Source organism: Megalops cyprinoides, chromosome 24 (assembly GCF_013368585.1).
Source record: "Megalops cyprinoides isolate fMegCyp1 chromosome 24, fMegCyp1.pri, whole genome shotgun sequence".
Taxonomy (NCBI): domain Eukaryota; kingdom Metazoa; phylum Chordata; class Actinopteri; order Elopiformes; family Megalopidae; genus Megalops; species Megalops cyprinoides.
The window spans coordinates 23,260,632-23,404,810 of record NC_050606.1 but is presented as its reverse complement, the minus strand read 5'-3'; the positions used below and the strand labels follow the sequence as shown (position 1 = coordinate 23,404,810).

Genomic DNA, 144,179 nt, shown 5'->3' with positions numbered 1-144,179 from the left:
TCGAGCGTATAAGACATTCTCGAGAGCGCAGAAACCATTCTCGCGCAAAAAGCAGCCACCACGCGCGAGAGAATTTCTGCTTGGCGAGCGCTGGAGAGCATACGCGCTCGGGCGGGTTAACTCTGCTTGCGCGAATGCACCTGAGTTTTGACTATTTGGGGGCGGAAGCCAAGGGAGTCACTGGCCCTCTTATGATTGGTCACTTTCAACGCAGTCACACCCACACGACCTCCTTGAACCTTAATTGACAGCTTCCGTGAACTGAACGACAGGCAGACACTGTTTGGCCAGAGGCTTGTTATTTCAAACAACTGAGTCCTGACAACAAGTTCGGAGTTGAGGACACAGTGGACAATGGCGGTGACCCCTGAAGATTTACATGTAAGTGATACTGCTAGCTTCGTCTAACAACCCAGCAATTTACTTACGTTAACGTTATTTCTAACGTCTATTGCATGCAATCGGCTGAATGATAGGGGAAGCATAGCTAGCGTTAATTAGCTAACGTTAGCTATTTACATGTTCCAGCCAAATTTCAGAGTAAGTAAATTGCTGGATTGTTAGAGACGAAGCCATCTATCAGTATCACTTACATATAAATCTTAAGGTATCGTCGCCATTGTTCCGTCCACGGTGTCTTCAGCTCCGAACTTGTCAGGACTCAGTTTGAAATTTCTCAGTTGTTTGCAATTTCAGACGTGGCCTGAAGACACCTCTTCAGACTCTACCTGGACTGACACCCTTGCCATTTGACCTTGTAAATCTAAGATTCTTGGCTCGTACTTGTAGCAAGTTACGTTGTATTTGTAGCACGTTTTGCCTAGGTAGTATAGCAGCACTTTATTGTCCCAGTGACTGTATTTGATATGTAACCTCAGATCATATTAGTTCTGTCTCGCTACACTGACCTTGCGCTCAGCTTCAGCACTATCTGCATTGTATGACGTGTACACATCTTGCTCTTGTGCCTGTTGTTTGCCCACTATTTGCACTTTTGTACGTCGCTTTGGATAAAAGTGTCTGCTAAATGAATAAATGTAAATGTAAAATAACAAGCTAACAAGCAAGCTCAGTTAACGGAAGCTGTCAATCAAGGTTCAAGGAGGTCGTGTGGATGTGATTGCGTTGAAAGTGACCAATCATAAGAGGGCCAGTGCCTCCCTTGGTTTTCCGCCCCCAAACTGTCAAAACTCAGGTGGATTCGCGTGAGCAGAGTAAACCGGCGTGAGCGCGTATGCCTTCCAGCGCTCGCCAAGCAGACATTCTCTCGTGCGTGGTGGCGCGAGAATGGTTTCTGCGCTCGCGACTTTTGACATAAATCTGACGTTATAGGTTAGCTTTACATGCTAGGGGCTTTCACGGAGGACTTATGTTGCCGCTCGCATATAAATTGCGCTGAGCTTACGAAAACTGCTGTCTCTGCATTGAGATTCCGACCTCCACCTGCACGGAGATTTGATTCCTGGTGTCGCTGCATGGAATCACAGACTTTGTCCGCACTGGACTAAGGTACTTGATCTACTGAATCCCAAGATTCAGTAGATCATGAAGAACTTATTCTTTGGAAAGTGTTAGACCGGGTGTATTGCACAGCTCCGTCTTGTCAATTTCCTAAATTATCAATAGGGTTTGGTCGGTAATAAAGGATGAAAGCAAAATCAAAATGTCAATAAGTATCATTAATGTAATACAATCCATAACTGAACCTGTGCAGTATCTTTTTGATCATCCGTGTAGTAACGCATTCAGTTTCAAGAGCAGTATTTTTAATGGTCTTATGGTCGAGGCACAGAGTCACCATCTAAAGGGTTAAATTCCAGGGTAGGATGTATGTAATGTGTAAATTAAGTCTAAGTGGACATAAGTTTCAGCTAAGTACATAAATAATGCAACAATGATAACCAGAAATCTTGAAGTTCCAATTTTCTCTGTGCATTCTTGCTGTTTTGTCATAACATCCTTTGGCTCCACATCAGGGATAAAAAATCCCATTACTTGTAATAAGAATAGTAGATCTACTTTACAATGAAAGTTCAGTCCCTGCATTTAAATAACTTCATGCCCCATTACTGGACTGACTTGAACAATATAAGCAGTTGTAGCAGAGCTGAAGTGATTAGCTCGTGTGAGTCCTGCGTAAAGCCTTAGGTAGCGGGTAGCAGGTAGCCGAGTGGTTGCAGCGGCTACGTCACTCCCTCTGAGACCTGGTTAAGTAGCGTTGTCGCCGACAGGCTAACGGCAATTTGCCTTTAGCTCAACTGGCAACGACGCTGGCTTTAAGGGGTTGGCAGCCAGCAGTAAGAACCTCAGTTCGAAACTCGCTCGCTCGCCGACCCACGTAACATCACATTAAACACAACGCAAGATACCACCCGTTACACAGTCACCACATCTCCTTGGCTGCACCAGGTAGGAACACAGTGTGTGGTATTCATAGCAATAAACAGTTTCTGGGACTGAGCTCCTCTGTGCCCATCAAGCACACTCTGTGACCAGAATGCACAGGATCCACCCCCTTTGTGATTGGCCCCTCTGTGATCGGCATGCACGCAGTCCATTCCCTCTGTGTAAAGTATTCTGCTTTTCTCCTCGTGATCAGCAGGTGTACTCTCAGGCAAAATTTGGCCAGTTTCAGACATTTTATATAATTTCCTGGGTTGCTATGTCACACTGACACTGTTAGTGACATGTCATGTAGGCAGTGTCACTATCACTGAATGGTATCTCCGAGATTTCTGCTTCTATGACAAAGCTTCTCTGGACTGACAATATGTGGTATTTCACAAAATAAATCTGGTGTCGTCTTGCCTCAGTTTTGAACAGTTACTAATAAGTATGGCCTTTCACCCTGTACATTCTTTTAATGTGTAAATATTTATTGTATAAGTATTTATATGCTTTTATTGTAGAGGTTTATTGTATAAATTGCTAATCCAGCATTTTTGTGTACTTGAAATTTGTGTATACAATTCTTGGTAAGCTCTTATAATGTTCTGTGCAACAAAAATAGTGACATATTTTTACACAAAATTGATGTGAAAGGGCTAGATTCCAAGAGCATCTCAATGTCATGGTGCCTCTTAGAGATAGTCAATACAGTACATTCAGTCTGTGAAACCTTTAACTCATGAAGAAAATACTTTCAATGGCTATACTGTTTCTCTATCTATATGAGAATTAGCAATGTCCCATATTTGAATGCACAGTGCCTGCATTTGGGTCCAGTGCATGAATTACAGTACTAGGACAAGCTGAGCACCTGAAGTGCATCTGATGAACAATTGTCAGAAGTGTAGGCATGATGACGCAGGGCTTCTGAGTGGCTCAGTCATCGGTAGAGATTGCTCCAAGCCTGACCCCAACAGCTCAGAGAAATGCAAAAATGCTTAATATACATACACTATATGGCCAAAGTATATGGACACCCCTCCTAATTATTGAGTTCAGGTGTTCCAGCCACATCGATTGTTAACAGGTGGATAAAATCAAGCACATAGCCATGCAATCTCCATAGACAAACCTTGGAAGTAGAATGGGTCGTACCGGAGAGCTCAGTGACTTTAAACGTGGCACTGTCATAGGATGCCATCTTTGCCACAAGTCAGTTTGCAAACTTTCTGCCCTGCTAGATCTGCCCCGGTCAACTGTAAGTGCTATTATTGTCAAGTGGAAGCGTCTAAGAGCAACAACAGTTCAGCCACAAAGTGGTAGAGCACGCAAACTTACAGGACAAGGCCGTCAAGTGCTGAAGTGCGTAGCGTGTAAAAACCGCCTATCCTCTGTTGAATCACTCACTACAGAGTTCCAAACTGTCTCTGGCTGCAAAATCAGCACAAGAACTGCGCCTCGGGAGCTTCATGAAATGGGTTTCCATGGCCGAGCATCTGCACACAAGCCCAACATCACTATGCGCAATGCCAAGCAATGGCTGGAGTGGTGCAAAGCACACCGCCACTGGACTCTGGAGCAGTGGAGACGCGTTCTCTGAATCACGCTTCACTATCTGGCAGTCTGATGGACAAATCTAGGTTTGGCAGATGCCAAGAGAGTGCTACCTACCGGAATGCACAGTGCCTACTGTAAAGTTTGGTGAAGGAGTGATAATGGTCTGGGGCTGTTTTTGAGGGTATGGGCTAGGCCCCTTAGTTCCAGTGAAGGGTAACATTAATGCTACAGCATACAAAGACATTTTAGACAATTGTATGCTTCCAACTTTGTGGCAACAGTTTGGGGAAGGCCCTTTCCTGTTCCAGCATAACTGTGCCCCAGTGCACAAAGCAACAACTATAAAGACATGGTTTGATGAGTTCGGTGTGGAAGAACTTGACTGGCCCACACAGAGCCCTGACCTCAACCCCATTGTACACCTTTGGGATGAATTAGAAAGCCGATTGAGAGTTAGGCCTTCTCATCTAACATCAGTGTCTGACCTCACAAATGCTCTTTTGGAATGGGCCCAAATTCCGACACACACACTCCAAAATCATGTGGAAAGCCTTCTCAGAAGAGTGGAGTCTGTTATAGCTGCAACGGGGTCAAGTACAAAAAAAATGACCACTGGATCCCATTAATTGTGCATTGCCATGACATGGGTGAGGTATTTTTGCAGTTGCTTCTCCACAGTCACATGCTGTAGGAACACATTCAGGATTCCTCCAAGGCCACACAGCTGATTAATGATGTGTGACCTACAGTTAAAGAGCTAGGTAATGTTGGTCTGGGGAACCCCATAGCATCTGATAATGGATGCTTGCATATGTCTGATCTATTCCATTGAGCAAGGACTTGGGTGTGGGGCTGGGAGGGGTATGTTGGAGGATGTCTGTTTAGCTCTGGAGTCCAGCAGTCTGCTTGGGGAAGACCCAGTGAACTGATACTTCATTGGTGGGATGCTGGATTCAGCACATGTCAAGGAGAGACTATCATGTTCCACCATTGGGGAGATGTATTATGGGGAATCTAAATACATTCTCACTGCTCCCCTGAAAATCCCTCTCATCAGACTGGCACCAGCTTATTTCTGATTTATGCCATTTGCTATTTACTGTTGAAATGAAAGGCATGAATTGAAGCACAAAATAGAAACAGATACATATGCTGATGAAGTAAAAGAAGTTTGATTGAGAAGAAATTTTTCTTCTTTTATACCATGACAACATCTCAGATCTGCCGCCAGCAGGGTGCAGAATGCTGATTCTGGGAGAGTTTAGCATGGGGAACCCTGGTTAAGTTAGCTTAATGGGAAGGGCCAGACACATGTGATTTCATATGACAATACAACCCAAGGAAAGCATTTGGTTAGACATGCCAGCTGCTTGAAAACCATGTAAAGTCCACAGACCAGGGGTAAATTTCTAGGATTGAGCTCTCATTTTGATCCAAAATTCTTCTAAATTCCAGTATGTTGTTATCAAGGTGAGATGGCCTTTGGAACAATAACCCATAACACTCTATGGTAGGGATCTCCAACCTTTTTTCATCTAAGAGCTACTTTGAAAAAATGAAAGTGGCTGAGAGCTACTCATGTATTATATTACTCACACTTATTCACATAATGTGTCAAAACACTCACATTAACCAGCTGAATTAAGCTACTTTTTGTATATACATGTATCAAATGTCAATATCCAAAGCTCATATTTTGGATCAAAAACATCTTAAATTCACATCAATAACATGTCAAATGTATGTTCTGTATTCATATGTTTCAAATTTCAATGTGCCATGCTCACATAATATGTCAAAACATCTAAAAATCACATCAAAATCATAGAAAACAGAAAACGTTACTACGTGTTTATGGCATGAGATGTCAGACAAATGTGGTTATCATTGGACGCTATTTTGGAACATTAAGCCACGTTAAGCCTTTTCCTTATAATGGGCGTCAATAGAGAAGAAAATGCTTAATGTAAGATAACGTACATACTCTATATACTTCCTAGTGTAACAGAGGTAAATAAGCTAATGAATATTCACCAGAATCATGGTTAATATACTTGTTTTGAAACGTCACACTGGGTTCGGAAATCCACTACCTTTTTGAAGTTTCACATGCATAGGTGCACAGGCACTTTTATTTTGATAGCAATTACTTGGCTCTTCAAGTCAGCGCACTTCGGCTCATTCTCTTCCCTTCTGACAAAGGGAGAGGTGAGCAGTGTTTCAGTATGCTTCAGAACGAATTAGTTTAAATATTGTTAAAACGTGAACTGTTTCAACATACAACAGTAGAATTTAGATTGTAATGTGCAAGTGTTGTTTTGTAATGTAATATTGCGGCTGTAACTGGTATTGATATATTAAAGAGTGCATCTTACCGAAGGAAAAATTTGTTGATCGACTAGCCAGTTTAGCTTGCTGGCTAGTTTTAGTATACGGCCATGTGTTTCAATCAAGCACTTAAAGCAGCACTTACAGTATATATTTTGCCTGCTAGGGCATACGGCGCTGAAACTTATGACGCTGACTGTGCGTATTTTTGTTTTATCTTTGAACAAGTATGTGGATTTCTTATGTGAATTGTTCTGTGGTATGTTAGTGAATTTGTCTTGCATGTGGCTTGTGTGGGTCTCGTTGTAAAATGGTGAGCGCTGGTTATGCAGTGCATTTTTGTTAATTGGGCGGAGCATGTTCTAGGTCATTACAGTGTGCATATAGTGGTGATATGCAATATATGTTTGGGCTCTGCAGGGGTGTTTTCTGAATCTAATGTAGTGTAATAGTATATTTTTGTATTTTGTTTTGTACATGATGTGTAGCTGTTGAGACGCAGATTTGTGATCTCATGCTCTCTTCCCTTCTGACGAACAGAGAGGGCATATAGAGCTGAAACTTATGACGCTGACTGCATGTATTTTTGTTTTATCCTTGAACAGAGAGAGAGAGAAGTTGCAACCTGTATTGCTGGACTGCACTAATAAATACGTACTCACTGCAAAACATGGCTCTTTTGTCCTTATCAACACAATGCAGAGGGTAACAGCGAAGGGACAGACGCACTTCCACACATTACACTAGGTAAATTAGACTCACAGGCTCCAGCTGCACTCATCCTCACTAACATCTTTAGCTAGCTGTCTCAGGTCACAGTAGTAGGATATTACACTTACTTATGTAAATTACATTAAGATAGGCTTTGATGAATGAATTGTGCTGTGGCGTATTAGGAATCATTTAGGTTCTGTGCCTACCAGATACAAACCATCTGTAGACAACAAATGAGTGATTCTATCACGTGGCTGGATAACGGTTGTGGTAAATGGAGGAATCACTCTGAAGGAGAAAGCAAGTTAATTTCAAGCTGCTTATCAGGTGCAGAAACACTGCGGTGATTCCGTTCGCCCAGGTGAGTGCGTCTCTCAGGGAGGAATGTGCTGAGGAGATAATGGCTTGACGTGCCGAGGGACGGTGGGGCGGCATCCAGCTCCTGCCCAGTGGATCATTGTTCCTGTTGACACGACAACAAAAATACCCCACGGCAGGATCTGGAGGCCGTTTCCATGCCAACCCGCAGGGATGGATATTATCCCAATCTGAATGGCATGAGGCAGCCTGACGCACAAGCAGGACCCTTGGGTGTGACGGCAACCTGTCTCCCCCGAGGATCTGATGGGAGGGGGCACAGCCAGCAGGCTTGGGTGTGACTCAGCCCAGAGCCTTGTGCCGAGAAGGAGACAACTGGCTGCGTGACATAACGTGGTAATTATGTGAGGCTTTGGTACTTTTTTTCTGTGGCGAGACACCATTTGAGTAGATAATGTACATTGTTAGTGATCTAGCTGGCTATACATTGTAACAGAGCTAACATTAGCCAATGTTAGCTAACGTTGCAGAGCTAATGTTTGTTTTGCTAAGATGCTATCGATTAACTTCTCCACCGCTACCTTCTCCATTTTTGGTGGTTGTTATGGGAAATGACAGGTCTTACTACTCCACTTGTGATTGGTCGGCTGTCAAAAAAGTGCTTGACGTAGGGTGTTTTTTTCTGAGAAGTTGAACTTTTTTTGACTGAAAAAAACACCCTGAGCTGCAGAAATACGCTGGCAGTGGTGTTTCACTGACTGAAATTGGTTGAATTTGAATCGAGCTTAATGGATTTGGATGGAATTGCAGGGATGAAAAATGTTCTGGAAATGAAAGGACAGAATTGATCTATACTGAATTGACACTAGTTGTATTGAATTTACTTTGACTTGAGCAGAAGGAAATCAGAGCTGCCTGGGGTCTTAAAATGGTACTTGATTGCCCCCTAGGGACACGAAGTAAGCACTACAACCACATGCAAAAGAGTTATGTACAGTAATTTATGTAGATGGGGCAAAAACACTCTTCAAGAAGTCAGACTCTGCTTCTTAAAATTTGTATTGTTCATCTACAGAATATACACAGTATTTAGTTCAGAGATAATTTGTCTGTATGTATGTATGGACCTGAAAGAGGTGTTTTCTGCTCACCCAGAAACGGCTCGTTTTCACTCATTAGCTACAGGAGGCTGCCTATAAAGCCATTACTACATTATCATTTTAGCCAATGTTAAATCAAATCACTCTGGGAATTCAGGAAATTTACATTATACATATCACTTCACCCATCTTTTATTTGCCTTGCAAGTCATTGGATTTATCATTGCACATCAGTATTGACAGACATTGATAGCACAAACATTTTAAATGATCAAAGTCTTCATGCATTAGATAAATATATATACAAATTTATGTATGTAAATATGAGTAAAGAATATGCAAAGGTAAAATATGAAGCCAGTAAGAGATGAAAGTACGTAAGAGAGGAGCCACTGATTTTCATTGCAAAATGTGGCCCTTTTTACTTCATTAGATTTGCTGAATACCTTTTTTCCCCTCTACACTGCTCCCCAGGTTGCCAAATACTTTCACAACACATCAAATAAACAGCCAGCTTGTCTTGTTTACTTCTCTTCCAGAGGAGAACTTTCTGGTCAACAGAAGACCTTTGTGTCCTCTGCAGGTCTGACACCCAACGGCTACGTCCCAATACTTTAGAGATGTGTCCTCACATCTCTATCTGCAGCTCTTTCTCGGTTTCTCAGTGATGCTCATTGTGGAGACAGAAGAAATGTGGAGTAAAAGAAGGTACCAAACACTGTGAGGGAAATGGAATGACAACTTAACTTTGGCAATTATGCATGATGCTTAGCAGGAATCCCTCTTCAGGGTAGATGCATTTTAAAATGGAATGAATGGTTAATGTGACTATATTTTGTTAGCAAAATGTTTCATCCATAAAATGGCATTTTATATAGAAAGCCAATTTATAGAGTTTAAGTTTAGATTTAAAAATATTAAATCACCAATTTACAAACTCTTCAGAATGAGAAATGTGCAATGTGCTATTGCTGTGAAAATATAATGTATTGTTATTTGTCATTGTACTGGCTGTTTATATTGTGCAAATATGAAATAAATATTAAAATATAAATATTGGCATTTGGCAGACACTCTTATCCATAGGTTACAATTGTATAAATGTATCCATATTTTTTGTATTTCTGCAGTGACTGTTGTAACAACAATATACAACAACATAAAAATGTAGATACAGTAATGCAACCAGATCCATGGAAATCTCTTCTGCAGGAGGATACATCAGTGCATCCTCCACCAGAGGAGACAAACGAGGACATGTATTGCTTCCTTGATGTATCACCTCCTGAAGTGGATATGTCCTTAGGGAGGTGACCAGTTATCAATTCCCAGAAGAATTCAGCAGAAGGCATTCTGAAGGCTCTTTGGCTGAGAAACAAGATGGTGTCAGCAACCAGCCCATATTTCATTAATTCCAACACTGGATCTGACGAACATTCAGTCCGCTAACTGTGTGGCCTCGCAGAGCTCAGTGTGTGGCCCCTGAAAATATACATTATACATAGTATTAATGTTGTGAATATAAATGTTACCGGTTATGGGGTGGCAGTGTAGCATAGTGGTTAAGGAGCAGGACTCATACCTGAAAGATTAACGAAGATTGGGCAAGGTACTTAACCTACAATTTTCTCAGTAAATATCCAGCTGTTATAAATGGATAACATAAAAAACCTGTAACCAATGTAAGTTGCTCTGGATAAGTGTGTCTACTAAACGCCAATAATGTAATGTAATGGTTGGGCTTGTGAAAGATGTAAAATGTTAGTGTAAACAAAAAAGTTCAGAAGCATAAAACTGGTAGAACTGTAATGTTTGTCAGCTCTTCTCTTTTCTCATGTCAAGTGTAAAATAAGAGATTTCATATGAATACATGGATGGACTGCAAAAATATTTGATAGTTATCCGTACCAATAAATGACCATAGCTCCCACTCTGAGTAAGGACAACATTAGAGACAACACACAGCACTCCTGGCTCATTAACCATTTGTGAGGGTATATTCACCACTAACAATGGACAAGTTCATATTCCTTTGCAGGATGGTGAGTGACTAGAGGAATTAAGTTTAATAATACATAAACTAAGTGTTGCATTCTAAAAAGTGTACTTGAGTTAGTTCCACTTAGCACAAGGTAAAGATATAGCCACTGGAGGGCGTGGTTTGCGGAATTTTAAATGCGGCCAGAGAGTACTGCTTTAAGTGTGGTTTTTCCAAAAATAAATAAATAAAGAAATAAATAAAAAGACTGACAGAAACAGTCACTTCCTCTTGTTTGCTTTTCTGATACACCCAACTGAACTCAAAACTAGGCTTTTACACATCTATATGCCTGTACCCAAGGTATAGGCATACCCATGATATCACTGTGCCAGCAGTGTGGCATAGTGGTAAGGAGTAAGACTGGTCACCAAAAGTTCGCTGGCTTGACACCCCATTGGGGCACTGCGGTTGTACCCTTGGGCAAGGTATTTAACTCACAGTTGCCTCAGTTAATATCCAGCTGTATAAATGGATTAAATTTTAACCTATACGTATGTAAGTCAGTCTAAATAAGGGTGTCTGCTAAATAACAATAATGGCTTCAGATTCAGATTCAGATTCATTAAAGATTCAGACTTGAGATAAACGTGCACAAACTCTGCTTAAGTGCTTCTGTGGGGAGTCGTACACCTATGTTACGTCTTCTGTTAATGACCTCTGTGGGTTAAGGTGACCCGATACTTGAGCCTGTTATGTCTCTGCAACCCTTGGACACACAAAATGGTCAAATAAGCAGTGTGCCTGAGTTGCAATCCTGTCTAAAACCAAATTAGAATACCTGCAGTGGAAATAAACATATCCAAGTTTTCACAAAGTTTGATAACTGCACAAAACTGCCAATGAAATGCTGACAGTTTACCTTTAAACAGGACAATATTTTCTCTTAGGCAGGTCCGAGAATGACTGTAACGGATTGGCAGCTTTAATATGCTCATTGTTCACACATACATGCACTTAAATACCTGAAAACAACGTCCCTTGTCATGTAATGTTCTAGAAGACCAAATTGTCATGTGTTCTGTACTACACATTCTGTCTTTCCTCAGCTACTTTAAAATCGTGGTGAGATCTCAGGTTTTCTATGAAAACAGTAACTAGCTAGCTAACAAATACAAAAGGAAATCCTTTTATTGTAATACTGTACTGTAATGTTGTCATTTGTCCATTTCTCAGTCATCTATTTGACAGCAATATTCCGTGGTTTAAATGGTAGCTCGCTCCACACAGGGTACAAAACTGTGGAAAAACTGGCACAGTTTAAACAGTTGAACTACTTTGCCAGATTGCTACTATAAAATGTAGTGATGGAACGTGATGTGGGATAATGCAGTAACTAAATTATGAAAATGAATCAAAGAGACGGACAGTTTGAGTGACTGCCTCAGGGCACGCTTTTCACTGACCTCCTTATTCCTCTTTTACAGGTCATTATTGGTACAGTTAGGAGGAGCACCGACTACATGTAAAGAGTATTATCCACAACTTAATGGAACCTGGCAACCGACATCACTGTGCAGTGCATTCTATGGCATCTGTCGTCATCGCCATATTGTGAGGCCACGGACCAAAACAAAAAATAAACCGATACTTTTACATGTAGCGTGCTTAAAACCAGCTTAAAAGAACCTGCACCATACCAAGACAGACTGCTACCGGATGCAAAGAGATGATACCTGGAAAAAATAGCATGTATTGGAAATGTCGGTCCATATGAAATAACACAGTGGATTAGAGACCCCGACACTTTACCTCCCCTGACATTCCCAGACATTTTTATGTATCTTGTCTGTGGTGTCAGTGCGTATACCATTAATCAGTTTTGTAATTATAAATCTTTGGAGGCCCACATACAATTTACAAATGACAGGGTACATGATTTGGAAATTTTCAAGCCGCTTCACTGTGAAAACACCGTCATTCGAACGAAGGTAAGTAATGTTCTCAACTTCTTAGATTTATGTTTATGTTTATGGTATTTGGCAGACGCTTTTAATCTAATAACATCAAAAAGCATTACGTGTATGTAGCCCTCCCACCTGTGTTGTCCATCATATGTCTAGGGGTATGTTACAAAATAGTGAGATGCACATTAAAATAACATTAGCCATGATAGCCTACTTTAAACCAGAAATGTATGGTTATTTTTGTCTCTTTTTAAGCTCACACTTGATGAAGTGATCAAGTTGATTATTTCAAAGGGGGACCTACATGTACTTTAAAATTAACAGTTTATAGTGAAGTCAAATGACATACAAAAAACCCATTTCTTTTAAAGTAATTAGTTTTGTAAAGATATTTAAGGAGAATACATTCTTTTCATTCATGTGTTAGTCTTTTTAATTCACCAGGCCTATTATGTATGTTCACAGGTTATGCACTCTCAGAGACTAAATGAACCACCGTTAAAGCCATGGGTAATCCTGAGCAGCACTGGCAAGGTGGAATGTGCCCACTCCATCTGTATGGCAGGGGTTGCAGAAACCTGCACCCATGTAGCTGCTCTATTGTTCAAGTTGGAAGCGACAGTTCGTATCCGGGGCACTAAGACTGTTACGGGTGAGCCAGCATACTGGGTTTTGCCCAGTAATTTGACCAAGATACAACCAGAAGTTGGCTATAACATTGATTACACTTCTTCAGCTGCTCAAAGGAAGGCTCTCGACCAACAACTACATGCACATTACACCACGCCAGCCAGAACAGTGACCGATGAGCAGGCAGCAGCTATTGAGAAGCACACAAGGCTCCAGCATAAGTCTGCTGCTTGGTATGAATGGCGGGCTGGAAGAATTACAGCTTCCGGTATGCATACTGTATCTGCCACCTGTTTGGAAAGGCCAGCCCTGACAGTTGTCAAACAGGTGTGCGACCCAGGCAATACAGTATCTACCCTACAAACCAGATGGGATGTCGAGCATGAGGGGGATGCTCGAAACGCCTACCTTAAAAGCGCAGCCGCTCATCACAAAAACCTAAAGGTTGAACAGTGTGGTTTCATTATTAACACCAGCTTTCCAGAATTCAGAGCATCTCCTGATGGACTCACAATGTGTGATTGCTGTGGGAAGGGCTGCCTGGAGATTGTGTCCTTTCAAATATAGAACATGCTGCATCCAGCAGGCCTTCGATGCCAAGGACAAAGACTTTTGCCTCCAGTTGTCCGGCAGTGAACTTCATCTGAAGAAAAACATTCTTACTATACACAGGTACAAACACAAATTTTTGTGACTAAGTCAAACCACTGCGACCTTGTTGTTTGGACCCTGAAAGACATGGCTGTGGTACGCGTCTTTTCAGACCAGGAATTCTGGGAACCACGTCTACAGACAGCACAAGAGTTTTTTTAAAAAGTTTGCCTTCCAGAGCTTGTAGCTAAATATTACTCAGAACACACTGTTACTCCACCAGGGAGACATAAATATTGGCAGCTATTTTGACAATGAGTTAATGATGAAATTTGAAAGACATGCACTTACTCAGGATAAACATTGTTGCACTAAAATAAGCATTTCTATCAAATGTGTTCTTTTTACTTGAAATGTTTTTTGTACTTGAAAATTCCATGTTCAGTTTTTTTCAAATGTACTCTTCTTTTTTACTTGAAATGTTTTTCATTCTTGAAAAATTCAGTGTACTACATTAACTACAATAAGCACTCTGAAATTGCACATTGTACTTTACCGTGACTTTTATTAAATCAAACATTTTACACAATTTTATTGTCAGCCATTTTCATTTGAAGCATTCAATTGTACAAATGTTTCATCACCAAAACACATGTGTACCTACAGATACAACCCAGCATTTCATCTTTTCATGTCAACAGAACCTTTTGTAGTATTTAACATGTACATTTTTCATTTTCATCAGGTTTTACAACCACACTGGGACACATGCTAAAATGCAGCAAACATTCACAGTGTTGTCAAGAAGTGTCATCTCTTCACTCTCACATGGAAGCAACAACCTAATTGGTATTCTCTTATGTAACATGTGTACTTGTTGCACATGCTACCAATCACCCTTTCTACATGAATTCTAAGGTGTGCTATAGCTCGTGTCTTCGACATCCTTAGCATCAAGTTGGCATCTACCTTTAGTGAATGAAGGAATTTTAACCTTGGCGCACATCATTCCCACACTGCCTTTGATATCTGTCAGCTAATACTACATCCCCAGGTAACAATTTGTTAAGAAGGCCACAGTTCTCTGTTATGTGCTTATCAGACGCACGCCCACCCCATCCCTTGGAAATAAATGATATCGATCCTTGTGGTGTAATACCAATGAGGTATTTAATGGTGTGTGTACCTTTGTAGTGGGAAAAGGATTGTGCACGTGCTTTTAAATTTGAAGGCCTTTCTGTACGTATTTCAAAACAGTCAACAATAATAGCAACACTTTTTCAAATTCTTCCAAAAACTGATTCTGGCATTGTGGCTTGCAAACAGTGTCTTTCAGACCAGTACACCAAGGGTTTAAGGCGTGCATGTAACACATCTATGGTGTCAGCAAAGGCAGTGTAAAGAGTTTTACGTGACACATTAAAAAGGTGGGAAAGATGCTGGACTGGAAGATCAAGCCTCAGATGCATGAGTGTCAATAAAACCATTTGAAACGGTGACAACTTCTTTGCAACCGGCAGGAAAGGCTTAACATTGTTAAATAATGACATAAAAATAGCAAAACATGGAAGTCCCATGTAATATCGGACCTTGTCAGTGTTATCCTTCAAAAAGTCTTCATCCATCTTTCTCTTGTTCAGCTCTGACCTAAGCTCCCTGTTCTCCTGCAACAGACAGTTTATATCTGCTCTGCTGTGCTCACAGAACTGACATTCTGTTCTTGGTCTCTTAGCTGCTGGTTCATGTGCCACGTCTGCCTCTGCCTGATCTCCATCTTCCTCATCTGCAGCTTCCACCACTGCCTGATCAACTTGCTTGTTTTCTGCAATTTCCATCTCTGCCTGTTCTTTAGCTTCCTCATCTTCTGCAGCTTTGCCCTCTGTCCGGGCTTGTCGCTCTGTCTTCTGTTAGTGCTTCAGATTCACTGTGGTCATCTCCTCCCACTCGTGCTCTGCTCAGTCGTCTTCATAATCTGCGAGCATGCTGGTCTGACTAACTGCGAGCATGCTGGTCTGACTAACACGGACTTCAGAGTGACCCAGGTGCAGTGTTGGAGCCCAGTCAGGATTTGTCTCATCCATTTCATATGCTGGTTTACCTTCAAGGAGACAGAAATATATCAACACTGTAAAAGTAAATTCAGGAAACAGGAAAATGAAAACATTACGCTTCCTTTCTATCTATCTAAAGCAGAGATTCTCAACCTTTTTGGGGCTAAGGCACATGAAAGGTCAAACCAAAACACCAAGGCACACCGACTTATACGTCAGACACATTATTATAGTTTATAATAGGGGTGTTCATTCTTATGCCCGTATTTTCATTGGGTTCCTCAAAATTTCACGGCACACCTCACTTTGTCTGAAGGCACACCAGTGTGCCTCTGCACACTGGTTGGGAACCACTGATCTAGAGATAGCTAAGCAGATAAATAATGCAGGATAACTAACATGGATAGCTGTCGGGAGGATTCTGCCTTCTAGCGTTAGTTTTCAGTTGCAGTTTGGTTAGGTTTCGGTAACTAAACTATTTTAGGTTTAGGAAAAAATCGTGTTTTGGGCTACAGGTGCTTTCACAACATCCACCGCATGCAAAGGCAGAAACCCGGAGGGCAAAATTCTCTCGGGAGCAAAACATAATCCAACTGCAAAGCTAATTCAGACACTCACCAGAATGGAAATGTCTGGAACACACTTTCAAGGATCTTGGGATGCTGGAAAAGTATGTATGGAAAATGTCGGTACGTCTCACGGCTGATATCCAGGCCATCCATCTCCTCTTTGTTAAGTCGGATACATGACTTCCTTCATGCTGCTTCCACGTAGGAAAACAATACCGTTCGGTATTTTCTTGCCTTGTCGGTCGTGTGACCTGACATTGCATCCAATAACACAACAAGTTCTTCCCATGGCTGAAAAAACCTCTTGCGCATTAGTCACCGTAGTACCTGTCAAAACCTGTGCTGTTGAAAGCGGCCTCACAATATGGCGATTCAATCTCATCAGCCACCATGACACACAACCGCGCACAACACAGTGACGAATAGTGGTGATTATTTAGTGATCATTATATCAATAGACTGATTAATTTAGTAGAATTAGTATACACTGGGACAATGATGATTGTATTCTGTGTAGTTTTTAGGTTGATCACAGAGATACAACCTGTGACCTACATTCCAAGTGATGCTGCTATGTCGAACTAATACTGGCATACTGAAAGTGTGTACGTGGCACAAGGCCGTCCCAACGGAAAGGTCTATGATTTCGAGCACTCATATAGCTGTAGTTCAGTATTAGGTCAGTCACTCCATATTTAACCATTTGGGAATGCATATATCACAGCATATATCACAACCAAGATATCTTAGATCTTTACTTCTTATATTAAAAGTTTTGTTCTTGGGTGATATAGGGATTCTCTACCCGGTGGGACTTTCTCCCACTCTGCTTCCCATGTCAGTGTTTGTGACAAAGAGTCGGGTTAGTGTGTGCTCCCCTATCAACCAAGGATAGGGGAGCACACATATTTTTCCAATTAGGCGCCAGACTCCAGACGATGCAAGGTCAGTTATAATCAAATATCTGTACAGCTTAGGCCATCAGTTTCCCACTCTTTTGGATGCTATAAGATGTTCTTTGTGAAGCAGAGTTGCCAGCAGCACCCACACCAGCAGCAGAGATGGACTGAACCGTGAGAGGTTGATGAGTGTGTAAGGTGTAAGACTCTAAGTGTGAAAGTGCGTGTAACATCTGAAACTCTGCGAAGCCTTGCTATACTGAAGATCATCAATAAACATCTTTTGCCTCTTCTGCAACAACGGTCCAGACAAGTTCTTTGTGTAACAGTTTATTAGTTAGCTTGCAAGTGCATCAATTTCACTGAAATCCAACAGTGGTGATATTAAAGATAAGTGGTCTCCACTAACATAGCAGAATTTGTGGGTGCGGGACAAATAATTTTCTAGGCATGATATACATTGGTAACCAGCTCGCCGAAGACAACAAAGCCCATGTCAAACGCACAATGCTGGGAATACTGATGTGCACCTGGCGCGACACAACATACCCAACAGGTGTGTGCTGTTGCAGCAAATACTAACAAATACCCAGGGTCTCCCCTGGTGCTCTTCTTTGATGACCTCCCATGGATAGACATTACATTACATTATTGGCATTTAGCAAACACTAAACTTACACAGGTTACAGGTATTTACAATGTTATCCATTTATACAGCTGGATATTTACTGAGGCAATTGTGGGCTTAACCACTATGCTACACTGCCGCCCGATAGACTTTCTTGTCTGAATTAAAATTCACTTGCAATTACAATTACAAAACACACCATCGCTAAACACTACTACAGGAATCCTTGCAGTAGAGGAGACCGGGGCGAGGGGTAGTTGGAACATGGGGCAGTTGTAACAATGCAAATTCTAACAAGCAGCAACAAGACAGAACGATGACACTCGCTCTGCACATATTCCGTGACATTCCCCCTTTCCTGCCTAAAGAGACTTTGATACCTCATGGTATGCTGTATTTATCTATAAAGATCTGTTTTTGAGGTAAGAAAGTAACTTTTTACTACTGTATTTTTCATATGCTGTCTTTACCTTTAATGTCTATGAATCTGAACTTTTCACTGTTCTGTTGGCAAAAATTGGCCTTTTCGACATGTCTCAGTGTTGTTTCTAGCTAGCAAGCAGTGGTTTGTCATGGCTGTTGGGAAATTGCAAAACTGTGTAACTGTGTTACAATTGACCCAGACCCAATAGCTACATCAAAACATACTGGTTTTCAGGGTTTTGAAGGGAAGGAACATGTAATTGAAAAATAAGTGTTTAACATATTTAACATTATGTTTACCATATGTAAATATGTTTAGGCTAACTAGCAAGGGTACATATCCTGAGCAAAATTAATCTGCTTGAATCTGATGTCTAAAGCAGCACTATTTGCATGAATTCATTTATTGCAAACCACTTTCTATTTAATTTTGTAGCTAGAAAAATCTGTTTCATATCACTGTTACACAGTGTATGAGTAAGTATCTGAGAAAAAAAATGTTTTTTACAGTATTCCTAGGTTCAGGCAAACAAAGGAGAGGGGAGTGTCCTTGTTTGAGACTGCAGCAAATGAAGTGTGTAGGGGAAAATTGGGGAGGCCACTGCAAAGTCATATGACATTAGTCACATGTCTGAGTCAGTCTGTACTGATATGTAAAAAAGAGGCTTACAGAGGTGAGAGAGGGCCAGAGCCCAGTTCAGGCTCCAAGTGTGGGATACAATCTAGCTAGTAAGGTGTTCACAGTGGAACAGGAGAACAGCAACTATCCAGACAGGCTTCAAGTGCACAAGGATTTGGCCCTTTAACAGGCATATTTTCACTGATCTGGACTATGCCCCCTCCCTCGTCACTAACCGGCCACTCCCACCAGAGCTGTCAGTCTCAGACTCGGCATGCATGTGAACCGCGGATTAATTGCAAAGTTTAACCACAACAGTGTGAGATACAGTTTTACTGCTGCTGTTACTTTTTAAAGTAATAATTCCCTAAATCTCGATGCAGAGTTGCAGTGAAAAGATACAAGTGCCATTTTAAAACCCAACAACCTTACTGCGAAGATGAAAGCTGTGTCCGAAATCGCTTACTAGTTCACTCAGTCACTATTCACAGTCGTACAATAAATTAATAATTTTCTGGATATAGTTTTATGTTTGCAAGTTTATTTGAAACTTTGTATGAACATCTTTGTGTCTACCTGTGCCAGCTAGCTAGTTGCAACTGACATTAACCTGCTAGCTAGATAATACCGCTACCTATCTAGCTACCACTAGCTAACTTAATGAAAGAACTAGCACCCAGCTTCATCTGTTCAAATTAGTTGAAACTAACGTTAGCTAGCTAAGTTTAGTCAGTTAAGTCCAACGATCAAGTGTAAAATGTATATATATGCACTATATGTGTCTGAAATAGGGAGCAATTTCAGACACAGCCAAAGAACAGCAGAACAAGCGCTCATATTGCACTTTAATTTAACAATTGAGTAGTTAATATTAAGATTAAGATTTTATTTAAACATTGGACATCTTGAATGTTGTTTTCTTTTAAGGCCATGGGCAAAAGTTCCTTGCTTTAAGTGTTCTTTAAGTTGTTGGCTTTAAGTGTTCTTTAAGTTGTTGGTGGGGGCAAGCCAATGTATCGGTGCTGGACCCTGAGACCAAGGTCCTCTACTCCCAGTGGTCCAGCCTCACCAGCTGGAACAGCCTCCTCCATCACTACCGGCTAGTGTTAATTTTGTCAGCTATTTTTTAATTTACTCTTCGTCTTAGTCCTGCGTGAAATGTCCTTGATAGTTTTTGTAAACCATATACTATTTTTTTAGTCACATTTTAGTTGACTAAAAGTCTGGGCATTTTAGTCTTATTTTAGTAAAACGAAAACCAGAAGTATTTTAGTCTAGTTTTAGTCAATGAAAATCATTTTAGTCACATTTTAGTCTTTTCTATTTTAAACCATTAGATTAATTTTAATTAACATTTCAGTCAATCTAGTCTAACCAAAAGAGATAGTTGTTATTTTAATCTTTCACTCATCTCCCATAAGAATTGTTTTACCATTACCTGATGAAATACACATGTTGAATAACTGAGAATGCAACTTCGTAAAAAGTGACTTGTCTGATGGTTTAAGAAATACATCAATACACTGAAGATGTTCTGATTTTATTTTGAACACAGTTCAAAACCTTGTGCCCAACACCCTCTTTAAGACTCCTATAAACCAATGAGATCTGGACTTACAACTAAATATATTGAAACCAGTTTTTTGGTTGCCTTAAGTACATAACAAACTCATCTGTTCTGATCAGAAATAAAAGTAAATAACAATAAAGGTAGCCTGACAAAACTGAAAAGAATATAGTAGACACAACTTGCAGTCCATGTGCATTAAATAAAAATAAAGGTGTTGACAACAAAAAATGAGGTAGGCTTAACAATTAATGTTTATGTTGTTTTAAAACAAGGTTAAACAACTGCTGTTTCGCAAGCCAGATCATATGGTATTAATATCTAAGAACAAACAAGGCAGTGTTTGCAACAATAAACAACAACAATCATGTATGTGTGTTTTGTGTTGTTTAATATGAAAACAGAAAAGAGAAAACTATAACCTCTCTCCTGGTCATAACTCTAGACTTTGATAAGCTTGAGAAAAGCACTTCTTTCTAATGTAACTCTATATTAACTATATAACTTTGCCGTTATGACTGCAAGTTGTAACATGTCTTTTAACTAGTTAAAATGCTAGTTTTACAATGAAGCTGCCCCTTGCAATCTACTTTATATTTGTCTCACAAATATCAGCACTGTTATCACTGATAAAGGTCTAGCTTTAGAAATGATTTAGGCTAAATCATTTAACGTTATTTTACATGTAAAATAACGTTTGGGGCAGAGAATATTAGCTAGACAAACTAATGTGAGCTACCTACAAAAACATAGCAGTGTGCATAACATAGGTGTAGGTAAAACGTTTGCCAGTTAAGCTGCCTGGGATTCATTTTTTCTTAGTAAAAAAAAAAAAAAAAAAAACGAACATGATACGATACATAGCCTGATAGCAGTGTTACATGCTAACATCTCAGTTCAATCCTACGTTAGCTTTGTCACTCGTTTTCATCTCCTTCACAACTTGCAAGCCAATTAGCTTAATGAGTCAGGTTTGGTTATAAAGCAAGCCTGTATAATGTAGGCTAAACACCACAGCTAACTGGTTGGCTTATAGCTTAAAAACCATCTTCATGTTCATATTATAATATTATCATTCATATTGGCGTGTCAGGTTTATACAGGGTGTAACGCTTGGATTCTGTGTGTGTCCGGGTTATACAGGGTGTAACACTTGCATTCTGTGCGTGTCAGGGTTATACAGGGTTATCCTGTTCAGCCCAACTCAGCATGTTATCCTAGTCGATTGCGTGTACTCCAGCGCTGTTTCCAGCCTGGTCTAACACTCTGAGCGTCTCTGCCTATACTACACTGTAGTACGATTGCTGATTGTAATGGCGGACAGCGCGGGACGAAGTGCTGCTGCTGCTGCTCCGGGCCTTAATCGACCTTGATCGAAACTGCTGATCTACAAGACTGTTGACTGCAAACTTATAGTTGAAGACGAGTTTAAAAATAAAGACTATGTGTCAGGACGAACTTGTTCTACTTGCGTCAAACAACTTCGACTCTTAGTGGATTGAATCCTCAAGGAAAGTTTAGTTTGAACTCTGTCCTAACACAAAGCAACGGTATGTGGCCTTTAAAGGCAACCAGAAAGATGACATCAAAAGTTGCTTTAAAGTATTAAATGAGTGCGGGGAAAACATCCCACGCTTTATTTCCCACTACCTGGATTAGTTGCCGCCTGTGACGTTCAACAGCATGGATGTCTCCAACCTACTCTGCCAGATGGAGCGTCTGCACAGTGAGATTTGCGCGCTGAGGCAGGTAGTTAAACTCCAAGCTGATGTCGAGGAGGATTTACGTACTGTTACCTCCACCATTGATCGCAGAGTTGCAGTAATGGAACGTCATCTAGTGTCCTGTAGTGGTGAAAGGCACAGCATGGACATGTCTAAGGCAGCTGGGATCTCTAGTGGCAGTGCACCGATTGGCGCCTCAGCTGTGGACACCTCCAGTGAGTTGACTGCACCTGCAGGCTCCCTTGTTTCTACAGAGCTCGGTAATTCCCCCACCGATGACCCAGCTTCAGCATTGTCTACGAAGGCGGCCCATGAGGACTGTGCTGGGATCAATGTGAAGGCTGTCACGGTGAATGAGAATCCTATAGGTACTGCTGCTCTTTTAAATTCACCGAAATGGAGCTTGGTAGTGAAATAAGGCCGACGTTTGAGGGCTGAGAGCCATTCTGCCCTGGTAAAGCAGCGCACAGTCAAACTTGAGCAGAGGAGGGCAAAGCCTATTATTGGCACTGGTGTGTAAAGTAATATAAAAGTGGTTTGAACAAAGCTTGTAAACGTCTTTGCCACCAAATTCCTTCCAGATCTTGATGCAGAGACATTAAGTAACTATCTTAAAGAAAAACTCGGCCGTGATGTTCAATGCCAACGTATTGCCACTGGGAACACCAGATATAGCACTTTTAAAGTGAGTGTGGAAAATGATGATGTTGCTGAGGTGTATAACCCGGAGCTGTGGCCTGAAGGCTCAGTTGTGCAGCAATCCTATGACCCACGGAAGGTGGGGAGTAAAGGGTCTGGCACGACCACTTTGACACTTGATGCAACGGGGTCCGTTGGAGCGGTAGCCGCGCTGTCGCAATGCGGGTTATATCCTATAATTGTAGGGGACTGCGTGTTGGAAATAGCGCAGGAGACAGAGCACGACGTATGGTTGTAGATAATTTGCTGCTAAAATGCGACATTTTATGTCTTCAAGAAACCTTCTTATCCAAACAGGATTTGGGAAACTCTCTTAATGACAGTTTCCATGGAGCTAGGGAATCCACAGCGGATCTTACTATGGTTATAGTGAGAGGACGGATAGCAGGAGGTGTGGCTATCTTATGGCGCAAAAAATTGGACTCAGTGATAAATGTCATCAGGACCGGAGTCGATTGGTGCATTGCTGTACAATTGAAGTTTGAAAACAAAGACCTTGTCGTTCTTAACGTTTACACGCCGTATGAGCGACCACAGAATGAAGATATATATTTGAATAGACTTGCTTTTATAAATTCTTTTATCCAGGAAAATCAATTCACATGTGTTTGTGTAGTTGGTGATATGAATGCAGACGTTTCAGATGGCCATTCTGTATTTGCCAGGCATATGCTGCAGTTTTGTGCAGATAACAATCTTATAATATACAGTCAGCTGCTGCTACCAGCAGATAGTTATACCTATATAAGTGAAGCATGGCACATGACATCATGGCACAACCACTGCATTAGCACTGCTGATGCCCATGCTGTTTTGAAATCCATAGAAATCCTGTATGAGTCTTCCATGTCGGATCATGTACCATTTGCAATGTCGCTTGATATTGAAAGTCTCACTGAGTTGACACAGGGTGTGAATAGTGGCTGCAAGGTTAAATTGGATTGGGCAAAACTTTGAAAAGATGATCTTGACATACTGCATGAAAACTGATGCTCTTTTAAGTAATATATATCTTCCCTGCCATGCTATTATGTGCTCAGATGTTAACTGTAATGATATCTCCCACTGTAAGGACCTTTGTGCTTTGTATGACAGTATTGTGGGTGCTATGTATGAGGGAAGTAGATCATACCTTACATATGTGAAGGCTAATAACATCAAGCCAGGCTGGAACAAGCATGTGGCAGCACATCATGCAGAAGCTAAGCAGGCATATAAGGCATGGGTGCAAGCAGGTAGACCCAGAGATGGGCCTGTTCTGGAGCATAAAAAGCTCACCAGTGCAAGGTATAAATATGCCATTCGCTACATTGCTAAATGTGAACAGAATATGAGAGCAGATTCGATGGCTGAAAAGCTGCTATGCAATAATGTCATTGGCTTCTGGAATGAGGTGATAGCTCTGAACAGGGCCAATACATTACTTCCCAGTGTCATAGAGGGAGTCTCTGTGGCTGATAATATAACTGAGCTGTGGAGGCAACACTATTCTGCCTTATTTAACTGTGTTAAAAGTGAGCCCTACAAAGTGGGAAGTATTGCCAATAGGGATGCAGTGATAATCACCCCTAGTGAAGTACAGCAAGCAGTAGTACAGCTGTCTGATAATAAAGCAACTGGCCCAGATGATATCACAGCAGAACACCTTAAGTATGCAAGCCCGAAGGCTGCTGTCCCGCTTGCCATGAGTTTCTCTGGGTTTATGACCCATGGGCTGCTACTTGACTCCTGAAATATGATGTGCAATATAATGCTAGAAAGAGTGTTGTCTTAATATGTAGGACAAAAGGGGACAAAGAACTTTTTTTCCAGACTTTTATCTGTCAGGACAAATGTTAACTGTCTGTAATAAAACAAAATATTTGGGTCACTACATCACAGATCAGTTCTGCGATGATGATGATATATATCGGCAGTGTTGCATATTATATGCCCAAGCTAACATTCTGGCAAGGAAATTCCACATGTGCTCAGTTGATGTAAAGATTAATCTCTTTAAAGCTTACTGTACTCCTCTGTATACTGCTCTCCTATGGTGTAAATTTAAAAGAGCTAGTATGCAGAAGCTTCAGGTTGCTTATGATGATTTTCTGAGGATATTGCTCAAGAAACCCAGGTCCTGTAGTGCAAGTGACATGTTTTGTAATGCACATGTCAGTACCTTTCAGGCATCGATGAGAAATTTGATGTACACATTTATTTGTCGCTTGAACAACTCCCAGAACCTTGTTTTGATGCTGTCAAATCCTAGATTTAGTGCGCTATGCTACCAGTCATCTGTGTGGAAATACTGGTACAAGTGTCTTTTATAAGAAGTGCAATACTCCTTTTTTATGTATGTTGTATGTTATGTCTGTCTTGTGTTTGTGTGGACCTTGAGTCTGACAAATAAAGGTGATGATGATGATGATTATGATCAAGATGTTAACTTAACATTACCTGAACTTCTTGGTGGTTAGCCTTAATATGCTGCTTAAGGTTTGTTGTGTTCTTTCCAGATATTTTAAAACCACATGGCTTCCCGTAAGATATAATTAGGCATTCGGATTTTCTATCAGTCTCATTATATTTGAAATGGGACCAAATATCCAGTCATCTCTTTCTCCCTAGCAAGATATGAATGGATTACTACTTGTAAAAAGATATGAATTGATTAGCCTACTACTTGGGGAAAAAAACACATTGGGCCGAGGTAGCGAGAGCTGTCAATCATTATTGTGGGGAAACCCATGACGGAGCCTATCGTATTGGACACGTGACGGATACATTGTTTACATTGTTACATGAGGTAGTGGGGAAACCTCAGCCTGTATCAGGGCAACAAACATTAGTCTTCTGGTTACATTTTAAAAGTTTTTAAAAGTGGACATTGACTTTTTAACATTAATTTATTCCTTAATACATAGCAGTTTTATGACATCTTGATGCAGACACACCCATGCACATGCATGAGTTATTTATTGTAATGAAATAATGAAAACCTATATTTGTAGACATACCATTTCATTGTCTTTTCAGATTTCTTAGCACTGGTGATTCCTTCACCACAATGGCTGCCAATTTTTGTCTCGGCATCTCAACTGTGGCACAGATAGTGAGACAAGCCTGCAATGTGATCTGGGAGACCATGAAGGGTGTCTACATGCCATGTCCAAATGAAGAAGTGTGGAAGAATACTGCAAGGAGGTTTGAGGAGCGGTGGAACTTCCCCCACTGTACAGGTGCACTGGATGGGAAGCATATTGTTGTTCAAGCCCCTCCTAATACTGGTTCACAGTATTTCAATTACAAGGGCACTTCTTCTATTGTTTTACTGGCACTGGTGGATGCGGACTACAAGTTCCTGGCTGTGGATATTGGAGGTTTTGGCAGCAACAGTGATAGTGGCATATTTGCTAACTCGCGCCTTGGCAAAGCCCTTCAGTCAGGTGACCTTCATGTCCCATCTGCCTCTCCTCTTCCTTCTGCACCTGACCTGGGCCCAGTGAATTATGTGGTTGTAGCAGATGAGGCCTTTCCTATGAAGCCTTACCTGAATCGACCCTACCCTGGCCGCCACCTTGAGCAGGATCTGCGTGTGTTTAACTACCGTCTCTCCAGAGCGCACCGGGTGGTGGAGAATGCCTTTGGCATTCTCACCCAGCGCTGGAGGGTGTACCACAGAAGATTGCAGGTCTGCCCTGAAGCTGCTGACAGTGGTGTGAAAGGAATGTGCATACTGTCCAACTTCCTCCACACAGCTGAGGAGAGCCAGCAGTCTGACAATGATGAACCAGAGCCAGATTTAGAGAGCATTCTAGCCGCCATCAGAAATCTGAGAGGCAACAGAGCATCAGCAGAGGCACTGAGAGTGAGGGACACCCTGCGACAATATTTCGGCTCACCAGCTGGACAAGTGGCCTGGCAGTACACCCATGTGAACCGTGTCAGAGTAATGTTTGGTTTATTGCACCAACACTGAATTCTAAATTAAATTGAAATAAATCAAATGAATTAGTTACATTAATACATTAGTTTTGCATTTGTAAAGTAGCCTACAATCTGTAAAGTGCTTTGTTATGATTACATTCACTATCATTAAACTCACAAACGCACAGTGAAATTTTCGTTCCTTGAATGCTTTATTTAATAAAATTAATTATCAATTCATTTGATATAAGTTCCAGCAACATACAGTTCAGGCAAGGCATTACAATGGATACAGCATTGATTGGTTTTGGGTATGCTCATTGTACATCATACCAAACTCTGCATCATGAAGGAGTTCCTGCATTTTAATTTTAACCCAAGACTGCCTCTCTGCAGGCAGTCTCCTCATGGCAGGGGCTAAACTTAACAGGAAGAGGTAGACATCATCCCTCTACCTCTCTCTCTCAGCCTCTCTCGACTCTTTCCTCCGTAAGTAGTCCTCAAGGAGCCCTTCACTATTCCTCCTCTTGAGTGGCGTGCGGTTAACTGCAGCCACCTCTCCCTCACTCTCTGCGTGGTCAGACTTGTTCCCTGCATCTACCTCTGCCTCCTGGTCTCTCTCATTATCTAGGCTGCTGTGGGTGCTATAAAAATGAAACAGATTCTTAGGTAATGTTACTTAAAGGTGCAGTAAGCAATGTTAATCCAATACACTTTTTGTCAAATTCAGTGAATATCTCCTCACGGTCCGTTAGCTGTCCGTTAAATGGGAAATAAACAGTGGCTCGGACCGAGCCATGAACAATCCCAGCCAATCAACACGGTGCAGAACGGAAGGGAATGGCTGTTGAGCTGAAATATCAACAACCTTTTGTGAAACCGAATCGCGGACTGCATCTTTTAACATCGCTTACTGCACCTTTAACAACGACACAAATCTATAGTCATAGTAAAACCTATAGAAGAGTTCAGTCCACTGCTTTTAGGGGGTACATAACTGATCTAAAAAAGACATCGCGTCCATGTACTTCCACCTCTTTCTTCTTTCTCCCTGCCTGACCACTTCTTACGTCACCCTCCTCTCTCTTCTTCCTCACGTAGGTGTCCCTCAGATTCTTCCACAGTTTTTTGAGCTCCTCAACTACAACACACACACACAGGGTTGCCACTCGTTTACCTTTTTAAAACTGAAGCACTTTTCAAGGACTTTCCCCACAACGGAGAAGTCAACAGGACTGAATGAACAATGTAGCGAGCTAGCTTGCTGAGACCTGACCAAATAAAATCTTTTTACAGTTCAGTTAAACTTATAATCAGTCAAATTTGTGAAGTGGGGTGGGTCCCTGAGGTAAACTGAGGCTTTTTTTTTGTTAACTGGTGGTTAAATTTAATATCAGCTTTCTCTCGGTTCAAAATCATAAGCGTCACTCTCTCCTCAGGGAAAAGCAGTTGCTGAGACTGGCTAACAAACTTCACATCACAAAGTAGGCTACGGACCATGGACTGTACACCCACCGTTTTCATGGCCAAGCTCCTGTCCAATTCTTTTCCAGACATTGTCTTTAAATTTGTTTTCTTTATCATTTTTGTTTCCTTTATCAAACAGCGCTGCGTTTTGAGACACTAAATGAATGAGCGATTCTGCCATGCCTGTAACAGTGTGACGTTTTCACAACCTACGCCCTGATTGGTTGAATGCGTTCCTGTCGCGGACGAAACGCTAGAAAATCGAGCCTGTTGCGAAAAAACTAAACGTCGCTTTTTCGCACGCGAACATTTCGTCTTTGATGTGAAAGTGTTCATTTACAGGATAGACGTTCGAAAAAATATATTGTCGCGCAAAAATCGTAACGACAAATCGTGCTGTATGTGTAAAGACCTTTTGAAAGTGTCTGGTTATAGTTCCATGGTGTGAATACTGTCAACGAACTTTATCTGACATAGTTCGCTAGAGATTATCGGCCAATGTTAGCTTTCTAGTCTGCTTGCACGGTTGCCAGCTAAGGAGCTAACTGATGCACTTTAGTTAAAGTAGTCACAATGTTTCTTATTCTGACGGAACTGGGCTTTATGGTATACTTACAGTACATTTATGGACTGTGAATTGAAGCATTGGAGCAAACCCTGACTCATTGGAAATGTCTGTTTTTCCATAGATGGATTTCTTTTCTTTTTTTAAAAAAAAAAAAAAAAAGAAAACAGCCAGGTTCAGGTGAGAGAGTAAGGTCAAAATGACGTTACCTCACTGCATTGCCCGCAGCAACCCAATATTCAATTTGAATAATGTTATAAATTGATATGGACCAATTTATACCTTTATTAGATTATAAATTCTCTGTTTGGTTGTTACGTTTGCCTTTTGGTTGACAGCACAAAGAGGGAGAGAGGAGGATAGAGAGGGAGAGAAGGAGGGAGAGCAGGATGGAATCAGCAGAAAGAGAGAGAGAGAGCAAGAAAAATATTTTGTGGTGTAAATCTCATGTTACTTAATTCATTAAGTAACATGAGTTCATTCACTAAGTATTATTGAATATATTATAATGAAAATATTACTGAATTATAAAATTGCCCCTGCTCCATACAATGCCATGGACTGGTGCATTTCTCTAGTAGTTTTGGAGTAGCATATATGAAGCAGACTGCACCTACAGTTGAAATCACATTTATATCTGCATACCTATTGGATTAAAATGCTCTAAGCATAATAATAAGAAATTAATTCAGTATCATAAAAATATCACATATGAATTTTGTTTTATTATTGCAAGGAATAGTCATGAATAACTAACATCAGAGTATTGCTATGAAAATGTATTTTAACAAGGCAACATTTCATCAAGTGTTGTAATATGAATGCTATAAAGTAAAGATTGGAAATGGAAACCCTATTGTAAGTTGCTTGTAAGAGCTAATAGGTCATTAGAGGGCTAGCTACCTGTGTATGTATGCGTTTGTGTGCAAGTGTATGTACTTGTACGTCTCTGCACACATGTAAGTTTGTCTGTGTGCACACATGTGTGTTTGTGTGTGTGTGTGTGTGTGTGTATGTGTCTGTATGAGGTCAGAGGAGAATGGCCAGACTAGTCCAAGCTGACAGAAAAGTGACAGTCACCCAAATAACCACACGTTACAACAGTGTTATGCAGAAAAGCATGTCTGAACATACAACACATCGAACATTGAGGTGGATGGGCTACAGCAGCAAAAGACCCCTCCAGCTACCACTCCTGTCAGCTAAGAACAGGAAACTGAGGCTACAGTGGGCACAGGCTCACCAAAACTGGACGGTAGACGATTGGAAAAACATTGGCTGGTCTGACGAATCTTGATTTCTGCTGTGACATGCAGTTGGTAGGGTCAGAATTTGGCATAAACAACAGGAATCCATGGATCCATCTTGCCTTGTGTCAACGGTTCAGGCTGGAGGTGGTGGTGTAATGGTGTGGGGAATATTTTCTTGGCACACATTAGGCATGTTAATTCCAATTGAGCATTGTTTAAATGCCACAGCCTACCTGAGTATTGTTGCTGACCATGTGCATCCCTTTATGACCACGGTCTACCCATCTTCTAATGGCTACTTCCATCAGGATAACGCACCATGCCACAAAAGCACACATCATCTCAAACTGGTTCCAGGAACATGAGGAACATGAGTTCCATGAGGAACATGAGTTCCATGAGGAACATGAGTTCCATGAGGAACATGAGTTAAGTGTACTCCAGTGGCCTCCACAGTCACCAGATCTCAATCCAATAGAACACCTTTGGGATGTAGTGGAACGGGACATTCACAGCATGAATCTGTTTCCAGCACCTTGTTGAATCCATGGCACGAAGAATTCAATTGAATGATTGTTGTACACGGGTTTATTAGTTAGGAAAGGGTGAAACTGACAATAATACAGAAAGTATAATCACTTCAATCGTCTTGAAAAGAGCCTCTGCTTCGGCTACAGCTGCAGCTGTTTCCTTTTACAGGGTCAACATATCCATGGACGCCTCTAAGTGCGCCTTTTATATTTTCATCGTCATCTCTTTCTCTGTGAAGGCTAAGCGCACCTTGGCAGCCTCTGCTTTAGCCCTGGCAATAGCCGCAGCAGTGCCTGTGGAGGAGCTTCTTGAATGCCTTGTAGAGGATGAGGCGTAGGCCCTGGTTTTTAATGTCAGTGACTTCTTTTCTTCCATCGCGCATGGGAGTGGAGGTTACCTTTCTGGACACTGCTGGGGTCGTAAGTTGCTCCCTGTGCTGTGATGCAGTGTGTTTCCAGCATGAACTGTATTATCTTTCTGCGTTGGAGCCGTCCTTTCACTGTGCTGTCCTCTATACGAGCGATGTACTTTGACAGCCAGATAAATGCCTTTCTCTCACCAAGACTCCATAGACAGAATGATTGTTGTCCACGGGTTTATTAGTTAGGAAAGGGTGAAACTGAAAATGATACAGAAAGTATAATCACTTCAATTGTTTTACATTTGACAACAGGCTAACACATGTCTGGCTTAATAACCATCTTTTAACACACAACTAACACATCTTTTTAATGCTCAATGTACATATTCGTGAATTACAGTGACAATGGAGCACTTTAATCTTACGTAACATAGCATGTAGCTAGCATTGCAAATAAAGCAGCACAACGTTTAGCTAACATACTTTATAAACTCACAACACAATGAAATATCACAAAATAATAGCAATGGAAAATATCAAAATTGACCCCTAGTTTGTGCTGAAACTACGATAAGTATTTATCATTAATTAAACATACAACTGTAACATAGCTATATCCCAGTGCTGAGAAAGAAGAAGAGAAAGAAGTCATGGGAATCTCAAGTGTATTGTGTGCTGTTATCTGCAATGGCAGGCTGCCATTTGAGTCCTGTGAGTTACATAACCTGTGGTGTCTCTGTTATTAGCATCCTTCAAAAAATCTGGGAAAAAAGTGACCAAATCATTTGGACATTACCATGCAGATCCGTTTATTAACCAAAAAATTCCATTTGTACCAATGATAACCTCAGTACACAACTGAAATGTTCTCATTTCTAACTTATTTTTTCTCATACCAATATTTGAAGATGAGGGAAGTCATGTGATGAGAAGCTGAGTCAGTCCTGTTTCATGTGTCGGTTAGTGTCCAGGGAGCTTTGAAGTACACTGATGTGAGTTGACCCACTTCACTGTTTTCAGTGTGAAAGCGCCCTGAAGTACACCTGGAGGCATTCCTCTTTTGCCTGATTGGGTGCCACAGAACGCAGCACAGGTAGGCTGTCCCAGAGATTTAATTTTCGCAGATTTCTTTCCACATTATTCACTTCATGCCCTGGGTAAAAGGAGAGGAACTGAATGTTTTGTAGTCTTCAGGGTCCTCCTTCAGATCTTCAGACTCCTCCCACTGGCCCCTCTTCATCTGACAGCCAATTTGCCAGCAAAAGGCGCTATGCATGTATCTGGACTTCATGTAATTTCAGAGGGTTCCTTCTCAGTTATTTCTGAACCAATCACTGCTCTTCATCTTTGGGTTAATGAAACAGATTTTTTTGTTTGTGCATGTTTTTTCCAGGTGTGACCAAACAGCAGGGATGCAGCAGGAACAGGAGAGGGATGGGGCAGAAGAGTCCTCCATAACAGTGAAGAAGGTGAGACAACTGGGCCTGTTCGCTCCGCACACAGGGCTTCCATCCATAAGAGGGAGCTGTGCCTGGAGGTACAGGCAGCTGGGTGATATCTGCTTCCATCCAGGAGAGGGCGCTGTGCATGCAGACATAGGCAGCTAGATGATTTCTGCTTCCATCCAGGAAGTAATCGCAACTGACTCCCATAAACCAGTCAGGGTTTTAACTCCTCACCATTCTGGGTATTTCAGGTCACAATGTAGAAAGATTTCAGATGCTTTCCAGATGTTTTCAATGTACCGCAGTTTTGTTGATGTCAATTATCCTTAGATAAAGCATACACTTTTAGTAACTCATTTTCCTGTAAAACTGATGCAACATTAGACATTAGATGATTAATAAAAATCATGCAAACCTACATGTATAGTTTGATCTGTATCTGAATTTATTGACTGTCCTGTCATCTCGCATGAGAAAATGCTCTTGGAACATGATAGCCATCTTACAGTGTCATCATGTTTTTTTGTAGAAAACACACTGGTTGTAATGGATTGTGCTTTTCCGCATGTGTTCCTGTACTTCCTATCAGGAAATTAATCTCTGTCTCTGGGTCTTGTATAAAACATGTAGGCAGTAGTGCTGACTGATAAATGGCGATATGAACATGCGCGATAAACACATTGCAAAAGACTGCCTGAAACGTGATGAATAAGAAAAATCATTTTATTTACACTTGCCATGCATTCAGACTCAGCACGCGAACATTTGACCTATCACAGGGCCGCCTAATTTCGCTCCCTTTGTTTTGCCCCGCCATGAGCAATGCGCTCCCGCCACCACGTTCTTCCGGGTAAGATGATGCGTCCCTTAAAACTGATGCTCCGCCAAAGAGTGGAAAGGGGCAGGGGTGTAGCGAGCGCAGGTTGTGATAAACTACAATGGACCTTTTTCACGTAAAGATGGCGACCTTCCAGTCTGAGCCAACAGGGGATATCTTTACTTCTGGTTAGCCATCTTCCCTATTACTAGCAAATCGACAATGGCACAGTCGAGAAGCAGTAGAGATGTGGTGTTGTGTACTTTTGTGTACAAACAGCAAACAAAAACAGCCCTATTTAAGCTTTCACGCATTTCCTGGTGATGATGACCACAAGAGACAGGGGTATACTGAGAAATAAATTCAGCCCTGGACTTATCCGCTAGGTCCACCCCGGGGGGGGGGGGGGGGGGGTGTTTATTATAGCGTTTAATGCAGCTAGCTAGGTAGCTAGGTACATCAGCGGTCCTCAAGTTCTCTTTAACCCGCTAGGTAGCTAGCTAGGTTGCTTGCCTTGATAACGGCAAACAGCTAACATTGAAAACTTGTCTCGTTTTAGAGTTAATTTAAAAACTACGGTGACAATGCAAAGGGCCAGTAAAAAGATAGACAGGGCTGGTAAAAACTTTATGGATTTTTTTGACGGTCCACCGGCTCACCAGGATTTGTTCCGGTATGCCCGATGGCCAGTACACCACTGGCAAGAGAGTATGGATTCAAGCCATCAAGAGAGGGGAAGGCCCGCTGTTTAATGTCTGTGATGACACAGTTGTTAGTAGCATTCACTTTTGCAGTGACGACCTGTTTACAACTAGTTGTTAAACAGAATTTATAAAGATGCGGTGCCTTGTATTTTTCCATGGGGCTTTGACACAACCCCAGCCAGGAAGTCCATTTATGACAGGTTGATTGAAAGACTGGGGTTTGATGTTCGTTGAGTCAAACCTTGCTGTGGTCTAGAAAACGTTGATGCTACTAGCATTGCTAGCCAAAGCATCTCCTTTTGCCCCCAAACAGATTCAGTGTTATCTTCACTACACCTCCAGTTTGTATGGCTCCTCATTCGTTATAAGTGGTCTGCAGCACCGTGCTTGTTTTGCGACACTATCCGTCTACCACGTTGGACACTATACCAAAAAGAACGTGCACGTAACAAACATGAATGAATATTAAACTATCATGGCATATGTTATGACAATGAACAATTGGATAATTTTATTACACAGCTTTATTGAAGTGAATTTACAAGCTGCTAGGCAGTTTGATCTAACGTTAGCCATCTCTCTGTAGCTAGCTGACATTACCTTCGTAATTAAAGATAAACTGTTCATGGAACAGTTTATATCCACACACCAGTTTGGATCATTTTGTTTTTCAATAAATAACGACCGTTTCAGCAACCTGTGAGAGCCGGAATTTTGGCAGATTTGGATCTGGAGAACATCAGAGAGACACACATTTCTTTGCCGAAGGTAGCCGTTGTTGATCGGAAGTAAGTTTACCCCCTGTTTGGCTGCATGAAAAAGGCGTATTGGCCTTTTCTCGACAGGGTTGCCAGTCTGATTTCAAGTGACGTCACATAAAAAGCTGAAATCATGTTACACGCCATCAAAAATGATTCCCAACAAGGTTTGCTTTGGAAAAAGCACTAAAACACCACACTCTGCCAAATGTTTACTTACAATAAACTGCTACCCATGGAAACAAACCATGGCTATTTCTGGGCAGGAACGAGTGTTGAAATTGATGGCTAAAATGCATGCTTTATTTTGTTAAGTTAACGTGATCTCAGTAAGGAAACCAAACTATTGCCATTTCAGTCACACAAATCAGTGCGAAGTCACTACCAATTAGGCAAAACAATTATGCCAAACCTGGCAGCCCGGGTTAGCAGATTCTGTTGTATTTCCAACCAATAATCTGTTGTTGGTGTTATTAGTTAGCCAACGTTACTGTATAAAACTAAATTACCAAATCGTTCCAAGTGACCCTGTGAATGAGAAGCTAATTTTCGTTGATACTTTTTGATATTGTGGCTCATTAGCTATCATATGGGGGCATTTTGTGATGATGTGTAACTTAAATGTTGCTCAATCTAAATTTAATATCCAATATTGTTGGATTATTTGTTATTCAGTGTTGTCACTATGATGTTTAACTGTATATTTTTGTCAATTTTTCAAGTCAATGTCAAATTTCCACTCTTGATTAAAAAAGTGGACAATACAGTTGTTTTCAACCTAATTTTCTAAAGCACCTTGAGTTGCATGCACTTTCTGTCAGAAAGGTGTCTTTCTTTTTATGGATGTTTTAGGTTTTTGACAATCATCTCTGCAAATTAATAAAATTACTGTTAAACAGATTAAAGAGTAACGTTTTTATTATTTTGAAATTTTATTTTAGATTTAGAATATTAATTTTCTAAAAAATATAATACATTTTAATGCAATGTAATTTCACATAACATCAACATTTATTTTCGGCCCGTGACCCTCCATCCAGATTAATTTTTGGCCCTTCATAGAAAAGAATTTGGACACCTCTGGTTTAGAAGAAAATATTTTAACGGGAGCAGGGGAAACTAAACTTTAATTTCTTATAGTTATAATGTCTTATTTAAATTAATGTTCTGTTTAATTGGTTGGGTATTCATATGCAATTTGTTCAATGTTCGAAATAATTTATTTCATTTCCTTATGCAGTGGGCATAGGCTAGTCAATGTTTGAGGTCTATGTTAGCAGTGTACCTATTAAAGGAGAAAGACATAGGAACTGTATAGCTAATATGCATACTTCAATATTTGTTTATTTAAAGTCATCATAATCATTGTTTATTGATTTAGTCATATCATCTTCGGAATATTGAACAATGTTATTGCACATCACATATTTTCCTCATATTGTGCAGGCCTAGTAGGTAGTATAACATGCTACTCCCGTCCACACTGTGAAGAATTCAAACAGCAAAATAAAAATACCAGTGGTGATTCTCAGAACCTTTACATGGGCTCTAAATTCACCCTAAGCCAGAAGTCACAATGTCTGGCCTGGAAATCAACAGAGTGGTATTTGTAAAGCTTTTTGTAAGGCTTGCAGATAACCACAGTGACACTATGATGCCTGCTTGGACTGCATATTCTTTTTTAGGCATTTAAAGCCCTCAGTGACTTACATAGGTATTACCAGTTTATTAAACTGTTATAAAGGTATTTTGTGCTTCATGATAGTTGAGAGAGATATATTTTACATGTATGTTTCCATTTGTGCAACATGCTTTATGTAACTCTTTGTCCATACTCCCTTTGCTCCCTTATTCATGAGATAGAGGGGTGAGACACACACTTTGCTCATGCTTACTCTGTTCGTTTCCTCAATGCAGTGCTTTCAGACAGGCCGCTGCATAGAAAATCCCCTGCTGTGCCCACATGGACCATTGCTACTCTTCAAACTCAAATGGACTGTTGCTAGCAGCTAAACCACCTGAAGCAGCCACCTTTGCCCCAGTCTATTGGACCTGTTGTAATCTTTTGATGTTGCCCAGACATTAGCATACCAACCTTTTCACTTTTTGTCAATATAATGATGATTACTTGTTGTGGCAGATGTCAGGGTTTGATATTAAATTTTCAACCTTCAGGGCTAATATTTTTGGATCAGCAATATAGTTAATTATGCAGTATCATATATAGTTATATAGTAATATTATTGTATGAACAGTCTAGCAAAGTATTTTATAATAATCCGATATGATTGATCTGAAATTGTGATGTATTAAGTTTGTTCAATAATAAGGGGCCACTTTTGATCTGCTGATCCACATGCCAGTCACAGACAAAAATCCTAGTTTTATTATATTCACAGGTAAAGGTGATTAGCTGTACATTCAGTTTCACTGAGAGTCACCACAGACTACAGAAAGTATAAACAATGTATTAAGAATTCTTTTCTAATTACTTTGACTAAAAATTGATTATAACAAACTGAACGTGGTATTGGTCATTTCAATATTTCACAAGCATTCATTAAAAAAAGTTTAGTCTGAAATTTGATTAATCAAAACAGATATGCTTGTGATGACAGATATGATTCTAATAATATGATTGTAGTACAGTGTGATTGTCATTTTTTCTGAATGATAAATTTTGTCTACAGGAATATAAAGTGATTTTTGAAGTGAGTTTGATTGCAAGGACCAATATTCAATTTCCAGAGTAAATTAACTCCATAAGGAGTATTTTGCATGGTCCCTTGTAATAATGCATTTTCAATGCATGTTGTGATCCAAGCTCATTGACATATACACTATATGGACAAAAGTATTTGGCCCACCTGTTTTTCAGGGTTTGAGCTAGGCCCCTTATCTACAGTGAAGGGCAATCTTAATGCTTCAGCATACCAAGACATTTTGGCCAATGCTATGCTTCCAGCTTTGTGGCAACAGTTTGGGGAAGGCCCTTTTCTATTCCAGCATGACTGTGCCCCAGTGCACAAAGCAAGGACTATAAAGACATGGTTTGATGAGTTTGGTGTGGAAGAACTTGACTGGTCCGCAGAGAGCCCTTACCTCAACCCCATCAAGCACCTTTGGGATGAACTGGAACGGAGATTGCGAGCCAGGCCTTCTCATCCAACATCAGTGCCTGACCTCATAAATGCTCTACAGAATGAATGGGCACAAATTCCCACAGAAACACTCCAAAATCTTGTGGAAAGCCTTCCAAGAAGAGTGGAAGCTGTTATAGCTGCAAAAGGGGGACCAACTCCATATTAAAGTATATGTATTTGAATACAATGTCATTACAGTCCCTGTTGGTGTAATGGTCAGGCATCCGAATACTTTTTTCCATATAGTGTATATGGCTTCTGTGATCATTTGAAGACCGTTTGAAGTTGTTGAAGTTTGCCGTTTGAAAGTGTATCGTATTAGTTGCCCTATAGACTGTAATTGTACAAATCTAATAGTACTGTGTCCTCAAACAGACCTTGCTCTCAGCTGAGAACTGTCTCATTGTGGAACTGTACACACCCTGTCCCCGTACTGTCGCTATACTTGCTGTATGCACTTTTGTAAGTCGCTTTGGATAAAAGCATCTGCTAAATAAATAAATGTAAATGTAAATGTAAAATCATTGAGTTGTTTTTGTGTGGGATTGTCTGAATTTGGGAAAAGGTCATTTAGAAGTGCTGCTGTATTTTTCTCTGTTGGGCAGATAGTAGGATGTCACAGTGTGATGCTGTTGCTGTTGGGCAAATGTCTGGACATGATGTCATAGCACAATTTCATTGCTGCTTCAAGTTTGTATGTTCCACACGCAATATATCTTTCCTGTTTTGGTTAATCTTTTAAGGGCGGTGATTTCAGTTACAACGCCAACACATCAGATACACTCAATTATGACTAATCACATCATTGTTGAGATAGCAAGTGGAAATTAGCAAAAAATACCTTCTGCTTTCATTTGAATGACATTTCACATGACTCAGTTGATTCAATTTAGCCCCAGAGGTACCAGGTGGGCAGTTGTTTATTTGGAATTTTGATTTCTCCTCACAGTTTGGGAGTACAAACTTGTTAAGGTTTCAGGAATTCAGGGTGTTTATTCTTTGGTATGTTAACAGTGGTATTCTTTGGTTGTAGTGGGGATATCATCTACTCAGGCACAACTAGAAGCCTGTTGTCCATCCTATAATTTCTATAGGTATATGGTCAATCTGCTGTCAATCTTATCACTTCTGTAGTACTGTGGTGTATCTTATGACCTCTGTGTGTGTGTGTGTGTGTACAATACACCTGTGTAAGTATGTGGACTGTGTGCCTACATGTATGTTGTGTGTGTGTGTGTTCCCTTCTATCTCCAGATTCACTTCTTCTCACTTCGATTACATGCTAGGGACTTCCTCAGAAACAGCAGTCATCTTTCCTTTCTGTGATCAGAAAGGAAAGATGACTGCTAGTTTCCCAATAAAACTGGCCTGTGGTAGGCCTATATAAATTAATTCCTCTAAATGAGTAAAACATTTGTAGTCATGTCACAACAACCGTTAAATTTAGAATAAAAGTTTAATTTGGAAACGGAATATCATTCTCCCTGGTCACGTGTTGTGAGCGCACCACTTTTACTGAGTGTATCATTACCAAAAAACATGCAAAAACAATCAACTCGAACCTCAGCCTTAAACATGGACCCTCCCCCCGGGAAAAGAAAAAAACAGACATTAGATCGTTTTTTGGAGTAAAAAACGATCTAATGGATATGTTGAATTCATGTAAAACGACGACCGCAAGCACAGTAAACCCATTTAACAGGTTTTTATTTCCAAAGATAACTCAGAGCTCCCGGTCGTTGACACAGCTAGCTACAACAGTCGTTTAAAAAGTATTGGGCTAAAAAAAAAATGGAGTTCACGAGGTAAACGCCTTTGCAAATCAAGGACGTAGGAAGTATTCTGGGCTACTCGCTACACACTATTTTCGGTATCAAATTAATATAGCCTACTACTGAACAGTAGGCTACTTTGATTTGACTTTCTTTGAGTATGTCGTAAATTTTCATATATAACATTAGCTTGTTACTTATTTTGCTGATCATTAATGAACAACCTAACGTTAGCTAGCCAACTGTTTTGTCGCTGACATATTGCTGAGGTAAAGTAGTATCAGCCAGCTAGCTAGTAATACCGGTGGCAAAATTATGTGCATTTGTAACCTGAACATTCAAAGTATCACAGCTCAGTAAGCTATTCTGACAACCAGGGACCAATTACTGTCAGCTGTTGCGTTAGCTTGCTGGGTACTAACGTTAATGTAAATGGATATCTAAATGTTTACATCAAATAGTTGGCTAGTTGACAAAAACAGCAGGGCTAACCCATAGTCATAGACATAGCTATTTATTTTTACACAACAAAATCTGAAACTGATGAAGCTGTGGCGTTAAGACAGGTCAGACCCGGACAGTAAACAGTTGCGTAGAAATGCCTTCTTCAGTGGTTTAACATTGAGCTGCCACTTCCGTTAACACGTCACAAACTAATCTTAATTAAACGTACTACATATTAACTACAGTAGTAGCCTACTACAGCCATCAGTATGCAGTATGATGAGGTACATACTTTCAGTATGCAGTAGAGAGTTCAGACACGTTTTGTTCTTTATTGCTTAAATCAACCCCCCCGCACCCCTACGTTCTTGTTGCATACACACACACACACACACACACACATATATAATACACATATAACCAACTGAAACTACTGGAAAATATTTCAAGACCAAATTAAATACAAAATACATACAAAGTGAGGTATGTGTGGATCTTCAGGGGGGGATTAGCCTGTAAGTGATCAGGGAGATAGTCAGCAGTGGGCTACAGGGACATATCTCCCCCATCAGTGGGCTCATTTCATGACAACTCCATGGTCTGTGGGTGCTGGACAACTTGGTTCTGTAATGGTTGCCATGCTTGCAGGAAAAGAGGACACCTTGAAGTTATATGTAATCACCCTAGCATATCACCACACCATAATGCAGGACTGAAATATCTGAACAAGAAAAGGACAGCAATCAGTATGGGAGTGCAGTGCAAGCACTGTGTGACTTCCTGGCCTCTTACAGGTGAGAATGTGCACCAGCTATTATGCAGTAAATCATATAATCATTATTAGGATCAGTGTGCATGACAGTATGACCAAATGATGCTGCAATGAAGTATGACTGTTGCCTCCAAGCACCACGGCAGTGCAGTGATGACCTTGGATGAATTGACCTTGGGATTCAGTCAGGCAGTGTTTGTCTCTAACATGCTAAGCCTCCCTCATGACTCCATTCCACCTGGGCTCACCACTGCATAGCGGCTGCAGTCCTAAGGTAAGTGAAACCCCACCCCTATCTGACACTGAACTCAAAGGAATGAGGATTTAGCAGCTATAGCAGGGGTTTGTGAGCTGGCAATAGGCTGAGAACAAGGCTAAAACTTTGATTTAAAACTGCCTATTGCCCTCATACTGGTTAAGATTGTTTTGCATGACAAATATGTTTAAATAAGGATTTCAAATCACCAGCTACTTCCTTTTCACTTGATTGCTTATAATGTGGCATCACAGGTTTAATGTTGATTAGTTTAAAATTTCATTTTAGACTTGAGAATAATCTTTGTGGCAGTGGTTTTTGTTATTGAGACATTTTGTCTAATCTCACCACATATCAAATACAAATATAGATTTTTTTGTTTGGTTTGTTTTGTTTTTCAAAAGACCTAATGGAAAAGTATAATCATTACTTATACAATGTACAAGAGTTATATGTTGGAATACATTTTATTCGATCTTGTAGCCAGGAGCCGCTGCAATTCAAGAAGGCAGCCACGTACTGCAATAATTGCATTAAATTAAATTAATGAGGTAGATCAGATTGATTGGGTAAAGCACTGTGCGTGTGGCGCACGCTTACAGCAGTGTCGGATATGAGACATTGCATTGTCCGAGTATTCGATAGTTTCGTGAGCATTTCATCAGCACATCTGACCATTCAGGCTGTGTGCACTCAGTGACCTTGCACACGCTCGAGCGAGCGCGCGGCGTGACAAAGCGTGTTCTGGAATGCATTCAGGGAGGTACTTGAGGGACAACGTCTCACATCCAGACTCGAGCCCTCCTGCCTTCCCCATCAATTAATTATAAACGGAAAGAAGACAATGAAGAACGCTTTCTTTAGGTTTTCAACACCGTAGACTACAGCGTTCCTGTCCCTTTAAAGCTCCAGACAAAACGCCCATATGATCGCCGTGCTCCAATCACCAATTCCTTTTGCAAAGGCAGCCTCTGCATTTTTGCCTTTTTCCAAATGCCAACATGGCGAAAAAGGATTGATTGGGGAAATTAATTGAAGAGACAGAAGAAATGTGAAAAATAACGTTAAACATTTTCATGGAGAGGAAAAGCCCGATGCAAAGGGAGGGGAAACGGGACTCCTTCGCACCAGAAAACCTTGGATCAAAATGGTAGAGCGTTGCAGTTTTGTTTATTTTCTTTCCCCCTTTGATCTCTTGCAAATTTTGGCTAGTTAGGCCTCTGAAACTTGCCTGAAATATGTCTTATGGCGTCTCAGTGTGTAAATACATTTAACGATAGTGGGTGTTCTTGTTTTCGTGTTGCATTTGTGCGTCAATAATGAAGTTTGCAACTTGCTTTGAGCTAGGAAACAGAAACGAATGTTGGATTAATGACAAGAATGCAATAGCAACAATAGCTACATTGTTGCAAAGAGTTAACCAGCTTCATGAAAGATCAGATGGTGATTCGTGAATTTATGTGGAGATGAAACTAAGGCGAGTCGTAGTCATTCAACTTGTGCTTTGCGATTATTATTTTTCTGCAGACCAGCTTCTGGTCAGAAATTGGCGCGAGGAAGAAAAACTTGCATACTTTATGATAACTATCATAAACAAACAAACAAGCAGCAGTGGCCGTGGGGATAAAACTATATGCTCAACAATAATGTAGTGTAATGTACTCTTTATTTGTAATTTTATGATAGGAGTACCTGTCACCTCCATACATGTCATATCAGTGTCCACAATAACCGTATATCTTGTTGCGTGCGTTGGTGGACAAACATGTCGAGTTACAGTGGAGTGTAAAATAGTGGAATTTTCCCATAGTGTCTAGAATTTTATTGGCTTGATGGCTGAAATGTATTGTTTGTGTAATCAGCTGAGTGCATTGGCTTGAAATGGGATCCAAAGCAAACCTAAGGATTTATTTTAATATATAAATAAGATGGCTTAAGATGACTGCAGCATCTTAAATGGTGTTAATATCAAAGATCTGAAGCTGAAGTTGCTTTATGCAACTGAGCCCAGGACATGACATGGCCATGATAAGTGTGGCTGTACTGTAGTTTACCGGTACATGTCATTAAAGCTCACAACAAAACTGTTTGGTAATGCAATGGAACTGTTTTTCTTTGAGGGAAAGAAGCTTTCACACTTACCTCTCATATTCGTGGCTTTTGTAAAGACATACTTTTTCACACAACTCTGCCAGACTGATGTTCATATATGGTCATCCTCTTCAAAAGGATGTGACTGTGGTTTTGCAGTCTAACCATAGCATAACTTCAGTATGACCATGCTGGTGAGAGCCAGTAAGTAGCCAGAAGACATGACCAAAACTGTGCAGTATGCCCCATTTCCATCATGAGTTCCCAGGTCAAAAATGTGGTCCATCCCTCTTTTCTGGAATGGCATGCAAGGGCAGCATAAGAGGAGTGGCACGCTGTGCTGCTCTCTGCTGAAGGTTGATGGTCTCCTAATGTTGCTCTAGTTCTACATCTGTTCTCACTCCTTTATTGGTGCTCACTGAAGTCTCTCACTCTTTTGCCTTTGGCACAGCCAAGAGTGACTTCTGTTAATACGAATGGCTAACTTTATTAATTTTTTATGATTATTGCATGTGTCCACATGACATTGCCATTGCTGTATCAGCTGTTTGTAGTCTGTGCTTTCCTTTTTGATCTTACACGTGCTTAGTAGTCATAGTTTGAAAATGAAAATGAGCATTGTGGCCATTTGGCAGTTCAACTTGGGTCTCAGTTTTGAGGTGGGGGGGGGGGGTGGTGAGAGTCAAATTTCACTCTACAGTCCTTCGTTGCAGCTATATGTGGTCTCAGAGAGGAGCAGACAGGTGGTTTTGTGGTTAAGTATGTAGAAGTGCTTTGAAATGTTGTCTGGTTAGCATAGCACATTTCATCAGTGCCTCAGAATGACCCAAGATGCAGTGGAGAGTGGAAGTGCACCTGCTAGTTTCTTGTCCATTTGGTGGGATTTCAAATAAACCTTTGAGCCACCCTAAATCATAATGTATAACCCTGCTGTTATTAGTGCTTATGTATTGATTTTGTTTTCCTAGAGAGCTGTTGAATCTCTTCAACTTTGTAATTTTGTACTCAAATGCACTGGCAGTTCAATATTTGGGAAACAGGGATCCAAATTTATGTTGTAGTTTTTTGGCATTTTTAATTGGTGGTTAAAACCTTGTAGCGTTAATTCAAGTCTGTGTCATTACAGATGTTCTCACATAAATATGTTTAAACTACTTCTCTAGTTGTGTTTCAAATGGGCTTATTTTTGCCTTGTTGTCAAACAACAAGTGCAATATTAGATTTGAAACCCATCAATGACAGAAAAAAGCCTGGGAAAATGCATCGAGTCTGGCCTGTTTAGCTCTATTCGAGCCCCTGGGCAAAATGTCTGAAACGGCCTGATTTAGAATTCTAATCAGATGACTCTATGTTTGCCAAAAGCAATTTCTACTGAGAGAATGCCCGCGACATCAAGGGAGGCAGTGTTGCACGCGCGCGCCACGGAAAATTAGTCAGAATAAGACCGCTGTTTTATCTTTTAATTATTGATCCTTGAAATCGTAGTAGAGCCGGGGTAAATGTGCTCTTTTGGAAATAAGATAATTCACTAATATTTTGTAACGAGCGCACTTTAAAAAGCACGATCCTCTGGCTGTGTAGCGAGGGGAAGTGGGGAGAGAGGTCGTTCCAGGACATTTCTTAAAAAAAAAAAAAAAAACGCAGCTGGCTGGCGCAGCGCGCTAATCCTATAGGCTTCCGCATCTGGCGGACGGGGTTAATATCTGGGTCAGGTCGGAAAAAGAGGGAGCGTTATGGTCACGGTTTCCATTCCAGCGAGTACGATTGTTGACTTTTTTTCCCTGTAAAGAGTAAGCTGCCTTTCAGAAGAATTAAATCTTACTTTGACCATTTGAAAAAAAAAAAAGATACAGTAACAAAATTACAGGGACGTGTCTGACTCTCCATGCGTCAGTGAAAGTGACTTTCAATTCTTTCAGGTTGTTCAAGAGGCTTTTAGTGCAAACTTAACTTCCAGTATGTTTGAAAGGAATTGATTAAAGTTGTAACAACAACAACAACAATAATATAGTGTTGTTGTCACTATTACTGTTTTAGTTTATTGGTTTACAAAACATACATTTGAAAAGTTTTCCACTTATACAGTTGAATATTTAATGAAGGAGCTGAGGTGAATTTCTTTGTTCGAGGGTAGCACAGCAGTGCCCTAGCCGGGGTTTGAACCTGCAGCCTTCAGCCTCCCAGTCCAGTTTACTTACCAGTCCAATGCTATATTAAAACTTAGCCAGACACTGTAATATTTAATGTTTTACCTGTAATATACTATTCCCCTTTTCCTCACACCATTTTAAGGAATTTGAAGGAAGTTCCCTTCATTTTACTGTCATGAGTTTTTATGTATCTGTCCAGACTTAGTGTTTTTGTTATATATCACAGGGTGGTAGTGTAGCATAGTGGTTAAGGAGCAGGACTCGTAACCAAAAGGTTGCCGGTTCAGTTCCCAGTTGTGGCACTGCTGCTGTACCCTTGGGCAAGGTACTTAACCCACAATTGCCACAGTAAATATCCACCTGTATAAATGGATATCCCATGCATAGTATATTTCTCATGGTGAAAGGGAGTGATTGTATTCTCCATTGCATGGTAATACAGCTTCTTTCTGGCTTTGATTGTTACACTGGTTTGTAAACTTAGACTGTGGTTGTCAGCATTTTTAAAACAAGGTTTTTTTTTTTTTACTGTTTCACTGATGCAAAATGATCTGTCTTACATCTTTACTGCATCAAAGAATGTGATATTGTTGGACAAAAATGTTACTAAAAAATCTTCTCAGAGAAATAGAGTCAGGTCATTAATTCTGCTGACCTTTGTGGGAGTGGGAGTAGATACAGTGCATTCAGAAAGTATTCAGACCCCTTCACATTTTTCACATCTTATGTTACAGCCTTATGCTAAAATAATTTAATTCATTTTTTTCCCTCAGCAATCTATACTCAATACCCCATAATGACAAAGCAAAAACAGAATTTTAGAATTTTTTGCAAATTTATTAAAAACAAGAATTGAAATATCACATGACATAAGTATTCAGACCCTTAACTCAGTACTTAGTTGAAGCACCTTTGGCATTGATTACAGCCTCAAGTCTTCTTGGATACGATGCAACAAGCTTTACACACCTGGCTTTGGGGATTTTCTGCCATTCTTCTCTGCAGATCCTCTCAACCTCTGTCAGGTTGGATGGGGACCATTGGTGGACAGCCATTTTCAGGTCTCTCCAGAGATGTACAATTGAGTTCAAGTCCGGGCTCTGGCTGGGTCACTCAAGGACATTCACAGAGTTGTCCCTAAGCCACTCGTACATTGTCTTGGCTGTGTGCTTAGGGTCATTGTCCTGTTGGAAGGTCCATCTTCAGCTCAGTCTGAGGTCCTGAGCACTCTGGAGCAGGTTTTCATTAAGGATATCTCTGTAATTTGCTCCGTTCAGCTTTCCCTCAACCCTGACCAGTTTCCCAGTCCCTGCTGCTGAACAACACCGCCATAACTGGATGTTGCCGCCACCATGCTTCACCGTAGGGATGGTGTTGTGCAGGTGATGAGCGGTGCCTGGTTTCCTCCAGACATGACGCTTAGAATTGAGGCCAAGAGACCAGAGAATCTTGTTTCTCACAGTCTGAGAGTCTTTTAGGTGCTTTTTTGCAAACTCCAAGCGGGCTTTCATGCACCTTTACTGAAGAGAGGCTTCCGTCTAGCCACTCTGCCATAAAGCCCAGAACGGTGGAGTGCTGCAGTGATGGTTGTCCTTCTGGAATTTCTCCTATCTCCACCCAGGATCTCTGGAGCTCAGCCAGAGTGACCATCAGGTTCTTGGTCACCTCTCTTACCAAGGCCAATCTCCCCTGATTGCTCAGTTTGGCCGGGCGGCCAGTTTTAGGAAGACTACTAGTTGTTCCAAACTTCTTCTATTTAAGAATTATGGAGGCCACTGTGCTCTTGGGAACCTTCAATGCAGCAGAAATTTTTTTTGTAGCCTTCCTCAAATCCGTGCCTCGACACAATCCTGTCTCTGAGCTCTGCAGGCAATTCCTTCGACCTCATGGCTTGGTTTTTGCCCTGATATGCATTGTCATCTGAGAGACCTTATATAGACAGGTGTGTGCCTTTCCAAATCATGTCCAATGAATGGAATTTACCACATGTAGACTCCAATCAAGGTGTAGAAACATCTCGAAGATGATCAAGAGAAATGGGATGCACCTGAGCTAAATTTCAAGTGTCATAGCACAGGGTCTGAATACTTATGTCAATGTGCTATTTCAGTTTCTTATTTTTAATAAATTTGCAAATATTTCTAAAATCCTGTTTTCACTTTGTCAGTATGGGGTATTTAGTGTAGACTGATGAGGAAAAAAAATAATTTAAACGATTTTAGCATAAGGCTGCAACATACCAAAATGTGAAAAAAGTGAAGGGGTCTGAATACTTTCTGATTGCACTGTATAGTTAGAGGTTTTGATTGCATATAAATGTGCAGAGCAGTTAGCCCAGCCAGGCATTGTGATATTGGCATTCTGCAGTTTGGAGTTGCAGCAAAGGCAGCCATTCTTAATGTACACGGTAAGCCAGCTGCCCCTATGGGCTTTGCTTTCTCCTAGTAGTAGCAAAGATCATATGTGTCCCTGCTCTGCCTCCAGAAGATTTCGAGCACAGACAGCATTAATATTTTTGACTATTACTTATTGACCTGCATCTGACCTCATTATTTAGACTGGTTGGGGAATTAGCATAGAAGGCATGAGGCAGGAGAGAAGTTTTGGATATCCTGTTGTTCTGGGGTGCTGAGGAGTACCTCAAGGACACCGTGTGGTAATTGGCTTTCTTAGGGATCACAGACTATCTGTAGGAATGCTATGAAAATTCAAACTCCCCATAACAGTCTGTTTCAGTGAAATGGTTTGCTTTGCTTTGTATGAAGCTCAGATTTCAGCGCATGAAGAGGTTTGTTGGTGTAATCCACCCCTGAAAATAAAGGTAGTCTGCTGACCTGAGGCAGAAATACAGATATAGAACTTAACAGATGTGCTACATTAAAGATTTGTTACTACAGCATTTTTTACTTATGGTAAAGATATTATTAATGCTTCAATTTGTGAAGTTTTTTCCCCCCTAGCCCCATATGTTCCTGGAAGTGAACAACACTGAGGTTAAACCTAGATTGCTTCTGCTTTGTGAAATATCTGAAGAATTGCGTGAGGTCCCCATTAGAAAACCACTTACAGGGTAATTGTTTCTGTAAGTACGTCTTTATCTATGTGTGTTTTGTCCTTTCTTTGTGCTCAGTTGTCTGGGGCAGTCATCTAAAACCATCAAACTGTTCATAAGAACAATCAGATTAGAGAAATGCTGTTAATTGAAATGAGTGAACAGAGATGTAAAAATTCCATTGTTTATTGAAAATGTTATCAAAGGTGAAGATGCACCCATGCCTTTCTTTGTTGAGATCAGATTGGCCTAATTTGTGTCAACAATGCACACAGTCTTGTCCATTGCTTACAATCCATCTTATGCTTTGTGTAAATGCTTGATTTCATCTATCCATTTTTATAATGGCTCCACTGACCAGAGGTTCAGCTCTAATGTGCAGTTTAATGCTGCTTTGTATCTGACACCCTTTTTAATAAAACTATTCTGGTCTCAAAAATCACAGATGACTGAACGATTGATGTGTATTCTGAATGCACTTTCTGCTCATGCAGAATTTCTCATATGGACATTTTGAGCTGACAATGCAAACCTTAACCAACTATGATAAGATTTTTAAGTACATTTTCTAACTAAGTAAATTTTCATTGATAGTGTGCATGGATACAGCAACCAAAAATACACCCCTGGTTAAGATAAATGGAAGGTTATCCATAGTCTTCTATCTGATTTATCCACATCCATACTGGGTTTTTGAGATTTTTCCTTATTTGTGCTGATAGACACTTGCAAAGATCGTAATATTTCATTGCTGTAGCTACATTTTTGTGTCCACTTATACAAACACTGGAGGTCTGAATTGAAATTGTTGTTTATTATTTTAAATATTGAAAATCCAAGGTAATGTACAGTAGATTGGATGGATTATGTTAAAATGTTTCTTTCATATTTTATCCACAATTTTATATCTGGTGGAATATTGCTGTCCCTCTGGCTCGCTCTTTATCCAGGATGTGTGCAACATCAGCCTAGCTAAGCTAAGCTGTGCACTGGTAAAGATGGCATTGGGCTCAGGCTATATGCTGGATCTGGCCAATAGCTGGGCAGCGCTGGGCCTCTGGACCAATAAAACATATGCCCAGCTTCCTTGGCTGGTTGTGTGTCTCCTTATTTACAGTGCAGTCAGTCACAGCCAGGGGGCAAGCCTTCACAGCAAGTAGAGACACTCAAAACCAACTTATATTACCCACAGTGCTGCAGTGCACTGGGAGATCATAGTTTCTCTCACTTTATCCTTTTGGAGACAGAAATAGCCCACAGCAGTCTCTCTGACTTTTCAGAAGTGAATAAAAATTGATAAAAAGTCATGTAAAACAGTACATCATGTCACATTGCTTGTTGTGGCTGTTTGTGGTGGTTAAGATGGTTTAGAGTTCTTTGAGGTCCTTGAAAGGAGATTTATAATTGCAGTGCATTATTATACTCATTATTGTTACTTTAATTGCTGAGGAAATGAGCCTAAAATGTAATTTGTAATGTATTCTGTTAGATTAATCAAGGTAAGTAAGACAGTCTAAATACTCTAGATTACTTTCTAAACACTGTGTTTTTAATTTTTTAAAGATTTTTTAAAGAATGTTCATCCAACTAAAGTTCTGACTGGTTTTTAGAATGTTCACTTAGCATTGTTTTGGTGAACATTTTGGTACCCTCATGTTAAGTCTATGGGCATTTCATCTCAGTTTCTTCAAAATTGTAAATGTTAATTCAAAAACTGTACATTACATGAAGACATTGGTTAGAAAAGGCACGAGCCACCCTAAATACGTTGTGAGTGAGAAAGGAGTAGCTTAACAATTTAATGTATAATATGCGTAGTGTAAAATTATTGGAGTAATCGCAGTTTTGACTGTGTGAAATTACTAGGGCTGCCCCCTTAATAGTCAAGCATTTGCTATATTTTTTAATGTTAAATCACTGTTTCCTCAAAGCTAAAATTAGCTAGAATTTTTCCAATCTAGTGTTCTAATTGCACTGGTTTTAGCATATTCGCTAAACGGCTGATCTCACCGGTGTGACCGTATGCACAAAAGGGTTATTCCATTATGCTAAATAATTAATGGCCTAATTAACATTTACAAATTGCAAAGTTAAGACTATATGCAGCTAGATAAATATATTGTCATATGCACTATTCGGCTTATCCAAGTGTTCGTGGGGACTGGGGAAGCTAAATTACCTCGCTTACTGCATGTTTAACTTCATGTTCTGTTTTTTATTTATAATTTGTTTTATAAGTTATTGTGTTGGTGTTACAAGTTCATGAGTTGTATTATGTTATACTGTGTTGAAATAAATGAACAAAATGTTCAGTGTCCTTGCTGGTTGTTCCGACACATTCAGAATCATTACCGCTTTGCCGTTAGCATTGTCATTAACAGACGGCTCGCTTCGTGTGTGCGCTTGTAAAATTTATATTTTAAAGGCTCATTATTATGGTTTTATATTTCTCTGTAACGTAGCACAGTGTTAACAATATTACTTATAACATTCTTCCTCAACCCTGGAACTCAAACCATTTTCTGATGCCCCAAAAATATATATATTTAAATAATTAAATTAATGTCATAAACGTGCGACAACTAGTCGACTAATGGCTTGAACTAACGACTATTAGTTGACTTGGAAAGTCTTTGGTCGGGGGTAGCCCTAGAAATTTCACTTGTTTTGTCACTGTATCTTCTCGTTCCCTAGTTAACTTTAATACTATACACTAGCCTACTTAGCTAGCTGAATAGCTAATCCAGTGCAGCCAATCTATGTAAGATAGCTAGCTAGCGATCAATATCAGCTTAAATAATGAAAAAGAGAACTTACTTCAAGATACTTCTTCAGGTTAAAGGTTGACTCTTTTGAAGTGGATAGCAGTTTGGTTACTGGCAAACAAAGCTTGCATAGTACTGTTACGTTGCGACCTTTGCCAAATTTGAAAGTCAAATGTTCCCGGTATTTCCATGACATAAATGCTTTGCGCTGGTTGCTTTCTGTCTCACTCTCCATTCTACTGTCTTGTGAGTCAGGTAGGCTGCGCGGGAGATACACCCCAGAGTTGCCTGTCAACGGATAGATTTCCCAACTGAATAAACATTAAATGAAAAAAATAAATGAAGTTAAACGAAAAAAATCCAATGTAATCCCTTCAGTAGTGTAAATATTTTTTAAAACGTAACTGTAATTTATTTAAATGGTAACTCGGTATACAGTTACTCATATTTTGTGTTTTAAATACATAATGCCATTACATGTATTCCGTTACACCCCAACCCTGCCTATAACCTTCTGGTGGCAAGATCCAGTGACGTAAACAGTATGCCATGCTGCCTTAAAAATTAACAACCATTTCATATCAATTCACTTTGGTGGCAGATGTTTATTAGTGGTTGGCAGCATTGTTTATGAGTATGGATATCAACTGGATATTCTTGACTCATTGCTTTTCTCTTGTGAAAAATTCTAACTAATAAAAATGACCCATTGGATTGTTTGTGATGGTGGTATGTGTAGTATTGAATCTGTGCCTGTTCTCTTAGTTAAATGTCTGTGTGTGGATGGACTGTACGTATGGATTGTTGCTGAGGGACAAACAGAAACCTTTCAAACTTAGTCTGAGTAGTTCAGTTCAGGCCTGAAATGCATGTCATGGAAGTCCATTCTTAAAAAAAAATACATGCTGGCTTTCGTGTGTACAGTTCCCAGCATTACTCTGGTTTGTTGTTAGGGACCCCTGCTGTAATCACGCATCCGGATTCCACAGAGCTCCATCCCCCTACTGGTCAGCCATAAAAACGACTTGACAAGTTTTAATTAAAACTGCTGCATATGGTTTTTAGTTTGTGTAGAGAGCATTTGGCTCATAACAGCAGAGATGTTTAGGATATTAATTGCTAGAATGTTGTACTTTCCTTGAGAGTATTTCCCTGTACCCCAGTTTCATAGTTACAGGTTACAGACACTGGATAGGAGATTGCGTGTGATTGCGTGTGAGTGTGATGCAGAAATATAAGTATTTAATAAGAATAATTTGTTTGTAGCAGTTTTGGCGGCCTTATGAGTACGATGCAGCACACATTTTTGCGAATCAGGCTGAAGGCATAAATATTTCTTTACCTTCCTAATTATAATCAGTATTGCCCTGAATGTTTATGATGATAGTGATGATGATGATGAAGATTATTGTTATTATTATTATTATTATTATTTGTGTTTTATTGTTATTATTATTGTTGTTGTCATTGTTGTTTTGGTATTGTTATTGTTATTATTATTATTTACAATTTCCATTGGCCTCCTGCTCCATACTCATTGAATGATTTTTGTGTTGATCAGTTGCTGTTAGATTGTGTGACTTGCATAGCATATATTTACAATTTATCCCTTTATCAATGGTTACTGCCCTGAAGCAGTTCTGGTTAAGTGCCCAGGGTTTCTGCTGCTAGCATTTTGGATGGAAACTAGTGAAATGAGGCTTGATTCATAGTCCAGGGTAGAGTGGTTGTCCATTAATCTGCTTCAGTGTCACATCAGTTGGGGGGTAAACTCTGGCCCCAGCCAGTTTCACTTCCACTCCAGTGTATTTGAGCTTCCCTGGTTTTCATCAGCAGCCTCCCTGCTCTGACTTGAGAGAGTTGTTTTGCACAGTGACTTGTTGTTATTATGGTACATCCATCTGTGGTGTGTGTACTGGTCTAAAATGGAATATGTCTTGTTTATGAAGACCCATATTGCTGTAGGTAATAGGAGAGTATATTTTAGATATAAAAAACGGATACAAACAGGTACCACTTGTCATCTGTGTCAGGCACCATTGTGGAGTATGTTAGACGTGAAATGGAATAGTTAATGAGGTTTGCAAAGCATTTCAGTCAAGCCATGGGATGACTTTGCATATGTTGAAATATTTAAGTCATTAATTGTGCTGTGTGACACCTTGGCTGGCTGGCGTGGAGTAAATGAGTTCTTATGCTTTGTGGACTACAGAACTGTATAGAATGGAAGTGAAGGCACTGAGGTGTAACAGCAAATTATTCCGAACTCCATAAAATGAGTTAACCCAATCAAAAATAATCACATATGAGCTTTGTGTGATGCTTGCACAATTAATGGCGGTGGCGATTTAATTTGTGATTAGCCTAATGGGAGGAAAGACTGATGTGATCTAACTCTTGGTCTGGACTTCAAAGATCCAGATTTCAAAAAGTGGATCTGAAACTAAAATGGCCTGTTTTGATTACTGAAGGTCCATTCAGATTACAGAATACAAAAAATGAAGGTCAACTGGAGATGATTCAGAAATGAACATTTATTCAGTTTGGTTCTAAGTATAATTGTATTTACAAGTTAACAAGTAACTACATATTCAATGTTTATAATAATTAATTATTTGTAACTGTGGAGTCCTGAGGAGAAGTGGGAAGCTGACACTTTGTTCCATCAGGATGAGGAAATGTGTTTTGAGCTCAGGTAAGCAGGCCATTTCTTATTTTCCCTGGTGACCAATGTGAAACCCCCTACTCAGCACTCACCTTTACCTGATTGAGATTGCTGCACAGTAGACCTCCAAACATGCTGTTGAAGCACAAGTACTCTCAGTGCTTTGCATGTGTTGGTTAGAGCTAGGGGCTATCCAAGGTCTTTGTTTAGTAGAGTCACATTCAGGGTTGGCTGGTTGTTCATTTGCTCCAACAGAATCTGTAGATCTCATTCTCAGCCTTTTCCCTGTGAATTGACACCACATTTCTCCTGTAGGGTCCTCTGAGAATCTTTGGGGTCTATTAAAAATTCAGCTTGACCTTTTCAGAACCAAGAACTACTTGAATTCATTTGCCAGTCTGCAGTGGGAAGGAACAGTGAAGGGAAGCAGGAATCATTCAAGAACAGAGGGTAAGAGGTAGTGATAAAAAGGCCTCAGTAGACTCTGAAGGAATCTCTAATCTAATCTAAAGAGAAGGGGGTAAAGCAAATTCCAAGAAGTGATAGTTATAGTTATAGCTCTGCAGAATAGGTTAAGGGGACCCTTAGCAACAGCTGGACTAAAGCAGATACATTCATCTTGTCAGTCAGCAGGACCAGGGGTACTTTGCTGGAAATTTGGGAAAAGTAGATTTAGAACAGATGCAGTGTGTGTTATTATTACTGCCTATTTCCCTTTTAACAGTGTGGTTAATCTGGCAGGAGATCACACAACAGAACCACTCCCACTGGGATCCAATCTCCTTTACTGTTATGACTTGAAATGTGTGCAGTTTGGAGCTGCTGTTATTGGAGAGTTTGGAACCCAATTGCAGCTGGCTTTGTGGTGTGTGTGCCATGCTGTCATTTTTGTAATCTGCAGCAGGATGGGTGGCAGCCAGAAAATCCGAGTGATAAGCCCAGTACTTCACAGAGTTTCCCAAGGTCTCCTGCCACTCTTGGCACCACCCTGTGCATAAGCCCTGATCCATCTGGGAGCCATTATTGATTGGTGGAACGTAGGAGGCCCTTCACAAAAATGCTACTCTGCGTCAGACCCTGTTTGGCCTCCTCCAGACAGTGCTCGACTCCTTGTTTGACTGTGCAGTGAGGCGTTGTAGCCCATGGGCTGGGTACCTTCCCTGTGTGGCCGTGAATCAGGCCAGGGTTAACGGATAGTGGCAGGTTGATTATAGCGCTCTGTGTCTGTTTTTTTATCCTATACTCATCAGTTGCAAGGCTTTGAGGATGTGGCTGGCAGTGTAGTGAACAGTGTATTTATCATGAATCTCCCACTCATCACTGTATGAATGTGATCTGCCTCTGCATTGTGTTTGTGTGAGATATATAGTTGAGATGCTAGCTCTAAATATGGTCTAGTTATACAATTGGCTGACTTGGGCTGACCTAGGACTGAAGCACCTCCACCCTCTGCGGGGCATTGTCCCCAACTCTGGACTTCCTGTGAAACTGATGTTTGTGAGCAGAAAGTCTGGTTCTTCAGTTTACCTCCCAATTGACCCTTGTAGGCCTCCTTATTTATCAGCTGCCTTATTCTGACAGCTTTAAAAGGATGTCTCTAAGGTGTCTGAAGCAGGCAGTTCACCAGTTTATAAATGCAATCCATCTGTTCAAGGCAGCTTTTGCTGTGCCACATGTGTTAGCACTGCTTGATTACAAGCATTTCAGCTTATATAAGCCTAAAATGGAATCAGCTGTCCTGGATATTACCCGGTCACACTTCCCAGGATGACCAGTGAGAATAGCATGTTTCTAATAGACCTTATTTGGTCTAACTAGCCAGGCCTAACCAGGATTATGGTTCCTCTATGAAGTCTGTTCACAGGAGACAAAAGATGGATAGATGTAACTCTCACAACTAGAGCTGACCTGATCTTTGGTGAACTTGGGCTGTCGGTCAACACTTGAGAACCGTTTCTTCATCACTTAAGTCCCTCTTCCTTAAAAAAGGATTGTGTCCAGCATGAACAAACTAACAGGGTTAAGCCACACACAAATGGAAGATCCCCTGTCTGAAGACAGGAAAGATAGAAATGTCCTTATTTTGATATTTTTGTTTCAAATTTATAAAACGACACGTTTACTGTATATACATTATTCATGAAGCAGACAGTTACTTACTGTTAATAATTGAAAACTCTAAGTGTGCCACACACCTCAGTAACAAACACAGCATCTGAGTGTAAAGGTCCTTTAATGAGGAAATAAATGTTGTGCAAGGGACTACATGCTGATGATTTGACAGATTATCACCAAGTGAGAGGTTTTACATACTCAACATGTCTTTTCTTGGGCATGTTAGGATCTACATTATCCACAGGAACTGTCCCAGGGCAAAGTGGGCATCTCACCATCTCAAACGTAGAATGAGAACAAGCATGGCGGAAGGCAGAGTTCCAACCCTAGATGGGAGGAGTAATTAATCCCAAAAAAAGGAGCTTCCTCCATAATATGGAAGTGGTTTGGATACAAAAGATCAGATGTGAATCAAACATCTGTGATTTGTAAAGTGTGTCAAAAACCCGTATCAACAAAGGGTGGAAACACATCAAATTTGTTGCACCACCTCAAGCAAAAACACCAGTCAGAATATGAGGGAAGCTAGAAGTTGCTTGAGGAGAAAGTGGCAGGAAGTAACGTTAAGCAAACTCCTTTAAGAAGGGTATTGTCAACATGTTTGCCAGTGGCACTCTGACTAAAAAAAAAAAGTAAACGCTGGACCGAACTGACAGAGGCAGTGGCATTTTGCTTAGCCAGACATGTTGCCAATCTGAACTGTTGAGAAGGAGGGATTCAGACTAATGATCCAGAAAATGGACCACAGATACAACATCGTCAAGGAAATATTTTTAAAAAATGGCCCTGCCAGCTATATACAAAGAGTGTCGCGGTGGGTTTATATACCTTTTTGATGTTTTGTAGTTGAAGACTTAAGTTTGCACTATTTAAACATTATTTGTACTTTTACAGAAGAAAAGTATTTTTACAACATTTCCATTTGTTTTTCCTGGAGTTAGATTATGAACCCTGCAAGTATTGGTGCTTGTATTTTCACTGGAAATTTAATTTGTGAATAAAATTCAGTACTTCTGTATAGATCTACAGAAGTAACCAATCAAAGACCATTTTGGAGGTAGCCAGCTTCTTATATTTAAGGAAGTCAGCTAGTTAATCAAATGATGGTTTAAAGGATTTATTATGACTTGGCGTGTAACTAACACATATCCAGCTAACTGTTGCTATAACGTATATACACTATATGGACAAAAGTATTTGGACACCTGACCATTACATTGTAATGACATTGTATTCAAATACATATACTTAATATGGAGTTGGTCCCACTTTTGCAGCTATAACAGCTTCCACTCTTCTTGGGAGGCCTTCCACAAGATTTTGGAGTGTTTCTGTGGGAATTTTTGCCCATTCATTCTGTAGAGCATTTATGAGGTCAGGCACTGATGTTGGACGAGAAGGCCTGGCTCGCAATCTCCGTTCCAGTTCATCCCAAAGGTGCTTGATGGGGTTGAGGTCAGGGCTCTGTGCGGGCCAGTCAAGTTCTTCCACACCGAACTCATCAAACCATGTCTTTATAGTCCTTGCTTTGTGCACTGGGGCACAGTCATGTTGGAATAGAAAAGGGCCTTCCCCAAACTGTTGCCACAAAGTTGGAAGCATAGCATTGTCCAAAATGTCTTGGTATGCTGAAGCATTAAGATGCCCTTCACTGGAGATAAGGGGCCTAGCCCAAACCCTGAAAAACAAGTGTGGCCAAATACTTTTGTCCATATAGTTAAATGGGAGAGTCATATCTTTAACGTCATGTTCAAGTTACGTGCTCGGGCACGGTTAGCGCTCACACTGATGCGTACTATGCCCAAGTCCAACTGAACCATGCCCGAGCCCACCTCCCTCTTCAAGTGTGCCCGGGCATGGTTCAGCATACCGTGGTAACGGTACGGAGCGATCACACTAGTCAAATGAACTGGGGGGGGGGGGGGGGGGGGTCAAACGTGCTTGGGCACGGTACGGATCGCCTAGTGTGAGTACACCTTAAATGTCATGATGTGAAATTCAGACTGCAGAGTTGTATAAATACACATGTGCCATATTGTGAATAAAATCACGTGGAAAATACCACACATGAGACAAAAAAAAAATATTATTTCAAACTTTGCAAAATCAGAAATCATGAAATGTTTTGTGGCCCTGAGAACATATTGCAAGATAAAATTACCATGTGACTTGCAACCATGCCAGAGTGGTACAATTGTTCCTGTTTATACAACCAAGTCTTGACAAATGTGGTTCCTTTAACTTCAACAGGTTGAATTTGCCATGTCCAGGAAAAGGACATGGGGAGAACTTCATATGTCCATTATAGCTACAACAGTTCTCAGGGATCCATTAAGACTGTACATGGAACTGGCAGGCATATTATCTGTGCTGAGCCTTGATAATGTCCCTTAAATAAGCTTAATTCCAACATCCATTAGAGTCTGTACACAAAATTAGCAGTGCAAACAGGGATGGTATATTTTAAATATCCATAATCACATATTTGAAATTTGAATATTTCAAACAATGGATACACATTTTACATATTTTCAACAAACCCCAGAGGCCACAAATTGATGAGTCCCACCAAGAGTTTTAATGACCAAGATCACTACTGAACCTTATGTACATCAAAGTGTTAAATTAGGCATATCTCACAAATTATTTATGATATGGATTAGAAATGCTGCCTCCACATCACTAATGTAATGTGCTGAATTTCAAGAAAATATGAGAGGGTAATGCCAGAGTCAGTCACATTTCACATGGGATGACCTTCAACTTTATTACATAAAGCTATATAAAATCACTGTGTATGCAGGTAATACAGTGAATTCATGGATTTTAAAGCTTTTTATTGGATACAGTTGCCTAATGAAGGGAGAAACTGTCACCTTCTCATCCTTTTCATGAAAACCTCAAGGCTCATGGCATATGGCTTTTATGTTACAGTTTTGTGCATTAAATGATAAACTACTGGTGATTTTTCACAGCTTGTGGCACTCATGACCTGGCATGGTATCTGCTCCATAGACAAGCGTGACACATTGCAATTGCAGAGTTGCTTTCATCAGCAAAATGGAGTTCCTGGAGGACTATGGGAGGAGTGAATGAGAGCGAGTTGCTCGGTGGTGATTGCCGCCATCAGGGTCGCCGTTTCTTTAATTAGTGTTCTGGGAAATGATTGTTTCGGCCTTCACGATGAGAGAGCATCAGGCCTCCAGCATTCTTGGTGGGAGAGACTCTTCCAGAACACTTCTAGTGGGAAACCTGAGCTGCTGGCTTTAAATGTAATACAATCCTTTCTGTGCACGCTGGTACCAGGAAAGGATGGCCACCGTGGCACAACAACAAGGGCCTTGGCAGCACTCACAGGGTGGAAGGTGTCACCTGCACACAAAATGAAGACAAACAGATGTACCTGTCATAATCTCACCTGAAGCAAGGCAGAGATAATTGAATTCTGAGCCTTTTCTTTTACAATACAAGTAACCTGTTTTTCCACTTTTTAGTTTGTGATTCTGAACTGGAAAAGTCACTTAAACCAACTGGGGTTTATGAATTTAGCAGATCTTCACATTGCTTGTAAGTTACTATAGCTTCCCTGAAAAATGTCACTTGCCTGGAAATTTTTTTAGAAAGAATGTAGTTCAGACCATGAACTCAGTCATGGACATTACACTTGAAAATGGAGTTTACTCAGTTATTAATTCAACTGAATGCGTATACTGCAGTAAGTTCATATTTATCCAGAGTAAGAACTAGTAAGTCTTGAGAAAATACTGACCCAGGACTATTGTATTAGCAAGTCATGATATGTGACTTTGACACAACGAATACCCTTTTTATTAGTGTCTTGTTGTTTTTATGTTCAGGTGTTGGCTCAGTTAGGTGCAAACACAGCAACAAAACAATTGTGGTCGATCAAGGTCTGTTAGTGGCTTTCAGGGTCCAATCATTAGAATTTCTCATTTGTAAAATTTCAGATGCTGTTTCAGGTTGGGTACACTCAGTGTGGTTCAGATAAAAAGATTGTAGAGTTGAAATTTCAAAGACATTCTTGCCTTTGTTCTACCCAACCAGATGCCCATTTGCCCTGGCCAATAATCTTGAAGTTTCAGCTCATGAAGGTAAAAAAACTTAATACGTAAATCCTGTTAGCAATTCAGTGATTGCAGTGGAGTGCTTTTCTAGATTTCCAGATTGATAGCTTTATAAATCCCATCCACACTGTTGTTTCATACATACTGACTTTATAAACATATATTCTCGTACATAAAGATGTGTAAAAATAGCTGGCACTGAAAGTACAGTTATTAAATATGGTGTCAACTTGCCCTAATATTAATTTCTAACAATTTAGAATGTAAATTGTTCCCCCGACCCATATATGGCATTATATTATGAAATGCATCATTTGCAGTGAAAGTGTTTGACATTGCTGTGAGTGCAGGTTTGGTTTGATTGGATGTGTATGCTGTGTGAGTGGACAGCTGATCATTGTAGCTGTAGGTATGTTGTGTTGAATCCAAACATGTCCTTGAGGACATGATCTGTGAAATCAATCAGTCCAAATTTTAGTTGATATTTTTTCAATGCATCCAGGGGGTTATTGTGCTATTGAATAATATGTGGACACAGAGGAGCAGGTGACAGCAAGGGGGTGAAGCTAATAGCCCATAAGGCCTTGCATCATAAGAGGAGATGGCTCATATCACTCATCTATGATGAGAGGCTTAAAGATCTGGAGGAACCCCAACCATACAGTGTTTGCATATCTTGCATATTGAAATGTTTGCAATTTAAACAGGACAAGGGGTAGTGTATCATGTTGTATAGAAAAAGTGCCTGTTTGAACCTGTAAACTAGCTTCAGAGAGCATATTCTCTCTTGCAGTTGGCTGTCTAGAAATATAGCTATATAGCTAGCTGTAGCACTAAGAAAGAGAATCTTACAGCTGTGCTATTAGCAGGCAGTGTATAATCACTTAATGCAGGTAGTGCTAAGGTACTCTGCAGACTCTGAACCCATTTGATGTGTCAGAGCAAAACCCTCCCCAGGTACATAGCAGCTTAACTAACATAAGAAGTATCACTATACCAGTGATATTACCCAAAAAGCATTGTTTTTCAAAGTAAGCAGCCAATGTGTAGTAAAATAGATGTTACGATAGGTTCAGCATGACAGTTCAGCCTTTCCAAACAGAAGCAACCAATGCAGGGAAGTACTGTCAGGGATATTGGAGAATTAGGAATGATGTTATGGGGAAGGGAACTAAGATGGGGAAGCTGAGAAGGATAGAAGTCCAGAGTGGCCCAAGTTTGATTCGATTTTTAGATTACATTTGCTTAGCAAACAAACTGATTCAGAGCAACTCCCATAGCTTTTACATGTTATCCCTTTTTACAACTAGATATGTGCAAAGCAATCTGCATTACCATGGCCCTAGTACCTTGGTCACAGGTGTAAAAGTAGTGCCCCACTGTGGGAACTGAACTTGCAGGCTCTGGTTCCTCACCTGTATACCTCACTACTGCCCAGCAAAAAATTTGGTATTTATTATGTTGCCTCATGAAGTTGTATCTGGATTGTGTTTATGTAAGGTTAGATGGGACAGAATGGAATGGTTTTAAGGGCTGAAATGTCAGGGTTTTGTCAGGGTTGGTGCTTTATTTAGGGAACCCCAAAAAGGTCTTTACTCCCGACCCTGTGAAAGTATGGAACAACGTTACCCGCATACCTGCCAACCCAGGTTACCATGTAAACTAATTTTCACCCATGAAGTCTTTCCCTGTACAAGCTTTTCACCAGGTCTTGGAACAAGGCAAGTGTCATCACCGCTCATGTTATTTGGAGACTTAATGGTTTAAAACGAGACTCGGCTACATGATAGTCCACACTTTCTTCCAGCTGGATTAACATATAAATGGGAATGTATAAAGAGCCGTATTGAGCTTTCTTATTGCCCCAAGTCACAGCTTACACTCCCCCTCACGATAAACCAGCCTGCGATAGCACACTGAGTTCAGCGGAAAGGGCTCACGTTTAGCTTTAGTTCAGAAAATGAAAGAAAGTTCTGTAATCTTAAACTTTCTTGTCTCTTCACAGAAAACGGCTGATATGGTTTCTTAGGCTAATGAAGGCTGTGTTTTAAAAAGAGGGAACTAAAGAATATAATGAAAGATGCCTATAAACCCCATAAAAGGAGAAATAAAGTGATTCTCAAACATTCATTTTTTATGAATTTTAGCTCACAGTCTGTGCCATTATGGAGTTTCCAGTCCTGCTTTCTTAGATGGGGGGAGGGTACCCTTCTTGACTAAATAAGGCCTACATTCAGCCTAACTGCCCTTAATCCTCAGCTGAGTAGCAAAGTTAAAGCAGGGCTACTTTTTATATTCCATAGGTGACATTATGACTTTATCCATTGCTGAAGTAGAAGAAATGAATAGCAATACATACAGCAGTTCAGGACAGAGCACATTTTGGTTTTATTGAATCTGAGCCTTTTCAGTCTGGGACTGCATAATGCTTCAGTAAAGCATATACATCAGAAGGGTACTGTGAGACACTCTATGAATGTGCAAAAAGCTATAGCAGCTTTGAGATTAAAGTGAAATGTGGAAACTGATATTTTCCACCACATCAGCAATGTAAATTATTCATTATTTTTTTGAGTGGATATATACAATAACTTCATAACCTTACATGACAATCTAGTGCATAAATCAGGTCATTCTTTTTAGTCTGACACTGAAGTCAAAGTTTTTGGTTTGTCCCCAGTGTGTTCAGACCTTTTGGAAACTTGGAAAACCTGAGAATATGACAAGTCAGTCTGGATTGGCCACAGTGTACACTGAAACCCCTTTTAGACCTGAAGTAGGGGTGGGCGATATTGAATATACTCAATGTATCGCGGCTTCTTCTATGTGGGATGTAGTAAATGACTATATCGCGAACATCAAGTACAAATTGTGTCGTAATTTTTTTTAAACCGCTAGCATGAGATTCACTTTGGCGTTTCACTTCTCTTGCTCTCTCCTATGGCTCTCTCCATCTCACAGCAAAAAGAAAAAACTCACATACATACATAACACACTCGCCCGCCCATCCAGACCACTCTCCTGGGCGAGTGTGTGTGATGTATATAGGTGAAACATGTGTTTTTGTATCTGGAGGGAACAGGGAAAGAGCCTGGAGAGAGCAAAAGAAGTGAAGTGCTAAAGCAAGGTTATACGTGCTGAGTTCGGAAACGGTAATAAAAGATGGAAGCGGATGAATTGGTTCCGAAAAGAAACAGCACTGCATCCATTGTCTGGCAATGGTTTGGGTATCCAGGGCTCCAGACTGCGACCAAAATGGCACCATTTTGCACATGCGACCATTTTTTGAGAGTGTGTGAGTTAAAATTTCACGTGGTTGCATTCGTGCAAGTGTATGATGATTAGGCTGTTTTGGTGCCCGTCCGGCACGGGTACTGCATTAGCCATTGTGGTTGAAAGTAGTACTTTTCTTCTTCACTGGCTCAGTCGGTCTCTCCCTGCCTGCACTCTCCCTGCCTGTACACGCGCACTGATGATGAAACACAGTGTTGCTAGATTGGAAATGTCCAAGTATCGTACCAGAAGCTCAAGATTATCGTATTTGGAAGAAAATTATCGTACACGAGTCAAACGTACAAAATACAGCTATTTATCTAGACAAACAACTTTTTGACACAACCTGCAAATTACCACAATAGATAAATAACTAGGCGTACCTTAGTGGGAAGGTCCACACTCCACCTCTGAGTCACTGTCATCGGAAGCCAAATCCATTGCCTGTGTGTTGCCAGATGTTGAGGTCCGAGGTCCTCAATGCTACAGTGCTGGCCAAAAGTATTGGCACCCCTGCAATTCTGTCAGATAATGCTCAATTTCTCCCAGAAAATGATTGCAATTACAAATGTTTTGGTAGTAATATCTTCATTTATTTTGCTTGCAATGAAAAAAACACAAAAGACAATGAAAAAAAAATTAAATCAATTATCATTTTACACAAAACTCCAAAAATGGACCGGACAAAAGTATTGGCACCCTCAGCCTAATACTTGGTAGCACAACCTTTGGACAAAATAACTGCGAACAACCGCTTCCGGTATCCATCAATGAGTTTCTTACAATGCTCTGCTGGAATTTTAGACCATTCTTCTTTGGCAAACTGCTCCAGCTCCCTGAGATTTGAAGGGTGCCTTCTCCAAACTGCCATTTTCAGATCTCTCCACAAGTGTTCTATGGGATTCAGGTCTGGACTCATTGCTGGCCACTTTAGAAGTCTCCAGTGCTTTCCCTCAAACCATTTTCTAGTGCTTTTTGAAGTGTGCTTTGGGTCATTGTCCTGCTGGAAGACCCATGACCTCTGAGGGAGAACCAGCTTTCTCACACTGGGCCCTACATTACGCTGCAAAATTTGTTGGTAGTCTTCAGACTTCATAATGCCATGCACACGGTCAAGCAGTCCAGTGCCAGAGCCAGCAAAGCAACCCCAAAACATCAGGGAACCTCCGCCATGTTTGACTGTGGGGACCGTGTTCTTTTCTTTGAAGGCCTCGTTTTTTTTCCTGTAGTGTATGAGGAGAAGTCAGAGCACCGGCAGCATGAAAATATTGTAATTATAACCAAGCGTTCTGTTGTATGCCTATACTTTTAATAATATTATAACTTCCATTCATTTGAACTATTAGTACTTAGCTTTGCACATCCTGACAAGACTGCATTTCAGCTATTTACCCTTGTTATAGTTTACAGGCCACCTGGCCCTTACAGTGTTTTCTTATTGGAATTTGCCAATTTTCTATCTGACCTGGTTGTCAATATAGAAAAAGCTGTAATAGTAGGCGACTTTAATGTCCATATGGATAATGAACATGACCCGTTCAGAACAGCATTTTTGTCCATCATCGAATCCATTGGACTCTATCAAGCTGTGGACAAACCCACACATTACCGCAACCATACTCTTGATTTGGTCCTCACATATGGAGCAGACATTAACCAGGTGGAAATCATGCCACACAATCCTGTGTTATCCGACCACTATCTCATCTCTTTCAATTTACCACTAACGTGCTTCACATACTCGGAGCCTAGATTTTCTTCCAGGCACACGTTTTGCTCTCTTACAGCAAATGCCTTTATCGATGAGCTCCCTACATCATACTACCTGCACAACGAAATCTCCTCTAGTTTATGTTCAAACCCCAGCTCAACTGAAATTAATCTACTCGCGGACAGAATCGACCCTACTTTGCGTAAAACTCTAGATGCCGTTGCTGCCCTCAAAAGGAAGAAAATCACAGACAAGAAGCTAGCACCTTGGTATAACGACCATACTCGTGCTCTCAAACAAGCCACACGAAAACTTGAAAGAAAATGGCGCTCCACCAAATTACAGGTTTTTCTCCTGGCGTGGAAGGAAAGTCTCCTAAATTACAAGCATGCCCTCACAGCTACCAGATCCAAATATTTCTCTACTCTTATTGAGAGAAACAAGGACAATCCTAGGTACCTGTTTAGCACTATCGCCAGATTAACCAAGAGTCCTGCATCAGTTAACCCTACCATACCAGCAATTTATAGTAGCAGTGACTTCATGAACTTCTTTGATAGTAAAATCTTAAAGATAAGAGACACAATACAAAAATTCTCATCAACTTCTGGTTCCTGCCTGGCCAGTCCCATTCCAGATTATGTAGGCATGTCTATTAGGCCCGCCTCGCGCTTTGACTCTTTTATACCCATTGAATTCGGCGACTTTTCTTCTCTTCTCAATTCATCTAATAACTCTACCAGCCAACTTGACCCCATACCAACTGGCTTCCTAAAACAGCTATTGCCTGCAATTGGCACACCACTATTAAATCTTATCAATGCCTCTCTTATGTCTGGACACGTACCTCAGCCCTTCAAAGTAGCAGTTATCAAGCCTATTCTGAAAAAGCCTAATCTTGATCCCAATGACCTGTCAAACTATAGGCCCATCTCGAACCTTCCATTCCTCTCCAAAATTCTGGAAAAAGCAGTATCAAAGCAACTCTGTGCCTTCTTACACTCTAACAACATTTTGGAAGTTTTCCAGTTCGGATTTAGACCTCACCACAGTACGGAAACCGCTCTCCTGAAAGTGCTCAACGACCTTCTACTCTCCTGTGACAATGGCTGTATCTCTCTTCTTGTGCTACTAGACCTAAGTGCAGCCTTTGATACCATCGATCATTGTATCCTCCTTGACCGCCTCGAAAACCTGGTTGGCATAAGTGGACAGGCCCTATCTTGGTTTAGGTCTTATCTATCAGAACGATATTAGTTTGTCTCCATCAACAACGAATCCTCCGCTCGTTCCAGAGTAAAATATAGTATACCTCAAGGATCTGTGCTTGGACCTCTGCTCTTCTCGTTATACATGTTGCCTCTTGGCGATATCATCCGTAAACATGACATTAATTTCCACTGTTACGCGGATGACACGCAGTTATACATATCAGTCAAACCCGATGTCCCTCTGAATATTTCAAACATGGAGGCCTGCCTAACAGATGTAAAGAATTGGATGGCCCGAAACGTTCTCCTCCTCAACCCGGACAAAACCGAAATATTGGTCATAGGTCAAAATTCAATCAGGAGCAAACTCACTCATTTTACACTGGACCTTGATGGTGTCTCCCTTGCCCCGAGTGCAGCCATCAAAGACCTTGGTGTTGTTATTGATCCCGAGCTTTCCTTTGAAACTCACATAACTAACACCTCTAGGACTGCCTTCTTCCATCTGAGAAATATTGCTAAAATCAGGAAAATCGTATCAATTAATGACGCTGAAAAACTAATCCATGCCTTTGTAGCATCCAGATTAGACAACTGTAATGCCCTCTTGTCAGGATGTGCAAACGTCTCATTAAAACCCCTTCAGCTGGTGCAAAATGCAGCTGCTCGAATCTTAACTAAAACTAAACGCTTTGAGCACATCACCCCAGTTCTGGCCTCTCTCCATTGGCTACCTATTAAATACCAGATCATTTTTAAAATACTCTTACTCACATTTAAGGCTTTAAATGGGCTTGCCCCCCCCTATCTTAAGGACTTTCTTCATCCATATCTTCCGCAGAGAGCCCTTCGCTCCCAAAATGCCGGGCTTCTCACCATTCCAAGAGTGGGAAAAACTACTGTAGGTGGTAGAGCCTTTTCCTATCAAGCCCCTCTCCTGTGGAACAGTTTACCCTCTGAGATTCGGGGAACAGACTCTCTCTCCACCTTTAAGTCTAGGCTCAAAACATATCTATATAGTAAATCCTTCAGCTGAGGGACATGGCCTGGTGCTGGCGTGGATCATAGAGTCTCTGGTGGACTAAGTGGTCATTGCTTTCATGGACCCTGTGCCGTGATCTGGTGTTGGCTGTCTTAGGGTCGCCCTCATGACTATGCCGGTCCCTTGCCTCCCGTCCCCTAGGTATGCTGCCATAATGTTAGCCTGCTGGGGTCTTTCCTTGTTGCACACCTTTTTCTCTGCCCCTCCTCTCCTGCCTCTCTGTTCTACATCCCTGCCATTCTTATCATCCACTAACCACTGTTTTCTGTTTGCTTCCTATTCCCTGCTCCGGGCTCCTGTCCGGAGCTGTAGCCCAAGCGTCTCATCCTGTTTTCCAGTCCTGCTACCTCGCTGCCCTGCCCATCAAAGCCAACTGCATTCCAAGACCTGGACATCCTAGGAGACAATCTTATAATTACTCTACTGTTAACTACTATTGTTCTATCTGCCCAGTGCCGGCCAGAAGCAGATGGGCCCCCCCATGAGCCCGGTTCTGCTCAAGGTTTCTTCCTGATAGGGAGTTTTTCCTTGCCACTGTTGCCTTAGGCTTGCTCTCAGGGGGTCTCAGGCCTGGGAACAATTTAAAGCTGCTTTGTGACAACTTGTGTTGTAAAAAGCGCTATACAAATAAAAATGAATTGAATTGAATTGAATTGAATTGAATAATAATTAATTAAACAAGGAGACAGGAGCTTCGAACCAATCGACAAGCTTTATTAACTTCTTCATTCATCAGTCAAAACTGCGTAACTCATCACCATCACTTCCAGTGTGACCTTTCAAAATAAAAGCACTGAAAAATCGCTTACATAGTCAAATTATTCACACAAAGACATCAGAGTATCTTTTATTTCAAATTCAAATGAGCACTGTTTGTACTGACAGAAGCTTAAAAGTAGTGATGAGTAACTCTCCCTAATGCCCCCTATTTATGCCTGAGCGCCCCCTTTTCAGCTACCTTGTTCACAACGCCCCCCAGCATTGCCCAAACGCCCCCTGGGGGGCGGTACCGCTCCCTTTGAGAAACTCTACATTACATGGTTCATTATGTTTTCATTAGCGTTATTAAGTTTCTCATAGTTTTCACCGCTGCATTTGCTATATTTTTTAATGTTAAATTGCTGTTTCCTCAAAGCTAGAATTTTTCCAATCTCGTGTTCTAATTGCACCGGTTTTATCATATGCGTTAAACGGCTAATCACACAAGTGTGACCGTATGCGGGAAAGGGTTAAAAACAAAATGAGGAGAGAGAGGAGGAGGCTGGTGGAGAGGGAGAACCAACGACAGGTCCCAACTCAGACACAACTGACGATGAGAGTGCTGGTGCAGGCAGGGAGAGACCGACTGAGCCAGTGAAGAAGAAAACATACTACTTTCAACCACAATGGCTAACGCAGTACCCATGGTTGCAGTACGAGGGAGACTTAATGTTCAGATTAAAATATTTTGCAAATATCAAGTGTCCAGTTACTGTCAACCTTTACATCAATGCAAAACTAGGGTATGCAAATTAAGACAACTATTCATCAGCATGCAAGGTCATTGATTAATACCATGCTGTACCAAAAAAATGGTGCGACCAAATCATGTGCTGGAGCGACCAACTGAGAAAGTTGGTAGCACCAGTGCTACCAGTGGAAAAGTTAGTCTTGAGCCCTGGTATCGCAAGGAAGATGTTGAACAAACAACGGTTATCTGCAAAATGTGCAGCAAAATACTGTTTTGTTAAATTTAATTTGGTTGTGATTTCCCCCTTTTTGCATGCAATTTTAAAATTGTTCCAGTAGAAACCACTAATGAATATAAACAAGAATGTTTTAATGCAGACATATGTTGCAGGGACTACTAGAATCATCATACTGGTGTGATTGTATACATCAAAGGGTTAAATTGAGCTTTTATGAAGTGTTTTAGAGGAGATTTCAAAATATCGAGATACATATTGTGTATCACGATATAGCCTAAAAATATCGCAATATTATTTATAGGCCATATCGCCCAGCCCAGCTTCAGGGAAACTGAATTCATTCTGAATGATTTGACCTGGCCATCCATTTGGGGGTTCTCTGGCTCCCTCTCCCTCTTCTCTGTGGGTCTGGAGGCTGGTTTACATGCATTTTCCTCCATGGCATCCAGCTCTGGCTATGAGCATAGCAGCATAACAATTGAAAACCATGCTTAGCACTGTCCATACAGTGGACATACAGCCACATGTGGTATTATAAGAAATGATCTGACAGCATTCTGAGCGTGCCTCGTACCACGGTGAATAGATAGTTGTAAACGTCCCAGACCAAAAACTGTGGTTCCCCTCAGAAGTTTCCAGTCATAAGTCAGAGTTTTTTCAAGTTTACTAAGTAGACAGAATCCCATTTGTGGCAATGAAATGCCCTATAATCCACAGATAACTCCATTCAAACCTATAGACTATGGACACAAGTGATCTGGAGCCACAATTCATTAACTGCAAGTTGTTTTTGGTGGGCTATTTGTAATAAGCAGCTCAGCTCCTGTGTGGTCAAGGGGATGGGGAAAGCAGCATTTTAATTCATCTTTGTAGCTTTTTAGTTTCTTAGGGGCTTGTTAATGTATGCATAAAATTGCATATTAACAGGAGGAGTCATGGAAACAGCACTTAAATGAAACTGGGGCTCAAGTGAGTAGCAGCAAACATCTGGTCCATAGACATATTGTTCCTATTGTGTAATCTGTGTATATTCATTAAATTAGGGCCTTGCACTCTACAGTGTTTCTTTGACATAAAATTGGAAAACAAAGTACAACAGGCAAAGTGAACATGGATTGATTAATAAAACATATTTGCATCTGCACCACATCACAAGGAACTGTAATGCAGAAAGGAAAACTCCATTAAGTAATATTTGCCTGCACCTGCTCTCTGTTTGTGTTTCAAGTGACAGCATTGGAAATTCATTTAAGTGAAATCATTAAGTGAGAGTGAGTGACCTGATTGAAACAATAATTATAATTATAGTAAAGGAAAAGGATTTTTAAGCAGTCTTTGCTGTTACCCTTGTTTCTGCCCAGTATGTATAGTATATACATATATAGTATATAGTCACATAATGGTCCACCATGCCTTTCACTTCTGTCTCTCAGTATGTTTCTCTTTTATTCTCTCTGTCTGTCTGTGATTATCAGGTTTATTCCTGTTTTTTTTTTTTGTTTCTTTGTTGGGGATTTTAGGATGGATTAGTGGTGGATTTTCTTTGGTTCAGGGATTTAGTGTGATTGATGTTTTTGTCTATGTGTGTGTCATTTTCCCTACCTTGTCAATATGTAAACATGTAAATATGTAAATAGTATTTTTGTCCAGTCTTGTGAATCAATTTGATGAGTAAAGGGGCTTAAAAGTCAAGTCTCTCTCTCTCTCTCTCTCTCTCTCTCTCTCTCTCTCTCTCTCTCTCTCTCTCTCACTCACTCACTCTCACTCTCTCTGTCTCTCTGTGTTTTTCTGGCTCTGGCATATACACACTGACTGTTGCCCCCTCTCCCCTCAGTAAATATGAGATGAGAATATCTCAGCTCTCTCCAGTTAGTCTGTGAACCAACACATTGACCTGTTTGTAAGGCAGTGTCCTACCATTGCCTTTAATTGCCCTCATATGGCAGTGACAGCAGCAGTGCTGCATAATTAAGGATAGCACACGTTTCCCCAGGCATCATATAGAACGTACGGCCAGTCATGTCTGTTGGTTTTTTCTGCAGCTGAAATCAGTAAGTTCTCCTACAGACAAGGCTGTAGGCGTTCCTGGGATTGTTTGCTTGAATGTAATGAACCTACCCCCTGGGGGTATTTATTATGGCCTGGTCTGTCTGTCCATCCACCTGTCTGTCCACTTGCACGAAAGGGCTGCAGTAATAACAGTTTCTTTTTCCTATAGAAGTTACTTTGTAATCAAATGGTTGAGGGATTTCAACGTGTGATTGCACTAGTAACAACAGGTCAACCAAATCCAATACATTATTATTTCTTGCCTCATAGTCTTAGGCTGTGAAAAAAAAATCTTGATTTCTGCAGGCCTCCAGACTAACTTTTCCACTGGTAGCACTGGTGCTACCAACTCTCTCAGTTGGTCGCATCAGCTCATGAGTTGGTCGCACACAGGGTTTGTTTTTAACCCTTTCCTGCATACGGTCACAATTGTGTGATTAGCCGTTTAGCACATATGATAAACCCGGTGCGATTAGAATATGAGATTGGAAAAATTCTAGCTAATTCTAGCTTTGATATAGCAAATGGGGCAGTGAAAACTATGAGAAGCTTGATAACGCTAATGAAAACATAACTAACCATGTAACGTAATGTGCGCTACATAGCATAAAATAAGTTACGTGCAAAAAGGTTAAAATAATCAGCTATAGACTGCTTCATCTTTGGAACACAGTAACAGCTAAATGGATTGTTTCGCGTGTTTAATCACTGATGATGAAAGTGCAGGCAGGGAGAGTGCAGGTAAGGAGAGACTGACTGAGCCAGTGAAGAAGGAAAAGTACTACTTTCATCCACAATGACTAATGCAGTACCCATGCTGGATGGGCACCAAAACAGTCTAATGATCATCATGCACTCGCGCGAATGTGACCACGTGAACTCGCACCTCTTAAAAAATGGTGACATATGTGAGCATATTTGAAAGTCGCACTGGGGCGCCTAGTTATAAAATTTAGTCATACTGTCTCCAAAAATGGTCGCAAAATGCGACTAAATGGTCACAGTCTGGAGCCCTGCACTGTTAGAGGTGCCAGTATGGCATAGCGCTAATATAAAGCTTTGCTAAAGCTGAAGCTTATATTCTGCTGTTATCTTTATTGATCATCACTGCTAAGGTGGTGTAGCTGTCTAAAAATGGTTGGAACGTGTTTAGCTCATGTTTACATACCCCAGGCATCACTGTATTATATTAGCATGTTGTACATGCTGTTTTGTGATGGTGTGGTCTGCAGCTGTCACTCCAGCACTGTGGAGTTTTTATACAGGTGGAGAATGATGAGTGTAATTATCCCAATGGCTGAGTTTGTTTTGAATTTAATGCAGCAGGAATGACGTTGAATGGCACTCTGTAATTATGTGGGCAGATGACGCACTACCATGTGACTGACACATTAGCGTGGTGTAGGCTTACAAAGTATTGCCACAAGAAGGCACAGTCATTAATTCTTTTGCTGTCCAATTGCACAGTGGTACCTATAAGAAGGCAAACAAGCACTTGGCGTGATGAGGATGCACTGTGTAGGAGACCGGCTGCTCCTCAGACTTTACTCAGTGTGAGTAAATTTTATTTTCCTGCATTGAAAGCACTCTGCTTTCCCTTGCTATCATGCAGTTTTAACTTTATATTCCTGTCAGTTGCGGTCAGATTGAGTCAACAGCGCAGCCCCCCTGTCTTTAATGCGCACGGAAGCATCACACACCGTCCTTGGGATTTCTGCCTCTATTGTGTGTAGAAATGCATTTGCATCAGTTCTATACCAGGCTGAGTGCCTGGGATGACTCATAGAACTTTTCCTCTGCGCCATTCTCAAGGTCACTTGGGGTTCTGTACTCTGAAGAAAGTGGGGAGGGACTGATGTAAGGAGAGCAATTTAGCAGGGCTATGTGAGGAGATTAAAGACTCATGTATATGACTCTGCTTCCAGCATTTTTATAGTGCTTTGTGGGGAGATGTAAGGCTCATGTATATGACTCTGTTTCATGTGCACAATGGAACCCTCGGACAACCAGATGCCTTTCCAGAGGTGTGTTGATTTCAGCAGGGGTTTGAAACGGTCCTTTTGGCCCTTGCATCTCCTTGGATGAGCACCACATCATCAGAATTGTCACAGGTGGCGTTGATCTCACAGTGTATCTCTCCAGTAGGGGCATAGCTCTCACAGGTGACCCTTTCACATGGTGTTAGAGCACCTACTTGAATGAGTAGGACAGCTTCCCTGTGCCCACCTACCCCAACTTCTCTGCACGTGCCGAAGCAGCAGAGTCAAGGCACATGAAGATATGGGAAGGGCATGACAAACCCATTCTATTTTAGATGTGTAGTCTCATCAGCCAGGTTACTCTCTCCAGTACTTTGTATAGAACAAGGCTGGCAGTGTTTGGTAAGGCTAGCAGTGAGTGGTAAGATTGACAGTGTGTGAAAAGGCTGGCAGTGTTTTGTACTGGCTTTGCTTCTTAAGGCTGGCACTGTCCCAGAAGAGTTTAAGAATCTCAGATTGTACCGTTGCTATTATACTTTACCTTGACTGTAAGGTGCCTGCTGCAGAAGTTTTGTTTAAGTATTAATCTAAAAAATGAAGAATATAGGAAATATAGGCCACATAATTTATCGTACACAAGGTCAATAGACAAGGTCATTAAAAAATAATGGAAAGTATGGACAAAATCATTACCGAATGTTAGGGAGGAAAACGTAGTGTTTAAGCAGGAAGACGCAGTGGTTAGGCAGAAAGACACAGTGTTTAGGCAGGAAGACGCAGTGGTTTGGCAGAAAGATGCAGTGGTTGGGCAGGAAGATGCAGTGGTAAGGCAGGAAGATGTAGTGGTTTGGCAGGAAGATGCGGTGGTAAGGCAAAAAGATGTAGTCATTAGGCAAAAAGATGGAATAATTACACAGAAGTAGTGGGAAGGACAGTGGTTAAACAGACATACAGTGGTTAAAATGACACGGTGGTTGAGGAAGTGGTTAAAAAGATGTTGTGGTTACACAGAAAGATGCAGTACCTACACAGAAAGACATAGTGGTTAGGCAGAAAGACACAGTGTGTAGGACTCTTGGCTTGTAACCAGAAGGATTCAGATTTAATTCTGCTTCAGGGCTTCAGACTGCTCAATGATTCAATGCTTCAATGACTACTCAGCTCTAAAAGTAGGCAATTTGACTTGAGTTTAGACTAAACAGCACTGGATTTGGGTATCTTCAGGTGAATGAAAGACTCCCCCTTGGGTCAGTCCAGTCACATTTTAGCCTCTAGTTTAAAGTGATGAGAGCATTTCACTGATACTGATACAAATGTTTTGGATTTTGGAAGTCTGTTCTGTTTGTCCTGGAAGAGGTCATGGCCCTTCTAGAATGTAAATGGAAATTTTGTTTGTTCGTATGTAATTGACCAGTAATGCTCAGCTGCCCTTTCTGTGAGTTGTTATGCTTGTGGGTGATTCACTGTCATGTACATGGCCCCTATTTTCAGTCCAGTACAATGGCCAGATCATGCTTCGCTCCCCAGGGAAAGGAGCTTTTCTCCTATGTGATCTGTACCTCTTTCATAGTTGCCACTGGCTGTGTAATGTGCCATGATTATGGAACATAATCATGAAGCTGCACACTCTCTCAAAACATTTTCACTCCCTTGGAGAGGGAGTCTGAATCAGCCCTTTGTGTGAGCTCATATGCTGTGTATTAGGAAAGTTTATGAGAGCCATTTGCACATAGCAACTGTTCTTGCTCATTTTTCAAGGAATTGTTGTATATAATACATGGTTATTTTTGTGCCTGAAATTAGACAGGGATAATGTTACCCGTTACAAAACTGATATCGTGTACACTATAACTGGCCATTCATCTCCATTCATATTTGCATAACAGTGAACAGTGATGATTTTATTATGCTCGGATATCAATGTTGCGCTCCCAGAGACTCAGCAGTAAAAAGAATAGATGAGGCAAGGTCCAGTGACTGAAAACAGGAGCACACCATGCTCAAATCACTATTGAGTAGATATTGGCTGCTCAATAGTTGCTCGAATTCGCCAGATCATTTCATATATTAATTTGGATATTAATGACATCATCACACACTTATTTGCATAAGACAAAGAGTGTTTCAAGCATAGAAGTGTTTCGTGTTGCTCTCAGTGGAGGAGGGGAGGGGAGGGCTGCGAAGCGGCTCAAACTGCCATGGTAAGCACAGCTGTGTGAATTGTCACGAAATTGTCACTGGAAGTCCAAATACTAGCAGTTTTTTCACTAACAGTAATTTTCAGTGTTAGACCGAAAAAGTCCCTGGATTTTTGCTAGTCACTCTTTTCAAGTAAAGTAGGTAAAAGGTCTACAAAGTAATTGTAATGGTGATGTTTCCAAGTTGGCAACAGTAGAGATAGTGCCATAACATTAAACTGCACCTGGAGTGGCATAAGAGCCTACTGTAGCAGAGCCAGAGAGACCCACCCAGGCCACACATTCAGATCAGGTGAAAATACACATTCACTGTGTATTATGCATTATGCAGGCATGACAGCAGTGTGCTGGAGCAGTGTGTGTGGTTTGTAATAAATACAGGCGGTTTGGGACTCAACCCTGGATGGCCACAGCTGTGTGCCCTTGATTATGGAACTTTGAGGAATGTATATATCATACAAGGAACTTTGAGGAATGTATATGTCATACAAGGAACTTTGAGGAATGTATATGTCATACAAGGAACTTTGAGGAATGTATATGTCATACATAGACATATATAAATAAGTAAAATTGATGCATAAGAAAAAAATTAATTATGTATCATGCACTCTGCATGTAATTTAGCAGTAACAAATCCACAAAAGAGAGTGCTTGTGCAAATAGATGCTGTATATATGTTTTATATTTGTACTATCATATAATCATACACATGCAGGTGTAACACAATGTAACACCTTGAGGTACATATACCATTTATATCTTTACGTATACACACACACACACACACACACACACACACACACACACACACACACCTAGCATGTGAAATCATAGTTCTAGGAACCACATGTGGAAAAGCCACTGTGAAACAGAGGAAGAAGACACATGACACATCATGCAAGTTGGCCATCACACTACTAGGTAAAGCAGTGAGAATCACATCTTCTCTAGTAATGTTAAACCAGCTAAAAGACTCACAGTGTAAGAGTTTGATTTACAGTAAGTTGAATTTTTGGATTACAGATATGTATGAAAACCACCATGCCTGCTAAACTGATTACTGTGCTGATTATCCAAATATCTGAATTTGACAACTGAAGTTAATCTGCAGAACAGCATGCAGTGACTGGACAATATGCAAAACGCTGCAATGCAGTTCAATGGGGGTGATGGCCTCATCCATGAAAATATATCCGAACATCAGAACACACCTAAAAATAACCAAAAATATATCTTCACTATGCTCAATGTATTATTCCTCCGTACCCATGGAAACCAAACAAAGTATGCAGAATATGTAGAATCATAATGGCTTTCCATTTCAGTTTCTCCACCTGCATAAAAATGCCGGCATTAGTGCCTGCTAAGAGCAGACTGATGAAAAATCCCTCTTCAGCCCTCTACACAATCAGGAGCCCCCTTGCATGTATTATTTATTCTAGGGAGATGGAAAACAAGCACTTTGGAGAATAACTGACATGGCGCTAATGAAAAATGCCATTTCAAAAAGGCTCAATCAAAAAGCAGTTCTCCCCAGAGAGGGGCTCGGTGCAATCTTCTCATTTCGGCGAAGCAGTCTTGGAGAGCTGGAGGGCTGTTTCAGATCCTCTTTGGCAGGGCTTGGTGAGCCCTCACAACTGAGATGTGAGTACACCGAATTAGTTTTAATTACACAAACATTTAAAAATCTCATTACACTTTATTATTTAAGCCATATTTTTTACTTTCTGATTCCATGCATGTGTACATGAGATTTTAACTTTTCCAAAAGACACATGAGGATAATAAAACTTCTGATTACTGCAGAGAAGTAAACACCTCCAATTTGCAGAGAGTTTGCATGCAAGATTTTAATACAAGCACTTGCTATGATATGGTATGTTTCAATTGAATTCTATTTGAACATTTGTGTAAATGCTTCTGTTTTAACACTGACCAGTTGCAGAGTTAGCACTGAGTCTTTCATGCTATATGCAAACAATGGATGGGACATTTATGAGACATTCCCGTATAGTTTACGTTATCAGCAGTCTTCCAGCACCCTGTCCCGTGTGACTTCTATACATCATCTCACAGTCACTAAGCACAGGTACTCCTCTCCCAGGGTGCACTCAATAAATGCTGGTGCTTCTCTCACAGGCCGCAGTCGCTAGGCACTGGTACTCCTCACAGGCCACAGTCACTAAGCGCAGGTATTCCTCTCACAGGCCACAGTCACTAAGCACAGGTACTCCTCTCACAGGCCACAGTCACTAAGCACAGGTATTCCTCTCACAGGCCACAGTTACTAAGCGCAGGTATTCCTCTCACAGGCCACAGTCACTAAGCACAGGTATTCGTCTCACAGGCCACAGTCACTAAGCGCAGGTATTCCTCTCATAGGTCGCAGTCGCTAAGCGCAGGTACTCCTCTCACAAGCCAGGAGAAGAAACAAGCTATGTGTTTGATTAAATGGAAGCAGCAGCAGTCGGTTCTGCTGGAATACCATGCCAGAGTGTCTTAAATCTCTCTCATCCTCACTCAATTGCACCATAGTGCTGCTGATGAACACAAGGCACAAGGGGATGCTTTTTTCCAGTTTATTTTGGCTCCTGACTGGATCTTCGTGATACAGCCCTCAATGTCCCGTTGTTGTCTGGTCACAGAGGCACTGCCAGTGCAAGTAAAAGTGAAGCCATCCTGTCATTGGGTGCCAGCTGTCTCCACAGAAACCCTTTCTCTGGGCTACATTTTTCCTGAAATGTGGAAAGAATTGTATGGTCCAATGAAGTGATACCTAAATGATAACAGTAAAAAGATTAATGAAAGGTGAACTGCAGATGTGTGTTTCCCAGAATCCTGTGTCCTTCAGATTCTCTTGCCACGGGCATTTCAGATCCCTTTGAACTTCCTTGAGAAGGTAAATGCTCGGTTAACTCGCGGACAGTTACCAGATCTGTTCCAGTCACCAATTTGAGAGATTTTTAAAAAACGAATTCAGCAAAAGCCTGACTTTGAACCGTACTTCTGAGCCCTCCACTGCTTCGACTGGACAGACCGGTCACGCCTTTGAAGTCTTTTCTTCACGGCTCAGTATGAACTGGCTCCACATTTCTGTGGTATTGACGCCATCAATAGGCATTAGGGCTGGTTTTATAGTTAATCACTCTTCTAAGGGCAATCTTACTGCTTCAGCATACCAAGACATTTTGGACAATGCTACGCTTCCAACTTTGTGGCAACAGTTTGGGGAAGGCCCTTTTCTATTCCAACATGACTGTGCCCCAGTGCACAAAGCAAGAACTATAAAGACATGGTTTGATGAGTTCGGTGTGGAAGAACTTGACTGGCCTGCACAGAGCCCTGACCTCAACCCCATCGAGCTGACCTCATAAATGCTCTACAGAATGAATGGGCACAAATTCCCACAGAAACACTCCAAAATCTTGTGGAAAGCCTTCCAAGAAGAGTGGAAGCTGTTATAGCTGCAAAAGGGGGACCAACTCCATATTAAAGTATATGTATTTGAATACAATGTCATTACAGTCCCTGTTGGTGTCATGGTCAGGCGTCCGACTACTTTTGTCCATATAGTGTATATCTTGATATTTTGAAATCTCATCTAAAGCACTTCATAAATGCTCGATTTAACCCTTTGATGCATACAATCACACCAGTATGATGATTCTAACAGTCCCTGCAGCATATGTCTGCATTAAAACATTCTTGTTTATATTCATTAGTGGTTTCTGTTGGAACAATTTTAAAATTGCATGCAAAAAGGGGGAAATCACAACCAACTTAAATTTAACAAAACAGTATTTATTCAAACCAGGCAATGGTTTTGCTGCATATTTTGCAGATAACCATTGTTTGTTCATTTTCCTTGCGATACCAGGGCTCCAGACTAACTTTTCCACTGGTAGCACTGGTGCTACCAACTTTCTCAGTTGGTCGCACCAGCTCATGATTTGGTCGCACCCCTTTTTTTTTTTTTAGTACAGCAAATCAATGACCTTGCATGCTGATGAATAGTTGTCTTAATTTGCATTACCCTATTTTTGCATTGATGTAAAGATTGACAGTGACTCAAGACTTGATATTTGCAAAATATCTAGACATCTAAACATTGTTTCCCTCGTACCGCAACCACAGGTACTGCGTTAGCCATTGTGGTTGAAATACTTTTTCTTCTTCAATGGCTCAGTCGGTCTCTCCCTGCCTGAATCCAGCGGTGTAGTCTACGTGATACGCAGGTCTACGCTGTATACCCACTAAAAAAGCTCCAGGATTTCTGTATACCCACGTAAAAATGTGCAACGATACATATCAACGTAGTTTTGAGACAGAATTTTCACATGAGCTAATTGTTTTCGCAAACACTGGATTGGGGAGACAGCAAACTGTGCAAATGTCGTTGAATATGGGAAAAAAAATACTTTCATATCGCCCAATGTGCCATCACTACGGTTGAGTATGCACTCTGACTGCCACACCAACAAGCCTGGCTCTTTGGCGTTGCAGTCAAAGTGGCATGGTTGATACCCCGTAGACCCGGGTGCAAGGCCAGGTGGGGTAACTGCTCTCGCCCTTCACTACACCCAATCAGACAGCCCTCCCACCATCTCACTCACCCTGAGCACCAACGAGCACATTTCAGAAGCTAGAGTGTGTACATGCCACCGTTGTAGCTGTGTGATTTTAAAATAAAATTTGGATATTGAAATAAAGTGAAATGAAATAAAACAAAACAAAATGAAATGAAAACAAGTAACACGTTGGGAATTTATAAAAACACTTTATAAATTTATATTTATAAAAATCATCAAAAGCCAGAAGCTGAAGTTTCTGATCCTGGCAGACTGGCACCTGAGATTGCAGAAAAGGAGTCTGATAAAGTTACAACTGTTAAGTGAAAATCTCATACAGATTAACATTAGCTGATTAGCTGGTATATATTACTGTAACAGCAGGGGATGTGTGATATGTGCATTGAATTATATTTGCTGCCATGTCTAGTGTGTGCCTGAAGTTAGCTAGTGAGCAATGGTTTTCATAGTTTTAACCACGTCTTGCTAACTAAATTGGCTAGCTAGCCAACAAGTAGCTAAGTTAGCACAGTAGCAGTATCTCCATCCTCTTCCCCCGTGTTCCCCCAACTATCCTCTTTTGGCCTACTAAACATCTCCATAGGAAAACATAGCTATACAGATAAATAATAGGGATGCTCCGATCGATCGGCCGCCGATCATCATCACTCGAAATTGTTTGATCAGCGCTCTCCCTGAAGGCCGATCAGAAAAGCCGATCAGATGACGCAAAATACCTGAGACTTTTTTCTATGCACGACAAAACGAGTTGGCAACAATGACTTCTCCCGTCTGGCAGTTTTTTAAGGTGTCCGAAAAAAATAAGAAAATCGCTTTGTGCAATGTATGTAACATGGAAATTCCTTGTGGTGGAACTCGGGAACGACAGTTTAATACCACCGACCTCATTAGGCATTTTAGAACCCGTCACATGACAGAATACACCAAGTATGAAAGATTAGCCGCGGCAAAGCCAGTAAAGGATGCTAAGCCATCTGTCACTTGGTTGACTGTAAGTGAGACATTTAAACGACAGGAACCCTATAGCAGGGACAGTAAGAGGTGGAAGGAAATATCAGTAAAGATAATGGAATTCATTGGCCTTGATGAGCAGCCTCTTTCTGTAGTAGAGGACAAGGGGTTCCGACGACTTATAACCTTCTTGGACCCGCATGTCCCTCCAGGATGTAAATATTTCACAGACATGTGCCTGCCACAGTTATACCAAACGGTGTATACACAAATTGACAGCCTTTTGAAAGACAATGTCACATCTATCGGTTTTACAAGTGAAATTTGGAGTTCAAGTGCATGTCCCATGTCCATGTTAAGTTTAACAGCGCACTTTATCGATCAAAACTTCAAACAACACAACGTTGTGCTGTAATTTTAAGGGATAATGCTAAAAACATGAAAAAGGCCATGAAGGACGCGGATATCTACCTTGCATGGTGCATACGCTCCAGCTTGTTGTGGCTGAGGGAGTACTGTCACAGCAAAGTATTTCAGATATTTTAGCTTCAGGGAGACACATCGTTGGTCATTTTAAACATTCATCATTAGCATATTCCCGACTCCAAAATATTCATAATAGTTCTTACTTTTCTTTCTTCTTAAGTTCTTAATTAGTTCTTAATTATATTTCTACAATATCAGTACTTTTAAGTACAGTTAGTTTTATTTCTGTAAGTGGTGCACAATGCTAGACAATAAACACAACAGTTTAAATGGAGGATTCCCATCCCCCCCACCCATCCTGTGATCGGTCATCGGTATCGGCAGATTCTGATTTCAGTGATCCGTGATCAGCTCCAAAAACACTGATCGGAGCATCCCTAATAAATAATCAAATGACAGTGCTCAGAGATGAAAAGCTTTGGCATGCCTGGTTAACATCAGTCTTGCACATGATACTGATACGGTTGGATGAAGTAGGGAACTTTGTTTTAGTGAGAGTATAACTACTTAGATACATGTTGTATGTTGGTAAATGCAAAAGTAGGGTTCTTAATTTCAAGGTGTAGTTAAGTTAAAGTAGCTACTAGGCATGATTGTTACCCACTGTGTTTGATATAGCTATAATTTTTTTATTGTTGGGAGACATTCAGTGCAAAAGCCTTTGAACTGTGAATGTTAGTGGTCAGGTGGTTAAATGCGGACTTTAAAGGTGCACTCCGCGATTCTAATCCAATAGAGACAGAGCATGTTTAGGCCACGCCCACATCGTGAGGGAAAACAACGCTGCACTTTCCATTGATTTGTATTGCACAGTTCTCTTTATTGTCTTAAAACTAAAATCACAACCATGCCAAAAAGCTGTTGCATGGTGGGTTGCAAATTACTCAAATAAAAGTACTCAATCTATGGTCGATCTTCATGTTTGCAAGGACTAAATGGCTTATCCTCACCTGTTAGTCACTTTTAATAAAGCCTTCTAGGAAGTGCATGTGGAGAATAACATTGTAATCAGGGTTTGACATTAACATTTAGCTACCAGCCACTGTGGCTAGTTGATTTCCAAAGTTAACATTAGTCGCCAGCCATCATTTTCACCAGCCAAAGTCTAACTATAATTTATATTTTAAATAAAGAAACATACAAACATATTAACATATGCATATAACATATAATTTGCTCTCTCTTCAGTCCCTCCAGGATTTCGCGATTGTTTTTGTGATTTTTCGCGGTCAAAATCACTGATTTTGTGGTGGTATTTTCTAAAACTTTGCAAGGAATTTTGTGATTTTTTCCTCATTAAACCCCATCTAAAATCTACATATAGAAGAAAAAAAATGGGTGAGAGGCAAAAAATATAACAGGCAGATAGACTGGATGCACAAACATTTTTCTTCTTTAATTTCTTTTCTTATGTTTTAATGATTATTTCTGATCATGATATAATCAGAAAACTGAAATAGTTCAATATTAGCTGACACACACATTTCAACGGCTTTGAAATGTTCAAAATAAGAGGTCATTCTGAAAAATATATCTGAAAAGCTTAAATTAAATAAAGTGGTAAGTCAAGAATGACTAAATCAAAGTTATTTGTATGTTTTGATTAAGTTACCACAAGAAAACTGAAATAATCCAAATTTATGGATATCAGCTCACAACGGCATTGACCACATCTTTTACATATAGGGTATAATTGGCTAAAACTTTGGTAAGCAGAAAGGCATTGTCATACAGTAAAATGTTAAGAGTGACAAAAACAGAACAAAAATAAATAAATAAAAAAGCGATCATACACTGACTTGGCCACTCCATATGTAAACAAGTCGTAATTAAGTTAACGTTAACACACGTAACGTCAGTCCGTGAATATCATTCCATTTGGTGCTAGGGTTAATGTTAGCTTTAAAACTCGCTGGCTTAGCAAACATACCGCTACAACTAATGATAATAATAGACAACATAATAAAATAGTTTCTTAATTTGTTCCGTTCAGCTCCTTCCATGGTCACTCTTTGTTTGTGATTCGGTTACTGTCATTTGCTTCTGCTGTTGTTGTTGGTGTTTGATTCCTTGTGAATGGTAGTCTACAGTAGACTTCCTTCGGTGGTCAAGTACCTTTTTGCAAGGTGTGCAAAATAATTTCCCCCCACTCTCATGAAGAACAGAGGGATACTGTTTTGCCCGGTCCTTTGCGCTTATGTATGATGGTAAATGAGACTTATTACTCACCATATCAACCACGGCCTATACACTTGACATCAAACATGGCGTGTGTGAGACAGCAGTGCAGTGGACGTGAATTAGAAAGACTGCCACCTGCAGGAGTAAATGAGTTGTGATTTAAAGTCAAGATTTTTGGCCATTTTTTGCAGAAATTTTGCGGTAAAGTAGAAATTATGCATGGTTGCGAAAAAATGCGGTAAACTGTTGATTTTGCATTAATTTCCATGATCGCGGAATCACGAAAAACTAGAGGGACTGTCTCTTGAATTTAATTTATTCTCATGTATTTGTGATTATTGTAAGGACAGTGAATATCAGATCTTGTCTACCTGCTACTTTAGCTAGTGAGTTCTAAAATCTACTACCCACTGACAATTTCCAAACTCTTCGGCTACTTTTAATGTCACTCCCTGATTATAATATAATTGTTTAGGTTGTCAACTACTGATCTCTTGGCTCAATAGTAGGCTATAGACTTGAGCTTTTTGATCACAAGGTAAGCTTGCGTTAGCTATCTAGATGACATTATTGACTGGCTTAGCCTACCTGGTGATTCGATCAGGTAATGCTACAAGTCAAAATAAGTGATGGCTGGCCACTCTGTGGTGTCATTTTTCCACACTGATTTTGAGATAGAAAAGGGACACTGAGGGAGTCCAGTCAGACTTAGGGCCAGATATATAGAGAAACTTTCTTTGGACAGAAGGGTACTGAAATAGTCTGGTGTTGACATGTTATGTTAAAGCTGTTTCAAGACACGGTGTTCTGCAATTTCCTATTCACTCCCTTTCAACTTTGCGGAATGTTTTCCCCCCACGAGGGGCGTGGATTTCCCTCCGATGACACGTTGCACTCTGTCTCTATACACTTTTTGTCAAATTCAGTGAACTTCTCCTCACGGTCCTCTAGCTGTCCATTCTGTAGGCCTGTGTGCGCTCAAAAAAACACTGGTGTTCCTACACAGTTCTGGCTCTGTAAATGTAAACAAAGTGGCTCGACCGAGCCATACACTATTCCAGCCAATCAACACGTGCAAAGAAAAGTGAAGATGCCAGAGTACAAACACATCTGGAAAGCTTTGTAGTCTGGATACCCCCCCTTACCCCACCCCCACGAACACTATGCTACTTTAAACATGTAATGCTGCTTGAAATAAATAGGTTTCATCCTCTGAAAATACATACCCAGTCCTTTGGAATGGCCTCAATTGTGTGTGAATGCATGTACAGTATAGGTTTGTGATTATGATGGTGGTTATGGGGTTGTTGGGTGTTGCGCTGGGGTGTGTATGTGCGTAGAGGGAGGGGGTGGGGGGAATCATTACAGTATACCCACTACTGCAAACTAGACTACACCACTGCCTGAACCTGCACTCTCCCTGCAGCCTGCTCTCTCATTATCAGTTGTGTCTGAGTCGGGACCTGCCAGCTGTATAAATGGATAACATTGTAAAGAACTGTAACCTATGTAAGTCGCTTTGGATAAAAGCGTCTGCTAAATGAATAAATATGAATGAATAAATATGAAATATGAATGTTGGCTCTCCCTCTCCACCAGCCTCCTCCTCTCTTTCCTCATTTTGTTTTTTAACCCTTTCCTGCGTATGGTCACACCGGTGTGATTAGCCGTTTAGCCCATTTGCTAAAACCTGTGCGACAAGAACACGAGATTGGAAAAATTCTAGCTAATTCTAGCTTTGAGGAAACAGCAATTTAACATTAAAAAATATAGCAAATGCGGTGGTGAAAACTACGAGAAGCTTAATAACGCTAATGAAAAAATAACAAACAATGTGACATAACACGCGCTACATAGCATAAAATAAGTTACGTGCGAAAGGGTTAAAATAATCAGCTATAGACCGCTTCATCTTTGGAACATGGTAACATCTAAATGGATTGTTTTGCATGTTTCCTCACTGATGGTGAAAGCGCAGCCAGGGAGATCTCGTGCAGGTAGGGAGAGACCGACTGAGCCGGTGAAGAAGGAAAAGTACAATGGCTAATGCAGTACCCGTACTGGACGGGCACCAAAACCGTGTAATGATCATCATACACTCACACGAATGTCACCATGTGAACTCACACACTCTCAAAAAATTGTTGCATATACGCAGAGCCAGCCCTGACCAATTTGATGCCCTAGGCAAGATTTTAACTGGTGCCCCTTGCATCGCAGCTTATTCCACCTTGGTTAATTGTGGTTTTAAACTATTCTTTATGGTCAGAACATGACAAACACTTGCCAAACAGCGGAACATTTCACAAATCTGAGATAGAACATTCAAAACAATTATAATGATAAAATCTATTTTCAACATCAAAATATGCATGAGTAAAATTAAGTAAAATCCTTTTTCAGTCCTTTTTCCTCAACAAAATAAATATCTTAATAGAAAAATTAAGTGCTACAGTGTGATACAGCACACATGTAAGATGACTCAGACTGCAAAGTGTTTTAAAGGATAATGCCAATAAATAAAACAGTACATAGACAAAGAAATCTTAATTCTGGTCAGCATGCCAAACCCTTTGTACAGACAGGTTGAAACCTTTTGTGTTTTAGCTGACAATCTAAACAAAATAAAGACAAAGGAAAAATCTCAGCTGTGGTCAGTATGTTCTGTACAAGTTTTAAACAAGCAAAGCCATTACTCTACAAGTTACAGGCAAGAAAGACAAGTCTGTCTACAGACTCGGGTTTTAAAGCTGCCCTGTGACAGCTGATAAGCTTTTTGAATCCCTCATTTTCGACAGTGCTAATGGGAAGCGTGTCTTTTGCAATGCAATATGCAATTGCATTTGTGATGTCTTTGTGTCTTCGTTTTTTTGTCGTAAGGCACAGTGCTGGAAAATGCTGATACGATCGTTTGCTTCTGGGTAGTCGCACTGGGTACTGGCCTGGTGCTTGTCAAGGGTCCACTAACAACACTCGTTTGGGACTGTAATTTCTTACTTCCTGCGTGTTCTAACGGGTAATATTGTTTCAAATGATGAAACAGGTTTGTGGTGTTGCCTGTCTTTGATGGCACGTATCTTCGGCACAGTTTGTGCATGCTGCTCTGTTTTTTGTCGGATTGTAAATAGCCAAAATATCTCCAAACTACTTTCTTGTCGATGATGTCTTCGTCCTTTGAGCTGGTCATGGGCACTGCTTTTTCTTCGATGCCGCTCATTTCACTTATTTTGCTTATTCCACTCCAACTACAAGCCTGTCAGCCACTGTGTCTGTAAACAGTAACCCGTTCTGGCCTGAATTTATACCTCTCACCATGCAACCAAACTTGCGGAATGCATACCTCTATTCCTGCAACATGATTGGCAGCTCGTGATTCATTTCTGTGCATGATCTAAGCATGGACATTAATTATATCGAACATTTATCAAAGATTTGTTATATTTCTATCAAGTAAAATTATATCATGATAATAATTGTTATCGTTTTATCGTCCAGCCCTACTTACAACTATTAATTACAAAAGGTGATGGAAAAGAAAAAGCATTTTAATTGACTATTACAAGCAGGGCTAACATTTGCTAACTAGACTAAGATTTCAATAAAAATGTACGCCTGGCTTCTTGAGGCAGACAGTGGATGGTTCGTGCAGCACACTTAAAAGAAAAAGTGTATTTCTCAAGATTATGTTGTAGGTTATTCCCCAAACACCTGAATAGTCTTTCCAACTTTCCCTGTGAATTTAAGGTGGGAGTAACTGACATTAACTCTAGCTATTTATTACATTAGCGAGCATTACTATCGTCCAAAGTAAGCTAGTAACATCCTGCTCCAACGGTAACTAGTATTTAGTATGCAATAGATAAACTATTCATTCATCACATTACCTCTGTCTGCTTCCCGTTTTTCCTCCTCTTGTCTTCTTCTTTTTCTTCCCTGGGCACCAGAGGGCTTTGGTCTTTTTGACATGATTACGCTACTGATGTTAGCCTAATCGTATCATGTTTCACAGTCACTAGCTCAAATTACTCGCCCATCCCACAACCAGGTAAGTCCACGATGCGCCGGGGTGATGCTACAGGCAACCCAGAAAATAGGCTAAGAAGTTATGTTATTGTGGGATTTTTTTTAATATTTCGAAATAATAGTATTAAAATAGTATTAGTAAAAACTACAAAAAGTTACAAATTTTGATTTTTTTTTTTCTTCCCTCATTTGGGGCGCCCCTATGGAATGACAGCGCCCTTAGCATTTGCCTATACCGCCTATGCCAAGGGCCGGCCCTGCATATACGACCATTTTGGTCACAGTCTGGAGCCTTGGATACCCAAACCTCTACCAGACAATGGATCCAGTGCTTTTTTTTTTCAGAACCAATTCGTCTACCTCCATCTTCTATTACCGTTTCCGAACTCGGCACGTATAACCTTGCTTTGGCGCTTTGCTTCTTTTGCTCTCTCCAGGCTCTTTCCCTGTTCCTTCCAGATACAAAAACACATATCTCACCTATATACATCACACACACTCGCCCAGGAGAGTGGTCTGGATGGGCGGGTAAGTGTGTGTGACGTATGTATGTGAGTTGTTTTCTTTTTGTGTCCATGAGAGAGCGAGAGAAGCGGAACACCAAAGCGAGTCTCATGCCGGCGGCTTAAGAAAAATTATGTGACAATTTGTACTCAATGGTCGCAATATAGTCATTTACTACATCCCATGTAGAACAAGCCACCTTGGAAAAGCCATGCCCCCAATGTACGTCCAGAGCATGGCCAAGGTGTGTCCAAGCCATGCCCAGGCCATGCCCAACTCATGCCCAAGCTGTGCTGACCATGTCCACATCAAGCTGGCAAACTATGATGTATGCCCACTATTTGGATTGTGTCCTGTTGTGGAGGACAGAAGCTGTGAAATCAGTATGTGACAAACCATAGCTTGCAGAACATACTGTATGAGACCAGGCAAGGAAGGTAAATCTCCACACTCACAACTACTTACATGCACAAATGCATCTTGATGTACACTGTTGCATCTGTGTACCAGCTGCCTGGCTAATGTGCATTTTCAGATCTTCAACCAGCATAAACAAACGAAGAAATACAAACCACATGACTGCACCTGTCTGGGACTTAGCTTTTTTTTTTTTTCCTTTGAACTAAATTTCACATTCTTACAATAATGCATTTTTGTACCTGAAGCAAATTACTCTTACAAGTTGCATTACAAACTTGCAAATATTTTAATTGAACTGTTACAGCAGTGTCACAGCAAACATGTGGTGGCAGCTCTTAGACAGTGTAGGGATACTACTGGGAACCTAATCAACATGTACTAGTGACCAACATGACTGGCCCACATCTCTAGGTCAGTCACACATTTAGGAATGGTCTCCAAAGCATGCATCCAATACTATTTGCACCTGAAGCAAGAAAAAAAAAATCCTATGGCCAAAAAACACAAAGGCCAACAACCAAATTGAATCTTTTAGGCCTACGGTCCTTTGAGGCTTCCCAGTACAATAGAATCACACATGATCTGAGCAGTGAGAATCCAGGGCTTAAAGCAACAAATTTTTCTGAGCAGACACGCGTACGTTTAGCGTTACCACAACAGTTTTAATTCAAAATTGTAAAAAAAAAAAAAAAAAAAACGTCGATCCAATTTTTGGATTGATTATTGATTGATTGGATTGCATTACCGTGCTCAAATTAAAAGTGAATGAAAATTGATCTTCAATAAAAGTTAGTCGAGTAGCAAGATGCTGTGTTACAACTTTGTCCAAGTCATCATCATAGAATCGGACCAATACATTGACAATTCTATCCATGTTGCGGTTTGTAGATCGTCAACGTTCTGTAAAAACATCCGTTTTGACAGCTTGTGCGCTAAACATTGCCTAATGTGACAGGCAATGTCGTGAGTGGATAGGTAACTGGGTATTTTGTGCAGGTTACCTAGCGTTGGCGCTATCCTGAAAGACAAGTTATGTTCCGCTGTAAAAAGCAGCTCCCGGGCTCGTTTAATTTGTGACAACATTCGCCGAACGTTTGGCCGTCGTTTTCATCTAACCAAGCCTATCGCCATTTATTTTTGTGCTTGTGTCTGCGCCAACCTTCACAAGTTTCACTTCCATGCTCCATCTATTTGAATGCTAGCCTATTGTGCAGTAATCAACTGATATAGTCCTGCAAGTACTTCCTGGCACCGCCTCACAGAAAGTTGAAACTAGTTGCCGATTGGATAAGAACAGTGCTCTCGTGCCAGTACGTCGCCTAAACAGGCTACCATTTGTTAAATCTCATCCAAAAAAAAAAACACCACGTCAGCGATTGTTTTTAACAAAATTGCGTTCCGGTCTGGTAATATCAGAGCCCGTATACGCTAGTAATAATTTATTGCCTGATCTAAAATTTCTGCACGTCGGACTTCTGGACTTCTATATGTATGTATATATAATGTATATACATACATGCAGTGGATATAAAAAATCTACACACCCTTATGAAATTGCAGGTTTTTGAAATGTAAAGACAGAAATAACAGCAATGTAAATGTCAGACTTTTCCCATCTCCCCTCGCAATTTTAAGGAACTTGAACTTTTTTGCAAAGAAGAGTGGGATAAAATTCCAAAATCTAGATGTTAAGATGTTATTCACAAAGACTTGCTGCTGTAATAAATGCAAAAGGTGCTTCCACAAGGTGTTAGTTGGGTGGGGTGTGCAGACTTACGCAGTCAGGGTGTTGTTTTTTTTTATTATTTATTTATTTATTATTAAAATTTTCCTGATAATTAACTATTTATTTTTTGTTTTTGTTTGTTGGAAGACATTACAGATGGAAAAAGTCTGACATTTACATTCTGTTTACTGTTTTGCTGATTGTCTCTCTATCACTGTGTTTTATGTATGCATTTATTGAAATTTGGGGTCTGTTGTGTCACAGGGCAAAGAAGACTGGAATTAGAATTCATTTTCACAGTGTACACAAAGGGCTTGGCATTTAGTTTGATATCCCCGTTTTTAAGAAATGTTTAATCTTTGGAATGATGTGTGATTCACTGGTACTAACTGTGTACTAACCCATCTTACCATAATTTTGAATTTCTATATAATATCAGTACAGTCTCACAGATACCAAAAATGCATGACAAATAAGTTATCCTGGATCAGCTCTAGAAAGTGTGTATGTGTATTGTGTCCCTGTGCAGACATATTGGGAAGTTTTTTGTAGCAATTGAACATATGCTACATGAACTCGCAGATGCAGTTTTCATCATACAGGTAGACACCTCTGATATGCATAATTAATGATGGTTGGAACCATTTTTGAATTGAGTATGTCGGTAGTATGCATTGTTATTTTTTGACAAACTTATTAAAGACTGATGTCTCTTTAAACCTTAATTATGCTGGACTATTGAGAAGAATTTGCATAAACATGGAAGGAATCTATCAAGATTAATAAGAGTTGAGATTAAGTTTAGACAATTTTGCCCCGAGCCGTGTTTACTACAGTCCAAAGGAATGAATCTGTGTTGATTTTACCCCTCCTTGTCAAAACAACTAACAGTGTAACGTCAGCGTGAATTTAGAATGTCATCTGTTGTTCCTTACTCCTTCCTTCTTTATAACTTTCTAATTGTGGCTCATATCATTTTGTTAAATCTCCTAATGTGCGGGAGGTAGTTTGAACTCCTTTGTCTGTTTTGTAAATCTGTTCTGTTTAAGCTATTTAATCTTTATACAAAGAATATAATGATTTGCTTAACCACCTCTTTACTCTGGGAACTGAACAAGACCATATTTACAAATCACCATCTTGTTACCTGTTCTTTGAAAAAAAAATTTTGATCATGTGATCTCAGACTGCCAATCTGTAGATATAATTTAGGCATGTACTCTAAACTTCTTGTGTCTTACCATGGTGAATCTGAATTAGAATTAATTTTAGCAGTGAGCTGACCTTTGTAGTGCATTCTGACCTCAGTAAAACTAACATTTTATAAAATATTAGTATTTCAATGAAAAATTAATGGCTAAAATGTTGCAGAACAGACTCTTGCATGCTGAAGTATCCGTTCATGGCTCATGCATTGAGAGACGGGAAACTGTAAGAAAATTGTGAACCAGGATTGGAGTGAGATTTGTCTGCCATGCAACTGCTTTTAATGAGCATAATTCTTATTGAACTGAAAGAGCTGATGAGAAACAGCATATTAATTGCAATATTTCCAGAGTTGTTACCCTTTATGTCTGTGTAAATGTAATATTTTGTAATTAAAAGCTTAGTGAGAAATCCTGTTTGCTAAGGTTAATTCCAGGTGGAATGACCTCCTTAACCTTAGAATCCCAGCCCTTTGTATTGTAATCTAGAGAGGAGTTGTTATGCAACATTGATATTCTGAAGCAGAACTTTCAGGGGCTTTAATTAAAGGGAATATGAGGACACTGTAAAGAGCGGACTGCAAATTGGTCCCTAGTGCCAAACATTTCCTGGACGTTTTTAAGTGCAGTGCATTAATAGGGGTATTCTGTATGTCAGTGACTTGTTTGTGTTTTAGAAACTGAAATATGAGAGCAGGCGATAAGCTCCAAACATTCTCCAATTAGCAAAAAAATCATACTTGCCTCTAATATTTAGATATATTCAAAGATAAACATGGATTGCTCCAAATTTATGTTAGAATGTTTCTTCCCCACTCAATGCATTCTGTCTGCAGAGTGGTTTTCACAGATGAATGAAGAGAGAGGTTAACATGCATGGCACAGGAGAGACAAATGGAGAGGCAAGGACAGAATGCCATTCTATTGCTGAAATACCACCAGTCCATAGAGGGCCCTGCACACACAGGTGTTTAATGATCTATGTTTAGTTAAATGTTTAGTTACAGATAGGGCTGGGCGATTTGGCCTAAAAATAAAATCTTGATTTTTTTTCAAACTAATGGACAATTTTCGATTTAAACCTCAGTTTTTTTTTTCTGTTTTTCTCTAAACAAACTAAAAAGACCAAGGCACAATTTCAATAAATATCTTCTTTATTAACACAATAAAAATAAATGAGATTACCAAGTAGTCTAGGCTTATGTGAACAAATCAGTTGTTCAAGGATAAAAAAAATTAAAAGAAAAAAAAAAAACGGCACCACTTGGCTGTCATTGTTGTGCAAAGATATTTTTTTTTAAATCAAATTGGAAGAAAAATGTCAGCCATCCCTGACAAAACTTGTAAAATAAAAAATTAAATACAATAAATGATGATGATAAATAAATAATAAAAAATACTCTCAAACAAAATAACATCCCTTTAACTTTCTAGGAAGTTGTGTACAGGTTTTTCAAGAGGAAGACAAGCCGTTCTACTGCCTTTGGCTTGAGGCATGCTCTTTGGCATGTTATAATGTTACCCCCTGTACTGAAAACCCTCTCTGAAGGGGCACTTGTGGCAGGAATGGAGAGATATTTCTTGGCCAGATTACTCAGTCTTGGGAAGTTAGCTTCATGTAGCTTCCACCACTGCAGTGGGTCTGTGTCTGGGTCTGTCTCAGATGACAAGTAGGATGACAGCTCAGCTTCAATTTTGTCCTGCTCTGACTGGGAGGCACTGTCTTCTTGATGAAGCTTGTTAGTATTTTCTTCTTCTTTGTTACAGGTTCAGCTTCTTCTTGGTGCACCTGCACAGATGTGCCAGGCTGGGATTTGCTTTTCTCAGATAGAAGAGACATCAGCTCTGTAACAGCTCTTTTCTTGATTCCGTCCACTTTGTCATCTGCCATGTAGGTTGCACGAAACCGGGGGTCCATGAGTGAGGCCACGTCCAGATAGAGTGATAGAGTTCCTGTGTTACAGGGTCATTGTATTTATTGTTGAGGTACTCAAGTATGGTGCTCTTGATTTATTTGGTGAGCTCGGTCTCACCCTCCTCTACCGGTTTGAGGTAGAAGACACTCATGTAGGCCTCACCAGATAGGGCATCAGTAATTTTCTTCATTAGACTTATAGCATTATTCATGGATTCCAACATGTCAATGTCCTGCCAGGTGGGCACCAGGTGCCTGGTTTTCTTGTCTGCTCCCAGGACCTGTGCTACGGCCTTTTCCTGTTCCAACACTCGTTCTACCATCCATCTACCTGTCTTGAACCCCACCTGGCTGGGGACTTGGTGATGCGGTTGTGAGAAGGTAGACCGAGCTCAGCCTGTACCACTGCCATATCTCTTCTCTTCTTCCAAATGAAGGAGTAGGCACTTACAATCTTTTTGCAAACCCTGATGGCACAGTCAATCTGTGGATCTTTCATACCATTCACTGTAAAAAGGAAAGAAAAAGGGAAGAAACCAAAAAGGAACATTTTAGAATGACACAATTTAATCATTAATGTGACAAGGACAGCATTCACACATTGTGATAGTTTAACACTTCTTAATTAAGCTTAATTCTGTTTGACAAAGAAAAAATGTTTCACACTATAGGTATAATTTCATTAATGCATAGCCTACACACATGCACACACACTAGTATTATATTATTTATGCACTTTTATGCAACAGTTAGTTCCGGTCAAGTAATTTGATTGGACAAGAGCATTCCAAAGAGTGCTGATATAGCGCACTGAGGTGGTTACGTCACACTGGTGTCAGAGGTAAGATAGAACCCGAGCCACTTCCATACAACTGAAGTAATACCGCCTTTTTTAGGAATGAGTTCTTCATTTGTGTTCGTGGACATCTTTATGGTATGTCTGCCGGGGGCGAGTTTTGCGCGCGTTCTGGAAAGTGAGAGAGATACACCGGATTTCCTTTTCTAGACCTTTTTTTAAATTGTGATATTGTGGTTCAGCTATTTTACAAATCGTAGGAAAGTAAAAATACAAATTAATCAATTAAATCGAAAAAAATCTCCCAGCTCTAGTTACAGATTAACCAGTAAAGAGAGATCCTGCTCTTTATACTTCTGGCTGAAAATTCTGTCCCTGCCATTTGTGAAGAAAACATTAAGTCACTGGAATTTCTCAATTCCTCAGAAACTGAAGTTGTGAACTTTTTTTTGAACCATGCATATTCTGCTGTATAACTTTTAAGATTTAAGATTTACAAGACTCATTGTGTCTTACGCACCTACATTGCTGTGTCTTACTACCTACATGTTTCACCATTCTTAAGTACTGTTAAGAACTTCCTATGAAATTCTTTACTACTCTATTTGTCCACTCAGTGCCAGCCAGAAGCAGATGGGCTCCCCCTCTGACCCAGGTTCTGCTCAAGGTTTCTTCCCATTAGTCAGGAAGTTTTTCCTTGCCACTGTCACCTTTGGCTTACTCTGAGGGGCCTGGAATACCAATGTAAAGCTGCTTTGTGACAACTCATGTTGTAAAAAGCGCTATATAAATAAACTGAATTGAATTTTTTTTGGTGAGTGCAGAGCCTGTGGACTCCCTAGGGATTAAAGATGTCTGATTGAGTCCTGTAATGCTTGTATAAGTGTGTTGATTTGAGTGCTGCACCTACCCTTGGTGTTTGTACATAGGTGATTTTTAGCATTACTTTCTTGATTGTCATTGGGCTGGGATGTGTGAGTAGGTGGGTTTTTGTAGCAGTTCTGATCCCAGCTGGGGTGTTCACTCTTCAGGATTCATTAGATGGATCATTGTCAATGTGTTGTCACTGTGTGATGGGATTTTCTCGTGACACATAACAGGCTTTCTGTTTCTTTCTGTGATTGAGATAATTATATGTGTGTTGGGAAACTTATTTATTTAAAGTGAATGTGCTCATGTAAGCTTAAACATCCTGTTCAGCTCTCTTCAGTGAAGCACTAGTTTGAAGTAGGCAGGCAGTGATGAAAGTCAATAAACAAGATGTATCTGTTATGTTTTTGTTCTGCTTTTATTTGATTTCCTTAAGGTGATTGTTTTCTGTTTTAAAGTTCTTTTACGATTAGATTGGTTATGTTGTTGGTTATGTTAGATTGGATAATGTTGTCTTTATTGGTGTAGGTCTTTTTAATGTTGATCAAAGCACCTCTTCAGTTGGAAGCTGCTGCCAGTTAGTTGGAGCCTTAGCTAGTTGGAGCCTTTGACATTAAGTAGCAGCACTGTAGTAGTGTAGAGACGCAAGCACATGAGAATTTCTAACTCTTTTTGGCTCTGTGACTCATGATGTTCGGGACATGGAGCTGTGTACATAAAGAAAACAACTAGTGAGAAATCCAATCTGAGTGCCATGGCACTTAACCTTCACTTTACATTACATTACTTGACATTACATTCATTTAGCAGATCCTCTTATCCAGAGTGACTTCCAACACAACAGAACATAAGTGTATCCATTCAAGTTGAATGAGCAACATTGTCAAACCTAGCAACACTCCCAGACGAGTGAGTGTGAGCATAACACTATTCAAGCCCTACCCTATAACACATCACAAAACATCACAAAATCCAAAACACATTGCAATACTACATCTAAAACACATGGCAAGTACTACGAGTAACAGGGCAGGGATTGAGGTGGAACTGAGATGCAGTCTGAAGAAGTGAGTTTTCAGCCTGCAACAGAAGATGGCCAGTGATTCCACTGTCCTAACCTCCGTGGGGAGTTCATCCCATCACTGAGGGAACAGTGCAGACAGGGATTGTGTTTGAGAGGAGCGACCACATTGGGACAGTCAGTTGCTCCATAGTCACAGAGCGTAGCGATCTTGCCGGAACATAGGGTTTGAAGACTGAACATAGCTATGAGGGGGTTCTCATTTACTGTCCTGTATGCCAGCGCCAAGATTTTGAACTTGACGTGAGCGATAACAGGAATCGAATGAAGTGAGGTGACTATGGACTATTTAGGAAGATTGTAGACAAGTCGTGCAGCATTCTGGATTGGTTCTAGGGGTTTAATTGTACATGCAAGAAGGCAAGTAACGACGGAGTTACAGTAGTCCAGGCATGAGAGGATAAGGGTCTAAGCTAGGAGCTGTGTAGAATACATAGTGAGGTAGGGACGGATCCCTAGAATGTTGTACAAAAGGGTGCCCATCTCACCACAACAACCCAAGTGGAGAAGGACAGTTGGTTATCAATCATTACACCAAGGTGATAAGGCTTGTAGATTTTAGGCTGAGGGAGAGGTTGTGAAATGGGGCGGACTTGGATGAGATGAAAAGCATCTCAGTTTTAGCCAGGTTCAGTTTTAGGTGGTGGTCCACCAACCACTGTAAAATGTCTTTCTGGCAAGCTAAGATGCCTGCAGGTGGAAAACCCATTTGTCAGATTTGTCAGACTGACACACTATTGTTATTATTTATTTATTGACAAAATATTTCCGTAGCCTTTGTCTAATACTGTGTATGAATCAGATATAAATTGTGAAACTTGTGTGAATTTGTTACTCAAAGAATTGATAGAGTCGGGCAAAACTCGATAGTAGCAGGTGGATACCCCCTTTGTTGCATAGCTAATCACTTTGCTCTTTTTTCAAAATGCACCTGAGGGTGTGTCAGAGTCATTTTTGTGATCTGGGACCAGACATGTCTGTATGTACTTCTACTTCAACCCTGTGGTCTTGGCTCCCCTGTTATTTAAACATCTGTGTTTCTTATCACAGAAGTGACATCTTTGACATGCTCCGTTTGACAGGCCTTCTCGTCCAACATCAGTGCCTGACCTCATAAATGCTCTGCAGAATGAATGGGCACAAATTCCCACAGAAAAACTCCAAAATCTTGTGGAAAGCCTTCCAAGAAGAGTGGAAGCTGTTAAAGCTACAAAAGGGGGACCAACTCCATATTAAGTATATGTATTTGAATACAATGTCATTTCAATGTAATAGTCAGGCGTCCGAATACTTTTGTCCATATAGTGTAAGTCTGAAAAATGAAGTATTTTAACCCTGCACTCATCCCTAGAGCTATTACAAAATGCAGCCAAATCAGTGCTGAGATATTCCATTACAAGAAAACTCATCTCATACAAAATCTTCCTCCTCATGGATTCCTTACATTTCTTTTGAAAATTAAGTGATATTTTGATTGATTAAAGATTAAACTGTCCATTTTAAAGCAGAAATGAAGCACTGAATAATGTGAGCATTTATTGGTTGTTTTTGATGTTGGGTAAGATATCGTTGTACAATTAAACCTGAAATTCAAGTAGTTTAGCTGGAAAATGATTTTCAGTAGTATTTCAGATTTTTGCCACAAGGGTGCAGCCATCTTTGAACAAGCCCAAATGTGACGTCACCCGCATGGTTGTTTGCGGAGCCGCTCTGTTCTTCATTGGTTTCTGTGGATGTTGCTCGTTATCGCTACTATAGATGGAATGGGGTAACGAGCATAGGAAAAAAGGAGGAGGTTCATTTTGTATTGCCCCTGGATGCTCAGATGAGTATTACAGAACAAAGGAGAGGAGTAAAGCAGTCTATTATCATGTTCTTCCTCTGAAGAAGCCTCAGTTGCTCCGCCGTTGGCTAGCTGGCCTGAAACCCTGTGATCCACCTGTGGGACCAGTGACCACTTTAATGTTTCTGGTTATCAGGAGAAGGGAGGCTTTGATGAGTGTGGGACATTTGTTCACTGCACCAAAAATCGGCTGAAGCCAGACACTGTGCCATCAGTGTTCAATTTCAGTGGCTACAGTGTCGGGAATACCGACAGACCAGTCCTTGCCGAACTGACAGGTGCTGCTCTCCGCCGCAGAGACAGGGTGCATAAACGAGCTTGCCAGGCAGAGGAGCAAGAGGTAGATATACTACTGCCTGTCGAGTTTCCCTCATTAGGCCTACTTCGTTGTGGATGAAATAGGGAAACTAACAGCTTTTTAAAATGCTTTAAAACTGGAGAATCCCAAATATGAATTTGACAACCTCGTGTTTTCCTATGCTCTTTACCCCGTTCCATCTATAGTAGCGATAACGAGCAACATCCAGCTCACATCCACAGAACCAACAAAGAACAGAGCGGCTCCGCGAACAACCATGCGAGTGACGTCACATTTGGGCTTGTTCAAAGATGGCTGCACCCTTGTGGCGAAAATCTGAAATACTACTGAAAATCATTTTCCAGCTAAACTACTTGAATTTCAGGTTTAATTGTACAACGATGTCTTACCCAACATCAAAAGCAACCGATAAACGCTCACATTATTCAGTGCTTCATTTCCGCTTTAAAGCTTGATTTGGGCTGCATAAATTAGTCTTGCTATTCACAGAGGAGGAGAGATGCAGATGTTATGTAGTTTTGATTACAGAAAAATAAGACATTTCCTGGGTGCCATGGTGAATTGAACTCATTGGGATATGTCCTTCCCTGATGAAAATTCACACAGGGGCCATCATACAATGTGATTTCTAATGTGAATGGGCAGATGTATTTCTGTGATTGCAGTGAAGTCCCAATGTGTTCTGAACATTTACAGAATAACATTTACTTACGAATCATTCTGCTATATGCTGAATTTAATCTGGCTTTATTTGGTATGAGCTGTTGAATAGCATAGCACTCTGTATAGCTCATGCATGCTGTTCCGCTAACAGCTCTCTCGCTTGTCTTGCAGTTGATAGTGGAGAAGACTGCAGACTACCCTTCCACAGAGTTCTCGCTAGTGGAAGATGTTTCCCTCCACTTCACGTGTTTGATGGACAGACTGAATGAGCAGCGCCTGTTTCAGCCAGCCCTGTGCGACGTGGACATCGTGCTGGTGCGCCAGAAGAACACATTTCAGGCCCACAAAGGCGTGCTGGCAGCCTACAGCCAGTTCTTCCACTCGCTCTTCACCCAGAACAAGCAGCTTCAGAGGGTGGAGCTGTCTTTGGAGGCCCTCACTTCCCAGGGCCTGCAGCAGATCCTCAACTTCATCTACACCTCCAAGCTGCTGGTCAACGCCTGCAACGTGCAGGACGTGCTTAGCGCTGCTGCTGTGCTCCAAATGAGTGACATCGCCAGCTCCTGCCGTGAGCTCATCAGCAGCCGCTCACTTGGCCTCACTGTCGAAGCGGCCGCCCCACAGGACGGACGGTCCAACGCCGGCCCAGCCCACTTCTACCGCGAGGTCAAGCAGGAAGTGGACCCAGCACACTCTAAGATTTACGCCCGGGAAGGCAGCAACCCATTTTCCGTCCGGGTGGAGGACAGTACAGGCAAGCCCCCACAGCCCCCCACCAGCCCGGTCAAGCCATATTTCAAGGAGGAGCCTGGGAAGGGCGGGGCAGGGGGGCTGTGCAAGATGGAGGACGAGACGGGGCAACCCGAGAACTCGGACACCCGTGCCTCCTTCAACCGTGAACAGATCATTGTGGAGGTCAACCTCAACAACCAGACATTGAATGTTTCCAAGGGCAGTGAGAGTAAGCCACCCCCGGCCGAGGCCTCTGCCCTGCTGACCGGGGGGGCGGGCCTGTGCCCAGAGACCGAGGAAGAGGAGGAGGGGGGAGTGGAAGAGGAAGAAGGGGACGAGGAGGACAACGAGGAGGAGGACGAGAATGACGCAGATTTGGGAGAGGAGGAGGAGGAGGATCTGAGCGAGGAAGAGGAGGAGGAGCTTGGCAGCAGCGAAGTAGATGAGGAGGAAGGGCCTGGAGAGGGTGACCATGACATCTCCGACCTGAGGACATCAGAGATGCCTCGGCGACAGACCAGGGCTTCAGGGGGTGCTGCGCCCACAGTATCCATGCAACAGACCCGGAGTGCCGTCACAAGGGCCAGCAGTGGCCGAGGGCGCAAGAGGAAGAAGAGCCAGGACAGCGTCAGCCAGAAGGTGAAGCTGGAGGAGAAGCAGCACTTCCCTTGCATGAAGTGCCCACGTATCTTCAACAACCGCTGGTACCTGGAGAAGCACATGAACGTCACGCACAACCGCATGCAGATCTGCGACAAGTGCGGCAAGCGCTTCCTGCTAGAGAGCGAGCTGCTGCTGCACCACCAGACTGACTGTGAGAAGAGCATCCAGGTGAGCACAGTGCAGAAAATTCCACACCTGCAGAAGGCAGTGCCAGGAAATGGCTTTTATTTACCACAGTGTCCTTCAAGGGTGTCAGCCTTTATCTAATCAGGCGGTCGTAATGGCCATTTTCTCAGATTAGACCAAGCAAAACAATCACATTCTAATAGCCCACTCTGTGAGTAACAGTGAGGTCTACAGCATCCTCATGGAAAACCATACTGCAGCTCCAAAGCTCTTTATTTTAGGAAGCCACCTCAAGTGTCAAAGTCACAATAATAATATGCAAGAGATACGCTGTATCATGTTTAATCACCTTGAAATTTGGAATGCCTTTCATATAGATCCCCAGTATTCCGCAGCTTAATGCTGATTGGCCTGCACCAAACTGGGTTTAAGGATTTCTTAACACAGACCTCATCACTTTGTCCACAGTCTGTGACAAAGACATGGCTGCTCCCTCAAGGTGACGTGTCAGAATGCTGTTAGCCTTTCAAGCAAGTAATGCTTAAGACACCATTTAGCCAAGACTGATGATGAGTGAGTTTAGATTGCATTTGACAGCAGGTCAGTATTTAACCAATTATCTTTCTATGGTGTCTGCAAATGGGGCTTCACTTGTGTTCACCTGTAGATCAGTATGGCCTTTAAGATGCTAAAGTATCAAACCTGTTCAAGCTATGCCTGATGCTCATCAGAAGCATTTATTACAGCAAAAGGTAGCCTCTGTCAATCTCTCAGCCACAACTGGTCTGTAGAGAATGTTCAATCAAAGCAATTACCTCTACTGTCAGATTTTTTCAAACCTGTTATAGGAATCCAGTTGAAAGCATATGGAAAATAACATTCATCCAAATCATTTGGTGTGGCTTTGAAGCAATTCATTGCTGGAAACAGCTGGAAGTCTGCCATTCCTGTTTTCCCTCCCTTTATCTATTTCTAGTGTCCACACTCTTCGTGAGGTTATAGTACTCATTAGTCTCCCTGAGATGCACAGTGTCACAGTGCAAAGCATTCTGGGATCAGTGCAGAGCTTCCATTAGTCATTTGATTCCATGCTGCAGCAAATAGCAAAGAAAAGTACGTAAGATCTTCTTCAAGTGTGAGACTGTTCTTCTTCAGAGACTACGAACAAACTTTTCAAGTGTGAAATCCAGTCCTTACTACTACAGTGTTGTAGCACTCTGGGGCACGACTGGCTGATAGTGAACATGGTGGCAGCCATTGTTTTATGAAGAGGGTCAGGGGGAGCGCTCTTACTTGGGGGTTGGCAGCTCACTCCCAGGCCCACACCTGCTGGGCTCATTTATTTATCTTTAGTTTCTTGAATCAGTGACAGGCCAAACCCCAGCTATTTATTCAACAAAATGTAATCATAATTTGTATTTGCAGATGGAGATACTTTGTGCAGGTTATAGGGTAATGTTCCCATTAAAATGACATTTAATATGATATTTCCTACCTGTATGTTCACCGTGGAGAAATCCCCACTGAATTCCATAGGAAGGTCCTGCTCTGACATCCTGGTGTGACATTCTACCCTCAAATGCAGGGGCCATTCTACTTCCCTGCAGTTTGTGTTTTAATCTTCATATGAGAATTCAAGGCTCAAAGAGATCCTGTCCTGAAACATTGAACCATAGAGCCAAAACATTTTTCGGTGGTGTTTATTTCTGATAATGTATCTTACATTTTTCCATATAATTTTTATGTATAGCTCTTACTACGGCCAAATTCGTTAGTTAGTTAATTAGTTTAATTTGTACTTGGTTACACTGTATGCCATCTGTACATGTAAAATCTACTAGTGTAGAGCTAAGTGTAGTGCAATGTGCTGGTCTGGTTTCTTACAGTGTGTCACTTGTGGGAAGGCCTTTAAGAAGCTGTGGTCCCTTCACGAGCATAACAAAATAGTCCATGGCTACGCAGAGAAGAAGTTCTCATGTGAGATCTGTGAGAAGAAGTTCTACACCATGGCTCATGTGCGGAAACACATGGTTGGTGAGTAGTGTCAGTATGGGTGTGTCTGTTCTGCTTGTCATAAGCATGGGTCTAACAGTCAAACAGTCTGCCTCAGCATGGGGCTGTCCCAGAATGGTCTAATATTGCAGTGCGCTTCTTAGAGCACTGCAACCTCATTTTCACCTCATCACAGGATACTTTATGATTGCATTGCATAAAGTAATACAGTGTAGTCTGCAAAGGACATAACCACACAAACCTGGTTTAATTGGTTCACTTTGACATCAAGGGAATTTGAAGGTGAACAAAAAAGTATTTTGACATTGAAAGATGGGCAGTTGTTTATTTTACAGTTGAGTATGTAGTAATCTAAATGTAATGTGCTTCCATTAAAATGATTTTTTTACATATCTTGGATTGTTTTTGTTTATTTTTAATGAAGAATGTAATATATAAAAATGAAGTACATGTTTAAATGAGTTCCGCAAAGTAATGGGAAAAGCATGGAATAAATCTTGGCAGCTCTGTCTCAAAGAAGCCCGATTCAAAAATTCCCTCATACATCTGACTCAGGTCTTCCTTTCCTTTAATGTTCTGCATATTTACATATTTATATTACAGAAAGCAGGTGATGCTGTTGTCATGTGCTTTTTGCCCTCAGATCTGCCACAGTGTAACATCTCTCTGCTTTCAGGCTGTTGTGTTTAGCCACTTTGCCTCTCAGCTTCATGTTAGTCTCTGCAGCTCCATTTTAAAACAAGATTGTAATAAATTTCTTTCAGAGATACTCAGAGAGTATTTCCCAGCCCATATATTAGATAATGGAAAGTTATCACTCTTGCTCCCAACACCTGAAACATCCAGAGAGAATGAATGTCTCCAAGTGGATTTAGGGAATTGTAGCAAGTGTGACATTGGGTATGCTTTTTCAAAGAAGCATAGTATTAATTATTTATCATATAGTAATGATAATAAGAACAGTGATGTGACCAGAATAACTACAGATTCTTTCTGATTTTTCACAATTTGGAAACTCTTTGGAAACTGGAATTATGTTGTATTCTTGTTATACAGCACTACAATTTGAAATAAATGTTTAGTTAAAAAAGGAAAGAAAAACTTTGAAAAAAAAGTTTGTATACTCCCTGTTGTACAGTTGATGCCAGTGTGGGTCGAGTTTCTCTTTGTTGGCAAGTAAATGTGTTTGCCTTGATTGCTGTTGCTTTGGTTTCACCCCTCATTGTGAACAGTGGGCTCAAAACGATCACTCTTTTCACAGCGGATCAAAACCAGGGGAGGGGAGGGGGGATAGGGCACGCAGATGCGACTGTCTTTCAGACACACCAAGACTTCCATCTCCTAAGGCTTTTGACGAGTGATACTGAGGCAGCCAGACACATCTGGCATGGAGTCACACAGACACAAAGAGCCAAACTATAAACAGTAGGGACAAAGAACAGCCAGGGGGGACACTGCTGGCATACCACTGAGCATACTGAAGGATTGAACACCTACACACCTGCACACCTGAGAAAATGAGAAAATGAAGCCAAAGCTAAGGGGCACCCTGTGCCAAGCATTTTATCACTTGCTCTTTAAAGGTCATTTACTTGGTGAGAGCTGCATCCAACTAAACATTGTCCTGTGTGCTGTAGTGGTAAGAAGCAGGGCTCATAGCCTAAAGGTTGCTGGCTGCGCTCCCAGATGGAGCTTTCTTGAGAAAAGCACTCAACCTGCTGCTGAAAGCTGTTTAAATAGATTACATACAGGTTATGTAAGAACTCTGAATCGTTGCATTTCAATGCATAATAATACAGAGGATGTTTATCCTCCAAATACATGATGAAGAGAATTATCAATAACCATATGCAACAATGCTGAATTTTAACATTGTTCTGAAAGGCAGATGGAAGCTAACAAGGTTCCCGCTATTTTCCCCCCTCTCTCCTGACAGATAACCCAGACTCCGTGGTGACTCAGACATTAATATGGTAATTAATATCTTCACCCTGCATAGGGAGAATTGCCTGGGGCCACAAATGGGTTTATTCCTAACCAGCTAATCTATTATATTTGTCCTTGTCCGACCTGAAGATGTTAGTACGAAGTTTTACTGCAACATGAAATAAAATGTACTGTCACTTCCATTCTACTGGTATGCAGATAATGTGGTCATGTGTTTTGAATAATTGGATATACTCCTCTGATGAGGAATGTAGTTAAAGGAAAATGGGTTTTCGAGGTTGATAAGTGAGGAACCTGAGGATTTTGTGTGTGGTGTTCTCTTTTATTCTGTGTTACTCTATGCCTTTAATTTCTGCACATAATCACAATTGCAACAATGACTTACGTGTAATCAGGCGAAAATCAGTTCAATTCGATTCATTTCATTTGAGCATTTTCTTTATTGATACCCACGTAGGTACCTAAGAATGAATTTTCACGGGTAAACCCTCAAGGACAGCACCATAAACAACATTAAACACTGTTTAACACATAACACATACTGCGACAATATGATTGCAAGAGACATTGTTTTTAAACTGCTGGTACAGAGGCAATATTTAGATGCAATGGGAAGTTGAGGCTCTAGTACAAAGCAATTGAGACCAATGATTATGTCCATACACACACACCATTATGATTGATGAGAGCCACAGGAGGACAGCCGGTGGCATTGTGAAACTGCACAGCTGGTAGTGAGCATGCTGTCTGCTCCTATAGTGAATCTCAGTGGTGCCCCTCTGCTTTCGTAGCCCACACCAAGGACATGCCATTCACCTGTGAGACATGTGGGAAGTCCTTCAAGAGGAGCATGTCCCTGAAGGTGCACTCCCTGCAACACTCAGGAGAGAAGCCCTTCAAGTGTGAGGTAAGACACCTGCTGAAAAAGAAACTGCAAAGTAGCATAGATGCACAATTACATACACTGATGAGCCAAAACATTATGACCACCTGTCTAATATGCTGTTGGTCCTCCGTGTGCTGCCAAAACAGCACCGACCTGCTGAGGTATGGACTCTACAAGACCCCTGAAGGTGTCCTGTGGTATCTGGCACCAAAACATTAGCAGCACATCCTTCAAGTCCTGCAAATTGCAAGGTGGAGCCACTGTGGATCGGACTTGTCGGTCCAGCACATCCCACAGATGCTCAATCGGATTGAGATCTGGAGAATTTGGAGGCCAGGGTAATACCTTGAATACTTCATGTTCCTCAAACCATTTCTGAACAACGTGTGCAGTGTGGCAGGGCACATTAACCTGCTGAAGGAGGCCACTGCCATCAGGCAATACCATTGCCATGAAGGGGTGTACCTGGTCTGCAACGATGTTTAGGTAGGTGGCACATGTCAAATTGACGTCCTCATGAATGGGTGGACCCAGGGTTTCCCAGCAGAACATTGCCCAGAGCATCACACTCCCTCCACCAGCTTGTCGTCTTCCCACAGTGCATCTTGGTGCCATCAGTTCCCCAGGTAAACGGCGCACACGTACACAGCCATCCACGTGATCTAAAAGAAAACGGGACTCATCGGACCAGGCAACCTTCTTCCACTGCTCCAAGGTCCAGTCTGACACTCCCGTGCCCATTGTAGGTGCTTTCGGTGGTGGACAGGGGTCATCATGGGCACTCTGACCGGCCTGCGGCTACACAACCCCATATGCATCAGGGTGCGATGCGCTGTGTGTTGTGACACATTCCTCCCGTAACCATCATTAAAATTTTCTGTGACTTGTGCCACAGTAGACCTTCTGTCAGTTCGGACCAGACAGGATAGCCTTCGTTGCCCTCTCGCATCAATGCCCTGTCACCAGTTTGTGGTTTGTCCCTCCTCAGACCACTGTCGGTAGGTACTCACCACTGCTGACTGGGAGCACCCCACAAGCCTTTCCGTTTCAGAGATGCTCTGACCCAGTCATCTGGCCATAAAAATTTGGCCCTTGTCAAAGTCGCTCAGGTCTTTACTCCTGCCTATTTCCCCTGCATCCAACACATTGATGACGAGAACTGATTGTTCGCTTACCATCTAATCTACCCAGACCTTGACATGTGCTCTTGTTTGGAGTTGATCAACGTTATTCGGTTCACCTGTGAGTGGTCATAATGTTTTGGCTCATCAGTGTATACATGTTTGTACATACATACTGTATGTATCAACAGATATGCAAACAGGCTAACAGAAGGACACATTGACTAACAAACATATTTACAGTAAATAAATATACACATTACACATGCACATACGTGTAATCATGTAAATTGGTGCAAACGTACATACAGGTGGGAGTACCCATCTACGTGCTAGGCATGCATGCATGAGGATACACACACATGTAGAGACACACACATATGCATATGGACACACATACATGTGTACAGATATACACTTGCATACAGACACACATGCATTCTCTCTATGTTGCAGAACTGCAATGAACGGTTCCAATACAAATACCAGCTGCGCTCCCACATGAGCATACACATTGGACACAAGCAGTTCATGTGCCAGTGGTGCGGGAAGGACTTCAATATGAAGCAGTACTTTGATGAGCACATGAAGACTCACACTGGTGAGTGCTGACCGAGACTTAGCAGGGCCTGTGACAACTAGTACCAGCTGATTCAAGTGTCCAATCAGTGTCTCCAATTAAGTAATTAAGATTGTAATTGTAACAAAGAAACTCCAGTGGACATCTTGATAGTTGAGCATCATGTATCAGACAAATGTACGTGGTTTGTGTTTTCTGTGGACTTATTTTCCTAAGCAGTGTGCGTTTGCTTATTCTGTTCATGTAAGAGACTTGACATAGTGCTAGGTCCACTCTAGACTGTCAGCAGGATGTGGAGTGTGTTTGAGCTAGACTGTTGGGTTTTTTGTGTATTTGCTGATCTCCTCTGTCACCCCCTGTAGGAGAGAAGCCGTACATCTGTGAGATCTGTGGGAAGAGCTTTACCAGCAGGCCCAACATGAAGCGCCACCGGCGCACGCACACAGGCGAGAAGCCATACCCCTGCGACGTGTGCGGCCAGCGCTTCCGCTTCTCCAATATGCTCAAGGCCCACAAGGAGAAGTGCTTCCGGGTCAGCAACCCTGCCCCCCCTCAGACCGATCCCCTCAGCCTCGACCCTGCCTCCCCGGCAACCAGTGCAGAGGGGGCAGCCAATCAAGTGGAACCAGTGAACGCATCAATAGCAGCTGGTGACGTCGTGGCACCCCGCGCCCATCATAGCTCCCCCCTCTCCCTGCCCTTGCTCCATTCGATGGGAGGTTTCTCCCCCACCCCTCACCTATCCACTCTGCCTCCCATGTTCCCTGCTGGAAGGATTAACTCCAACAATAATTAAGCATTCTTGAGGGGTTTTGTCATTTTTTTGTCTTTTTTCCTAAACTTGGAGAAGACTGACACAGAGAGAAACTGCCATCAGCCAATTACAGACTCAGATTTAATCCACCAGGATTCCTACAGCTACAGGACTTTTGTTTTTTTCTCTCTTCTCTGATACACCATTCAGAGATTACGAACAAGTACAGAAAGAATATTTACATAGCAGAATTTTATAAATGTGTTTTGAAATACTAAATAGTCTCAAAAGCCCTTAACCTTTGTTTCATACGACTTTTTTCCATTTGGATCTGTATTGTTTTCCCATAAGCTGAAGGATAATGCCTCACCCAGGAGCTGCTTCCTGTCTTTGGATTTGCACATGGCTTCCCGTGCTCCTGTTTCTTGCTCTATAAAGAACATTTGCAATGGAACTTGTTAGCAACATGTCTTATTGCTACTGAATGGAATCAGTACTCACTGTTGATTGTATGTATAATATTTTTTCTGGGTTGTGATGTGTTTTTTACTTTATGTGACAGGTGAAGTTACTCGGCTGATGTGAGGTCTGGTTCCACACTCCTACCGAGCAGGAATATGTCTTGGGAAAACCCTCTACTCATCTGCACCTTTGTGTTGTTATCATTGTTCTGGATGTTTCTCAAGAGATTCCAGGGGATTTGAGCGGCTCTTCAGAAGGAAGATCCCAGATACACGCTGTTACACAGAGTTGTGAAAGCTTTGTGAAAAGGAGACCAGCAGCACGAACAGGCCTAGAACTCATTGGAGCCACATGGGATCCTCAAACAAGAAACAGTGGTAACAAGTGTATATGTGTGATGACAATAAGCTAAAATTATTCTCTTCCTTTCCTTTGAAGATGTAGCACAGCATATCCCTCATCTGTGGCTCCAGTGATATCCAAAAATTCTCTTTTTTTGTTTGTTTTTTTGTCTTTAAGTATGTTTTCCATTGCTTTGCAGTAACCAAATTTTCTTAGCGTAGTTGCTAGGGCAATTGAATGCTGCACTTCTTAGCCATTCAAGATCTTTTTTATCCTGCAGGGATATTTATGATCTACTCTAGTCATGTCCTCCAGTCTTGGTGCAGTGGATTGTGAATTGCGTTGCCTTGCTCTTGCAATGCTTCTTTGAGGGTGGTAACGCATGTGTGCATAGCAAGGATGGAAGACTGTGTGACGTATGGCTTTGGAGAGCTGTGCGATGCGCAGAGGTGCAGAAGGTTTGCGGTTCTGTGTAGCATGAGGGTGGAATGCAGAGTCTGTAAATATCATGGTGTTTCTAACCATTCGATCCCCATGGCTTTGGGTGGCACCGATGACTGGGCGGAGCCCCACAGCTCAGCCAGATGGATCATTCGCTTATGTTAATCAATTTTTTGTTGTTGTTGCTGTTTTCTATTTGTGGTGTTTACTTGGCACTTTGTGGAGGTGTCTTGGTGTGGGCCACAGAGCATGGTTTCAAAGCTCTGTCAAAGTTCTCTCATTCATTTCTCCATGAGGGGATCGCAGAACCAGAGTGGTGGAGGAGAGCTGTGGCTCTTCACATGATCCTGCGGCTTTGATGTTGTGAATCTGGCATCATGGCAGTGCTCATACTGATTCAACTGATCAGAACTAAAGTACTTCATAGAAATTCACCCATACGCATCACCTAAACATTTTATCAGTTACCAGTCTTTTCAGACTGTTCTCCAGTTGAAGTGATTGGGAATTGTTATTTGGTTTCTACAGTGTTGTTGGTGACTCTCTTGTTGCATCCTCTGCAGATACCTTAGGAGAAGGTACATCATTAATGTGAGTGAAAAGGCCGTAATCTGTTTTTTATATGAAGAGTTGCTGGATTTTCAGGGAGAAGATACCCATTCCGCCTTCATTGCAGTTACAGAGAGTGGAGAACCACACTGTTACCCCTCAATTCATTCATGCTTAGTCTCATTCTCTGTGTTTTTGTATTAGTTTTGTGGTCTAGTTAAAATCCCAGTCATGATGTCAGTGACTCACTATTTTTCACCTTACATTTTGTTGCAGTGTAGCATGAAGACTGTTTAGCCATCTGATAAACAATAAGGATTGATGGAAGCATTTTGACTACTTCATGTACTGTACACTGCAAAAAAGCTACCACTCTATAATATGAAACTCCTACTGCTCCTACTTCCCACAGTGGATTAAAAAGTATAGGCAGTCCCCACTTTTAAAATATACTGTAGAAACCTTGTCATTAACAGGATTGTTGAAAACTGTATCTTAGTTTCCCATTCTCACCAAATGATAAATATGGGTTAAGTCATAATCATTATACACTAATACTGTTCAAAGATGTATACATTTAAATACAGCTACACATGAATTACAGTAGAAATGTTCAAAATTGTGAAATGGATTGTGTGATGGAATAGCAGGACAAATGACAAATGACAGCTATGATTTAAGAAAGAAAGTTATTTAGCTGCAGGTGAGCAAGACAACACACACTAGAACCATAATGCAGATAAATATTCTTAAGGCTCCCCCTTATGAGTTCACTGAATAAACAAAAAGAAGAAAGAAAGACTCAAAATCAGCTTTTTATTTTTCCACACTTGTTCTCATTCCCCAGTCTCTTCCTCTCTTCATAAATCTGGATTTTCTGTCATAAAATTATTTTAATTAATTAATTAATTAATTATTGGCAATATGATGTAGACAGGGGTCAACGTAAACTAAATAATCCTGAAATAGGGACTGGCACTGAACCAAACATATCTATTCTCAATAGAAACATTTTCTCATAAGTAGACGGTAAATAAGGGTTAGGAGTTTCTGAGACAAGTTTTTTAGCAGTACATAATTGCCATGTTGTTTACTGAGGAATTTGTCATGTTTAGTCCACAAAATCAGCCATCTGACTATTCTAGAGAGCACAGAGTTTAGCGCTTTAGCCTAGCATGCTAGTATTTATTTAGACATTAACAGCAGAGCTCAAGTGGGAAACCACTGAAAACAGACTAAATCTAAATGAAGCAGGACCTCTAGAAAGAATGGACTTGGGAAGGAAAGAGTCTGTTAGAAATGGGTGACTGTAAGGAAACTTGACATAGTTTGATAGAAACCTTGAGGTGAAATTGCACATAACCTATAATTAACAGTCAAATGCCATTACGATCAATGTGATTCCATGTGCATATTCCAGTTGACAACTTGAATATAGTGAGAAATGAATCATATTCTAAATATGGAACGTAAGAGAAAAGCAACAGTGATCCCAGTGCCTCTAATGTACTTAACAGGCAGGATGTCTTTGCACATTATTGCATCATAATGTAAAACTACAGCCCTGCATGGGCTTTGAGAGACACTCTGGTCATTTATAGCTCTTTTACTATTCATTATTAAAACCTTTGTTTTGGGGAACAATTCCCCAAAATATAAGTGCAATTTCATTATTCATCTTTTTAAATACAGGCACTTTGTGTGGAAACCATAATGTTTAGATTCAGGTATGAGATTTGAAGTATAGGCATTTGATTTTAACTTTGAAATACTGCTTTTGAGAGGGAACACAGGCATTTAAGAAGAGCTTGTTGTATTAAATACTTGCGTAGTGGAATTTAAGAAAAAAGCTTATTTGTACTTAAAAACTGCAGTATTTATGTTCCTGCTTGTATAAAGTAGATATTTATGTATATATGCAGTATCCAAAACAAAGATTCCTTTTCATTTTTAGTGTGGCCATTTCCCCTTTGTTTACATGAATGTTATTTTGTGTGTTGAAAGGTACTAATGAAAGTATTGGAAGTCTTGAATAAGCTTTTGTATCCGTAGTAAGTTTGAAAGGAAATTGCATAAGCACCTTATAAAGTATTAATATGTGAGTAATAACGTTTCATGATTTGTTCTTGTTCTTGATTCTTGATGTTGAGAAACCCAGTCTAATGTTTGTAATGTGTGAAACAATCTGAAGAGGAAGTTAGCAGTAGCTTGGATTGAAACCAAAAGATTTGGAAAAGGTACTTTTTCTTATTTTGTTACTGTGACTTTTAACTGTTGCAGAACTTGGGCAGCCTGCTTTTGTACCATATTGAACCAGGAGCTAGCCTGGAGCCAAGTACTCTGGCAGCTTGGGTAAGTGTCTGCCTTTCTCACAACCTGTTGAATCTGCAATCCTGTCGGTTGTGGCTGATGTCACTCTGTGGGTGGGTGGGGCAATCATTAGACAGGCTCTATGACCTAATCCAGTCCTGAGGGAGTGGTCGCACTTTAACTCATAGAGCGCCATTGCCCCCCTGTGGCCACAAAGCACAACCTACATGCACTGAGAGATACTGCAGCATGCTTCTGGTCAATGTGTAGCCAAACATTTAGGTGTGAATACCACAGGGGTGGCTCCTGACTGTCAAATTTACTTCCCCCAAGTTTCGATGTCTCATTTGTGTGGAGCCTTACCCTTACAGTAATAATAATCATAACTCTCATCTGGAATCATAAAAATAATGACACCAATAGCAAACTGTTACCATTTATTTTGTTTAATGATAGATTAATTGACTTTAGTGATGAGGAAGACAACAACAACAAAAATACAACTTTTTTTTTAAATGAGATGAAAATGTCTGTGGATGTTCGGTAGCATTTCAGTGGGTTTTGCATATTTATCCAGTGGACCCTGCTAAAATGTACAAAATGTTTGATCCAACAAATAGGTCTCATCCAGTGTAGCTGGATTGGGTTCTGAATTCTAATGCAGTGGTGCAGCTTTAAAAGTGAATGATGTTGAAGCTGGAGAGAGTTTAGTCAAGCATTTACTCAGACCGGTCACCAGTACACTTCTCTCAGTCTTAGATGTCAGAAGGCATTCCTTTCCATAGTGATGTTTGTCATATAAAATTCCTAGAGTTCCAGGAGCTCTTATCTGTTGTGCATCATTTTCCTTCCAGTGCACAGGGGATGGGACAGTGTGCACAGTTGAACATCCTGAGAAAGATTCATGGCTTATAGGAAAAGATAAACCAAGATAAACATTGGTAGGCTGTATAAAAAGGACAATCAGAACTATTTTGGGGAAATGCTGTAAATTTTAAGGGCTTGCTAGCCCTTAAAAAGTGTTGAGAAGGAGAGTGAAAGGTGAAAGGTGAAGCCAATCAGGATGGAATGAAGGTTTTTAATGGATATGCGTGGTATTGATTTTCTGTACTTTTATTTGGATGGACTAAAATTGGAGTGAAAAATGATGTTTTCTCAAAAGCTAATTGTAACATTTGGGCTGTTTCCTCACAAAAGGATAAAATCTTAAGGATAAAAAATTGTTCCCTCTTGTCTTGAAGAAAGATGAAAAGGCATTTTGGGAGTGAATTTGGGCAGGCAGAGACAGTACCTACTCAGAAGCGGTCATTGGACCATATATGAGCTTCACTCTGGCCTGTGTCCAGGACAAAGGGGTGTCAGGGCACTGTTATGTGCCATTAGAGCTTGTCACCGTGTCACTCTGGAGGGAAGTGTTTGCAGGGGCAGACTGGGGTCCAGGGAGGAGGAAAAGTAATCAGAGCTATTTTCGGTAAGTGGCCTGCAGTGAACTTGAACTCGGTCCCACTACAGTTTAAAAGTTCAAACTCAGCAAACAGGAAGGCGAGAAGCTGTGTCGACCCAGCCAACCTGAGATGTGTATTTCTACCATGACTTTGGAAGTGGGGTTGAGGTGCAGTGATTGGAACCCATTGCCATGGTCCTCCCAAACTTAGGTTGCAGTCTGCCTACGAAACACAGCTCTAATCAGGGGTCCCCAGTCTCTCTCAATAATTAACACCATGAAATGTGTTATGTGTTTCAGTGAGTCATTGTTCAGGTAGAGCTAACTCTAAAGCACTAGGCCTTTTGTAAGAAGTTCCATACTGTCCGTATCGTTCTGCATTACTGATATCTCTTTATAATGAATCCCTGAGCAAAAAATAAAGGGCACAGTATTTATCAGAGAGTGAAGTTCTGGATAAATTCTGCTTGGGTGAAATGCATGTTTGTTCCAACTACATAACATCTCAAGCAGCAGATAAATTGATTCAGTTCATTAGCTGCTGTGAGGGGGTTCCAAAAAGCAGTAGCAGGTGTTGAATATAAGTGTTCTGGGTATGTATGGTGTCAGTGGTCAATTACAATTTAATCTGTGGACTTTAGGGAAATCCGAACTCCAACCTTTCAACTGTCTTTGCTCTTATTAATGACCAGAAGCTATAAAGTCATGCTGTTATTCTTAATTATTCTTTGCTTCATGCAAGTAAAATAAGTGAAACAAAATGGAAACACACCCTTTTCAGTTCCCTAAGCACTTTGTTGAAAGGGTGCTATTTCTGTACCCTAGGCTTAAGTCTTCACTTATAAATGTTAAATAGTGGGTTTGTGATAGATGAGTAATGCTAAAGTTTGAACATATGTGAACTGAATCATGGAGTCCTTGAGAATGAGAGTAAAGTTGCACTGTAAGTAATACACAAACTTGTTAAACTAATGTTGTAAAAAACACTCCTGAATTTGGTATGGTTGGAGGACATTAGTTTGTGAGTTTTGTCTGCCATCTGTGGGATGAATTGCAGTTGTGACCAAGGTAGAGCAGAGGATTATGCTGGCACTTCTCCAAGCACGTTTGATGCCCTAAATGTGTTTATCGGACTGAGATAATGAGGAAAGTGTCTTTGTTTATGTGTGTTTATTTGGGGCTTTTGCTGCTACAATACAGAGGGCTTGTTAGTATCACTGACTTAAGTGGCCTTCTTACACAGACCAAAAGGATTTTTTTTTTTATTTAGGAATGGATTTAAGTATTGCTTTTCGTGTTCTCTGCTGTAAGTCTGTGATAAATCTAGCCAGTAGAATTGGTTTTTCAACAGAGGATAAGTATGCAATAGGTAAGCCAATGATATTTTTTTTTTTTCTGGAGGAATTTGAGCACTTAAATTTTTGAGTTACTGTTTGCATGTTGGAGTCTGTGAACTGTAAGGTCTTTGAATGAGGAATTTAAAAAAATATGAGAACAAATAAATTGAATGTTTGAATGATATGATAAGACTATTGGGTGCACACTGAAGATGTGGTGATGGGAACAGCCCATCATTTAGTGTTCCTGTAGGAAAGAAAGGGCCTTCTTGTCACATACTTTTTTGAAGCTCATTTCAGATTACAAGTAAACTTGTATTTTTTGTAAAGGGTTTCAAAACTAACAATGTTTGCTCCCCCCACACCCTCCCCTTCCATCTCTACCCAGATCAAGTAAGCCAGTCATACATGTCAGTCATCCATATTGCTGATCTTATATTTTGCTATGTAAACACATTGTCTTAGCTAACTCTAATGTACATAGACTACATATAGACAGTAACTGTTGTGGTTATATAAATGGAACGTTAAAACCAATACAGAGGACAATTGTGTCTAGAGGTGCTAATAATAGCCTATATTCTATGTCATTTATTGTATTGGCTAGTGTATATTGTCTGTAACACAAGAAAGAGAGAAAGGAATCCTTTCAATATTAAACAATATAGATCTATATTATTCCAAACAGAATGTGTCCTGTGGTTATTTATTGCCTGGGAAAAATGAGCTCTGGGTGGTTGAGTGAGTGAAACTCTCCTTTTACTTTAGGTTTCATTGATTTCTTGCTTTTCATTGATTTGCTGCAAATGCATTCATTTTACAGGATGAGATCTGAAGTGTCAGAAAGACCTGTTTTCCAACTCGTAAATCTCATCATTCTACCTCAGAGGTTTAACAGGGTCCTCTAAATGCTGAATTTCTAACACATACATGGACTGCAGTTTTTGAAAATAGAAGGATGTGTGAAAGCTCAAAGAAGTGCTTTATTAAGTCCTGTGTTAATGAAACTAAGTGTGGTTCACTATGAAAATTCATCACTAAATTGTAATTTTGTCCTAGCTCCCAGGACAAACCACCAGATATGTATGTTAGCACATAGGATTTTACGAACTCTATGCAGACATCAGACAAGCACAGCTGCAACATAGCAGAGGCAGCCTAGTAGATATTAGTTCCTCACTATTGGGCTGGTAAATCAGAGATATGTCACTGGTAGCTCTGGTGGTCCTTCTGTTACGCATTTCAGATTAGCTGTCTGACAGGTGGTGCTCCATACATGCCTCACTGATAAGATTTATTCAAAAGAGCGCATTATCTAAACTGCACAGTGCTATTTCAGAGCACCATAGATAAGATGTATGACACACACTCCAAGAGGAACAGAACTCTTATTTAGCTGTCTTTGGTGTTTGAGTCACGGTATCATTCAGCATGTCATCTGATGCAGTGCACCAGGGTCTGGTGAGGAATCTAGCTGGCAGTGGATAATGATGCCGTTTTATTTGGATTTAATGGTTGCTAAGTATCATTACAGCTGTAAAATATGAAGCGGGAGTTTAAAAACCTTGAAGAATTATCAATCACGGAGCATGGAGGTGTATACTAATTATTCCTAGTTTAAACTTTCACCCAGATGCATAAATGTTTACTTTTAAAACTTCTGAGCACTGTCAAAACTGTGTTGTTATTTTTATTATTTTATAGTACTAGTGGAGGCGGTAGTGTATTTTTGTCAAATAGCCATGGTGAAGATAGGTGTGATAGGGTACAGAATTGCCAGTTTTATATGAATTGAGGTTTAAGTGACCAAATGATGACCTAGTTGTATCTTAGTTACTCTGAAATTAGGAGTCCCTTTTTTGTTCAGATTTTAGTGCAACCAATCCTTGATTATGATCAGAGCTAAATGAATTATGATGCCATTTAATTAGTAGTAATTACAGTGCGGTATGTTCCACCCAACGTGCATATCAATGGATTTAAGAAATTTGAAAAATGATTTGTTCTGCTTCCTCTTGAAGACAGAAACTGAGAAATACAGGGAGACATACTTGGCTGTCCTCTTGCCAAATACTCCTCACAGATTGAAAATGAGTGTTGCGGTGCCATCTGCTGCTTCATGTGGAAAATTACATCATCTGACCTCTTCTATAGCAGCCTTTTCAGCAATTACAGCCTAGTACACCAAAGTTTTTTTTTTCAATTATTATGAAATCATACATAGAATGAGCAATAGTCATCTGGACATGTGCCTTAAAAAATGCAGTCTTTTCTTAGGGTATCACTATATCAAATATAACATTCTCAAATTCCACCACACCTTAAATTCCCACCCAACTTTCGACTTGTCCATAGAATTACAAAAGCATGAAAGTCATATCTAGAAAAATACATGCACATATAAAATTCCTACAGCATTTTCAACATAGGTGAATCACACTTCACCTCACTCACTCCTCACTCTGTGAGGCACAAACACAAAACTGAAAGGGAGTGCCATTAGGGTTACATTAAAAGCACCACACCTTTTCTCAAAGTTGGTTTGAGTTCTGGGCTTGAACACAAAGGATGATGGGTCTTTAAGTCCAACCCATGAACTTGATGCCCAGATGACTTAGTATTGCACTGTGTCTGTTGCAGAATCTCAGTGCCCTGTGTCAGTTACCAGGATTGTCCTGATGGGGCTGATGCCATACCGGAATGGGATTCATTCTTTGCAACACATGGGAGGAGTAATCAACATACACAGGAGCCTTGCAGAATGGTGACTCCATGTCCTTGGTTGTCATGTAAGCATCCGCTTTGTCCAGCAGGACGGGCTGTCATGCTCACATCTTGGTGAGCCGCAGAGTGTTAAGACGCACAGCCAAGATGGTGGCACCTGATGCATAGTTAATCTCCCTCAGAACGCCGGTCCAATTATCATCCTCCTCCTCAAACCTGTGACAGACAAGTCATGTAGTTATTTGTATAATTTGGTTATTATTAGTCATATCAATCTTACCAGCTGCAGTGCTTGTTCCAACTAACTGCTGTTCCAGCTTCTGCTGTTGCCCTCATTTGTGTCAGGCCTTTTTCATATTTCCATAATAATGAAGATGCACCAAGTTTTTGTTGCTTTCATGAACAAATGTATCTCTAATTGGAGCTTGAAATCAAATCTAAGTTGTAAAGAAAAGGCCATTAATTGGGTGACTATGAATCTCAGACAAATATATGGTTTGATGGGCTAAGTATGCCAAGTTGATTATTCCAGAGGGATGAATGCTTAGCAGTGCAACCAAATATTTTCCCTTTGTTTATTCCGTTCCACCCTATTTGATCTCAAAACAAAACTTTGTGTAATTTCCAGTTTTTGTCCATGTTTCATATGGGGTATGTTAAAGACTGCATATCACAGTTAAATAATCAAAAAAATAATTTATCTGCAATGAAGCAGAATGCTGGTCATAACAAATTAGGTCAGATCTCTCATACATCTGTGCAGATCCATAGATTGTTCAATCAACTAGAATGCTTATCATATTCATTGAGTCCTCTATATAAACCGGAGCCAATCAGATTATTTGCATGCTATGGATATCAGTGGATTTGCAGAGATGTAACTACTGTCACATAGCATCAGTGGTGTGGGAAACCAGACACATGCACAGACATTAATCAACCATGTCAGGTGATCTTCGACTGGATAGATGTATGTTACATGAAGGATGCTAACATGACTCACTTCCATATGTCATTCATCTCTGTAGGCACAAGCTCGTCGCTGGTCTCGCTGGGCATCATGGCAAAACCACCAATAGCGTACAGGGAGCCAGCCATGCTAACAAGACTGAGAGAGCTCCGTTCCTGAGGAAACTCCGCAAAGTCGGACCACCTGCGGAACACACACATATATGTACATACGTACACACAGACATATGTACAGACGCACACACATGCACACAATTTCAATTCAATTTTTTATTTGTACAGCGCTTTTTACAACACAAGTTGTCACAAAGCAGCTTTATATTGTTCCAAGGCCTGAGACCCCCTGAGAGCAAGCCTAAGGCAACAGTGGCAAGGAAAAACTCCCTAATTAACAGGAAGAAACCTTGAGCAGAACCCGGCTCAGAGGGGCACTGGGTAGATAGAATTAGAGAGAGACCTTAAGTTGTACAATGTACTTTAAGACACAAGCACATACATATTCATGCATACCCACAGACACACACACAAGCATCTCAGTCAAAGGGACTGAGTTTGACTCTGCTAAATTGTAAATTTCTTTGATGAAAGTGAACGCTAACATGCTTTTTTCTTGGTTCATAAGGTCCAAAATCGGAGTGATCACAGCTAGTCCTTTCTGAGTTGCGTGGTAAAATGCAGCAAGGAAAATGAACTCATGGAAGATGTCCAAAGCATCACAGACTAATTTCAGCTGGATTCCACATACTGTTCTCAGGAGTACTCTAAAAATGACTTACTTAAGACAATTAAATGCTTGGGAAGATTTTTCCCATTGTCTTTCATAATATGCACCTATCCTTAGACTACCAACAAGACCTCTCAGTACATAGGCAGTATGCTCTTTGTATTAGCTCCTTCCACACACAGTCAGAAGGTATAGTGATTTGAGCCCTCCCCACACACTTACGTGTTGCTGGTGATGTCGTAGAGTTCCACAGTGCTGGTGAGGCCTTTGTCTGTGACTCCCGTTGCCACGTAGATCTTGCCCTTGTGAATGGTAATGCCAAACAGAGAGCGGGCAGTCTTCATTGGTGCCAGGTCCTTCCACTCAAACTTCTTGGGGTCGTAGACACACGCCCTCCTTAAGCACTTTCTTCATGTGAAGACACATACACTCTCCTTAAGCACCTTCTACATGTGAGGGTATGCACACTTTCCTTCAGCACTTTCTATATGTGAGGACACATACACTCTCCTTAAGCACTTTCTACATGTGAGGATAGGCACATTCTTCTTAAGCACTCTCAATGTGAGATAGCAGACTGAATGGGCAAGGTGTAAGGAGAGAGACGGCATAGAAAATGTCAGCTTTTTCCCTTCAGCTGTGAGGCCTTAGTTGGACAGAACAAACACCATAGGGTGTTTAAACTTATTACCTCAGTATGAACCTGGTACATCAATACCTTAAATTGAAAGCTGGTGTGCTTTAATGTAAGGTAGTGGGACCACTGTGGATAAATGATTATTGATTATTATGATTATTATATAATGATTATTGATGATTATTGACTCAAATGATTATTATGAGTGCTGTCATTAGATGCTGGTATTATGGTGTAATTTCCAGGGCTGCAACCCAGTTTGGAGAATGAAAATGAAAACTGAAAACAAACATTATTTTATGAGGAACAGAAATGGAAATGAAAACGCTATTATAGTTCTTGTTCCAGAACAGAAACGTTATTTTGAAATCTCTATTACCGGTTAGTAACATTATTTTTTCATTCCTTGCAATATAGGCCTATAAAACATTTGTCAAATGTATCAGCTAAACATTTTTGTATTTTAGGCGCATTTCATCCAATGCACGCTCTTGGTCTCTCCAAACAGGAAATGCACGCCTCCTCAGCAGCATGTCTCACTGTGATTTTCCCTCCATGTCTGTAGCGCACTTCAAGGAGCCATCACTGATGAACAAAGGTAAATTGAGCTGAACTATAACAGTTTTCCAAGTGTCAGACCACAGTTAATCACAAGATTACAGATGTGTACTGTCAGGCAGCTAAACTTAATCAACACCATCAGCTACCATTATTAAGCTAGCTAAAGAACCATAATGAATATAGCTCAGCTACATTAGCTAGTCAGCTAGCCTACACAATAATAGGCTATTTGATGGCTGAAATCAGCCAACCTTGCATAGCTAGCTTGGACAATTTACAGATAACTAGCTAGCTATGTTACCTGCAGTCAGTACCCTACCCCAAATTATTTGGATGTTGTAATTTAGTGTGGGTTTTCTGTTGTAGATGGAATGCCATCAGGAAAATCCAAATGCTATTTTAAACTTTGGAGCAGCCAAACTCCATTCCCAAAAGAGAGTCAGGATGTAGTGATGCTCCAGTTTATTGTGAATTGAAAAGATACAGATAACAGAAATTGGTAACATGTTAAATGCAGTTACAATAGTTAACAGATTCTACTCAAAACAGAGAGTAGAAATCTTTGATTAGGTGCTGTAATCACTGTTAAATGCTATGTTACTACCAATTGATGTGAACTAAGGAGTTCTCTCAGAGGCGAACTGGTTACTTAGCAACCGTAAACTGTTTGACTAGCAAATAGGTTGGCCTAAGCTAGCTGTAACAAGGCTAAGTTAATTGAATATTAAATATCAATCTTGAATCAACTTCTGAATATGTACAGTAGTCGTACATATATTACAAACATTGTCATTACCATTTTACAATCATGAACACTTGCAGGCATTGCTACGAACGAAATTTCAGAGAAGTTCGTAGTGGAGGATTTATCAGCCAGCTAACTGTCAATTCTCATTCTGTGTCACCACACGTGAACACAACATTGAACTAGACAACAGATGGCAATATCATAGTGTAGATTTAACTATTTCCATAAGCATAACATCAATAACAGTAATAGTATCAACATAGGACATTTTATGATAGCATCCATCTGTAAGTATAACAGAACAATCCATGAGTATGCCCTCAATAGGTCACTTAAATTATCTATATAAGTCGACACTGCATACATTTATGTAAAAATAATGTTATTAACTGTTTTTTATTTGGTTTGAACTGGTTCAGGAACGTTATGTTTGGGGAGGAATGCAATAATGGAAATGTTAAAATACTGTTTCCACTTGGAACGGAATATTTTTCAAAAAAAATTGGGTTTGAAGCCTGGGTTATGTCCTTAATCATGGAAGATGACTTTGAATGTGTAGGACACAACTATAAATGTAAGACAGGCATCAGCATAGCCCTTCTGGAAGCCTAATGTTGTCATGTTTTAGTTACAGAAACATGATGGATGGAAGTACAAGACCCCTCAATGTGTCCACTTCAGGAGAGATAACTCAGTACTGTGACCAGCTCACAGTATCAGGGATCCAGGCTGAGAACAGTTCACTGAGGGAGCCATGCTGAGACCAGCTTACCAAAGGAGCCAAGTTATCGATCAGATGCTGTCATATCTACTTTATCCCCCTGTTCTCAGACCTCTATACATCCTATTTTTACATGAGTAAGAGGCTACCAAATAAAGTGGATCAGCACAGCTTCCATATTTCTGACCCAAAGAGTTAAAAACCCTGAAGACTGGAGTAGATGAAATCATCCAGAGCAGAGTGAAACCTGGAAGTGACATGCAGTGAAATGGGGTCTGTGACCTACTTGCTCTGCCCTTTTCCTCCTATCACATAGACAAGCCCATCATGTGACACCGTCCCATGGCCATACACCTCATATGGGAGGGGGTCCGACTCACCCCATTTGAAAGACCTTTGGGAGAGAAGGACACAAGAATCCATCAGTTTCAACATTGCATTACAACTCGGCGATCATGTGATTTAACATTTTGTTTTGTTTGTAACATTTCAGTTGTGGACTTCTGTGACTTTGAGAAGCTAAGAAGCTATCCTCTGGGACCCAAACGTGCAGTCAGGTCTATACCATGCTCTGGTGGCATATCAATACTCTACTTTTTTTTTCCCTGTCTCTAAAGTTAGTCATGGGCCCTTCCTGCTGTATCATCAGTTTCAGCAGATTTCCCTCAGGTCTTCTGATAAACCTGAGTGCTTCTCCCTTTCCTTCAATTCCCTACAATCAATAACATTTATAGAAGAAGACATCACATAGTCTTGGCAGCTTAGATTATTTTCACTAGATAGACACATTTTTCACGTCTCACACTTAGACTCAAACTGCCCATATGAAAGAGAAAAGTCTAATTGTAAGATCCACAGTATGCAAAAAGTAATTTCAGAAAATATTTTGAGTTATCCCTCCACAAATGCTATTTTATGTGTTGTAAACAAAGACTAAAAATACAAATTTCTTACACCCCATACTCTAACCATTTGACAGTATACCTTTTATGAGGACCTCAATGGGTTCTGTGAAAAAAATTTCAAACACTTCAAACATCATGTTTGATAATTTTATCATAATTAAGGGATTTCTAATCACTGAGTTAGATGAGATGGCAGCAAATCCTCAGGGTCACCTCTGAACTCACTGTCTGTCATAGATCATCACAGAGTCCAGGGCATGCTCTCCTTCCTTGAGCTCTTTGCCTCCAACCACAAAGATGGAGTTCTCTGCCTCGGCCAGCCCAAACAGACAGCGGGGGGAGGGAAGCGGGGGCATTCCCAGCCAATCCGAGCTCATCGGGTCAAACTGTGGTAGGGAAAGAACAGGTCCTGTTTCTTAAATGAGGTAAATAACAACTGTCAACATCAGTTTTCAGAAACTAGAAGGGTAATTGTACATCCAATATGTAGTTAGGTGAAGGATAGTACAACACAGAAAAACAGTGCTTGCTTTTGTAAGGCTCAAACTACCGAATGTGTTTATGAGTTTAAGAAACAGTTATTTTTCAATCATCAGGCACTTGTTAGGATCTATAAATAAATAGTGTACACGTGAGTGCTATGTATGTCTCAGCTCTGTTGACAAATATGTCATTGCAGCACTGTTTACAAGTACAGAAGGAGAAGACATACAATACCATTTGCTTACATTATGCTTGTGTTTATTAAATTTGAAAGATATATAATTGAAAACATATTAATGTATTTATTGTTATTACTGTTATTTAGTGAGTAACTCTTTGGTTTTTATTATTGGGTAACATTTTTGTGTAACAAAATTGTACAATAAATTATTATATTATTACAGAACGATGGATGATATGAGAAATCATAAAACTTGTACCATATGACCAAAGAGTACACAGGCTTGAATGGCTCACGTTGCAGTGGTACGTATGTAGTCCTAATGACCAGAACGAGCACATACCTGTAGGAAGTAGGAGCTTAGCAGCTCTTCCTTGTTCCCCTCATTGAGGAAAATCCCTCCAGCCACAAAGATCTGGTTCTCCTTGGTGACAAGGGTGCAATGGTTCTTAGGAACCTCAGTGGACGTTGACGCCACATAGCATTCATTCGCCAAGGGATCATAGGCCACTGCCCCTGTGTCGCTGATAAGGAGCATCAGGTCCTTGAGGAACATTCCAGAACGTGGGTTATTGTTTAGGATCCCTGGCAGCATACCCTCCTGTTCATCCTGTTCCTCTCCCTGGTCTCTGTGCTTCTTGGGTCTCTTGCTCTTCTGTTTCCCAGCTTCTGGAAGCTTCCCCTTGTGGGCATCCCTGACCAGCTGCAGTTTCTCCTGGATCTCTGGGTTGGACTTGATCCATTCGTGGCTCTCCACCTTGTTGATGAAGTATTCATGGGGGATCAGGCGGAAGCGGATGCAGTCCAGGAGGTCTGGCAGGTCCTTGAGCCGGTCTCCCTCATCATGGGCTACCCACCGCAGCAGGGACTCAAAGACCACCTCCTCACTGTCCACATTGAGGGCATCAGAGGCTATTATAGCAGCTAGCTCGCTGGGGCCCAGCTGGTGGTAGTCATGGTCCCGCACGATCAGCTGGTAGCGATCACAGATGTAGTCACGAGCAGCCACAGCCAGCTCAGGACAGTCCAGCAGCAGGCCCAGGCGGAAGATGGCCAGGCAGCTGCTGAGGCCTAGCCGATCCCGCAGGAAGGAGACACAGATGGTGAAGATGGATGGGATCTGGAACAGGTTGGCTGCCGTGAAGATGTCCTGCACGTTGTTTTCCGTGAGGCTAATGTCTGAAGTGTAGATGTACCTGAGGACCGTCGCCATGACAGCAGGCTCCACCTCTTCCAAGACGACCTCCCGCCTCTTCCTTCCCACTGAGTCCGACAGGAACATAGCCTTGAAGAATGAGCTACAGGCAGCCAGCACCAGCTGGTGACAAGGGAACTCCTTGTCCTTGATCTTTAGGACACAGTCCACAAACTTCTGGTTCTCCAGGAGGTCACAAAGACCATCCTGCAGCAGAGTCTGCTGATACATCCTCGGCTCCTCCATAGGATTTATCTGTAGAGCCATTTTTAATCTGCGAGTCTCAGCTCAAGATGAAGGCAATCGTCAGTCGTCCTGCTCCCCTCTCCACAGCTAGGCAGTGGCTCGTTCAAAGCCACTCCACCACAGAGAAGAAGCTGCTTTTGGGAAGGTTGGAATTAACTCCCCAGAGCCTAGCGCTGCTAGTTCTATTCAGCTGTTCCAGTCCTTCAGGCTCATGCGGGGGGGGGGGGGGGGGGGGGGGGCTCTATTTATAGACGCAGGCTTGCACAAAAATGAGGAATCCATCTTTGCATGTGAAATCTGACACCCCTCACCCAGCCCACAACCGTCCTTTCAAATGGACCAGCCCATAGCAACAGCTGACACACTGCCCCATGGAATGACCCATCCAATGAGAATAGAATATGGCCTCCGCACTGTGATTACCCTCCTCCCCCTAAGCAGGGCCCTGAGGCAGTACAACTATCTCACTGATATCGCTATCTATAAGGAGAAAATGCCTTGGAAGGAACCCAATCCCAGTTGTGACATCACTGTTCACAATTAATGGGTTCACTCTCATTCCCCCCATGATAAATAAATAAAATTGTCTTATTGATATCAGAGGGTTTAACCCTCCACAAATATCCATCTGTCTGTGGTTCCAGTACAATTTACCTTTAGAGGTAAATTAATTCTCAGAAAAAAAAAAAAAGATTGAAAATCATTACAGGTCATTCATGGTGTCGAAGTCTCACTTTAGTCAGTAAAAGGGGAATTGAGCATAACAGAAAGCACTTCTGAAAATGATTTGATGATCTGCTAAATTTAATTAGTTAAACAGATCATTATGTTTTTGGCTTGAATCTATGTTCCTTCAGGGCTTGGAGCATTGAATAAATGATGGTGTGCTGCCTGATTTGATTCCTGTTTCCCCTGTTGCTCAGTGATGATTGGCCAGTATTTCTGAATGTTATATTTTAGGATCATGAGGGCCGTGGTGGTCTATGGTGTTGATAATCCAATGGGTTGGCAACATTGTTTCAACACTGTTTCTAAATTGTACACCCTATACTTTCAAAGCACATTTTATAAAAACCCATATGGAAAAAAAACTTGTTTCAGGGTGCTATGAATGACGTCTCTATGTGTGGCTTGTGAAATAGTGAGGGGGAATCTCATGCACTGATATCAGAGCCTGACATTTTTGTGAAAGGGAGCAGATTAAATCTGTCCTTGGCTGGTACCTTGTCTTTCAACATGCTCACCTTTTAAACAGCAAAATGTGACTAGTGGCTAGATGCATGTCAATCAGACATGTCTTTGAAACTTGTTCATTATATTTGTGATATGTGGTACGATTTGCCAATTTGCTGATTTGCTAATGTCTGTTTGAAAATTAGTAGAATTAGTAGTTTTCAACGAATCATATCAACTTCTCCAGATCTCTGAGTCTAAACAAAATGGCAGCGCAGGAGAACACAGCAGCCGGCATGGTCCATACCAGTGTGCTAACAGTTTTGCCTGAGTTGAGCAGTGACAACTTGTTTCAGTCTCCTCATATACCACGTGGTGCACTAGCTTTAACGAGGGGACAAATGCACTCAGCAGTATTTATAGCATGGCTATCGCCTTTCGGAGTCTAATGTAGGCCATGGCGTCAGAGGGACAGTGTTCTAGATTGTCATGGGCACAGTAGTGGGACAGCAGAGAGTTGTGAAGTGTAACAGCTGATATTTCCATCAACAGCAATGAGTGAGATATATATACTCTGTGCTAACTGCAGGCGCCAGAAATCACCAAAATCACACACGGTTCATAAAAATATTCATAAAAAGCATCAGCAGTGTTTCTTGCTGTTAGTTGTTGGGAATACTGACAGGAAACAAGAGTACACTCACACGCAAATTAAGACCATAGATTTTTTTAATATATTAATTGTCACATCATGATTCCTGCAGATATTATACCTGGCAAGTGAGTCAGCCGCAGCCTATTCTCTTAACATCTGTTTCCATTTAAAAAAGCAAATAAATTAACGCACCAGTGGTACAACATATGTCTCGGGGTCGGTGGCATTATTTCACAGCAAGAGCACTTCGGGACGGTTCACAATTAAATTGCCTTGTTTTATAAACCACAGGTGGGTCTAATCGCCATGATGAAGCTGTGGCAGTGTGTCAAGCTCATAGATGAGTGACAGTGACTGGTGGGAGCTGAGAACTAACCAGGGACTCTATTCCACTTTGGCTTTTCCTGGCTCTTCCTTGGCCTGGGCAGCATCTGCAGCAGCCTCCTCCTGCAGGGCCAGCTTCCGCTCTCGCTCCTTCACTAGCTGCACCCCACAGTAAGTCACAAACAGCACGGACAGCGTTGACACTGGGAATCCTGCAGGGGGCAATATAGTAGATCTTTCCTCATAACTTGCCTTCAAAAGGTGATTCAAAGTGCACATAGTGTTGTCTACAGGATTATAAACTTGAACTTGAACTTTTGAACTCTTGCTTAAACTCCCACTTGGTTCTTGACGTTTCTTGTAAGTAAAAAGTAAAGCAAGTAAATATGTATCATAAATCTCCAGTTCACTCTTACGGACAGTTCCTGCATGGAAAACTACACATCCCTTAAGACCAACAAAGAACATATCCATTGTCTTTTGTCAATGTTGTCAGGAATAATAGATAATGCATATGTTTGACAGTATATCAATCTACAATATACATTCAATATCAGTATCAATGTACTTATATTGTCAAATATATTTACATTTACATTTACATTTATTTATTTAGCAGACGCTTTTATCCAAAGCGACTTACAAAAGTGCATACAGTAAGTATAGCGACAGTACGGGGACAGGATGTGTACAGTTCCACAATGAGACAGTTCTCAGCTGAGAGCAAGGTCTGTTTGAGGACACAGTACTATCAGATTTGTACAATTACAGCCTATAGGGCAACTAATATGATACACCTTCAAACAGCAAACTTCAACAACTTCAAACGGCGCAATAAGCGTCAGGGTAAAGGCAGCTATTCTACAGTATATGCATACAACTGCATATATGAAATAATTTACATATTTTGTGATGGACAGTGTATATTAACATTCTAAAAGCTGTTCTATACATATTTTGCATCTCATATTTAGTCATCCATTGACATATATTACTTTGCCGTAAGGGTATGCTGACAGATTGTTAGGAAGGCATAGGTACATATTGCGTGTGTTATGTTGTCTCATGATCAGTAGTTAATCTCTATAGAGGGGCAGAGATGGGTTACCTTTGACAAGAAGTCTCCTAGCCACGAGCTTGGCGAACTCCAGGCTGTTGAGGGACAGGACATTGTAGAGCACAATGGCCCAGAAGTTGGCAGCATTGAACACACCCCTGATCCTCCGGGACATGGACTCTGACAGCGCCCGCTGTGGACCGGGTCATGTGTTCATAATGTAACAGTAATTGTTATACTTTTCATTATAAAGTTCATATTCACAAGTTTATTCATGTATAATCTTAATCTGTATAATAAAAAACATTATCTGAAATGACAGCTGTCACATTTGTATATGAGATTTACGTGTGATCAATCTTCCTGTTTCACCACTTGCAGGGAACTAGAGATTCATCAGCTGCTCAGATGATATGAGTGGAGTAGAGCCTATTCTCCAATGAGCACCCCCTGGAATCGAGTGCATTATGGGACTTGCAATGTGAATAACAGCAAACTATGGGAGTGGTGTGCCCTAGAGCTCGCTATTGGCAGTGTGTCGCCTACAGTAAGATATGGGAGTGGTGTGGGTTTGGCTTATTGCAGTCTACAGGAGGGGTGTGGCTTACAACAAGATAATGGAGGGGCATGAGTGTGGTCTACAGCAGGCTGTGGGAGGGGGGTAGATATGGCCAACAGTAGGCTATGGGAGGGGCATAGCCTGTAGCAGGCTATGCGAGTAGCATGGGTGTGGCCTTCAGCAGGCTATGGAAGGGGTACTGTCAATGCAAGTGCCTTACCTCGATGGAAGCAAAGGGCTCCAGAGAGAAGAACTTAGCAACCCACAACTCAAAGTTGAGGCCAAAGCAGTTGAAGAAAGACCAGATGTAGACGATCTCACAGGGTCCCAACCACAGGGTAGTGACAGAGAAGGTGGAGATTGTGGCAATCAGCTCCCAGAAGATCCGATCGTGGTTCCCACCCAGGTAGTCATAAACATACCTGCCAATAGGTTTTCAGACAAGACATAGGTATATTTTCCCTGCTGTGCATATTGTCGGCGCAGGTACAGTAGGAATTTTTCCACAGTGGCATATTTCTGAGCCTGCTTCTTTCCAACAGTAGTTTGATAAAATATGAATTGACCATTATGATTGTGGAATATTTTATGGTTCAGGAGGTTTCTTCACAAGAAGCAGAATTTCACAAGGTATCAATTTATAATAAGTACCCAACTAAGTTTAAACTCTGCCACCATAATTTGTTGAAATTGTGCATATGGGTGTGGCAGGCTTTGGGGTGTGGCCTACAGAGGGATGGGATGTGAGTGTGCCCTACATCAGACTATGGAAGGAACATGGACTACCGCAGGCTATTGGGAGAGGCACTACTGTGGTAATGTAACTGTGCAGCATGTCCTCAACACTCACTTGCAGAGCCAGTCATTTATACCTCTGTCAAAGTGCCTGCAAATAAATGAGAGAGTTAGCTTGACCTCCACCAAATTTACACAGAGAATATTAAATAAAACAGCATTATTCTTTTACCCTGGCTGAAAAAATAAATTGAAACCACGTGTGTCTGGCCATACTTATGTACTGTATATGTTAAGTGTTCCATACGTATCCACAAGTTCTACATATGTCAGTGAAATTGCTAGAGGGAAGATATACAGGTGTATTTTATGAAGCTATGAGTTTGCCAATGGAAGACATGTTCACTGTGTGTGGAATTGTTTCAGGGTGATAAGGATATTTTAATGACATACTAGAGATATTTCTGACATTCTGAGCTGACATTCTGGGGATGAAACATCAAGTATTCTAAACCATTTTCCCACACTTGCTTCACCAACCCAAGAATGGTACCAATAGAGGACATGGGAGGGACTCTTACTTGGTTCACAAAAAGCCATTGTGTGGTCATCAAATACAAGAATTGTGTGAATTAATGAGTTAATGGCTAACAATTTGACCATTATTATGATTTTTTTTTTGCTTGAATTAAAATTGCCACGGGGTGTGACTTTTGGGGGACCCTGTTTAATAGAGTGGATTCAGAGTGACCTATTGTCTCAGTAATAAACAGGGATATGTAATCTGCCCAGGTGTGGAAGTTTCTCACTTACGTTTCAGCGAAGACGTACAACATGGTGATACATTTTGGGGGCTGAGGCGGGTCAAGATGGTCGAGTCTGGACACCGTGTTAATGACTCCAAACATCACAGCTGCTTTGACCCAGTCATATACCAGGTTAGAATAGGCCAGACCAGCTTGGGGGTTACACCACAGAAGAAGAGAGAGTGAGACATCTTGAATCAGTGTGAAATACTATTTTAACACAGTACAAATTCTAGAACAAATCTCACATGTTTTGATATAACTGGAATAAATTATTCATATTCACTAATCAAATTTATTAAAATATTTTTGTTTACCCAGATACAGTCTTACTCAGGGTTGTAATCTGCAGGGGCTGAGAAGAGTGCTCTTCAATTAAAATGATTTTTATGTCTCTGGGGGGCAGTGGAAGGGAATGGGCATAATCTCTGACTGCACCCACAGTCTTACCAGGGTCATGGTCACAAAGCTATCTCATTTGAACACACTCACATTCTCATATGAGGAGATGCTTACTGACCTAGGGACCAGTCTGACAGCTGCCTCACCAACTTCATGTCAGTGGGTATGGTCAGAATATACAGGAAATGAAAGAAGACATCCACCACCAAAATTGCTCCCAGGTGCAACAGGGCCTGGGTTCTGATATTCCACATTTCCCCCTGCTTACGAGTCAAGTCAGGATTGTTGGCCTGGAGGAGTCAAAGTGAGTCAGAGTCAGAGTCAAAGCACTTAGATGGGACATGAAAGGAGCTTCAAAGGGAAAGCATTGTTATTAATTGAATCAGATGTTTTTCATTAGGTAGACGTTTTTTGAACCATTATAAAATGGTATTATACATTGAAGAGCTCTCTATTTTAAATGTGTCAAAATATACTGAATACATTAGACATTGTATTAGTTGTTTACACTTTAACCTATGTAATACTGTGCTTATATTACATACTATTGTATATTGCAAATGAAATTATATTCATCAATTACATCTGTGATAAATATATTTTCATAATGTATGCATAACAGGCTCCTGAGAGTTTCAGGCAGTAAAAGTGTGTGTTTCAAGAGCAGACTGAGCCCTACGGCCCAGGAACAAAACATGTCATTTTCTGACCAGGAACCTTCATCGGTGGAATAGATTGGCTTCATTCCTGAGGGGAAAGGGGTGGGTAGGTGGGCCAGGGGTCCCCTTGTTGCTCCACTCCTGACACCCTGTGACTCATGTGGGGGCCTGTTAGTTACTCAGTTAGTGTCAGGAGGATATGCCCATCCTACGGTGGCATTTGCCTCCTGGTGGGACTTGTAGTGTGAATACTAGTGGCAGCATTCCTGCCTGTTTATGTAAGGATTGTGCATGCCTTGCCCTACAAGCCTACACAGGGTAAGTGGTTGCTGCTGCAGTGCTAATAAACTCAAATGCTTAATTGACATTGACTAAAACATTTAACAAACAAAATGTAATATAGTGTGGGAAGTATGCATGATTTTTCACATATATTCAAATATATTTTCCATATATATCATTTAATGTGTTGCCAGAGCACCTTTTGTACAAATTGAACACAGGCAGCAATCAATGTAAATCTCAGTGACAGAAAGCACAGAGTGATACACACAATCAGTCTTCTCCATGTGGCTACATACTTTTCCCAAAATGTCATACTGCTGCTACAACAGTTAGAACAGTTACAACACTTTCAGCAGAATCACATGAATGTAGCAGAGGGACTCACTTGCACATGGAATCTATCAAAAGTCATGACGGGTCCAAAGTAGAAGAAGGGGAGGTAGAAGTTGTACTTGAGCAGATCCATGAAGCTGTAGTTGCCATCCTTTTTCTCACAGTTCTCCAGGGCAAAGCTCATGCAGCGCATGACAGAGAAGCCACAGCCCCCATAAAACAGCACATCTTGGAGGCTGAAGCTTCCAGTCACAAAGCCAGCCTGAAGGACAACAGGAAAAGTACACTGTGTCAGAGCACAAAAACATGCACACTCATAAACTCAGAACTCTCTTAGTTATGCAAGGATCTTCAAAAAAGCCCAGGAAAATAAAAGGACTGACAATGCTTACCATTTAGCCTTAGTCCTGGGCTTTGGAACACAGCAAAATCAGTAGTGTTAACTTAACACTATACAGTGGCCTCCACAAGTATGTTAACCTTAGAGTGGAATTTGATATTTTTTGCTACTTTAGGCATTTGCATCTGAGATGAAAAAATGACTATGAGACCAAAGTAGAGACTAGCTTTCAGCTTTTATTTCATGCTATTTACATGCACATATGTTTTTATCATTATATAGAAAGAGCCAATTTAATGCTGAGTCCCCTTTTTTCAGATGTGCAAAAGTAAGTTCAAAGATGAATTTCAAAACAAATCAAAGTGATAAGGTCTAATATTTGCTTGCATGGCCCTTTGATGCAATGACTGCCTCAAGTCTACAATCCACTGACATTACCAAATGTGTGGTATCTTCTTTGGAAATGCTTTTCCAGGCCTTCACTGCAGCTGCTTTCAGTTGATGTTTGTTGTGGGGGCTCTCTGTCTTCAATCTCCTCTTCAGCAAGTAAAATGCATGATTGCATTTAGATTTGCTGTCTAACTTGGCCAGTCTAAAACATTCCACTTTTTGTCATTGATAAAAGCTTTGGTTGAAAGGGTGGTGTGTTTGGGGTCATTGTCCTGTTGCAGGATGAAGTAGCGGCCAATGAGATTGGAGGAACTGCTTTGTACATAGCCAGACAAAATCCATCTGTACACTTCTGAATTCATCCTGCTGCTGCCATCATCTGTTACATCATCAATAAAGATGAGTTAGCCAGTTCCAGAAGCAGCCATACATGCCCAGGCCATGACATTACTTCCTCTATGTTTCACAGATGAGGTGGAATGGTTTGGATCATGGGCAGTTCCTATCTTTCTCCACACATCTAGCTTTCCATCACTTTGGTGAAGGTTTATTTTGGTTTCATCTGTCCATAAAACTTTGTTCAAGAACCCTTCTGACTTGTCTCTATATTTTTATGCGAATTCTAATCTATCTAATCTAATCTAATCTAATCTAATCTAAGAATTCTTTCAATTCTTGCTGCTGAGAAGAGGTTTGCATCTTGCATTGTGATACTTTCACACCTGCACTCTGTACACTGGTGGTGATGTCACTGACTGTTGTTTTAGAGTTTTTCTTCACAGCTCTTAGGATTTTTCTGTCATCAGTTGCAGTTGTTTTCTGTGGGCAATCTGCTCTGTGTTTATTTTGAAGTCCAGTGTTTTTTTTTCAGAACTGCTGTACTTGATATAGCCATTTCCTGTACTATGGTTCTTAATGACTTTTTTGTTTTCTCTTCTTACAGATTAGCTGCTTTTTCTGCCATAGTCAGTTCTCTGGTTTTCATGCTGGTGTATGCCTTCTTGCTCCAAATGCAATCTCCACAAATAAAAAGAAATCAAGGGTAGACACCCACTGGCCTTTTATGTTTGGAGGGCTCTGTAAGTGCTCATTTAACTCTGACAAATATATTTGTGTGTTTGTTTTTTCTCTGGAGGTTAGTGCAACTGTAACGCACCTGCCAGGAGACAAATGGCTCCATCTTGAAGGTGGCCAGGCTGGTGAGCCCAGCCAGGAAGCAGAGCCACTTCCTTTTGGCCAGAGACACGCTGTAGAGGACGATGCAGTGGGACAGCACCAGGGTGATGTAGGTCCAGCCCATGCTAACAAAGACAGCGATCGACCCATACAGCATGTAAATAAAGGACCTGCGCTGTGGAGCAAAACAAAGCCTTATTATTGCCTCAAGGAGACATTCTGCACTAACACAACTTATTACATTGTCATTACATAATCATGCATAATTGCCTATTTAGTAATTAATAATTTTTTAACTGCTTATTAGTAATTGCTTATTTAATAACATATGTCCTTAATATGTAAATTAATATTTATAATAATTAATAATTAATATGTAAAAAAGTTATAATATGGCAGCTTCACAATGTCTTGTGTCTTCTGACATGAGGAATATTAACTCATGTCATCTCAGATTTTATTCGGATGCATAACATTTTGAGGAGTTCCCCTCTAACATCCTGTCTACCATTTGGCTTCATCCATATTCTGAAATAACATCAATCTCCATCATTCACTCATATTAGTAACATCACAAATCATTACTAAATAGTGAGTTTATGTTTTTAAATTGGAATGTTAAATGTACCCTAAATAACATTATATTAAGAAAGGGCTGGAGGATTACTCTTTGAAGGTTACTACTCTTTGTGTATGATTGTCAAAAGCATGCCATATGGGGCTCGTCTAGTATGGGACAGGAATAAAATGAATATGCTGTAAATGAAAGTTAGTCATTCATATGGTTACCTTGCATCCATCAAAACCAAGCTTCATTGATAGCAAATTAAAGGAAAATAAGAACAGATTTTAAAAAGAAATATGTGCAGAAATTGCAATATAAAACACCACAATATGAAGCACTATTGGAGCAAAATCTGGGAAATTCATTAATTTAGCATATTGGAGAACAGCTCTGCAATATTATGCAAGGCTAAAAGTGCAATGGTATCACCCCCAAGAACAAGGACAGCCTCTGTTTCTCTGACTGCTTTAGACATATTACTGTGTCTCTGACTGCCTTAAACATTTAACTGTTTCTCTGGCAAACCCTGTGTTAACCATTTAAAGGCATTTTTGAAGCATGTCTTGCAATATAAAAAGACAAAATACATTTATTGTTCTTTGAACAACATGTGTGTGCCGCATGATATGCATAGACTTTTTCTGCACAAAAGCAGGGACATTGTTTGGTTGGATATACTAAACAAATGAACACAGTCTCTGGTGCATTTCAAAGTACATGTTGACCTTTAGCAGAAAACTTAAAATGCACTTCTAGTTCTTATTATTTATAACATCATCACACGATGAACATCCTCTTACATTAAGCAGATCAAAACCAGGATTTGGTTTACAATATGGATATCCAGGACCAGGTACATGTTAACATATTAATCATGCAACACACAGGTTATTCACACACCTTCCACCACAACAGGATGTGCTAATATGCTGAATGCAGAGCAGCTTATGGGCCGTATTCTCCCATTCGCACGTAAGTCCTTATTTGCACGACTCCAGTTACACGTATTCTCCCCTACGTGCTCCGATCACGCCCACAGCGCTTAAGTTCAGAATGAAGACGGGCTCATGAAAGAGCCATGATTTATTTAAAACAGAAGTAGACTGAGTCACAACCTCAGTTATTTTGGCTGTCAGGAAAATGTGGAACATGGACTTACACATTTACAATGTGAATGTCATTGAAATCCATTCAAACCATAAACCAGACTCTGAATTTGAAAATAAATGCAAAGGGAGAGCTATATTATGAATCGTCTCAAAGGAAAGCATTTGTTTCTATGTATGACATAAACCCAAAAATTAAGTAAATATACCAAACGACACATGTGCTGGGCCTATGTATGAAGACATGTTTGACGTGTGGAGATTCATTAATAAAAACACACTATTGAGGAAAAGGTGCAACAAAATGCATGTTCACGCTTAAACTCATGCTGAGTGGCCTATTATTAAGAATTCATTAGTAATCACTCATCATTACTCTTCCAAAGTACTCTCTATTAGCTAAATTGATTAATGAATGGGTAATGCTCTGCTATTTATACTCATCTTAATTGATATTTCTGTTTTATTCTAATTGAACTAATAATTTACCAGGCTTGTTCACAACACCATGTGATGTAAAACGTTTTTTTTCTGTTTAACAATGTAATGTTAATGCAGTTTAAAAATAATGACACACAAATATCGTAGATTTAAACTTTATTTGTACATATATAATAATGTTAAAAGTAGGCCTACTGCCGACTTAAAAGACAATATGGTGTTTCGCCATATAGTGGCGCTTGACTTACTACAGCCCTCAGAAGCGCATAGCTGAAAAGCATGTAAGTCAAGGGCAGAATACGCGTAAATGGTGTTTACATAAGAAACTTCCAGATTTTGGGGTTGCACTGCCCGAAGCGTGGAACTGCCTTCATGGCGCACAAATCTTCGATTTAAGTCAAGAAAAAAAAGTAGGCAAAAAAGTGCGTAGCTGCGTAGCGCATGGGAGAATACGGTCCTACATGTATTACCATTTTTATGTTATCCTATATACAGCTGGATCTTTATTAATACAGTTCAGATTAAGTATCTTGCCCAAGGGTACAACAACGGTGGCCCATTTGTAAATTGAACTTGTGACCTTGTGTGAGTTACGAGACCTGCCCCTTACTTACCACCACACAGCTGCCCAGCTGACAGACTGTGCCTACAGGTCCATACATGCATGCAGTACAACAGAATACGCTATTTAAATGTAGCCTGTCCACAGGTCTGGCTCATTGCAGGTCCAGTTTGCTGATGCTTTGTCCTATACTGGGCGGCCCTCTAAAGACAAACCCGCTCCGTGGCCCAAGCGTCCAACACACCTTAGGGGACAGCATTGAGCAGATCTTGGCAAAAATCACGTGACCAGACAGAGCAAAGAGAATGTGGCTCCGGAACGTTGTGAACCACATCACCCATTCGAAATCTGCCACATCCTAAAAAGCAAGACAAAAAATAAATGTTTGAACAGTCCCATATGAGATGATATTAAGAGGTATTTTTTTTACAGTATTTTACAGCTTTGATGTGACTCCCACAGAAATTCAACCATGGTCTAGATAAATAAGGGCTAGATATAAATAAGTGTGAAACCATACTTTTAAATGTATTTACATTAAGTAAGACCCTAAACTTCATCTGCTGTAAAACTCAAGCTGCCACTGAAAGTCCTGCACATTTCCCATGCAATTACGCATAACTACTATATACATACAGTAAAAGCAGTACTTCCCAAAAACAACTTTTAAAAACTTTCTCCTCATTAGAACATTATATGACATTCAATGATATTTTATTATCTGCAATTATTCCTGAAATGTTTCATATCACTACTTTAAGTTTCTTACTCACCATCTTCCTGCCAAAGTAATGCCATCCTGGCTTCACACTCTCCTTGAAGGCTTTTCTGTTTGCATGCTCTAAAAGTACAGAAATAATTCAGGTCAAACTGAGATTCATTTTCAATTTATTACATTTGGGCTCTCCCATAAATACACATTTGCAACGCATATGTTCCGCAGTCTGTTCTCAAAATGATTGCCTTCATTCATACATGGAAACAGCGCTAGCTTCCAAATACAACACAATATGGATATAATTTACAGAACATTATTCATGCTTGTTATTGTGGAAAAGTTGCACCCAATCAAAAACTAGCCTGAGTCCCCCATTGTTTGACTGCAGCCTGGGCAGTTGCAATGGTCCATCACCACCTGAGCTGTGGTGACATGGACAGTGTTCAACCCAATCAGCCTAACCACATGCTTTGCAGGAACAGGTAATGTATAATTACAATCACCTGCAGGTAATGGACAATTCGAAGCAATCTGCAGGTAATGGATAATTACGGGCACCTGCTGGTAATGGATAATTACAAGCACATGTGGGTAATGAATGATGACAAGCACCTGCAGGTAAGACATAATTACAAGAACCTACAGGTAAAGGATAATTACATGCCCCTGCAGGTAGATGCTTACAGGGGGCATTGACAAATCCTCCAATCCAAACCAGGAGGTGGGATACAGGGCAGGGTTGTCACTTGGCTGTCAGTGTGTTATGGTCTTGGTACATACTGTATGTATAAATGGACCAACTTGGCTGTGCTACCACTGATTTCATTCTGTTTCATGGAACTGAAAAGCTAGTTGTCACATTGGCTTTTTTCAACAATGTCATCCATTTATCAAAACACATGATTGACAAAATGCACTTGCTCCTGAGTAGAAATTCATGTTTCGTTAGTGACTAGTTTTCTAGTAACAAGCCAGTTGGCATTTGATCATTTGGATTTTTTTCAAAGTGAACATAGAGTTTGCCTTTTATTTTGCCAGTGTATTCTCAGGGCTTTGGCATTTTTGACAAAATGTCATCATATTAGCTTGGGATATTAAAACCAAACTTGAAACTCTGTTGTAAAACTGCCATAGGGAAATTGCTAAAAATTTATGCTTGGGTTTGACTGGGCATACCCCAAGCTATGCCACAGATATGCTTGTTAATAAGATAAATAATATGTTATTAATATCAACATTTGTACCATCTTCCTGACCAGTACTGTAACATCCTCCATTCTATTCCAGTTTATTAATGCAGGCATATAACCCTCACCACATGTTCTGCATGCCTACTGGAATATTCACCCTGCCCTTACTCCAATACACAGCAATGCATTCTGGGATGGCAGCAGATCCCTGTGTAGTCAGTATGTCTTAACTAGACAGGGAAACAAGCCTTCAATTATACTAGAAAATGTATGAAATACCTTTTAACATAAACATTGTCAAGTGTCAACTTATGTTAAAAAGCAGTTTTTGTATGTATTTTTCTATACAACATATACACTCACTGCAACACTTCATTAGGAACACCTGTACACCTATTATTCATGCAATTACCTAATCAGCCTAATCGTGTGGCAGCAGTGCAATGCATAAAATCATGCAGATACGGGTCAGGAGCTCCAGTTTATGTTCACATCACCATCAGAATGGGGAAGCAAATGTGATCTCAGTGATTTTGACCATGGCATGATTGTTGGTGCCAGACAGGGCTGGTTTGAGTCATTCTGTACTGCTGATCTCCTAGGATTTTCACACACAGCAGTCTTTAGAGTTTACTCAGAATGGTGCCAAAAACAAAAAACATCCAGTGAGCAGCATTCTGCTAATGGAAACACTTTGTTGATGAGAGAGGTTATGGAGAATGGCCAACTGGTTTGAGCTGACCAGGCTACAGTAACTCAGATAACCACTCTGTACAATTGTGGTGAGCAGAAAAGGCATCATCAGAATGCAGAACACGTCAAATCTTGAGCAGATGGGCTACAACAGCAGAAGACCACGTCAGGTTCCACTTCTGTCAGTCAAGAACAGAAAGCGGAGGCTGCAGTGGGCACAGGCTCACCAAAACTGGACAGTTGAAGACTGGGAAAAACGTAGCCTGGTCTGATGATCTCGATTTCTGCTGTGGCACACAGGTGGTAGGGTCAGAATTTGGTGCCCAGCATGAATCCATTGGCCCAATCTTGCCTTGTGTCAACAGTCCAGGCTGTGGCAGTGGTGTAATGGTGTGGGGAATGTTTCTTGGCACACTTTAATACCAATCAATCAATGGAAACAGATATTTCTTCTACCCAAAGTTGCTCGTTCTTATTCGGAAAAAAAAGCCATGATTGACATGTGTGTGCGTCAGCAATTATGTTTCTTCAGATTGATTCATATCATTGTGGATGTCCACAAGATAAAAATGGCCATTCTGTTTGCAACATAGGACTTTGATTTCACTAACTAGTCATTTCATTTACTACACATTTTTGAAAAGTGATCGCTATATTCTGTAGTTGCCCCCACCGAGGCTGACCATTCCCGGCTATCACTCAGGGAAACTCTTACATCATGGAGGAGGAGGCTTCATGTGCGGGAGCTAGTGAGACAAAAGCCTGGTGTGGCAGCTGGATTTCTTTCAAATCCCCGCAACCTAACCTCAATTGCCCAATTTAACGTGACTTCCTGTATAAACCACACCCACGTCCGGTCTAATATTTGAATACAGATACAGAGACAGATAATTTTGTTGGTTGAACAGATACAGATAATGATGTCTCTGTACACCTCTGTTGATTAAACCAGGTGTGCTCAGCTAATCGAAAGTACCACTGATGAGTTCAGTCAGGTAGGTAGAGCAAGGATAAACAGAAGATATGCAGGACAGTGGGCTTCCAGGAGTAGGATTGAGAAACACTGCAATAGAACACCTTTGGGATGTGGTAGAATGGGAGATTAGCAGCATGAATGTGCAGCTCACAAATCTGCAGAAATTGCGTGATGCAATCATGTCAACATGGACCAGAATCTCAAGGGAATGTTTCCAACATCTTGTGGAATCCATGCCATGAAGAATTGAGGCTGTTTTGAGAGCAAAAGGAGGCCCTACCCCGTAGTAGTATAGTGTTCCTAATAAAGTGCTCAGTGAGTGTAATTACATAATGTTAGTATGTTTGAGAAGGGGAATGGTTTAAGGAATGGATTAGCTAATAATTATTAACATTCCACATGAACTGAAATGTAAGTGTGGATCTCTGATTATTTAAACAAACTGTAGTGTTTGTCCCTCTTTCAATGCCCGCACCTTGCAATATTTCAGGCTAATGTCAGCAACATTACATAACCCGACATTTCTGATGCAACACAAGGCCATTCATTTAAATAAATTCATTCCACAATAATGCCTTTCCAAGTATATAAGCTACTTTGCAGATGGGATTATTCTTGCTGTCACCCTGTGCCCTTGGAAATAAAGATCCCACCTGACATCAAACTGGGAGGACTGGCATGAGCATATGGCACAAAGAGGTCCACACAGTGTGCTTTTCGCAAACATATTCTGAACATAAATTGCTTTTACATTCCTGACATCACTGGGACACAATCAGATTTCTGAAGGTGTCCTAGCTGAGCCTTTAAGCCCTGTATGACTGCCAGAGTCATATCTGCCACATGCAAAGTATACCAGCTGGAAACAGATTGCCATGCCAACTGTCAGCACACCAGGTGGAAGCATTGAACCTTACTAAGGATAGCCTCTGAAGAGGGGACACCCTAGGCAACAGTGTGGTGTAGTGGGAAGAATCAGCATTGTGGTATAGTGGAAAGGAGCAGGACCTGTAACCCAATCGTTGCTGGTTTGATTGCTGGGTGTAGAACTAGAATGCCTGTCTTTCTTAAGCAAATCCCTGATAGGTTTGCACTGTGGTTGATGCAGTTTAAAAAAATCTGTCCATTTCAGAAGATCATCTCTTCTATAAGGCACAGCAGTGCGTTGAATGCTCATACTTTACGGTGGCCATCCCAGTAAAACTACTCCAGCGCCAGTGAGATCGTTGCCTGATATGTCATATGACACTCTCATATTGCTAAAATAGCTTCAGTGAGGCACATCTCAGTGATGGAAAAATGATTAAGTCAGGGATCTAGATCTCAGGGGATGCTTTGTGTGCACTCTGCCTATGTGTATTGGTAGTATTCTGCTTCCTATTACGGCCACTTCCCTCGTGCTTTAATTGGTCTAATATCATAATTATCAGGAGACATGGACAGCAATGGAATTTCAACCTGTTAGCTAGAAATTCCTTGAGTTTAGAATTTCAGTGTCATTTTCAAGTGTCACATTGTGAAAATGCTGTAAATGGTACTACTACTTAAAAATATCAAAGTATTCATTTTTGATGTGGGAGTTGGAGAAAACAATGGTCAAGGATTCAAGTCTAAGTCCCTGGATCTAGGCCACACCGGCCCCTTTGCTGCACCCCCTTCTGGACAGCTCACCACTAGACGCCTCAAAGATCCAGTCGGCTGCCCAGAGCAGTGCCCCAAAGAGCACAGTGGTGTAGAAGTAGAGCTCATACTTGGGAAGAGCAGCCTTGACCCCCATGGTGAAACACTAGCACCAGACACACGAGGGATCTGTGGAGAATAGGGAGAGGAAGAATACATCAGTTACACCAGGCTCTATGGGCCCTAACTTAACCTGTAACAGCTCATACACACATACTGTATCTGCAGCTTCTCAGGAACATGGGCCCTAACCTAACAGCTTGTAACAGCACATACACACGTGCAGTGCAGGTCTGCAGGAACTGGGTACAAGGACGCAGTGTAGGAGAGTAAGACTGCCATCTCTTCTATACCTTCACAAAACAATGTAATTCAAGTTCAATGTTTCTCACACCAACCACAGCTGAACCATAGATACACTGTTGGTGTCAACTATTTGCTCTTCTCTGTGCTGAAAATGGATCACTGACTCAGTCTTCCAAGCCCTTGTATTGTATTTTTTCTTATACAGTCTGTTGAGGCCACTGTGTTAATCAAAATTTGATTGGTTGATCTTTTAATATTGTCTGTTTTAAATAACATTTAAATCGACAGTCAATCTCAAAAGTGCGTGATTCTTTAATTATGCTGATGCTGCATGTTCAACAGTGCCTTTCAGTAAATATCCAGCTTTGATTTTGAGTCCGTTAGAATCACTGCCGGTTTCAATTTTTCCTTATTAATGGGACTTGGATGCCATTGGTTTTAAATTACAAAGGGATCAGGTCCTGAGAGCATCCCATTGCATACACACCATGACAGAATGCTGAGGCTAGCATATTTCCTGCACAACTCTGCAGTTTCCTGGAGACAGATTCATTTATAACCACAGTTATATCTAGAGGCCATTGTTAGTGTAAAAAATTCATTGGCACTCCATGGACCTTATACCTTTTTCACCCCAACACCTAATGTTTGTTTCCTTGTTGCATAAGCAATGATTTAGTCATTTCATTGAACTCATTCCATACATTTTCAGTTCACACCCAGACAAAAACACACCAAGGCAATCATGTACTCTTCTCTTCCCCCCCAGTGGTGGGAATAGTTATTGTTCAAATATAAATTTCCCAGGTATCAATTTCAGACAAAGTAACTTAAAATGAATATTTAGCAACACAAGCAAGCAGAGGTGTGTGTGTGTGTGTGTGTGTGCGTGTGCATGCATGCGTGTGTGTGTTACAGAACTCTTTTGAATTGGACAGTTATTTCAGTAACAGCATAAGATTATGCTATTGTTTATTTGTCAAAAACAAACCATCCATTTCATGAATTTATGTTGGATGGATCATGGATTTTTCTCCACTGGATGTTTACCTTTAAACCAACAGATGTTCTGTCTAACAAACATGGGGTAACCCTGAACATATACTGCACACATATCCAGTATTTGCTTACGCTTTGCAATGTTGTTAGAATTACTGCACCAGTATGGGCTGGCTATCATATAAAAGGCACTGAACACAGGACAAGCCCTGGGCCTATATTCTGTTTCATAAATGACATTCCAGGTGAGTGGAACAGCACAACCACAGACTGAGCGCACAACTAGGCAAGCTCACATTATCATGTACATAACTGACAGTTTGGATGAAAACTGTAGACTAAATAACCACAACAGCTTATGTTTTTGGAGGAATGCAAAACAAGTGTTTCTGGTATAATTTGTATCATTTTATAGGCCTACTGTCAACATTAGCATCATCCTTTTCATAAATGACAACAGAAATCAAACACCAACTTATTTTAAATAAAAACAAATTTAAAAATGCATTGAAGACACAAATATTCTGTGCACCCAAAGACCTCATTTAAATTACCAGTTACAACAACACTTTTGACATCAACGAGGGAAGTTTTCAAACATTCTCAAATTCAAGCTTGATTTGGAGCACGTGCACTAATATTGGTCGCAAGGAGGGACTACCACAGCTAGCTGCCTAAATAGGAGTGCGACGCCTCTAGGTTATCGTGAAAACGCCAAGTCAGCTACGCCATAGAGACCCTTCCTATTTTAGACTTTGCAGTTGCTCCCCAGCTGCTGCAGCGCTATGTGATCTCAAAGGCGCATCAGGGAATCGCTTCAAAGTGAGAATTAGCACCCACTCAAAAATGTCTCGGAAAAGCCACCCGAAACGCCCACGTGGTTACTTACAGTGGCCGCGACATTTTATCAGATCTTTCGGATCATCTGTAGATATCTTGCTTATAGAAAGCAGGAGCTTGAAAGAATAATCTTCCCCGTGTAGTTTACACTTCAGCGCCCCGATAACTGAATGGTGTCAGCTCAAGTGTGCTACATACAGATGAGGGCTGTTTTGTAATACAAATACTGTAACGCAGTGTTGCAATCAAATCTGGAGTGATGCTTTTGCGCGCGTATCACTGTAATGTAAGTTACTTTTAGTGCGGCACTTGTTAATCACTAACCTTAAATCCGCAATGCAGCTGTCACTGAGAGCCTAGGAGAGTCGATTGAATATGCAAAAACCCCTCCACAAAAAAAAAAACTGAAAAAGAAATGAAAGAATAAAAAGAAAAAGAAAATTGGTCTTTGTCTAATGCATCCGTCCCGTAAATACAAAGCTGTGGTGGGGCGCTCGGTGAAAGCCACCGGCGACCGGGGTGGATGTTGAGAGCACTAAGAAGGGGGATGGGAGTAGGATATATTTATATTTTTGACCAGCACCGCAGTAAGGGGTGGTTCCAAGCCTGTCCGTCAAGCAAGCACATTGGGAAAGTCGCTGTAAGTATATTGAACGGCATTTGTGTGATATAACTGCGAATGCGGTAGTCTACATGCTTCAAGAGTGCTAGTATACTGTAGCAATCTAGCTGTTATAAATGCTATCCTTGTAATATGACACATCAATGTGCACTTGATGATTTCATAACATTTAGACAAATTCCAATCCAATTTA

At 40.8% G+C, this 144,179-nt stretch overlaps 3 protein-coding genes across 3 annotated transcripts; 1 reads left to right on the top strand and 2 right to left on the bottom strand.

The window, feature by feature from the left end:
* Positions 1 to 41,708: 41,708 nt before the first annotated feature.
* On the top strand, positions 41,709 to 107,816 carry LOC118771260 (zinc finger and BTB domain-containing protein 47-like). The gene is made up of 6 exons (XM_036519202.1): positions 41,709 to 42,094; positions 98,765 to 100,156; positions 102,001 to 102,148; positions 104,866 to 104,981; positions 106,538 to 106,682; positions 107,024 to 107,816. Exons 1-6 carry the CDS (start codon positions 42,092 to 42,094, stop codon positions 107,455 to 107,457), a joined length of 2,238 nt encoding a protein of 745 aa, XP_036375095.1. The 5' UTR covers positions 41,709 to 42,091; the 3' UTR covers positions 107,458 to 107,816.
* Positions 107,817 to 111,949: 4,133 nt separating this feature from the next.
* Positions 111,950 to 124,423, bottom strand: LOC118770976 (kelch-like protein 40a). Its single transcript, XM_036518780.1, has 6 exons — positions 123,297 to 124,423; positions 122,515 to 122,675; positions 121,671 to 121,778; positions 118,940 to 119,125; positions 118,028 to 118,177; positions 111,950 to 117,240 (listed from the first exon to the last, which is right to left on the bottom strand). Exons 1-6 carry the CDS (start codon positions 124,413 to 124,415, stop codon positions 117,129 to 117,131), a joined length of 1,836 nt encoding a protein of 611 aa, XP_036374673.1. The 5' UTR covers positions 124,416 to 124,423; the 3' UTR covers positions 111,950 to 117,128.
* A 1,893-nt stretch (positions 124,424 to 126,316) lies between these two features.
* On the bottom strand, positions 126,317 to 143,846 carry LOC118770977 (protein-cysteine N-palmitoyltransferase HHAT-like protein). Its single transcript, XM_036518781.1, has 12 exons — positions 143,689 to 143,846; positions 141,211 to 141,348; positions 136,736 to 136,803; positions 136,207 to 136,320; positions 133,269 to 133,463; positions 131,435 to 131,644; positions 130,224 to 130,395; positions 129,711 to 129,855; positions 129,013 to 129,048; positions 128,383 to 128,584; positions 127,655 to 127,796; positions 126,317 to 126,758 (listed from the first exon to the last, which is right to left on the bottom strand). Exons 2-12 carry the CDS (start codon positions 141,314 to 141,316, stop codon positions 126,607 to 126,609), a joined length of 1,542 nt encoding a protein of 513 aa, XP_036374674.1. The 5' UTR covers positions 141,317 to 141,348; positions 143,689 to 143,846; the 3' UTR covers positions 126,317 to 126,606.
* Between the last annotated feature and the right edge of the window lie 333 nt (positions 143,847 to 144,179).

What these genes read in the sequence shown, in the direction of transcription:
- LOC118770977 (XM_036518781.1), bottom strand. Translation starts at nt 141,316, where the DNA reads ATGGGGGTCAAGGCTGCTCTTCCCAAGTATGAGCTCTACTTCTACACC. An exon ending in ATTACTTTGGCAGGAAGATG is followed by an intron (nt 136,321 to 136,735) that starts GTGAGTAAGAAA and finishes CTTGCTTTTTAG; the next exon opens with GATGTGGCAGATTTCGAATG. An exon ending in TTGTACGTCTTCGCTGAAAC is followed by an intron (nt 129,049 to 129,710) that starts GTAAGTGAGAAA and finishes ATTTATTTGCAG; the next exon opens with GCACTTTGACAGAGGTATAA.
- LOC118770976 (XM_036518780.1), bottom strand. Translation starts at nt 124,415, where the DNA reads ATGGCTCTACAGATAAATCCTATGGAGGAGCCGAGGATGTATCAGCAG. An exon ending in TAAGCTCCTACTTCCTACAG is followed by an intron (nt 122,676 to 123,296) that starts GTATGTGCTCGT and finishes TCCCTACCACAG; the next exon opens with TTTGACCCGATGAGCTCGGA. An exon ending in GGAGGAAAAGGGCAGAGCAA is followed by an intron (nt 119,126 to 121,670) that starts GTAGGTCACAGA and finishes CTTCACATGAAG; the next exon opens with AAAGTGCTTAAGGAGGGCGT.
- LOC118771260 (XM_036519202.1), top strand. An exon ending in TGTGCGGAAACACATGGTTG is followed by an intron (nt 102,149 to 104,865) that starts GTGAGTAGTGTC and finishes CTGCTTTCGTAG; the next exon opens with CCCACACCAAGGACATGCCA. An exon ending in AGAAGCCCTTCAAGTGTGAG is followed by an intron (nt 104,982 to 106,537) that starts GTAAGACACCTG and finishes TCTATGTTGCAG; the next exon opens with AACTGCAATGAACGGTTCCA.